This window comes from Melitaea cinxia, chromosome 1, assembly GCF_905220565.1.
Source record: "Melitaea cinxia chromosome 1, ilMelCinx1.1, whole genome shotgun sequence".
In the NCBI taxonomy this organism is placed as follows: domain Eukaryota; kingdom Metazoa; phylum Arthropoda; class Insecta; order Lepidoptera; family Nymphalidae; genus Melitaea; species Melitaea cinxia.
The window spans coordinates 16,490,131-16,598,565 of NC_059394.1; the positions used below are offsets into that span (position 1 = coordinate 16,490,131).

The following is a 108,435-nucleotide window of genomic DNA, read 5'->3' on the forward strand; positions in this document are numbered from 1 at the left end:
TCTGATTTCGAATTGTCATTTTTCCTCTTCAACCCAATAACAAGTCAATTATAACAACACACTTATAACACAACTTTATATTGATCGACAGCTACGTAACGTATTAATTTTTTCATTACTCTTGAAATTCCAGAAAATAGGCGGGACTAGATAAAGTTTTAATTAGAGATTCCGATGGAATTCCTTCATGAGCGGCGGTCGGCTGATACATTCCCGCTTCGGCAGCGACCAAGTTTTTACCATCGCACAAACTCGTTCCGTCCTCCGCTCGTCTCCCTTAGAAACAATGGATATAGAAGATGTAGCTATGCCGATCGATTTCTTACTATAATTATTGCTATAAAGTGTTTAAAGTATTAATTATACTTCTAATTTTTCGAATTACATCAAGGAAATTAATTTTCCGTTACATACAAGTACGAATGAATAATTAGTTTTATTTAACGTTGTCATAATTGCGCTGCATAAATAATTAAAAATATTTACTAAGAAATCCAGTAATCTTACGTTGATAATCTGATATGCTGAGCTTTGAGCATAAATAAGGTCATTTTGTTTGTTAACATATTGCACAATTGTAAACCACCTGTGTGACCTCCCTTAGCGTACGGATTAAGTAGTTGTTTTGATTATACTACTCTATTCTTTTTTTAAATTATCAGTTAAAAAATGATTAGTGCGTCTTTTATAGGCTGCAAGTCCTAAGGCATCTTTTAAAATACGCGACATGGTTCTAGGTGCTATCTTTATCTCCCGAGATAAAATCTGTTGCATTTTACTGGATTTCTTCGCATTCTTTCTCTTACTGCTTTGATCGCCTTTTTCGTACGAACGCTACTTGGACGGCCAAATCTTTTTCTATCACAAACAAAGGATGATTCATTGTACCTATCAATAGCCCGGTACACAAACATTTGACCAATACCAAGCGTATTGAGAGTATTAAAAATTGTATTTGGCTCCATACCTACTTTGTGTAATGCAATCATACCGATTCGGTTCTCTTTATCACCCTACTCCATTTTAATATATTGCCGCGAAAACGAGAAAAAAAAAAACAATGAACATTCATATAAAAATAACAGATTCCAAATTCAAATGTAATATTTTTGTTTATTTTTAATTGTAACGATATTAACGGCCAATAAGTAGATAAAAAATAAATAAAATGTATCAAACATGTATAAGGTAATACAAAATTAAATCTAATTTAAGTATGAGTTTATTTGAATTATTGATATACAAAATTAAAAATGAAATTTATAAGACAAGTCTTAGACTGATAGAGTCATTAGTCGATGTTATAATCTGTTCACATAAACAACACTTGTAACATTTATAAATCCAGATATCGCTTATCATTTCTCAGATCGCAGGCTAATCAGGCCCTACCTTATAAATATGACACAAAAAGCGTTCAAAGCGAACAATGTCAGCGCTTTCATCCCATTGTTGCACGCTTTCGTGAACTAATCTAATATGAGTATATCATTGCTTCTCAACATTGTTGTTGAGTAGGTACGTTCCCATGAGACGTTCAGAAGCAGGAGGCAGTAAGTAACTCGGTACCTCTAATTTAAAGTGGCTGGGCGTGATATTATGTAGCACAATATATACAAAAAGCAATATGTACAAAAAGCAATTTAAATATAAAAAATTATCGATCATGTCAAATGCTATATTTGAAAGGTATTCTCCATCACTGTTTACGCCTGAAGCAAGATTCCTTCAAAATTGGGGCGAAGATCTCAAATTTTGTAACTGCATCCCGTCTTATTACAACAAAAATACTTCAAAATAAATCGACAATAATTGTTTTGTTATCATCGATTATTTTATTTGTCATCATCATCATCACTTCAGCCTATTGCAGTCCACTGCTGGACATAGGCCTCCATAAGTTCGCGCCAAAAATGCGTGAACTCATGTGTGTTGCCCATAGTCACCACGCTGGGCAGGCGGGTTGGTGACCGCAGGGCTAGCTTTGTCGCACCTAAGACGTTGCTGTCCGTCTTCGGCCTGTGTGTTTCAAAGCCAGCGGTTAGATGGTTATCCCGCCATCGGTCGGCTTCTTAAGTTCCAAAGTGGTAGTGGAACCTTGTTATCCCTTAGTCGCCTCTTACGACACCCACGGGAAGAGAGGGGGTGGCTATATTCTTTAGTGCTGTTGCCACACAGCACATTTTATTTATATTATTAATTAAAAAAAAAATAGTGATAGAAAAAAAATATCGTACAAATTTATAAGTACCTAAAAACATAAAATTAACACATTCAGTTCACTGAGTTCACAGAGTTGAATTTAACAAAATAGTTATTGCTTAGTTCGCAGTTATAAAAAATAAAAATAAAAGTAGCCTGAGTTGCTCCTTATTACATCAGCTATCTCTGCCAGTGAAAGTCCCGGCAAAATCGGTCCAGCGGTTTCAGAGATTAGCTGGAACAAACAGACAGACAAATATGTCGCAGCTAGTTATAGATATTTAACACTTTATTTACTTTATTTTATAAAAACGGACCTATGAAGTAATATATCTTTTAAGAAAAGCAGTGCGGGGCGTCACTGAATCACATACTTTGTCTGATCTACGTTTCGATTGGATAATTTAGAATCGAACGTCACTTCAGAGTGTTTACCTATGTGGCGTTCACGATAAACGATTGTCTAATGGTGAGAACTCCACAATCTTGGTATAGTTTTTGTGTTGGATAACGAAATGGCTTAGTTGTCATAACTTTAAGAACCTTTTCGTTCTTTCGAATTTAATCATACATGTTTTACATTTAAACTGAGGTAGGGCACAGCGGGAATTTTCTGCTCAAAATATGGAGAAAGCCGGATCAAAACTTTTCAAATTTCAAACATAGTGGTAAAATACTATAGTAATATTTCTGCAAGTACATAGAAAAAAAAAATGTTTTACAGCATGAAAATCTTAAATAAATCATATATTTAACATTTTAACTAAACCAATTTTGTCCACATTTTGCTCGCCAGTTAGAAACAGCACTGGAGCAGCTCGAGTGGGGAAGTACCTCGACCTTACAGAAGATCACAGCAAAATAATACTGTTTTCAAGCAGTATTGTGTTCCTGTTGGTGAGTAAGGTGACCAGAGCTCCTGGGGGGATTGAGGATTGGGTCGGCAACGCGCTTGCGATGCTTCTGGTGTTGCAGGCGTCCATAAGCTACAATAATCGCTTACTATACGGTGAGCCGTACGCGTTTACCGACCTAGTTATATTTTAAAAAAAGTCAAATACCTATAATGTTTTTTATGGTATGTATGTATACCTATGAAATAAAAAAATAAAAAAGTTTATTATTACTTACATAATATGGCTTTCAATAGTGCAGTGGTAACGCTAGTCCAAGTTAATAACCAAACCCCAATAACAGAATTATTGCAAAATAAGTTTTTCGTGTAGAGTCGGTTTAACGAAGAGACCCGTTATACAAAACCTTAGAGTGACATTTAAAATATCGACCCATATCAGTCTATTCGCGTCGGAGCGGGTGGGAAGTTATAAAATTAATTAAAAAAAAATGCAAACTTCAATAAAATTGCAGAGTCAATTACTTACTAGTTTTATTAAGTGGTTTCGGATATTAATACTAGAATTAAGTTATCGCAGTAATTACGAAAAACAAGCACACATTTAACCGTTAATGAGATCGAAATTTGCACCTTTTAAGGTGTATAATTGAAACGAAAATTTGCAACTAGATATGTTAAAGTAATAAAAATAAATATGCGTAAAAAATAAAATAATAATAATATACTAGCTGACCCGCAAACGTTGTTTTGCCATATATGTTATTAACCCCCCCTCCTTATAACTTAGGGCTATGAAAAAATAGATGTTGGCCGATTTTCAGACCTACCAGATATGCACACAAAAATTCATAAAATACGATCCAGCCGTTTCGGAGGAGAGAGATATATATATAGCTGACGGCAGACGTTATTTTGCCATTTACATTATTTCTAGAAAATAATTTTAAAAAATATAGAGTTTAAAAAATACTTTATGACCGATTCTCAGACCTACCAAATATGCCAGAAATTTTCATAAGAATCGATCAAGCCGTTTCGGAGGAGATATATATATATTTATATTTATATAATTTATATATATAGCTGACGGTAGACGTTATTTTGTCATTTACATTATTTCTAGACAATAATTTTAATAAATATAGAGTTTAAAAAATACTTTATGAACGATTCTCAGACCTACCAAATATGCCAGAAATTTTCATAAGAATCGATCAAGCCGTTTCGGAGGAGATATATATATATTTATATAATTTATATATATATATAGCTGACGGCAGACGTTATTTTGCCATTTACATTATTTCTAGAAAATAATTTTAAAAAATATAGAGTTTAAAAAATACTTTATGAAAACTTTCATAAGAATCGATCAAGCCGTTTCGGAGGAGTTTGACCCCAAACACTCGGATACGAGAATTTTATATCATATATATATAATTTTACTATCTGAACAGAAACACTACATTATAAGTACAACTAATTAACACTAGCGGTGTTTGAAAATACTTTATAATTAGTTGCATGCTGAACTAAGTAAAGATTACAATGGTAAATAACTTACACATATAAAAGTGAAGCCTGCCTGATAAGATACATAGGTATCGTTCAAAGAAACGAATAATTTTAAAAACATGTGCCTAAAATTTCATTAAAATCAGTCCAGTACTTTCGGAGATTAACCCGGACAAACATCGTGACACGAGATTTCTTAATATATATAAATTACGCGTCACGTTGTTTGTCCGCGATGGACTCCTAAGCTGCTTAACCGATTTTAGTCAAATTTGCACACCATGTGTAATTTGAACCAACTTGAAAAATAGACTTATTTTAATTTGATATATAATATGTAAATATGATATTTAAGAAAAAAAATAAGAAGGTACGAAGTTTGCCAGGTCAGCTAGTTTATATATACATAAAAGAAGACAGATTAGAGTATTATCTCAGAAAGTACTAACTTAATAAGCATGAATTGAAGGCATTATCTTTACATATAGGTAATAATTGTAATGTAATTAAGCCAACGGGTGACAAAACCATGCATTTACTTTCATCAGAGAGTACGAAGATTTCAAACATATTTTTATTGTTAATTTAAAACGCATTAACAATGAAAAAAAAAAACATTAATTTATACGCAAATATTACGTTCCCGAGAAAATGTTAATTTTATCTTTTTAAATAACACTGTCCGCATGGAACTTATCCGTCCGATTTCTATCATAAAAAACTGTAGATAAGATATTTTAGAACATAGGAAAATTGTTTATAAATACACATTGATATTATGCGCTTTTTGCTTATTCGTGCTCCCGCCATATTTAAAAGATCTATAAAAATCTTTATGAATTAAATCCTTTGTTAATAAATATAGATTACACAGAACACATTTTTAACCATGGTCTTTAGTTGACGCAAATGATATTTTATACAAATTTCGTTTACCAATTGTTAGTTACAGCAACAAAAAATACGTAGCTATAATTTCAAACACAGCTTGAAACCTAACTACGAGTAAACTGATTGAAAATCTAGGAACTTGGCAGGAAATAACGACTCTATAGCGCCTAAATATCAACATATTCAACTAAAAAGACACAGATTATAACACGGAACAACTGTGTAAAATAATTTTACATTAAATCAGACTCGAACGATCTCTCAAAAAATCAATGATTCCAATTAGTCTCAAATTTACCGTCCAGGTAATGAGGTGTAGGTGAAATGTTTAAGAAAAAACCGTTCGAGTACGTATCACGTTCGTACAACCTCCCACCTTCTGTTATAAAAACTATAAATAATTGATAATCTATTTTATAACGTACAAAAAAGAGTTAATCAAGATTTTCTAAAAGTCATAGAAAATCATTTAGTACAAGTATCATGGCATAAATTCTGCATAACAATAAATTCTGCAATACATAATGTAAAAAAATGTATCAGCAACTTCTATAATCTTCATTCTTTCGAATTAATGGTTTCCAATTTTATTATCTTAAATAATTTTAAAGTTTGGTAGTCATTAATATAATTGCATACAACTGATACAACATTTACTTATTTAATGGCATTCATTGGTTGAAAAAAATCACAGTTGATTTCGCCGATGTCACCTAAAATGATGGAAGGAAGAAGGATAAAAACTCATAATCTTTCTTTAGTCAGAATTCTAAGATTTTTGTGCTCACTTATTCTATTTAATTGTAATTTTAGTCAAGTTGGTCTACGGGTGCTTATTTTAATCATTACTTTACGTGCAAGATCTTAACGGGTAATAGCGAAAGTTAATATAATAATATAGCCTTTATTTCCATTATTACAATAGTTGTCAGTAAAAATTGTCAACATGAGCAAATATTCAAGTTTAGGTACTAATATAAAAAGTAACAATATATTAAATACCAACTGCTTTATATTTATTTAAAATGTAATAAATTAGTACAATTTGTAAAAATAGAATATTCCATATTTACACTTGCTCTGCTTTTTGAGTATATCTCTTGGAGGATGGTTGTGTATTTTGTGGGTATATACTGGTCTCTTAAGGAGACCCATAGAGCCTCGTAATGAATTGAATCAAAGGCCTTTTTGTAGTTTACAAACGCTACATATAGCGTTTTTCCATACTCTACATATCTCTCAATTACTTGCTTTAGAGTGAAGATATGGTCTAAAGTAGAGTAGTTGCTTCTAAAGCCGGCCTGTTCCCGAGGTTGTTGTAGCTCGAAGTGACTTTTTAATCTTCCTAGTATTATTTTCGTAAATAATTTGTAGGTTGTCTCAAGTAGGCTGATGGGCCGATAGTTGCTTGAGGGTTACCCTTCTTATAAAGTAACTTTATATTTGCAGTTTTCCATTCTTCAGGTATATTTTCCCTTGATTCATTGTCGTTAAATAGTCGAGTTAATATGGGTGTTATAGGCTCTATAATCGCTTTAATGGTTTCATTTGTTATAAAATCTTCTCCAGGGCTTTTCATTAGTTTTAAGGATTGAATAGCCTGTCGTATTTCACATTCTAGGAATACAAGAAACTCTACATCGTGTTTATCTTAATCCGCAAACTGTATGACGGCTGGAAGTGGCCTATTATATAGATTTTGAGAAAATTCCGTAGCTATCTCTATAATAGTGTTTCTATTTGTAGAGACTATCCCAGTTTTACCTTGTAGAGTCGGTATCCACTCTTTGGAGTTATTTAATCGTTTGTTTCCTCGTTTTACAGAACTCCGTCTTTCTAATTCTTCTTCAAAAATTTGTAGTTTGTAGTTTTCTTTGTTTCTTTTATTCGTTTCCTGATTTTTTTGTACAAGTTTTTTAGTGGATTCCTGTCATATTGTGTTTTTAGCTTTCTTTTTAAAGTGTGTATTCATAATGCAGAGCTGAATTTCGAGGCAAAAGTTGACAAGTCTCGAACCCTTGCTGTTACGGGTTCCATATCCCCAAGGTCCCATTATTGCGCTTTCTTCAGGGGTTGCTAGACCGATTTTTGCATTAAAGTCGCCTATTATGAACATTTTAGGGAGAGAGTTTTCCTTCGCTAGCAGTATGTCGTTGTAAAGACTTTCCAGCTCTTCTTCAGATGACTTTTCCGCTGGGGAGTAAACTTGTATGATGGTGAGAGAGGTACAACCTATCCTTACGTCGAATCTGGCGAATCTATCAGAAAAGGTTCTAAAGTCAATGATATGATTTTTAAATTTATTTTTAATCATAAATCCAACCCCATTTTTGCCGCTTTTTTTCCCTGTGTACATCAAAATGTATTTACTGTGGTTCCTTTCTTTTTAACTTCCAAGATACCCAATATATCAAGTTCTTTCTGGCGGCCTATGTCTACCAGTGATTGAATGTTGAGTATCCCGATGTATAGGCGATGGATGGAGGGTGTTCGTCTACTACTCTCACGAAGACGAGTCGGCTTGAGAGAGGTGCTGTTAGATAAACTAGTGTTGTTTTTATTATAATGAGCAGGCTGGAGAGAGGTCTTCTGTTGCTAACTTCGGTGTGGTGTTACAGGTTCTGATTGAGTTTGAGGAGATACGGCTGTAGAGTTTAATGCTTGTTTAGGTATCATGTACGAGTCAATGACGGTTTTATTCTTTTTGTGAAGGTTAGGATTATTTTTTTTTTGTGATAGAGTTTCTCGTGAAGGTTGCGAAATAGCGAAAGTTAGATAATAATAAAAAAAATGCCAAGGAATTCAGTTTCTTTTTTTTTTTCAAGGAATTAAAACAATGTATTTTAAAAATATTAGTGCGATATTAAAAAATGGCAATAACGGTCTAAGTCCTAAAGAATTTAATAATACCTAGGTATGATAGAAAAACATTTTCCAATTACGAAACGATTCTTAAAAGGTATTTCTTTAATACTACACCCACTAAACAATCTTATTATTTGAACCTTGTTATTACCGCGTAAGTCATAACTATAAAAAATATAGTAAAACTTACTTGAAGAATTCCCGAGTTAATGACTTGAAACGTGTTACTTTGACATATTAAGAGGAGGCCATAAACTGGTTTATGAAAAAAAAAAACTAGTTGATAAAGGTTTGTGCTACTGTGCAGAAAGAAACAAAAAAGGTCGCATTAGTGATGCGACACTCGATACTACTAGGTAGAGCGAGTAAGGTACAATTAAATTACAATTTCAGTCTTTGTATAAAATTACTATAACGACTACAAACCTTACTAGGTATTACCTAAGAAAGCAGCATGAAAGCGAATATAATTTATATTGTTAATATCGTACTTCATATATAATTACATGTGATACTTAATATAAATGGTAATTTTTAGAAAAATAATGACAAAGTTAGTTGTTCGATAAAAATATAAATTGTATACATTCGTAATAAATATCACATTTACACTAACAACCACTCGAACCAAGTAGTTTACCACGTACAATATATACGTAGAAAATGATACATAGAGGATTATATCATAGTGATGGTAACCTTCGTGATACCACGGCCGTTGAAAGTATGAGTTCAACAGGAACGGGCGTAGGCGCCGCCGGTCGTACGTGCTCGAACCACGACGTACACGGATTTTGTAATACTTGTCCCTAATCAAACATCTACAATTCTACATCTTATTTATTATGTACATAATTATCTACAAATACAAACACGTCATATTGTATGCAAGTAAACTTTTTGAAAGTGATCAAAGTTATCTACTTAATTCGAATAAAATAATTAAAATAATTACTGCTTCGTAAAAGTGTAGTCTACTGAATACTGTTAATATCAATGAAATTGTTGAATAAGTTCTTTCTTCTACTCTTACAATCTTACATACATATTACGGTAGGTATCCCACACCTAAAATAGCTGCATTATACTCGTACCTGCATGTAGAGCAACAATGATGAACAAACTACAAAGTTAACAATAATAAAACCTTATTATGAAAAGATGATGTTTACAATTTAAACTCGTATTAGATGTTATTTTTATAACGATTATAGGAACCAACGTCAACATATTAGCATTCTAGATTACTGGTGATTAAAAATACATAGTTAATATGATAAAATAAAACTTCTTATAAATTTAATTATGTGCACAATCCGACGAAAACACACCTGAATTTCAAACAATCAGGCACACTAAAAGGCCAAGAACAACTAAATAAACAGCAGTGATAACTAATAGACGAAAGATAGAAGCGGACAGAGACAAACATGTAGGTAGTCGCCGACAGGGGTCAGCGGCGGACCACAAGCCCGCAGATGCTCCGGACAGGCGATTAATTTTCACCCCGGCCGATTTAACACCGCCTGATAAGCCGATTACCAACCTTGGGGACGTGTTTTAGAGAACTTTGCTATTATATCTATGTTATTTACTAAATATAGTAGCGAAGAAGAAAACATTTAAATTTAACAAGTTATAATTAGATCTAAAATAAATCAGAACACTTTCAATAATAATTATGACAAATATCCAACATTTTCTTCGTTATATTTCGCATCATGTTATTATTCTAAAATATACTATAAATCTATTTTCGTATCAATACTAGTATCGTACATCTCCAGTACCATTTATAGTGAAGGTTCGTATTGAACGCGTCATATTCGTCGTCAGCTGTTCTCGAGTAAAATATCAATAGATCATACAAGATGCAACCATGTAAGGCCGGACGAAACAAATTCTGGTGATGTCATACAAAACTTTGAATTCGATCGAGTGTTCCTTGCTTAACTGTGATCAAATATAATTTCCTGCGATTAAACTAAGTAGCTCGAGAACAACAGAGTCGACTATCGTATGATCAGATCGACAGCATCGTCAGACGTACCGTACCTACATAATTACACGCCCAAACAAAATGAGCTAGCTATCACGAACTGATGAAAATTATAATCAACACGCAATCTAAGCGTAGGAAGATAATAAGGCAAGAAAATTTAAACTAACGCATTACAAGATGTAGGAATAATATAGACGTTCAACATGTAATATTGTCAACATTTTTTTGTAAGTTCTTTGAAGAAAACAAACCTCTATGGAGGAAAACCTAAAAATTCATTACCTTCATTAATCTTTAACATTGTTATTCACTTTGAAGGAGTCAAAGGTCGAAAAAGTTCTTCAACACAGTGTGCCTCAAGTTATAAATCATATTCATAGACGGTAATTAACTGGTACCGGTAAATTCCATAATGTTATAAGTAGTAACCAAATAAGATATGTCAGTAAATCAAGCACTAAGCAATCAAAGAATGATTTTGTGAGTGGGAGGAATACTAAAATACAAAATTGCCTGTTAAATCTTAGTGGCATCGCCGCGTGTAATATTTCATAGCAGCTGTCTTCTGTCTAATGTGTGGAACAATCAATGCCTTGGGTGTCATTCTACGGAACAAAAAGAGCAACATGTGTTGGACATTGTCGGCGAGCACGTGCATGGGACAGCAACGCTTTCTGCTTACTGTAACAGTAGGAACTCGTTACAGAGTAGACAAAAACGTTCATTAGAGTGTAACACGTTACATGTGCCCGAATAACTTATTTAAGATCAAGGTTGTGCCGTTTCCGAATCTATTTACCGTAACGCTCTAATGTATAACGATATAGCCATTTGCATGAAATGTAATAGCGTAATATAATCAATTTCATAAGAATTATGATATACGATTAAATGGTAAATTTATCATATTTTACTTTGCATGGAGAGAGGCCACGGCTAGTTTCATCTACAATACTTATATAATTCATTTTACGAAAATATATTTCATATACTCCTATTATAGTCGTAAAAATTATGAGCAATTATCAAATTACAATTTTGTGCATTCTTATGTTAAACTTAAAAACTCTACGTTACAAAACATGCTGAATATACTCGTATAACCACCCAGTCCGTACTATTATCTCTTAACATGTCATGACAAAATAAAATTATTTACATCGATATACTTCTACCCTACTTAGAAATAAAAATACTTTGAAAAAAAATCATAATATAATATACCTATGTGATAAACACAAGGATACAAAAAAATTATAATATAATAAGTTACAAACTAGGTAATTTAACTGGAATTTCCAAGATCAATTAGGAACTTTTAACTCAGGTATAAAGGAAATAAGGAAGTGCACGATAATTCACATCGTTTCACGCACTGAGGTGATTTGAAGTCAAGTGGAAGGAGATATGAGGTCTATTCAAGAGCAGTGGCGTGTGACGCAGAGGTCGCCGTGATGCTGGCATTCCTTACGCTTATACTTTTTTAACACCAGAAGTTCAAAAAAACGAATATTTTCGGCATCTTAACTTATTAACCATCGTCATAGATACAAATCTATTAAAAATACTTTATATATGACCGCGATAATAATTGCTCAATTTGTAATTTAAATATGCTCTCAGTAACATAATTAATTACAGCCAGAAACGTTGGTCTATTTCTAAGAAACTTATATTAGTCGTTAGGGAGCGGAGGACCTACATATGTATAATGTATATGTAGTAATTGTTACAATCGACGGTTTAAAATACATAAATTAGGTTCGAAAACTTATTATATATTGCTAGAATTTAGTTAATTTCTTTTTAATGGATACGAGAACCAATGATAGCTTATCCTCTCTTGAGTAAAATCAAGATCACGTGGAAGGAAATACGACGGGTGGCTATTCAGAAGCATTGATGTGTGACCGAGGTCGGCTCAAATATTGTTGATCTTATTTGTACAATATTGGCCACCTAGGAATCCTACAGCTACATTTTGTTGTTTTAATTATGTAACTTGATTATTTTACGAGCTCTCTTTTAAAGCTATTGAAATATTTTTTTCTTTCTCGATTGTACTTGCATTGTATTGTGAATTTTAAATGAAGTTTATAACATGATGATGTTAGCGCGAGATAACAATCAAGAAACGATAACATAAAACCGTAATGGTAATTAATATAGATTAAACTGATATTACAACCAAATAGGGAGTTAAGATGAAATTATTTCCCATCTAATGACTCGATAAACCCGTTTCAGCGACCACTGATCCATGAAGTGGCGCATAATGTGAAGCTTGGACCCATTGACGCGCGTCGATCGATGGTAATCACACGGTCATCTCGGCCTGCACCGCCGCATAAAATTATCTGGGCATTAGCGGGGTGGACCATTTGTCATCAGAGCGGGCGGGGCAAGCGGAGGGCGGAGGGAGGGTGGCTAGAAAGTGCCGGCGACTCGGGGCTGCAGACGCGACCACAAAAACAAGATGTGGTTGGGGCGAAGCTATAGCAACACTTTAGTAATAAATTGTTTGTTTGCACTGGATTAGCGAACTCTGGTTTTAACTTGACTCATTAGAATGCTAAATCTACATAGTGTTTGTAGTACTTGTAGATTATTGCTGTAGTAATTTATACACAACTTTAGTAAAAAAAAAAATTAAAGTATGACGCACATTATCAATATACATACGAAACAGCAAAGAGAATTAATTTTCGATTGTTATCTATATTCTAATCATACAATTAAATGTACTTTATTTTATAAATTGCATTTAATTATAACTAAATGTTATCAATGCTATTCGCGTGTATACATCGTGGGGCGAAGTGTTCCAAAATTAACAATTCCTAAGCATATCGAATTTATCCATTAGAATCCTCCGAGTCATTTCACGCTGCCGAAATCCAGGCCATAAAAGGGTCAAGCGGCGCGTCACGTCCCTCGCTACAAAAAGTTCAGAAACTATGTTTAATATTAAAACGGAAAGCGGCTCAGTTTTTGCCAATGATACGAGTTCTCGACGACGTACACTAGCTTGTAGGTAATTTAATTCAGAACGAAACAAGAACTGTCCAGATCGAGTGCGCTTACAAAATGAATTATCTTACTTCTTACTTACTATAGGTACTGGTTGAGCTTCACATTTGTTGCCACTTTGCTGAATACTTGCTCAACACTTTTTAATCGCAGAAGAATCATAAATATACAATGATTTAAAATTGTAGATGCAAGTTTGTTAACATTTTAGAACGTAAAGGTTTGAGGTTGTATCAAACCAAATGCGTTGTAACTATAATACTATGACATGCTTAAAAGCAATAACATCTGGGTTAACTTTTGAAAACAAGATAATCTTTATTCTTTACAACCATACAAAAACGTGATTCATATAGATATTAACAAGCTTTTATACTGTCGTAATATTAAATAAATATATAATTTACTATTTGTAAGGTACTGGAAATGGTATGTACTATTTAACCGACTTCCAAAAAAGGAGGAGGTTCTCAATTCGATTGTATTTTTTTTATGTATACTTCCATTTAAATTTATTTGAGATCTAACAACTACTTTTCGAGTTATATATAATAATGCATTTTTACTTGACTATTTTTTCGTCGACCTACGTTGTATTATAGCACATAACTTTTTACTGGATGTACCGATTTTGATAATTCTTTTTTTGTTGGAAAGGAGATATCCCTAGTTTTGTACCATGATAAGGAAACCAGGATTTGATGATGGGATCCCAGAGAAATCAAGGGAAACTCTCGAAAATCCGCATAACTTTTTACTGGGTGTACCCATTTTGATGGTTTTTAATTTAATCGAAAGCTGATGTTTATCATGTGGTCACACTTAAATCATCGAGATCTGATTACAACTTTTTGAGTAATCTTTGATAACGCGTATTTACTTGACTATTTTTCCGTCTCCCTACGTTTTATTACTTGTCAATGTAATTGAAGTCGGTTTTTTTTTTCGTTTGCGAGCGAATAAAATTATTTACCTATTAGGTTAAATGATTGTATCGACTTTTCTTCACGATTTCACTTACTTATATAATGATTACCCATAAATATATTACGAGCATACTATCAAATAGACGTAATTGAATGCACCCTCTTATCTTACACGTCTTAGTCATGTGCATATTAAAACACGATAATGACTGTTAATCGTCTGTGAGTCTAAAGGAGTAAAAATAAACAGTAAAAAAACTTAGTTTAAACACTTCGAATTATTATTTGCAAGAGATACATTTACTTTTTTTTTTGTAATCGCCGTTATACACAAATTTGTTTCTAAAAGAAAAACCCTTATTTTTGAGGTAAAACTTCTTTACGCATACTAGACTTGTGGAGTATGCGGGTGAATGCGCGACGAGAGCGTTAAGAAAAGTGTGATCGGGCGAGGCGAACGGTAGTTGAGATGGAGATATGTCAGTGAAGATAGAAAAAGAGAGTTACGCTTCTTAATGTGCATCGGTGCAATAATTAAACAGATAGTTTAGATAATAAATTGTTATTATTTTGCGAGTAATTATGGCGTCCTCTACTCTTCAATCTAAAGTAAATACTAGGACTACATGTATATCAAGGAATTTTAGTTACAGAATTAATATCACAAAGCAACTGATAGCGCGGTAACATTAGTTTTCAAGCACAAATTGTCGTTTATGGCTTTCAAAATGTGATTCATTATCAAGAAACATCTTAAATAACCGCAATAAACTTAAGTTATATACCCTATATCCACTTTGTTTAAATCTGTATATAAAAATTTATAGTGACACTTAACAATGTACACGACTAGGTATCAGTCCAATGAAGCAATTTTACATGAGATCTGAGTGGCAGCAAATTAGAACCCTATATAGATACGACAAAATTGCCTTACCTCCAGGCTGTTTTCTTATTAGTATTTAATTCACTTTTGATTGAATTGATTAAATAATTTTTCTATGTTTTTTTGAGGTAAGTTACACTACCAGACATGTTTTTATAGTTACTATAAAGGTGCTAAACAAACGTACGGTCCGCCTCACGACAAGCGAACGTCTGCAACACCAAAAGCATTGCAAGCGCGTTATAGACCCTGGCCATAGGCCTGGCCTGGTCATTCTTGGAGCTCCAGGAGCTCTTAACTAACTCTAACCTAACCTTACCCACTACAGGAATAGAACATTATTGGAGAGCAGTATTATTTAGCTGTAATCTTCTGTAAGGTTTAGGTATTTGCCTAGTAGGGTTGCTCCAAAATTTGAGCAAGGTATTTCCTGCTGTGTGTGTGTGCCCTAACTCAATTAATTTTCCATAGCTTTTTTAACCGACTTCAAAAAAGAGGGGGTTCTCAATTCGACTGTATTTTTTTACGTATGTTACCTCAGAACTTTTTACTGGGTGGACCAATTTCGATGATTCTTTTTTTTTAATCGAAAGTTGGTACTTGTCATGTGGTCCCATTTAAATTTGATCGAGATCTATAGAGTACTTTAGTGTACTGATGATCTACGAGAGAGTCTGAAAGTACGTTATTAGTATTTTTTGAGTTTCGGCAAACAAGCGTACGGCTCACCTGATGGTAAGCGATCACCGTAGCTTATAGACGCCTGCAACACCAGAAGCATCGCAAGCGCGTTGCCGACCCTATACCCAATCCCCCCCCCCCAGGAGCTCTGGTCACCTTACTCACCAACAGGAACACAATACTGCTTGAAAACAGTATTATTTAGCTGTGGCCTTCTGTAAGGTCGAGGTACTACCCCAGTCGGGCTGCTCCATATTTTGAGCAGGAAATTCCTGCCGTGCCCTACCTCAGTTAAATTATTATTATTTGATTATTTTTTCGTCTAACTATATTGTATTACTTGTCGATGTAATTGAAGTCGGTCTTTTTTTTTCGTTTGCAAGCAAACAGAATTATTTTTACTTTTAGTGGTATCTTACTATTGAAATTTTTACACAGTTTATTTTTAATAATTTAATGTAATGTTAACAATAAAGAAGTTTCGTTAAAAGTTTACTGCGTATGTAATTGTAGTGGGAGCGGATTTTCGTAATAATTATGTGCATAATTAACGACTTCAATTACGTAAACAATTTAATCATAATAAAGTTATAAACTACGTATCTGAATTACATCTCAGGGATTTTGTGATTAAAAATTCCAAAATGTCAATTCTCAAGTCTAAAATTTATTTTTAAAGTATATAAAGCTACAAAAACTATTACGAAATTATGAAGTAATTATTATTTTTTTAATTTGTTATGAACTCGGAATAAGCGAGCTGTTTGATGGTGTTTGGGCAAAACATAAACGTATATATATGATGCACAATCATATTACGCAAGTTTTGCAGAAGACGCTATCTACCAGTGCCACCGTTACTGAATTACACACACAGTATAATCCGAATCAACAAAATTCCTAACCCACTGCCTGCTGTGAGTGTAACAACCACTTTAAGGTCACCAATCCCTTTAAGGAGGGTGAAAATGCGCATTTATTGGGAATTTTTTTTTCGGGCTGTCTGAGCTTCTTTCGTCTCAGAAAAACTAAGCCTGTTTTGTGTTGTGATGCGGGAGTCTTTAGAGTATTCGGCAAAATCATTGCAGTTGGTGCCGATGATATCTCCAATGCATTCATAATCCTCAATTTAGAAATGAAGCTATCATTGAATATACCAGCAGCTATGGAGACCAGAATAAAGGTTTTTAAGGACCAATTGCCAGATCGTCGAATCAAAGCTTTCATTCGCATTTTGCGTATTGCCTCCCAAACACCTCTTTAGCAAATCATCTCTAGAATCGTGGTAGATTGGTAGCAGATGCTGTTTGATTTTTTAGCACTTGTCTTTGTGTCACCACTAGTACTCGCCACGAAACTCGCCTCGCTGACTGATTTCCTTTAAATTTCTTCGACGGCAGTGAATTAATTTCCTTTAAATTTCTTTTTTTTTTCGTAGATCTTCGAGCTATTTTACTTCGATCTTCTTTCCGATAATTTGGTATTTTACTTTTCGTGTAACTCAGCAAACTTTTTTTTTTCGTATGGCTGCCGTTTCACGCTAAATAAATATATAAATAAAATAATAATTAAAAATAAACAAAAAACCCGCCTGCGTGAAGAATAACTAATAGAAAATCAACTGAAAAAGCTGGAACAAGATAAAAATTCAATATGCACACAAAGTCAGCGAAATAAATAGAAACAATATCAAACATTTTGTGCTGTACATTTAAAATATATTAATACGGTAGTCCTTCGAAACTTTATGCAACGTCGTACATAACATGCAGTCGGAGACATGCACAAAGAGAGAATGATTTGACTTATCCTTCAATTTCATGCCTCCAACTGCATATTATCTACGACGTTGCATAAAGTTTCGAAGGACTACCGTATTAATATATTTTAAATGTACAGCACAAAATGTTTGATATTGTTTCTATTTATTTCGCTGACTTTGTGTGCATATTGAATTTTTATCTTGTTCCAGCTTTTTCAGTTGATTTTCTATTAGTTATTCTTCACGCAGGCGGGTTTTTTGTTTATTTTTAATTATTATTTTATTTATGTTTTTTTAGTCAGACAAATTACGTAATCGGTTCAATTCATTAAAACAGTTTATATCATGTGGTTGATTAAGTAATTTTTTAGGGTCAAGAGAACTGATAGCAAGCCCGGAAAAAGATCTCACTCTGCTCAAAGCAACGTAAGCCTGACCTTTAGCAAATAGGTGACTGCTTAAGTCAACAACTATTAGTTTTAATATAATGAAATTATTATTAAAATTATTTGTTTGTATTTGGTATTATATATTTGTTATTGATTTTATTAATGTAATTGTAAATTGGTGTGACATTTATTAATTTTTATTTGTAATTTTAATTGTATGTTTTTTTCTACCATTGTATTTTATTAGAAAGGCTACACCCCGAAGTTGATCGTCGCCTAGGAGGCGAGTTTGGCATGGCATAGGCGTGGGAAAGAGCAAAGTCCACATATTTTAAACTTTAATATTGTATTTCTTTATTAGTATTACGGTAATAATAATCATGATATACCTTTTTAAAATCCTTGTATTGTGCCCTTCAATTTGATACCCATATTGTAGTATTCGAGAAAAAAATTTTTTTTTTCATTAACTACAATGGCTTCGCGCAGCCGCCATGTTTGATTTTTTTTAATGTCACCTATCTAAGAACACTTGGGCAGCTAAGACGAACCTAACGATACCTCAATTATGTAAATCCGTTCAGTGGTTCTGGAAATATGAGGTAGTAAAGAATATTACATACATACATACATACAAGATACGCGCGAAAAACATAACCCTTCCTTGGCAGTCGGGTAATTATGTCCTTCACATGAAACGGAGGGAAACATAAAGTAAATAATAAGTCCGAGCGCTCAAATTAGGATGTTCTTTTGCTCTTTACTATATGCGATAACGCCGGTAATATTCAATATTTCTGATTTTCCTATCGTCAGTATATTCTTTGGGTATTATTATACTTTGGAAAAATGTAATAAAAAAATGTCTTTTTGAAAATTCTAACGTATATGTCTTACGTATATTGTATTAAAAAGCAGAATGAAAACAACTAACACTACGATTTTCCTTCACCGACGAAAGGAAAATTAAGTGACTATTAGATAGAACTGAAAAATTTCAATAACCTTGTTTAACATAGTAGCTGACAAATCGTACTAATTTTGTTAATAATTAATTGTATGTACTATTATTTATGCAACCAAAAAAAACCCGCTTGACTTAAACGTTCAACTCGGTTCAGTTTGACTTATACTTCTTTGATTATCCGAAAAAAAAATATTTAAATTAACGTGAAACATTCATATCATAATAAATTTTAGTTCCCCGAGTTAGATTCTGCTTCTGCGATGTCTTATAAAAGATGGACTCACATTTTAGTTAAAAAAGGAAGGCAGTTCTAATTTGAAGGATTGTAAAATTAGCTAGAAATTACAAACAATGACTCTAATAACCTATACAAATGTACATGGTACATTTGGTATAATTCTTCAGAACACATACTACACAACAATAAATACACATACTGTACAATAAATATAACTGTTTTTACCTTTTTCATAACTTAACTATACGATTCATGATTCAGCCTGTAACATCTCACTGCTGGGCAAAGACCACTTTCTCCATGTAGGAGAAGGATCAGAGCTTATTCCACCACGCTTCTCCACTGCGGGTTAGCGGATATATAAATATCTAGTATGTGTGGAAGTATCCACCAAGAACGCATAATTTTTGATTTCGGTAAGAACTAAAGAGTATGTCAGGGTGCTTCTTTCTCAAAAAAAAAAATAGATATCTGCGTAGGATTCTTTGGATAACCCAAATATTTATAACGACCATTTTAAACAGTGATATTACTAAATAGATATAATAAAATAACTCAGATATTAAAAATTTCATATTTTTTATTACTATTTTTATTTTAGTTCAGACTTTTTATAAACGTATATCTACTATAAAGTATGTAGATCATTAAATTTAACCATTTGATTTCCTTCATCTTTCCGACAATATAAACACACAATCCACAAAAAATATAAGCTTAAAAATATAATTTGATACTAAATATAATAATTATTTAAATGTAATCGGCACTTTGAGATGTTTAATGAAATCGCCTGCGAGTTGATATTAAAATAATTAAACATTACGTGGAACTCGGAAGGTAACGAATATAATTATTTACAAAGGAAATAAAATAATAGAGAAGTTGGTAGTTAAGGAGAACGTAACCACAACCCTAGGCTCCGCATTGAATCATTAGCGGTAGTCGTTTGTTTGAGCCAGTCGCGACCGAGACGCGTTTTTGCCGACGCGCCAAATTGCGCCGCACACCCGCACCCGCGCAATACACGACTGCAAATTGATTCCGAATTAATTGCAATCGAATAACCCTAGGTGACATTATATTTTCAATTTGTATGTACTATTAATGTCAAATTGATAACCTACAAATATAATAATTTCTTTCCGTTTACGAAAAGTCTCGTTAATTTGTATAAAAACTTAAATTTTGAAATACACAGGCCGAAGATGGGCAGCAGCGTCTTCGTGTGCCACAAAGCCAGCCCTGCGATCGCCAACCCGGCTGCCCAGCGTGGTGACTATAGGCAACACACATAAGTTCATGCCATTTTTGGCGCGAAATTGTGGAAGCCTCTATCCAGCAGTGGACTGCAATAGGCTGAAGTGAAAATATGAAAACCTTTTATTTGACTAGGCCGCAAACAAACCTATGACCCATCTGATGGTAAGCGGTTACCGTAGCTTATATACACCAGCAACACCGGAAGCATCGCAAGCGCGTTGCCGACCCTAGCCCCAACCCTGCCCAAGAGCTCTGGACACCTTACTTGCCACGGAAACACAACTAGTTGAGAACAGTGTTATTTAACTTTGATTTTCTGTAAGGTTGAGATACCTCCACAGACGAGCTGCTAAAGATTTTGAGCAGGATGTTTCCTGCTATACCTCAATCAAACCCTACTAGAATAAAGTACATAGGTATAAAAACATGAAGATACGATGCGGCACAAAGAATTCCTCATGTTCCACACATTTGCAGTACAGAATAAGAATTATATGTATAGTTCCATAAATAATGATCATTCATCCATTGTATTCAATATCTAGCTTATCGGTACATTTTATCGATTTTATAGTTACCTAACAGTAACTCGTGTTGTTTTTGAGAATACTGTTCTTATTTATCAAAATAGCTGTGCCCGCGACTTCGTCCGAGTGGAATTTAACAAAAAAGTTATTGTTCAGTTCGTAGTTATAAAATAAATAAATTTCTAAAATAAATGTAGCCTAAGTTACTCCTTATTATATCAGCTATCTGCTAGCGAAAGTTCTGTCAAAATCGGTCCAGTCGTTTCAGCGTTTTGCCCGACAAAAATTGTAAAAAATGTTATTTTGGTATATATACCGTGTATACATCCATATGCATTTAGTAAAAAGCAGTTATTTTAATATTACAAACAGACACTCTAATTTTATTTATTTGTATAGATTATGCTTAGTATAATTTACGTTTTTTCTTCAATATATATGTGTATTTAATATATGGGTGTTTGTGCAGTCCTTGTGGGTCTCCCCACCGTGCCTCGGAGAGCACGTTAAGCCGCCGGTCCCGGTTGTTATCATGTACACCTGATAACGATCGTTACTCATAGTAGGGTATATATCCGCCAACCCGCATTGGGGCAGCGTGGTGGATTAAGCTCTGATCCTTCTCCTACATGGGGAAAGAGGCCTATGCCCAGTAGTGGGATATTACAGACAGAACCAGACTAAGATCAACAAAAACTTTTCAAAGCCGTCACTTAGACGTTAAAAATTATTACGAGTTAAGTTTAATCCTATTATAGTACAAAAAAATGACTAATCCACTAAAGACTATGCCAATAAAACCATTTCATAAATTCAAAAGACTACATAATTACTTTGACCTTCGCGATCATGCTATAAGCGACTCCTAGTTTACGCGAACACACAGGGCTTATTTGCAAATTAGGTGATTAAAATTTGTTCACGCATTATAAATAATAAAGCGAAGCTCAACGTTTTATATAATATATATATATATATATATATATATATATATATATATATATATATATATATATATATATATATATATATATATATATATATATATAATAATGGAAAGAAATTATAGTGTTTGTGTAAAATACGAAAATGTAGGTACATTGTAATATTATCATAGAATTAAAATTTGATGAAATTTTAATAATTTCATACAAAACTCTTGAGAGGTTTCCACCTTCAGCATATTAAAAAATGCTTAATTAAATGTCATTTGTTTTTTTGTTATGTCTTGTAAATGTTTTCAACTTACGTTTATTAAATGAATTTCCGCCTACTCTTAAAATTTCGTATACTAATGAGATTTTTCTGAGTTGAGTTTTTAAAATATATTTACGTTTTCGAAAAGATATTTACATTATTGACTAAATTGAAATAATCCTTGAATGTCACACTTCAAGGCACAGGACACTGTAGGAAGAATACACTAGGAAATGTTGTAGCGAACTCGCTAGAATATAGTATACTAATATGTATCTTGTGTATTTCACAACCCTACATTGAACATATAAAATATTCTCAGTATAATTAATATATACTAGTTCGTAAATAGAAAAGATAAGTCTACGTCAATTAACGTGTATAAAAAATAGTTCATTACACGTAGAACCTCAAAAAAAATTATCATCATCATCGCACCGAATTGTTATAACTCATAATCGTTTCATAGAATACTATACAATTAAATTATTTAAAATGGTGACAACTCACTTCAATATATAAAACATATTAATAACTAAGTGCATTCCTTTTACAGAAAAGCAATCTAAAAGTAATTATTTTTCTTACTTGAAAATACCATTAAATATCCTACCCTCATCTACTTGGCGTCACTTGCCTCAGTTACAAGCACGTCAAAGGAATAACAGATGAACGGTAGTTCATTATTCAAATGGTTAAGCTCTGCTACGCTGGCCCGAGGAGGCCCGAATCCACTAATCGCTGCCTCATTAGCGGAAGCGCTCGTTCCTACGCGGATATACGAGTATTCACGGTCGAGATTTGTTTTATACAACTAGGTTGGCAAACAAGCGTACGCCTCACCTGATAGTAAGCAATTACCGTAGCCTATATCACTGTAGACGCCTGCAACACTACAAGCATCGCAAGTGCGTTGCCGAATACACCCCCAATCCCCAGGAGCTCTAGTCACCTTACTCACCACAAGAACACAACACTGCTTGAGACAATTATTATTTAGCTGTGATCTTATGTAAGGTCGAGGTCCTTCCCCAGTCGGGCTGCTCCTGATTTTGAACAAGATATTTTCCTTCTGTTCCCCACCTCGGTTAATTCTTTTATCTCATTTATTCAACTCGAGCTCAGTGTATTGAAAAATATTCTCAATTAAATATTTTATTAAGGCTTTTGCATATTTATAGTAGTTTTAAAATGAAGATGAAGAAGTCGTACACATTGTGTAGAAGAATGGGCGAACTTATGGCTAATTAGCCATTTCTTCCAGATAACCCAAATATTGGCATATACAATATTCAATTGTGCGGAAATGTAATATTATTTACTGAGAAGATAAATCGTATACTACTGCTTAGTAATACATAACAAACATGAATGTGTTAAATGAACCATAAGACAATTACATTAGGTAGATACTTTTTTGTTTTAGATGGGAATAATTTCTTTTATGTAATTCAAGTTCAAAATTTAATCACTATTAATCTGTCAATAAATTTTCGTAATTTAAAACACCACTTAACGTTCTTTTTTTGACAATTTTTTTAAAATAAATTTACACTAAGTAATTTCATACAAATTTGTACGTTACATTTGACTTTAACTGTAGGTCATTTACAAGTTAATATTATGCACTGTAATGACTTCTAAGACAATAATAAAACATTATTTGGGTTTTCGTGTCAGACCAATGCCGAAATGTATAAAGTTTAACTTATAAATAATAGTTTTTAAGATCTACCGTTATATAGTACACCATTTTATATATGGACACTATATTTGTTATAATCAATTCATCACATTTATAATTAAATTACCAGTGGGTATGACGCAGCGAAATATAGACAGTAACGTTGTAATTAAATAATTTATCTACCTATGTTTTAATGCGTAAACATAAATTATTATTAATTTTAGTTTACATATCCGTATCTATGTTTAATTCATTTAAGATCGGCTTCATTAAAATATCTTAGATTACTTTATGTCAAAATTATATCACTAATAGGCAAAATAAACTGAGCTAGATTACGTAATCCTCTAGTCTAGACGTTGGTCTAGAATCAAGTACGAGTTTTAATAATAATGATATTCAATAATTTCTCTTGCTCTAAACAACAATGAATATCCTAATTAAATTTTTAACTTTGTGTACATGATGAATATCTGCAAATGAGAAAATGTGTCCATTGTATAGAAGGATAAGTCAGCTAGCGACGATACGTGGGTGATTAGGAAGTATAGGATATGATTTTAATTTATACTACGAAAAGGTCGTGTTGTCTACTCTGAAATTATATTTTTAACCGACTTCAAAAAAGGAGGAGGTTACTCTATTCGATCGTATATATTTTTTTTTTCGACCGTATATATATTATGTTCGGAGATAACTCCATCGTTTATGAACCGATTTTGATAAATTTTTTTTTGTTGGAAAGGAGATATCCCTAGTTTGGTACCATGATAACACAGGATCTGATGATCGGATCCCAGAGAAATCGAGGGAAACTCTCGAAAATCCGCATAACTTTTTACTGGGTGTACCGATTTTAATGATTTTTAATTTAATCGAAAGCCGATATTTATCATGTGGTCACATTTAAATTTCATCGAGATCTGATTACATCTTTTGGAGTAATCTTTGATAATGCGTATTTACTTGATTCTTATTTTTTCGTCTACCTACGTTGTATTAATTGTCGATATAACTGAAGTCGGTTTTTCTTCGTTTGCCTGCAAACACAATTATGGTCTTTAGAATTACGTTTTCTTTCGATCTTATGATCAGATGTTATAAAATGCAACCACTGATTCTATGATAAATCCATTAAAATATGAGATAATATGGGAGAATAAGTTTTATTATAAAATTTTGAATAAAAATCCGTATAAGATCTATTATTATATATTAACAAAAATACTTCTTTAACAAAAAAATTTAAATCTGGTACCCCGCTAAATATCGGCATTAATTGATAGGCCGTTTTTATCAGACTGACGACATTGGAACCAAAATTGAGGGAGCAGCCAGTATAAGTACTACTTACAATTGATTCACATATCTCGTATATTATTACTGATTTAAGTGTTTTTTTTTTTAGTTTATTTAAAAAAAAAACAATTAAAAATAATTTTCTAAGTTGGCAATATTCGATACGATTTAGGCTATTTCATTTCCTCCCATTACAATAAAACTAATGTTAGTCAGTGATAACGTAGCATTCTCCGGGTGAATGAATTTTTAAAAATTTTCTAGTATATAATCGATGTCGGGTATCGAAATATTCCTTTATTAAATTTTCGGCTACTACTATCAAAATAAAAAATACACCTAAAAATATAATATATTAATTTTATTATTTTCCTTATGGGTCTCCTCACCGTGCCTCGGAGAGGACGTTAAGCCGTCAGTCTCGGTTGTTATCATGTACACCCGATAGCGATCGTTACTCATAGTAGGGAATATATCCGCCAACCCGCATTGGAGCAGCGTGGTGGATTAAGCTCTGATCCTTCTCCTACATGGGGAAAGAGGCCTATGCCCAGTAGTGGGATATTATAGGCTGAAGCGTAATTCTAATATTTTAGTAGTAGGAACAAATTTATATTAATTTATAAATTCGATAGTCATTACAATACGTTACACTGATGTGTATCATAATTCCAATAGGTAGATAAAAATATAATGTATTAGTATATTGGCTTGCTGCGTTTGGCAAGCTTCGTCGAATCTTCACTTCGAAGATTCCGCAATGCTTGAAGACAAAAGTCTTCGAGCAATGCGTCCTGCCTGTGTTAACTAACATTACGGAAACGAGACGTGGACACTGACGAAGGAGCTGGTCCACAAGTTTAAAGTCGCTCAACGTGCAATGGAACGCGCTTGGGGTTTCTCTCAAAGATAGGATTAGAAATGACACTATCCGCGAGAGAACGAAAGTAACCGACATAGCTCACATAATTAGCAGGTTCAAGTGGCAGTGGGCTCATCTATGTCGCAGGACCAATGCCAGCTAGAGCAGAGAATCAAGAGGCATTCAAGTAAATCACAACATTATACACTATTATTAAGCTATAGGTATACAAAACATCGTTTAAATAGGAGCAGTAGGTACTTTAAGTTCAGCTGTAAACCTATTTTGTTATAAAATTACTAACTTATAAATTATATGTAGTATATTTGGTTTCATTTAAAGCCTCTAGGTTTTATCCTCCTCTATATTATCAGATTTAAAATTATCTGATAACTGATTGACAAGTCAGCATTACATGTACCTATATTTCTTATATATATAAATTACGCATCACGTTGTTAGCCCGCATTGGACTCCTAAGCTACTTAACCGATTTTAATCGAATTTGCACACCGTGTGCAGTTTTATCCAACTTGAAAGACAGGCTATATTATTTCGATTTATATAAATATTATATAAAAGAAAAATAATAAGGCAGTATGAAGTTCGCCAGGTCGGCTCGTAATATATATGTATACATTTATATATGCATACAATTTTTTTTTTAGCAATTAGCTTACTTTAAAATTACACCTGACATATGAGAAATAACATAGGAATTAGATAATTTGTTCAATTACATATGTTAATTAAAATTATGCTAAGTGTATGTAATTATATTGTGTTAAGAGATCTCTTTTATAAAATCTATAATTTGAAACACATCATTGGACTTTGATTGGTAATCATGTGTTTAGTATTACCATAATATTATGGAGTCTTAGTAATTTCTTTTTTTATTATATAACCCTTATACATGCCTCAATTGAAGCATATAAATGTTATGTTATTTTTTGTTTATGCTTAATTCTATTTACTACGTATAAGACGGTTTAGAAATGGGTGTAATTGTTTAATTTAACTAAATAGCGTTTTTTTTTAAATTATATTTACCTATATATGCCTTAACTAATGTATATAAATTTTCTGTCATATTTATATTGAAATATTTTTACTATTAAACTGTTTAGAAATTGATTTATTATTTATATTTATTTTTACCTCATTTTTACCTCATTGTACAACCACAAATACATTACAAACAGATCTTAAAGATGATTACAGATTATGAGGTACAATGGGTGGACTTATGACTAATTAGTCATTTCTTCCCGACAACCCATATTATGTTTTTAATTCTTATTATTTTGTATTATATTAAAAAATATTTATCCTACCTTACAAATAATTGTTCTTGATTATTAACTCGCCATGATACTACTGTTGCACCTGTAATAAAAATATACATCAACACACATCCTTATTCATATTTTTAAAGATATCAATTTTTCATAAGCTTGTTCGTTCATACGATGCTGAATTTTTGTACCTTTTGTCTTATACAAATTTCCGTAGAAATTTAAACATTAATCATTGATATAGCAATTATAAATTAAAGATACGAAACTCATACATGTTATACTGACTACTTGATACGTTTCATTTATGTACAGTCCTATATGTGTCTTATATGAGTTTATTATTATCAATTTTAATAAGCCATTTTTGAGTTTTAATGAGTTTTGTAACGAAAATTGATACTGCTGGACGATTTGTACATTTGAATACAGATTAACACATTACAATAAAAAGTTAAATCATTATAAGAATAAATATTTTCGATGGAGTGGTAGTACAAATAACTTCCTAATTATTTATTAATGTTGCTAGACAGCTTATGAACATTTTTTGTGAGTACATCAAATAACCACTTACAATTTAGAAGCAAGTATACAGTTTACTTCCTACAATCCAATAGCCAAGGTCATATCGCCGCAGACAACTTCTTAGTCTATTCATTCAAAAAAAACTTGTTACCTCCTATTGTACTTAACACGAACTCAAAAAACCATACAAATATATCATACATTTCTAATTCATCGCCATGTAATAATATTTTATGACCAAAATGCTTTTATATCAATTATTTTTTTAACAAGAATTTAAAAGTTCCGCGCATTACTTTGAAAATAATAACAAAAAAAAAACTTTTACAGGTTATGCGGCTTTTCTTAAAACATCACAAGTAACAAATAAAATTTAGTTACTACCCGAGATGCTAACAATTTAGAAAACACATTTAATTAGACTTACCGAAAAGATTTACGGTACAAGTTGTATTGTTGCCTCTGTCGAGAACGACAACACTCGTCGCTGCCATTTTCCGTTTGACAGCAAAGACATCTGCCAAACAAAGCTATGTTGAATAGAAGGTACGCTCTCTAATGTTGCTAAGTAACCAGTACCGGTTAAAGTAATTCCGGTTTTGTAACTACAGTAGCGAATTTTATTATTTTATTGAAGTGAGTAATCTTTTATAATTCAAACTATATGTAAATTGAAATATTATGCAATTATATTGTTAAATTTGAAAAATCTTTAAAAAAACATAACTGTAAATTAAATTGTCTCGTTATGAACGCATTCATAATAAACCAATAAGAAACGGACAACGCTGTGCCGGCTAATGTCATCTTCTGCATTATACGTGTATTTTTCCGGTCCTTGGTCTATTCGTTCTGACTAGAGAATTGATTCATTTGGTTGGCGAGAACTTGAGCGCGAATAATCTAGGATTTCACTGAAAGCTTAAAGATGTTAGGGTCAATAAAATTAGCTTTATTTTTAGGAGTAATTTATTTATGTAAAGCCGCCGAAGAGGACGTGCTAGAACTTACAGACGCCGATTTTTCCAGTATATCTGAATATGATACTGTTCTCGTCATGTTTTACGCACCATGGTAAGTAATATACAAATAAAATAACCTGTCCAATCTTTTAAATTAATTCTGTTAACTAATTCAAATGTACTCTATGTAAGGTGCGGTCACTGTAAGCGATTAAAACCCGAATATGCTGATGCGGCCGGCGTGCTAAAGAACGATGACCCTCCGGTAACTCTCGCTAAAGTTGACTGTACAGAGGGAGGAAAGAGTAGCTGTGAAAAGTTTTCTGTATCTGGATATCCAACACTCAAAATATTCAGAAAGGGTGAACTTTCACAAGACTACAATGGCCCTAGAGAGTCTAGTAAGTGAATGAACTTCTTTTCTTATTTGCTAGTTCAATGAACTGTTGATTAAATTTAATAATAATGCTTTTATGTTTTTTGTTTGTTGCTTTAATAATTATTAATAAAATATTTACAGTTATCAAGAATCACTGTTAATAATTGTTTTATCAGTAAATATAAAACATTGATTTTAAAACATTATTTTTTTTACTATTAATTAAAAAAAAGAAATTAATAAGGTTTTCTCTTACAGATGGCATTGTCAAATATATGCGTGCTCAAGTGGGACCCAGTTCAAAGGATTTACTTACTCTTCAGAGCTTTGAAAATCTCATAGCTAAGGATGAAGTGGTTGTCATTGGTTTCTTTGAAAAGGAGACAGATCTGAAGGGAGAATTCCTGAAAACAGCTGATAAGATGCGTGAAGAGGTTGTCTTTGGACACTCTTCTGCACAGGAGGTGCTTGAGAAGACTGGTTACAAGTAAGTGTATATAATATCTTTCGTTTTTATCCACAGGCTTTAAGTTACTTGTGCCTATTTCCAAACATCATAAGGCTTGTTCTAGAGGTAAATAATTAGGTATTTATATTATATTTTTTGATAGTCTGAAACATCCCTTGCTGCTGGACATAAGTAGGCCTCTTTCTCTATGTACAAGAGGGAAATAATTAGATAATATAAAACTTACTCGTCACGTTGTTTGTCCGCTATGGACTCCTAAACTACTTAACTGATTTTAATCAAATTTGCACACCATGTGCATTTAAATCCAACATGAAAGATAGGCTATATTTTATTTTGATATAATTATTATTCAAGAAAAAAAATATTAGGCGGTATGAAGTTTGCCAGGTCGTCTAGTTAGATAGCTCTTAGCAAAGCTTGAATGTGGAACTATATATCTTTGTTCGTGTTTTTATTTTCCAACATTTTTATATAGTTTTATTAATAAATAAATAAAAATATATAATGTTAAAATTAATATAAAACAAATAAACATAAATACTTAAGTTGATAAGAATAAAAAATACTAAATACAGTATTCAAGGATTAAAATGTATTGTACAGAATAAAGAAGTTACAAATTGCAATAAAACAGGTTTATAACATAGAGTATTATAAATGTCTATACAAAAACAGGTTTACAATACAGAGTATACAAGTGTGTGTGTGTGTGTTAATCCTTACATTTACATATGGTGCACATATGTAATGTGTAGGTATACATTTATATATGGTACACAGTAAAGTTTTACTATGAACTTATGTTGTAACTTGAAAATGATATATGCATTATGTACCAACATTGTAATTGTTCAATAAATATATTCTAACTTGAGGTCAAGTGAAAACATAATATAATATGTTTTTGAAACTTTAAACAGGGGATCAGATCCCTCATAGTATATTAGCATTCAAATATTTTAATCGTAATTATATTTTCTACTTCATAATTGGATAAACTTGGACATTTAAAAAGTTTCATGTGTTAAAAGTATTAATCAACTTTGCAAAATTTAAATATTAAAACTATACATACAGTTTCCCTTAGAGGATACAAAAATAATAATTATGTTACATAAAGTTATCTACAGCATAAACATTGTGAGCAACTAAAAGATATGCTATCACTATTAAGATAAAATTAGGCAATTCACCTAACACTCAATTATGTCAGATCTAAAAGATCACTACAAATAATTCAGTTAAATGAAACATAGATTTCTTTTTACATTTAAAAAAAAAGTAAAAAACATAAATATTAATTTATATTAGTGTGAATAACAAAAAACTATTTATATGATATTAATATAATCTATATATTTTGTGCTAGGCAACTAATTACACATCCTGTAATATCCCACTGCTGGGCACAGGCCTCTTTTCCCATGTAGGAAGAAAGATCAGAGCTTAATCCACGACGCTGTTCCAATGCGAGTTAGCGAATATACTCCCTACTATGAGTAATGATCGCTATCATCATCCTACCTGATAACAACCGGGACTGACGTCTTAACTTGCTCTCTGAGGCACGGTGAGAACTGCACAAACACCCAAACCACGGAAAACACCACCACACCAATTTGTCGTCTAATTATTGAAATAAAAATCTACATTTATACTAACTACTACACATACAAACATGAATTTGATTATCACTAATCACGTCAACATTTTGAGTGCTTAGGTCTGTTAGTGCGAGAAATGTATACAGCATTTTAAAACACTAGCAGTCATAGTTCTAATTCCCGCTCGGGCAGATATTTATATTTGAACAAATATATTTTTCTGGTCTGGATTATTGTTGTTGTGAGTTTCGCGAGTTATCCATAAGCTCACAGTGGAGAAGGTTTGTCGATTTAACTATGAACCTTCTAATTTCGATAAGACCTTAGCCCAGAAGTGGGACATTTAGGTACAGACTTTTATTTCAGCTGAGTTTAAAATAATAATTAGTTTAAGTAATGAGTTAAACTTATTAGAACAGTTATAATTATTGATAGTAAAAATGATTAAATATATTTAACGTAAATAAATGAATTTAATGACTTGTATTCCTTATCATATTTTAAACTGTAAACCTACTTTAAAACCACATTACAAATACATCAAATAACTTGTTTTATTTGTATGAAAATTACTGTTCAAGTTTCGTGACATAAGTTCGTGCTTTCAGTACTTTAATACAATGTACTAACGTATGTGTTTATTTACGAGCTACGAAGAATGTACACTTACTATTTACTACTACAAAACAATGTTAGATACTGTTGTCTTGCTATACAAGTTAACTACATACTTTTAAGACCCGTTTCACTGCTTGCCGTTAACATTATCGAATGCATGACGGTATCCAACAGATATAAACTTATTATGTATTTTTATTACTTTATAATTCCAACTTATTAATGGGATACTTCTATTCCCAATCTAACAGTTGTAGATTATTAATTTAGGTCCTAATTAGCTGTTTTACCTTCAGCGGTCTAAACGAATTAGTAGCTTATGTGCAGGATAAACCTTTTCAACCACAGTGACCAAGTGAAACAAGTCCTTAATACTTTTGCGGGATGCGTCTTGATAGTCATATTAAAGCTCCCAATATTTCGGCGACAATACAGACGCCATGATCACGGGCGACTGAAGATCTGCGATTTTAATGTTATTGTGCGGTTAGGCTGTAATGTTCTGCCCTATTTCTTTTTTGGTTTTGGCGAAGTGTGTACGCGTATGCATCTTTTACATAACTCAATCACTAAATTCTACGTTTCGACAACTTAAAGCCCAATTCTTCTGGATGTACTGTCATCTTGATACCCAAAAATGGCAATTTCCAATCTTTTCGCCGTCTGTTGAGTGAATTTTTTTGTTGTGGATGTTGTTCAGACATTAAGGAACTTTCGAGGTCCATTGTACTAACCGAAATTATATCAAATACGTCATCGACAAAAAATTTCCAAATTTTGTACGTGATCCATACATTAGCTGGCCACAGCTTGAACAATAGGACTGCCCATAATCACCAATTTTTAGGTAGTGTTAATCGCTATTCAAGAAGTAGTTATGTAATTATATCATGACAACCAACTGCTATAATGTGCTGTGTGAATATATGTGCTGTGTGGCTACGGCACTAAAGAATTTAGCCACCCCCTCTCTTCCCGTGGGTGTCGTAAGAGGCGACTAAGGGATAACAAGGTTCCGCAACCACCTTGGAACTTAAGAAGCCGACCGATGGCGGGATAACCATCCAACTGCTGGCTTTGAAATACACAGGCCGAAGACGGGCAGCAGCGTCTTCGGTGCGACAAAGCCAGTACTGCGGTCACCAACCCGCCTGCCCAGCGTGGTGACTATGGGCAAAACACATGAGTTCACGTTATTTTTGGCGTAAACTTGTGGAGGCCTATGTCCAGCAGTGGACTGTATAGGCTGTAATGATGAACTGCTATAAAACAGTGTCACCTCTTTTAAATATGAATATTAAAACTAAAAACTAAACCGGTATGCTAAATAAGACTTTAAACAGCTAGTAGAAAGATAATAATAGGTATTACTATTGTCGACCTCGAGAAATGATGAGTTTTTTATGTTCTCTGACAGGGGGCTTGGGTAGGTAAAAAAAAAAACTAGTATTATTCTCGTACATACAAAACTAGACGAACGTTTGTTATTCTTTTACGCTAAGACTAATGAACCGGTGCCATTGAAACTTAATACGTAGATAGCATTTTGAACTAATTTTTTAAAAGTTATGTGAGCGAAACTGCTAGACTCAACTAACTGAGGTAGGCACTGACTGAGGTTTTTATTTTTACTCAATACCCCCGCAAATTTAGAAACGCGCCCTCGTACATTCGTCGAACAACTTAGCAGTAAAGAGAGTTAGTCGCTCAGATATTTTTAGATCTGAGGTAGAGCACAGCATAAATATCCTGCTCGAAATCTGGAGCAGCACGACTTTGATAATACCGCGACCTTACAGAAGATACACAGCTAAATAATATTGCTTTCAAGCAGTATTATGTTCTTGTAGTGAGTAAGTTGACCAAAGCTCCTAGGGGGGTTGGGAGAAGGGTCGACAATGCGCCTGCGATGCTTTTAGTGTTGCAGGCGTCCATAAGCTACGGAAATCGCTTACCACCATACGGCGAGCTGTACGCTTGTTGCCGGCCTAGTAGTATATAAAATAAAAAACGCAATTAGTTGATTTGGTATAGATGTAACAAAATATCTTCTTTGTTAACAGGGATAATGTCGTTCTCTACCGTCCTAAACGCCTGCACAACAAATTCGAGAGTGACTTTGTCGAATACAAGGGCGAGCCATCTCTGAAGGGTTTCATAAAGGCCAATTAGTAAGTAACAGTTTACTATCTAAACATTAGCATATCATGTGAATATTATTAAATACAAAATTGACTTGCGTACAAAATCTTATATAATTTAATTCTAATAATTATTTTCTAATTTATTTATAATAATTATAATATAAAGATTAAGTATAATATTGCTTGTTGTTATAAGAAAAAACTAAATAATTTGAAATAATTTTAATTTTCATAACATTCGTAATCTACATATATATTTAAAAATGAATGTTTATCTGTATGTCCTTTATAGAATCGCAAACTATGCATTTCGACACCAGCAATTTATACTACTACTAAGCTAACTCATTAAAATGAACTTTACAATAGAGGCTTATAAAAGGGAAAAACGTGATACCTTTTATATAAATTAAGAAACTTATTTGAAATTTGGTATCTTTAATAGTTAATTTATTCATTGCAATTTCACAATTTTTATTATTACAAAAAAAAAACACATTTATTCAAGATGCATTAATGGCCAGTTTCAATACTCTATCTATCTCTAAATTTGCTTACTAGAGATAGAATTTTGACGTTAACTCCATATAAATTGTGTCAAAAATCTATCGCTAGTAAGCAAATTTAGAGATAGATAGAGTATTGAAACTGGCCATAAGAAAACAAACTTATCGAAAATTGAAGTTGGCTTATTGTTAGTATAAATTGTTGGTGTCGATTTGATCATGTCATGATCTTCAGCAAAGTGTTGTGCATGAGTCCACAAAGGTTTCTGAGTTGGTACAACCAAAAAAAAGCGTAGGAACTCGCGCAGGGTACAGCTAGTGATATGTTTGTTTATTTAAAATATCCTACCAACTCCATTAATGAATTATTACCGACAATTATGCTGCAAAAGTTATATTCAAATTATCTTCATATGAAAACATTATTTTAAATGCTTATCAACCATAACAATATAATGAAAATTTAATAATAATATACGTTTCTTTTCCAGCCATGGTTTAGTGGGCATCCGCCAAAAGGAAAACATCCATGATTTTATCAACCCACTCGTTGTGGCCTACTACGACGTTGACTATGTCAAGAACGCTAAGGGGACCAACTACTGGAGGAACCGTGTACTTAAGGTGTGAATTAAAAATATACATAACGTTTCACAATGACTTTTGGATTTTCTCCTCTGTCGGAGCTCCGGAAATACACACAATATCCAAGTACAAAGGCCGAGACCACGAAAAACCGATTTATATGGACAATACAAATGTTTGTTATGTGCGGGAATCGAATCCGCGACCGCCATCGAAACAGCCAAAAATTAGCATGTTGAATGAATATGTATATTTAAAGCTACAAGTAATATCTAAGAAATTATTTACTGAATGCATATTATTAAAGTTTTGATCTTATTTTCTATAACTGTTTGTACTAATATGCTGACTGAATGCTGACCTATTTGGATCATATTGCAATGGCATATTGTTAGTGTTACAAAGAATAATTTAGCTAACTTTTATTTTCTCATAACAAACTCTTATATACCCTCAACTTTTATATACTCATACAAATTCTAGTTTAATAGCCAGTGGTACTAAATTCCTAGCATTAAAATGAATTATTAAATGTTTGACTTGAAATTAATTTTTCCGATCCCTATCATCTCAGATAATAATTAATTACTTTATTACTACTTTTGCACGACAGGTCGCCAAGGAAATGTCAGACGTGTCATTCGCAATCAGCGACAAGGATGATTTCATGCACGAGCTCAATGACTACGGCATCGACTTCGCCAAGGGTGACAAGCCAGTTGTAGCCGGCAAGGACATTGATGGAAACAAATACGTTATGAGCAGCGAATTCAGGTAAATCCATTCTGCATAGTTTTATATATGAACTAGGTTGACAAACAAGTAACTTATAGACGTCTGCACCACCAGAAGCATTGCAACCGCGTTGCCAACCCTTCCCAGAAGCTCTGGCTACCTTACTCACCACAGGAACACAACACTGCTTGAAATCAGTTTACTAAGCTGTGATGTTCTGCAAAGTTGAGTTACTTCCCCGGGACTGTTCCGGATCTTGAGTACGATATTCACAAAAGGATCTGTGCCCAATTTTAATGCAAGATATATTCAATTTAATTCTCCGAAACTACTGGACCTATTTAAATGAAATTTTACACCAATATGTAACTTTGTCCAACTTAAAATATAGACTATATTTTATTTCGATTAATGACTGCGATATTTTTAAAGAAAGTACTATTATTTAAAGTTCTTAAATGTAATATTTTAATATGTAAATTAAAATATTTCCAGTTATATGATATCTTATATATTATAAAATTCTCGTATCGCGGTGTTTGTACCTAACTGTAAGGTATTGTAAGGTTAAACTCCTCCAAAATGGCTTGACCGATTTTCATGAAATTTTGTTTACATATCGGGTAAGTCTGAGAATCGAACAACATCTATTTTTCATTCCCCAAGTTTTAACTTATGGGGGGGGGGGGGATTAAGAGATTATAACATACATGGCAAAACAACGTTTGCGGGGTCAGCTAGTAAACTTATAAAAATATGTAATAGTTACATTTGAAATATTTTGTTATCAGAAAAGTAATGCTCGTTAAATTTATACTATTAAAATTCTAAAAATAAATTACTGCAATGATAAACTTAGTGTGATAATTACAAAAAAATATTTTTAGTTACCTATACATGTAAATAATGAAAGGTTAACTGGAAGAATTGCTCTTTCAGCGATAAGATCACAATTATACATCTTATATTGCAATATTCTATAGTTTTAAGAAAAAGGGAGATAAGTACATAATATACTTAAACTTTCCACAATGGGCAATTGATAAAAAAGAAACTCACGACCCGACACGGTCAGTCGGAGACGCGGGTTCGAATCCCGCTGGAGCGGTCAATTTTTGATATGATATTCAAAAATGTTAAGAAACTCATTTTCAATTAATTCAATTTATTAGAAAATTGTAATTTATTTAATTAACAATACATCAGTGACTTAACTCTTTTTACCCATGAGATATCAATATTTTGAAACAATAAGTGCAAAGATCGCATTTTACAAAGTTTTTATTTATTGACAACCATAAATTAACTAACCTCTTTCCTCGACACCACAGAATTACTGTCTGTTATTATTTCGGTGTAAAAAAAGAATATTATTAATATTAACAGTTAAAATATTTTAATTTTATCTGTTACAGTGTCGAAAACCTTTTGACCTTCGCTAAAGACCTATTAGATGGAAAACTAGAGCCTTTCATCAAATCTGAACCCGTACCAGCATCAAACGATGGTCCAGTCAAGGTAGCAGTTGGCAAGAATTTCAAGGAACTCGTCACGGATAGTGACAAAGATGCTCTAATTGAGTTCTACGCTCCCTGGTGTGGACATTGTCAGAAACTTGCTCCAGTCTGGGATGAGCTTGGTGAAAAGGTAATTATTATTTCAATTTTAAATACGTATATGTAGGGAAGAGAACGTCAGGCTGGTTAATAACAATGTAAGGTAACACAAGATACTTATTATTTAATGGGGCGGAGACTAATTTCTTAGCATTCGATTGATTCACTATGCGGGTACCGGGTCCATCACGTGGCAGAAGAAGATACTCAGAGCAGTTCCTAGGACTTGCGACCTAGGTGTAAGTTTAAGGAGGCCTCCTTTGAAATGAACATCAACGCTCACCTTCACTGCTGGAGTTGCCAGCCAAAAGCGCCTAGCCAAATTATAGATCGTAATATAATATCTAACAATTAATTCGTTTATACGCTTCAGCCTGTAAATATCCCACTACTGGGCATAGGCCTCTTTCCTCATGTAGAAGAAGGATCAGACCACACTGCTCCAATTCGGGTTGGCGGATATATTCCCTATTATGAGTAACAATCGCTATCAGGTGTACATGATAATAACCGGGACTGATGGCTTAACGTACTTTCCGAGGCACGGTGGGGAGACCCACACAGACTGCACAATAATATATACCCAGACAGACCACGGCAAACACTTATATGGCCAATACAAATGTTTGGTGTGTGCGGGGATCGAATCCGCAACCGCCAGCGAAACAGGTACAATCCATGGTTGTGACCCTTGCATTCGTGTACACAAATTAATTATTGAAAGAGTCTAGGTTAAGTTACTAGTAGGATACAACGATTGCATCGTGCCAAGCCAGAGCCTAGACTGCCTTAGCCGCGGTTGCACCGATCGCTTCATAGACGTCAGAATGACTAGTAATAGAATGAGGGTAGGTGACTATCGAAACGGTGTGCTAGGTGGCGTGAACGGTGCATATTTTGTTTATAAATCTTGTGCTAATTTCCTAAGACAGTACAGGTGCCGACATATATTCTTATTAAATTGTATTTATTTGTTTGCACCAGTTTCATAACGTTATTTTATAGTCCAAAATGAGTATACATTATATGCTATTTGTATGACATCTTCCTAAAGTTGTTTTTACATGTCCAGCCCATAGTGTATATTGTGATCTTAAGGTGATTAAATAAGCTAGCAATCAAACTAACTAAACGTTATGTATTAATATTTGTAACCCTTGTGCTGCCTTTGTTAGGGTATAGCTTGTTGTCTTGCCTATTTTGCTAAATTTATAGCTTGCTACCAAAGAATTTTTAAAAGAGGCTTTAATATTACTTATTTAACTCTTTTAATAAAAAAAAAAACTTTTTATCAACTTTATAGATTGTACTATCTATACTCAGTATGTATTTAATTGATTCATAAATTTTGTTACCGTCTTGTATTGTAATATTTTTTTTTTCATTTTCAGTTGAAGGATGAAGCCGTTGATATTGTCAAGATTGACGCAACCGCTAACGACTGGCCCAAGTCCCTGTATGATGTATCCGGCTTCCCCACAATCTACTGGAAACCCAAGGACAAATCTAAGAAACCTGTCAGATATAATGTAAGTGCTGTTAAAATTTTTATAATAATACTTTCAGTTTCACTCAAATTGAATTTCTCTGTGTCGCATTACTTACTCTTTGCAATTTTTAGACACTATTCAATTCTTTAAAGTAATTCATTGATATAATAATTCCTCGGATTTTTGACTGAAATATTGTACATATAAACTTTTTGGCTTTGTTTTCATTTGCTTAAGACAAGAGTGTTAACTAAAACATTTCTTAACAGGGTGGACGTGCCATCGAAGATTTCCTTAAATATGTATCAGAGAACGCTTCCAATGAACTCAAAGGCTGGGACAGGAAAGGAAACGTCAAGAAAGACGAGTTGTAAACATGTGATGTAAACTTTCCATGAAAGATCTGTGAGTGCGTGGGTCGTGTGAGCGTTGAGTGCAAGATAACTTTCATGTACACAAACAAGTTTGGTTTATAATATAAGACTATGATAAGATTAATATATAAAAAACAAATACTTTAAATTCTTAAAAGTCAAGTTTACTTGTCATTCCATCGTTTTTATACAAGTAACTTGACCATTTCTTCAGGCTTTATCAATGAAGTTTGTATGGTCACACTTTTGTATGGAATGGATGAAGAGAATATTTCATGTATTTTGTATGTCAACTTTATATTATATGGAACTTTTTCATAGATAAAGCCCCAATGGATTTAAATACAATAATTTGAAATGCATTTCTTTCTCAGTGAAAATAAATAAAATTAGGTAATATTTATAGAATTTGTTGTTTTATTGTCCCTATCCAGTTGGCATATTTTCTTATTACACCAGCTTTTTTTCTTACCTTAATATAAACGAAGTACATAACAGAAATATTTGGTAATAAATACTTTAGATCAGTGTAATACATAAGGGCTGCAGGCCACACTGTAGAAAATTAATTACATAATTATATATAATTAATACACTAGTTTGACTAAAATGTACTTGAACAACTTAAACAGAATTTTTACTGATACTGTGAAGCATTATAGTAAAAGTTTAAGGTAATTTTTAACTGTATTAAAAAAAATGGAGGGGGTGCTCTATTCAACTGTAGTCTAATATCTGCACCAATTTACTTTTTACTGGGTGTATTCATTTTGATGATTCTCTTATATTTGAAAGTTATCATGTGGTCCCATTTAAATTTGATTGAAATACTTTTTTTCTCTTTGTCTCTAATAAAATAATGCGTATTGATTTTTTTTCAATAATGTACGTTGTATTACTCGTTTGTGAACAAACACCGATATAATATCAGTTTTTTTTTTTTTTTAAATCAGATATGAAATAAAAGACGTAAAAATAAATTAACATCATATATTCTCTTCCTTCCACCTCTCAATCCATTGAACAATTTCATTAACATTTGAATGTAGCTGATCTTCTGTGTTGTTTTGGAGTTCTTGCACAATCTCTGGTTTGTACGAAGACTGAGCCTCTTCCAGCAGTGTCTCGAATATTTCACACTGTATATTATCTTCTAATTTTTTCCCGGTATAACCCCTGGATATAAAATTATAATTTTATTTACTTATAAGAAGTCTGATATGATTACAATAACACTTTGGAAATGTTATTGTTAAATGTTTTATCTCACACTTTAATATTATATTGACACTAGCTTTGCCCGCGGCTTCGTCCGCACGATTTAACAAAAAAGTTATTTTCCAGATTGCAGTTATAAAATAAATTTTCTAAAATAAAAGTAGTTACTCCTTATTATATCAGCTATCTTCCAACGAAATTCTCGTCAAAATCGGTCCAGCCGTTTCAGAGATTAGCCAGAACAAATAGACAGACAGACAGACAACAATTGTAAAAAATGTTAATTTGGTATATGTACCGTGTATACATTCTTATGCATTTAGTAAAAAGCGGTTATTTTAATATTACAAACAGACACTCCAATTTTATTTATTTGTATAGATGACATCCTATATTAGTGCTGTTCCTGTGTTGCAAGATTTAAAAAATGTTTCAATGTTTTTTTTTTTTTTTTGTTTAAGGGGATCTCGAATCGGAATCGGAAAAATACAGCCGTTTTCATGTGCTATAAAGTATACCAAGTCACTTTAAAAATATCAAATAAATATATGTTGTAACTCGGATTCAGTTTATTATTATGTTATTTATTTATGAAACTAAATAAGTTTTATTTATGTATTTCAGGAGTTTTAGGAAAAAATAAATTAACTAATGAATTGTAATGTAAAAATAAAATAACCGAAGATGGTTATGGAATGTAGATGTCATAGTTGACGGGTGTTGGAGCAAAAAATATATTTAGCTCTTTCTGGTGCTGCTACCATTATTGGTAAAAATACCGGAGAGATTTTATATACAGTCGTTTTTATTGATATTTGATGTATTGCTTTTCAGGGTTACTTATAAAGAACTGCGGGTGCAACCAAATGAAATCGTTATCAACAAGGTTAACACAGAAAAATCTGACAATCAAGATGAGGTATTTATTCAGTTACATAAGAAACCGCTTAAATCTCGATCTACTCTGTTCTTTTCTCAATGGTATTGGTATATTTACTTCATAAAAAAACGAATTTTTCTTTTGTTTCAGTTATTGAGAACTACTGAAGAAGAAAAGAAAATTGAAGAAAAACACATTGGAAGAAGAATTGTAAACATATCTCACTTCATAAATAAATTACTTGAATTAATCACGGTCCTTTGAGATGCTCAGCAAATGAGATTATATTAACAGGCGAGAAACGTAATGGTCTAATTTCAATCCTTTCATTTAAATGTAAAATGTCACGACAACTGCGAAAACAATAGTTTAAACTTGAATACTTGTGCAGTTGCGGGTACTGATGCAACAGGTTGCGATCGTTCGCAACTGAAAGAATCATTTTCGTCTATGGATATGCCTTCCTTAACCGAACACGCTTATGACCTAAATCACAAATTAATAGGCAAACATTGGGAGAAAATATTCATTCAAAATATGAAAGAAGCTGGACAGCGTGAAAAAGAAATTGCTAAAATAGACGGGAAAGTAACCGAAGTTGGTTACGGGTATGTAGATGATGAATACTGGAGAGAATTTATACCTATAGAGGCATAAAAAATAAATTTTGTCAAGTCTGCGCAACAACATCAACAGATCAAGAACCTAAAGACCACATTTGCTTTAAAAATTATAGTGGACCATCTACAGGAATGGAGAGTATGATTCTTGTAGAAGGCTTTAAAAAATCTATTGAACAACATGGCCTTAGATATGACAAATTGATTTCTGATAGAGACGCAAGCAGATACTCAAAAGTTTTAGAAGCGTGGCCTTACCAAAATAAAACCGTTGAAAAAATAGAATTCCAAAATCACATCTTACGCAACTTGTGCAACAAGCTGCAAGCACTATCAGTAGAAACGAAATATCTGTTAAAGCATCGAAAATCTGTAACAAAGAAGGTGATTTTGGCAATCCGTTGCACTACAGTAAAGGCAATTAAGCAACATAAAAATAATTCTGATGTCGAACTCTTTTTGACGACATTTACGGTGCCATACGCATGCATTCGGTGACCATACTAAATGCAAAGCATATTTTTATACTAAAATTGGAGAGGTGGACAAAAATAAAGTGTCAGGTGGCTTTTTCACAAGTGCTCTGTGGCAGCGTATAAATTTCATTGTGCAAAGCGTAGCTGCGCATTCACGGAGCTTAATCCATGACTTTGACAGCAACCGCGTAGAAAATTTTCACAGCGTTGTCACGAAGTATATTGGTGGGAAAATAATTCATTTGTCCAAATAGAGTTCTTATTCATTACGAGTCCATGCGGCAGCAGTAGCAAAAAATTTCAAAGGCTTTTCAAATCGATAAACGGTGGTAAGAGCCCTACAGGAAAATTACGAAAATTCGAAGATAAGAGAATTAAGAAAACTGTTTACAACAAAATTCAAAAAAGGAAAAAACAAAAAAGGCAAAAACCAAGAAAGCATTTATTACCAGCTTCAGGATCAGGAAAAACAGACAAAGAGTATGAAGAATGGTGCAACAAACCGGACATGGACGAGGAAACTTATAACAAAGTTAAAGAAGCATTTTTAAACAATTTGAAGAAAACTGATCAAGAAATAGAAATAGAAAAAAAAAAAATACAAAAAAAACACAATACTCCAAAGCGAGTGGTGAGTGGCTCGAGCTTCGACGTTCGGAAAAATTATAAAGCGAGGACCAAATACAAGTTGCGTAAATACTGTGAAAGAATTTTTGTATAAAGGAAATTTGGATCACGTGTCATCAATCAAACATGGTCGAGAAAATGAAAGAAAGGCCATTATGCAACTGAGCGCTCAGCGAAACAAAAAAAATCGAACGATGTGTCCTTTTTATCGACAGGAATCTTTCTTTCCTTGGTGCTACACCAGACGGGCTCTGTGGTGACGTTCCACAACTCAGTTGTGGAAGGCAAGTGCCCAATACCGGCATATAAAATGGGACTAAATGAAGCAATAGAACAAAAAAAATACTTTTTGGAAAACTAATAAAAACGGCCAAATAGAAGTCAACAAAACTCATAATTGGTTTTACCAAATCCAAGGCCAATCACACATAACACAACGGAAAAAAAATGTATATTTGCTGTTTGGGCCAAAGAAAACGAACGTTTGAGAGTTGAGATTGAAGAAAGAGACGATAATTTTTGGAAATATAAAATGGAAGAAAAGTTGAAGACTTTTACATGGACTGCTTGCTTCCAGAGTTGGTTGACCCTCGCCACCCACGATATTTGCAAATACGAGATCCAGACTACATACAAAAATCAATTGAAAAAAAAATCTAATAAACAGTAAAAATATTATATTTTTCAAGTGTCTAATTTTTAATTTCGTTACCTAATTCCTCATTCACTTTCAATATAGTGTACATTATTGTACTAGTCAAGACCATTCATTTGATACCCGTATTGAGTTGTGAAAAAATATATAATGCATTTTGTGGTGGCGCCATCTTGGATTTGAAATTTGCTATAGTGAATAGTATTCTACTAGTCAAGCCCTTTCATTTGATTTGATTTTCCAAATTAAGAGAGTTGTGAAAAAATATGCAATCCGCCATTTTGTGGTGGCCATCATCAATTGATTTTTATCAAACATGAAATAAGCTAAGAACACTCCTGACTATTTTACCTTTCAAAAAAAAAAAAAACAATCATGGGAATCATAATGTTTCATTGTCAATCATGTAGTTTTAATAAACAACAGTTTTTTTAATGAGTAAATTAAGAAAATAATTGATATATCCAAATATCTTTTGATTCATCTTGATCACTGGTCATAATTAATATAATTTTAGAGCCTAAATGATCGACACGACAAGAAGAATAATTAAATAATAATTATGGATATCACAACTTGTACACAAGCTCTTGGACTTTTTTTTAAATAAATATATAAAGTTATGTCCACAGGCTTATAATGCCCGTGCTTTTGTTATTCTGATTTTTATTTTTGTTAGTGATCGTTTACTTGGTACACTACTGCAGCTAAAGCTAAGTAAACTAATTATTCTATCTTAACATCCCTAATGCAGACGTGAGTCCACCAACCAAAATTATGCTAACTTAATTAATATACATGCAAAAAAACATATTTTTTTATATTGACATTTTTTTAAAAATTATATTGGGCCTTACCTTAATTATTATTGTCATTATTATTATTATTTTATTATTATTATTATCTATGTTTATATATACACTTACTTGCTATCTATAATATATGTACACTTATTTTCTAGTTAACGTATATTTGACCTACTTGGATTACTTACAATATACACTTAACCTGTGTTATGATTAGTAAGTGTTTTTACCCCTTAGTCCTATTTTTTTCCTTACAGCTCTTGGACTTAGAAACAGATCAATCGCATGTCCTAGTAGTACAAGCTAGAGCCGGTAGATTGTCGAGTTTAATGAACTTTATGTAATACTGATCAGGTGAAGTACGGGTGGGTAGGGTGTGGCAGACTTACGGTCTTACTTATAAAAATCTCGCTAAGCAATACTTAGCCACCGCTTAGTTAAACCGCTCTTAAGCTACAAATCCATGTTTAACTTTTGTTTACTTATAAACGTTGATTAGCTGTTACTTAGTTAAGAAACAAACAAAGAATGATAATTTTTTTTTCTAACAAACACACGCAAGTAAGTAGATCAAACGTCACAATATAACAGCTGATTTATGTGAAATCCGCCATCTTGCCGCTTAGCAGGAGTTAAATTATGCCTCGGCAGTGTTTAAATTTGACGGCTATTTAAACACTACTTAACGACTTCTTAACGCTAAATAGTGTTTATAAGTGAGGTTTTTGCTAATCCGTTGCTAAGCAATTGATTAAAAATTAAGAAACGTTTATAAGTAAGACCGTTAATGCTTAAGGTCATTGAAAAAGAGTTGCCTCTTAATCTATAAATTAGCATAATATGTTAGCAAATTTTTGTTAGAATTATTTATATTGAAATAAATTAAATATTATTGTGCTTTTAATAATAAATAATTTATACAATCCTACTTGTATTCATTATAAATGTGAAAGTTCGTGAGGATGGATGTAGGTATGTTTGCTACTCTTTCATACAAAAACTACTAGACCGATTTTAATGAAACTTAGTATGTAGATAGCTAGAGATGTAGAATAAAACATAGGCATCGGAAATTACGCTAGTGAAACTGTGTGGTGCAACTAGCATAATATAATTTTTACATCAAACAGGATTTACCATGTATTCTGCACACTCACTGTACACGTGATAATAGCAATAGTGCTGAACGATTGTGAACATTAAATATTATTATTCTTGTACTTAATGGCTTTCAGTTGTGCCAGGGGAGAACATGAAATAAGAACCATGGTAAATAATCCCATTTTACATACAAATAGTTTTAAAAAATCTTACCTGGCAGATAATCTATCATACAGAGCAGTGTTGTTAGTTCTTATAACGAAGACTGCATCAAACCACCTCTCCGGAAAGAATTCGCAACCATGATAGTCCACTATGTTTCCTCCACTCGCCATCATTCCCTCCATGATATCTAATAACTGATTGAAAAATACCTTCATTGTACAACAAAAGCAGAAAAATATATACTATACTTTTAATATGTAAAGGATATATAAATCTAATATATAAATTTCTCGTGTCATGGTGTTAAACAGTGAACTCCTCTGAAACGGCTCGACCGATTTTAATAAAATTTTGTGGGCATATCGGGTAGGTCTGAGAATCGGCCAACATCTATTTTTCATACCCCTAAGTTATAAGGGGAGGGGGATTAAGCGGGTTAATAACATATATGGCAAAACAACGTTTGCGGGGTCAGCTAGTATTATAATAACATTTGAGAATATAACCACTCTGAAACACTAAGATAGTTATCGATATTTTCACACCTTCATCATATACATTTTAAGTCTGCGTAAGTTTAGAGATTTTTTACTTACCTTATCTTCGTTTAGATATGGGCATTGATATTCTGGATCATATTCATCTAAACAATTGTGCTCCTCAGCAAGTTTAGACACTTCTCTCCAAACAAACTTTGTTCTTTCAGATAATAAACGAGAAATTGTTGATTTACCGACCCCTGGAGTACCTGTATTTAAATAAAATAATTGTTATTTAACAGTTAAATAATATAAAAGGGTAATTGTTATAACGCTGATTTATTGCCTACCGGTGATCAAAATATTCGGTCGAGTTCTTGGTATTGATACCATAATGACATATATATGATTCGAAAATAGTATCAATTCTAATCCCTTATAAGTCACTGATTTGACTCTTTATTGTAGTGTTCTATGATTACATTATGTAAATAAAAAACACATGGACTAAGTTCATAGGTTGTCACAAAATAAGAGGTACCGTAAAATGGGGTGAATAGAAATCGCGGGGTGAATAGAAACAAAACTGGAAGTTTCATTATTTTATCTCTAGATTATCTATAGCTTATTATGGAAGATTTAATTCTTCTATTAATTACACAGCAATATTTTCCCTTTATGCTGATAACACACAAATTTACGTAAAGTTTAATGGTTTAAAGAAAAAAGCCGTTAAAGTGAACGTGTGTGAATAGTGATTTTAGACCTTGCGAAAAGTTTTGCTCAATATTGAGTTCTTTGAAGATTTCACCTAGCGAATTGATTTATTTGGAAAGATACATTTCTAATCTTTTAGGAATGCAAAGGTAAGTTGTTAATATTCAATTATTTCTTTCTTATTTCTTGTGAAATCAGGATGCAGGCATTTTTTTGCAATTTCGAGGTGAATAGATACGAGAAAGGGGTAAATAGAAACGCCTTTAGGGTCAATAGACACGAAGAGGTGAATAGATACGAGTGAGAGGTTAATAGAAACGAGAAAGGGGTTAATAGAAACACGTTTTTTAGGGTTGTCTATCGTAGACTAGTTCATTATACTTGGCTACCTACGTGCTTTAAAAATATTATAAGTATCAATTAATTATTAGAAAACCATTTTAAGTAGTTATCTGTTTTTTTTTTAATATAAATTTAAACATTAAAATAAATTAAATAATTATCTGTATTTGCTGTTCAGTAAATAATAATGATATCAGTCTAAATAATTGATATTTATTTGAAACAGGTACACTACATCGTATTGCGTTCGCCATGCCAAGGATTTATAAACCAGATCCTCGTGGCAAGAAGTATAAAAGGTATTCTAAAGATTTGTTCTTCTGAGCGATGCAGAATTAATGAAAACATTGTCAAATACATTTGTTGAGACAGCATCAACGAAAACCATTTCTAGGCGGCCCACTTATTATAGGTGTGATGATGATATATGTATAAATGCTCTGATGGATTCAGATTAAATAGGTAGTATAACAAGTTACCAATTTAATTTCCAAAACTAAACCCCAAAAGTGAATTATATTGCTACTATAATCACAATGTTCCCAATTTTATTTTCAATTGTGATTATTGATCGCATTTTATAGAAAACCTTAGATTATTTACCAAATATAGTTTTTTTTTTAGAATTTTATAGTTTATGTTAGAATTAAACATTCTTATATTTTTGTTATTTTTTTAAGCTTGTTTGCTTGTAAAATATACTGCTCATTTTTGTATTCCTAAATTATTTAATTAAATGTTCCTGAAAATACTTAATACTTATATATATACTGATTTATAAAATATATACATACATTTATGTTGTCTTTGTTCTTACTTATTATTTCAATAAATAAATTAAAGTTGAATTTGACAGCCCTAGTGATTTTTCTCTATTCACCCCTTCCCTCGTGTCTTTTGACCCCAGTTTCCGGGTAAATAGAAACCACCTACTTTTTTTCAATTTACAAATAATAGACATGATTTAGCTAATTTTTGGGATTCATATTTGGTATATTACAACACGACTCACGATTTCACAATGTTTTATTAATAAGCTTCTATACAAAATATGTAAGAAAATCAGTGTTGAAGTTGAAAGTTGTGTCTATTCACCCCATTTTACGGTACGTTTGGATATAATATGTCATCAGGTAGACACGCGATCTGATATCGATTAATCGAAGAATCGATTCCTCTGACCAAACTGATCGATTTTTTAAATCGATATCATAGAGCAACACGGAGGGGAGTAGCCATTGCGTTTGTTACCGATACAAAACTGTCTGTCATTTTTTGCGGGGGGAAATTACACACATGCACTCTTTATCTAATTCCCACACAAAAAAAAATCGTCTGTCACTACGAAACTCACACATACTAAATTCAAATCACACTTACATTTTTCACACACACATAGATACATTCTGTGTCATTACAGTATAATGACACGCCGCAACTACACTGACAAGTTGCTTAAAGCCGTGGTTGTACCAACTGTCGATATGCATAATCGATAAATTCAAGTACTCGATTAGGGAAATAAGGTTTTTAAAGTGATACAAAGGTAAGGTGTTATTATAAAAATAGACTTAATTTATATATACAATTACATAATAATAATATAATATACAAATCAAACATCTTCATGTAAAATAAACGATTATAAAGAGTAAAGATTTGATTGTTTTTTGTTAGCGTTGAATAGGCTCCGAAACTACTGGACCGATTTAAAAAATTATTTCACTATTGAGAAGCTACACTATCCTTGAGCGACATACGTTATACTATATTTTCAAAAATATTAGGGATCCTTACTAAAACTCCAATAATGTAACCCAAAAGATACAAAAATAACCTAAAAAATTCCTTACATTGCGTGCGCTGCAAAAACTAATGATAATAGAAATATATAATGTAGTAAGACTTTGTACAACACATCATTATCTACAATAATTCTATTTGCTCGCAAACGAAAAAAAAAACTGACTTCAATTACATCGACAAGTAATACAATATGCATAATATATACGCGTTATCAAAGGTTACTCAAAAGTTGTTATCAGATCTCGATGAAATTTGAACGCGACCACATGATAAACATCAGCTTTCTATTAAATTAAAAATCATCAAAATCGGTCAACATACATAAAAAATACAGTCGAATTGAGAACCGCCTCCTTTTTTGGAAGTCGGTTAAAAAGTGTCGCGACAGCATATGTCTAACTATTATAATTAAGTCACAAAATGTTTGGTGCAACGTTGTTGTGCCAAACAATGCCAGTCTACAATAAACGATTTAAAGTTAACCAACATTTTGAGGAACTGATGGTGACACGGTGATGTCAACGAATCAGGAATAGGGAGCGTAGCACTAATGGCATCATAAGATGATAGCCTGTCATTTGCTAGATTGAATGATCTGTTGGTGACTCTGAAAGGATGGATTTAACATTGTTAATTTTCAAAGTTGATAAATCTAAGCTTCATTTCACTACTATGACTAAGGTGAACCATATTTTGATTACCTTGTACATGAGACAAAAAAACTTACGGGACAAAAACAGTACGGCGTTAGTGTTGGTTTGGTGCCCTCGACTAATTTCCTTCTATTGTTCGCCAACACTTGAAAGTTAGTGGTACTAATATGATCTGAACAAATTATACTATTTTATGGGCGTCCAAGTTAATCTGTTATTACAATTTTTTTTCCATGTATCCCTTAAATTTGGATTTTTAGAAAACCTGCCAAATTTTTATATAAAACAGTATGGTCGAAGTTTACATTAAGTAATTCTAGTAAAATGTATTAATACTCATAATACGTCGTGTATTATATTTAATTTAATACAATTTTATACTAACTATGTTTATTAAAAAAAGCTAGCAATATAACATTTTAAATAAATCAAAATCTCAAAAATATCTGTCTCCTCTTTTGCCTTTGCTGTTTTTATCGATAATCATTTACAAACAAACCGGTAACAACACTATCGCTCGGCGACAGTGACTTCTCGGAAATAGACTCCGATCAGTCGCTCGACCGATCCGCATATTGTATGAGGGCGAGCGGCCTGTGTTGGTAAACAAATCGAGTCAACACGAGCGATAATATTTGTAATTTTTAAGTTTAAAAAAGGTTTGAAAGCAGTATATAAGCATAGATCAAGTAAAAAAAGGTAGATAATGCGCGGCCTTTGTTGTTACTGAAGCCCCAAAACTCGGCTCCTTCAAGTAAACACACGCGCTCACGCACACATATGCATCAAACTACGCTCATTTTCGTTAGTATCTCACGGGGCCTCGTACAGTAACTTTGCCTTCAAAATGCCGTTCTTATGTAATTAAATGGTGCAAAAACAGTACCAAAGTGAATAAAAAGTCTGAAGAAATATCGTTTCACACGTAAGTACATACAAAACTTTATATTTCTTGTTATTCCAAAATAATATTGAGGTTATTCGAAACTTATAATTTCGATGTTCCGAAATGACGTACCGAGGGAGTGTTACCAGTAATTTTTATTTCCATTAGCCCAAAATGCGGGTAAGTAAATTGTAGGCAATCATAGAAAAATAATTAAGTAGAAAGTGGACAACATTATTGTTTTTTTTTTACCGTGTGATTTTTATGTTTTTCCTAAATTGAAGTCAAGTTAAATATGAATTTTTAACTCATTTGTTTCTGTTTAAATTTGTGAATTAACTACTCATATTTTACTACTAAATATCATGGTTTTAGGTTTCCAACGAATATTTTAATACGAGATGAATGGGTAGCTGCTTTACGACTGAGCCGAAATGAACTACAACGACAGCCATCCTCATCTAGTTGGTTTGTTCAAACCATTTTGATAAAGCTGACATGTACGGTACAAAACGTGGACTTCGCAGAGTACCATCAAGTACATACTGCTACTTATTACTACGTATTTTAATGTTATATTTTTTGTTCTAGGACCTAGCGGATGAGTCTAAATCAGTCGTTAACCAAGATTCAATCTTTGATACACCTAGAAAACATAAACTAAGGGAAAAGTAAAAAAAAAACAGGAACTCAAAGAAAAATAAAAAATGTAAAAATAAAATTAATTTATTACAGCAAAGAGTTAGACGACTTTAAAGCAGGAACTTGCCCCTCAGAGGAATCATCAATTACTTAAAAACGCAAATTTTCATCGACACAGATTTATATAATTAAATAAATCAAAACACGGCTACAATAGATTTATGTAACAATTTGTATCGAAAAAAGGAGTAAATATATTTAAAACTATAAACAGGTTTTTATTTCCACATACCCATTTTACCTATATTAAATTAATTGTTTAATTAAAATTTTAGGGACTTTTTTTAAAAAGTGTCAACACTTCACTCACTCACACATCTTTAAAAAAGTGGCTTCACTTTTCTGTTCTAGGTGCGTTATCTATTTTTTTTTACTTTATCTATGTATATAAGTAATAATGTGATTAAAAAATACTTACGTATGAAAGTTAACGCCATGTTTTTGTAAATTTGACGTGGCAGATCTTTTTTTGCAGCAAAAAACAGAACAATTTGCCATTTTTTGAAGGACGTTGATTCAATCGCGCAACTAGATTTAGTCTAGTGATCAGTGCGGCTGCAGCCTGCAACTAGTTTTATTGTATGCATATGGCCATTTGGCCTTATACCTTAACAGAGGGGAACGTCTGTACACGGCTACTCCCCTCCGTGTTGCTCTTTGGATAGAACAAATAGCAATGGCCTACCTTCCCACGAATTTTTAGAAGTTTCACTTCTGCCGTGAGTGAATTTCGCACACACTGCTTTTTTACAATCTCTGATTTATTCCTTACATTAAAAGACCTACACAAAAGATAGACGCTTAAAAAGATTTTTTAAGTGTTCTTACCCCAAATCCGGCTGTTACCTACAGCACAAGCATTAAGTTGCTTACCTTAATGGAAGGACCAACCTGTGTAATTTATTTTCGCTTGGTAGAATAAGTGTTATTATAACCGTAAGCGAAAAAATAAAGTCTATTGTCTTGACACTAAATTAATTAGTACATCAGTACATTTACTTTTTATATTGTTAACAGAAATAAAAATTCAATCTTTAAGATCGAGTCAAATATAAACATTTACTTTAACATCGATTAAATAAAATCGGTTTAACGACAACCCTTTTTTGAGGTTAGAAAAGAATTAGAAATATAAATATAAAATAAAATTTAAAGAAGTAAAAAGTAACAAAGTAGTATTTTCTTGTATACGCAAATTCAGCTAAATATGAAAATATACAAACCCCGAGGTGTAACTAATACTCAATTGGTGTTAATAACTGTTTTAGGAGTCTTTAGTGGAATTTACATTTGGAGACCTCTATTTGATGAGCTTTTTCCCAGGAAGCAAAACCAAATTCCAACTGATACTGAGAAGTCTCTGAACGAATAAAATGGGTATTTTTAAGACGTGGGTCGCTACATCCAGCCCCGTTGTGAAAATGTTTATGGCCATTTCAGTAACCTCAATGTTAGCTGTAGGGCATAAAATGTTTTTAGCGCCATATCTCAACAGACAGAGGCATCTTCAAGCAGAAGAATGGGCAAATGTGATAATAGAACGAGAAGAAAGTTTTAATAACTCTTCTAAATAATTGCTTTATTCGATATTTGTTATGAAATGTAAAATAATCTTATGTAATTAGTTTTATGACTATGTCTGTTATTATGGTTAAATAGATAACCCTTTGTAGTTAAAATAAAATACTTAATTGTAAAAACTGTTTTTTCATTAATTATTCATATCTATCTTACATATGAAACATTGTCATCCGGATCTATAAAAATAACAACTATTGTCAATGAAATAAAATATGCTACTAATTTGTTCCTCGAGTTCTGTGGTCAATGTACAATGAATATCTATAATTATTCTTTCATATTATCCTTCTATTATATCAAATAAAATATATATATGAAAAATTTCTTATCCCATGAAAGTGATAAGGGAACTAAAAATCTTTTTGTTTTGACAAATAAAAAGCACTATTTCTCTTATTATTACTTCAAAAGTAGCTGAAATGTTATTAAAAGACAGAATTTTATTTATTTCAGCTTCAGCTGAAAGCTCTAAGAAACAAAACTTGTCACTAGAGCTGTAAAAGAAAATCCATAGGTATTTCATCACTAGTTATTTCTAATAATGCTGATACTTGTCTATTTATTAAATTAAATTAATATTCATGTAATATTTATTGTGAATGCCTTCCATAGCTTTGCTAATTTATGTTAGTCAATAGAGTAAAACATATTACATTTACAACATACTTTATTGTTGAAGTCTTGTACATTCCTAGCCACCTTTCTATACCCTCTCCAAATACCGAAAGGTAGTCTGGAAGTAATCAGTTGTTTTAGTGATACGACTGCCTTTGTACATCTTACTCCAATTGTACCATTTTCATTGATGCAAATGTATAGGTACGTAGTTTTGATTTCGCTCATAGTTCTCAGACTTGATTTACATATATTATTATTTTCACTGAATTTTTTGTTCAACAATAAAATATAGCCTAAATCACTACCAAGAGTGTAGCTTAGTTAGTGAAAGAATTTTCATGATTGGATCAGTATTTGCGAAGATTACCCCCAACAAACAAAGTTAGAAACTTTACCTCTTTATAATATAAGCATAGATTTATACTTTCATACTTCTATTGTAGCTATGGATTTGAAATAACTGTTCAATCAAATATTAACTAGTAAAACGCATTCTAGAGTATTAATAATCAGTGAAATCCGGTATTCGAAAAATTAAGGGAACTGCTTAAAAAAAAAAGCATTCATTTTTAATTAAATTTATTATTAAAAAGCTTCAGATTTGGTACCAAAATTTTTAATATTAAAATCTACTAATACTTATATGAACTATTTTATTTGTTTTACAATCAATATCTAAACAAAAATTACTAGTTTTAATGTAAGAAATAAGGGTTTGTAGAATAAAACAAATTTATTATTGGAGGCTACCTTTATTCTATGAATTTACATTTTAGTTGTTGTAACAAAATAGTTCAGATATATGTATAACCTTATAAATTATAAAATAATGTTACAGTATAAGCCATGTAAAAAATATAGAAAAGGAATGAGTTCGTAGCCCTTTTTTCCTTCTGAACACCTTCCGATGAATGAAGTATCGCAGTTGAATGAAGAATTGAGCTGTTAACAGCGCTAGCTACTTCTTGCCCTTCGTGGCCTTCTCGGCAGCCTTGGTGACTTTGCCGCCACCAGCTTCCTTGAAGTTGACAGACTTGATGACACCAACAGCTACCGTCTGCCTCATGTCACGTACGGCGAAACGGCCGAGAGGTGGGAATTCTTGGAAGGCCTCGACACAGAGGGGCTTGGAAGGTACGAGGTTGACGATGGCAGCATCACCAGATTTGATGGATTTGGGATTTTCCTCAGTTGATTTACCAGAACGACGGTCAACCTTCTCTTTGATTTCAGCAAACTTGCAAGCAATGTGGGCTGTGTGACAATCAAGTACTGGTGTGTAGCCATTGGAGATTTGACCAGGGTGGTTGAGCACAATGACTTGAGCGGTGAAGTCGGCAGCTCCCTTGGGTGGATTGTTCTTTGAGTCGCCAGCGACGTAACCACGACGCAATTCCTTGACGGAAACGTTCTTTACGTTGAAACCAACATTGTCTCCAGGTACGGCCTCTTGGAGAGCTTCGTGGTGCATCTCCACAGACTTGACTTCAGTGGTGATGTTGGCGGGAGCGAAGACGACAATAGTACCAGGTTTGAGGACACCAGTCTCAACTCTGCCTACTGGCACCGTACCAATACCACCGATTTTGTAGACGTCCTGCAGGGGAAGACGCAGAGCCTTGTCTGTGGGACGCGCTGGAGGAAGGATGGCATCCAGAGCCTCAATAAGGCACTTACCTTCAGCCTTGCCTTCTTTACGCTCCACTTGCCATCCCTTGAACCAAGGCATTTTGGTGGATGGCTCCAGCATGTTGTCTCCGTGCCAGCCAGAAATGGGTACGAAAGCGACGGCAGCTGGGTTGTAACCGATCTTCTTGATGTATGAAGAAACTTCCTTTTTGATTTCCTCGAAACGGGACTCACTGTAAGGGGGTTCAGTTGAGTCCATTTTGTTGACGCCGACTATCAGTTGCTTGACACCGAGAGTGAAAGCGAGCAGAGCGTGCTCACGGGTCTGGCCGTTCTTTGAGATACCAGCTTCGAATTCACCAGTACCGGCAGCGACGATAAGCACGGCACAATCGGCCTGCGAGGTTCCGGTGATCATGTTCTTGATGAAATCTCTGTGGCCAGGAGCGTCGATGATGGTGACGTAGTATTTGGCGGTTTCGAACTTCCATAGAGCGATATCGATCGTGATACCACGTTCTCGCTCAGCCTTCAGTTTGTCTAATACCCAGGCATATTTGAAGGAACCCTTGCCCATTTCCTGGGCCTCCTTCTCGAACTTCTCGATGGTACGCTTGTCGATACCACCGCATTTGTAGATCAAGTGACCGGTGGTCGTGGACTTGCCGGAGTCGACGTGTCCGATGACGACAATGTTAATGTGAGTCTTTTCCTTGCCCATTTTTGGTTAGTCTAAAAAGAAAGAAAAGTTTCGATTAGACAATGATATGACAACGAAAACACGGCTTTGAGATGCACTAAGACAAGGTCATAGCCTCATGCATGAATATATGCGACCGGCAATATGGCGGCCGCATGGCCGCCTCGCCCTATCTTGACACTTCACAATGGCTGTCGGCCATTACGGATAAAATATTAAATCAATAGTAACGCGAAAATTATTTGTTTTAAAATGTGTAACTATTTCAATGGTTTACTACAACATATGTTAACATGAAATATTACAAGTTAACTCACAACCACGTGGTAACATGTGCCGGTCGGTACGATCTATGTATGACGCGTAAGCAAGTATTAATTTGAAGAGCGAATAAAATCTTATAGGATAACGAACATTAATAAAACAAATGAAAATTGTAATTTAAACTTGTGACAATATGGAATTAAGACACAAAGAAAAGTAAAGTTTTAAATTACACCGTAATTAAGATAAGAATAAAAACTTTGAAAAGGTTGGTCAAATTAAAATAAATTATTAACAGCGTTTAATACTAACACAATATCTTATAAGCGAGAGATAATACTAGTCACTTAAAAGGAATATTTCACTTCACTTAAATTCTTCTGACACTCACCACGGATAGCGTGTATTATCCGAGAAAGACTCCAACAGAATGGACGAGAAATGATTTTTCTTTCTGCTGGAAGGAAAGAATGACTGTCACTTCCGGTATTAAGTGTGGCTATATTAAAAAAACTTAATTCCCTATTTCTAAAAGTTACAAAACATAGGTACAGAAATGTCCGTTTTGAGAACTAGAGTAAATTAAATTACTATTAATTTTATAATGCAAATACGTTCTTGTCTATATGTGTGAGATTTTTTTATTATATTCTTTTAAAATATAATAAAATTTTAATGTACACTATATTGTTGTTAATTTAAGCATAATAAATAACAAGGATATAAATTTAATAATATAAGCAAAGTACAATTGAAATAATATATTAATATTTGATATGAATGACGTTGAGCGAAACAGATTAGAGTCGTACCCTTGAAGTTCAACATAATATGTTGATTCACAATATTAACTTTGAATCAGATTCAATCCTATATGCGAATGCCATACCTATATTTATTGCGATGTAGATATAAAGTGGTCTGCACTTTTGAGTTTAGTTTTTTTGCATTTTTTACTATTATTGGAGTATTTTCATATAAATGTTTTGTAAAGTTAATATACTAATACAAGTTACGTCGATGTTCTAAAGTTTGCTATGCTCATCTGTAAATAAGCGTTAAATTGTGATAAATTTTCGTTATGTAGTAATAAAATGTAAAATTTGCGTTTCTCATTGCAATAAAAAAAATTGTTATAATCATTTTTTTTTTATTATCGACTACATTGGAGTAGTATAAAACAAGATTCCTAATTTTAAAATATTTTCTAACCTCAACTTATCCAAATTTTATTCATCCTAATGTTCTTAACTTAAATATATTATAAACTTTTAATCATATAATAGACCTTAATAGTTAATAGGCTGTATAAAGGTTTAAAATAACCTAAAAATTAATCATATAGTATATTTTTAAATAATAATGAAAAAAAAATGTGTATTTTTCACTTTTATTGAGTACTTTATTAACCTTTAAACAAACAAAGGTAAAAAATTGTACTCTTTTTTATTTCATACGTATATAAAATTTTGAGAATGCACAAATTATAATTTATTTATTTTCATTAAATTTGAATGTTCTTAGTGAACGTAAGAAATTTCTTTATTATTTATTCTTTTTTAATTAAGATATTTATATAAGTTATCATCGCCAATTTCACTCCGTAAAGGAAGATTTTTTAAAGTTATGCAACATTTATTTGTTTCCTATATAATATTTTCCAAAAAGAAGTCTTAAAGTTCTAATTTCTAACCTCAAAAATAATGAAATATATATATACATACACATACATGACGCCGCGTTGGCGCAACGGCTACAGCCATGGATTGTACCTGTTGCGTTGGCGGTTGCAGGTTCGATCCCCGCACATGACAAACATTGGTATTGGCCATACAGGTGTTGGCCGTGGTCTGGGTGCTTGTGCAGTCCTTATGGGTCTCCCCACCACGCCTCGGAGAGCACGTTAAGCCGTTGGTCCCGGTTGTTATCATGTACACCTGATAGCGATCGTTACTCGTAGTAGGGAATATATCCGCCAACCCGCATTGGAGCAACGTGGTAGATTAAGCTCTGATCCTTCTCCTACATGGGGGAAGAGGCCTATGCGCAGTAGTGGGATATTACAGGCTGAAGCATATATACATACACATATAGGTTCAATGACTCAAGCCATTTTTACTTGGGCTAAAATTTAGTTTTATAAAATTACATTTTTTATTTGTAATTTCAGATATGGTTTGTTACTATATTTGTTATTGAGACAAATGATTTAAAAAAAAAAAACAAAACAGTCTAAAGATCCTATTTTGATTGTATTTTTCTAAAATAGTATATTGTGTATAAATAATTACATATATTCTCCATTAAAACTTAAAATTTTTGGTTACTGGTAGCTTTAAAGGTAGTGACGTCATAGCCGTTTAAAAATATAACTAATGATTAATTTTAAGCAATCTTATGCAATAGGTAGTTGAAATAATTAACACAAAACATATTAAAAAATAATATATTTTTTATAAATTTATAATGTTTATAAGATATTATTTTTACTTTTAACCATAGACATAATACAAACCTACAATCCTACAGTACAATATTTGTCTTTTTTATCATTTGTATTAATTTATACGAGAAGACTACATGTATTCATTTCTTTCTTCAATTCTTTTCTTACTTGTTAGATTATGATATCGCTAAAAATATAATTAAACACCTCACTTCTTATTAAGATACATATGTAAGCATCCCTGCTGAAAATTCCAGGATGAAAGTTGTATGAAAATTTTGGAATCCCTGTTTCAAACACAATAGATTACAATAACTTTCCTTACAAATCATCGATTTTATATGGAAATTTCAGCAGGCCTTGTACTGTTGTCAATATTTAAATGTTCATATTATGACGCATAGAGCAAAACGAAGGGGAGTAGCTATGTACAGGCGTTCCCATCTGTCTGTGTTGCAGCCGCACTGATTACTAGACTAAATCTAGTTGCACGATTGAATCAACGTCCTTCAAAAAATGCCGAATTGTTCTGTTTTTGACTGCAAAAAAGATCTGCCAAGTCAAATTTACTAAAAGATGTCGTTACCTTTCATATGTAAGTTTTTTTTTTTTTATTACATTATTATTGTATACATCTTTTAAATCTTTTTTAAACTTAAAAATTACAAATGTTATCGGTCGTGTTGTTTCGGATTTGTTTACCAACACAGACCATTCGCCCTCATACAATAGTAGATAGTTATCGATAAAAACGACAAAGGCAAAGGAGGAGAGAGACATATTTGAGATTCGGATTTATTTATAATATAATATTGCGAGCTTAATTTTAATATACTATTACTATTATTGATATATTTATAATAAAATTGCATTAAGTTAAATATAATACAATATTTACGAGTATTAACACATTTTACTACAATTGGTACTTAATGTTAACTTCGACCCCCTTCGAGTTTTGCAAGTTTCCTAAAGATCCAAATTTAAGGCATACATGGAAAAAAATTTGCAATAACAAACTAACCTGGAAATAATAGAAGAAATAGTGTCATTTGCTCAAATAATTTCAACACGTCTGACTTTCAAGTGTGGAACTGGCAAGAATAATAATAAAGAATATACCGGCACAATCATTTCTTTTTCAATAAAAAAAGAAAACCCACAAAAATGTATGGGTCATATTTATAGAAAACCATCCATTTTAAAAACAAGTAATAGATACAACTGTCACTGGTTTTAAAATGATATAAACATTTAGTTTATGTTTGACATGATAATTATTGTAGTACATAATAAATAAAGTCCATCTTTATAATAACACCTTACCTTTGTATCACTTTAAAAACCTAATTTTTCCCTAACTGAGTACTTGAATTTATCGATAATGCGTATCGATAGTTGTTACAGCTACGGTTGTAAGCAACTTGTCAGTGTAGTTGCGGCATGTCATTATACTGTAATGACACAAAATGTATCTATGTGTGTGTGAAAAATGTAAGTGTGTTTTTAATTTAGTATGTGTGAGTTTCGTAATGACAGACGATTATTTTTGTGTGGGAATTAGATAAAGTGTGCGTGTCAGTGATATCCCCCGCAAAAACTGACAGACAGTTTTGCTATCGGCAAAAAACGCTATGGCGACTCCCCTCCGTGTTACTCTTTGATATGACGTTATCAATTATCAGTAAAAAACCGCTTTAAATTAGTCTTAAAATAAATAAATATTTGAGTTAAAAAAAAACTATTAATTCTAGACCAATTTCGTTTCAGCCTGTAATATCCCACGGCTGGGCATAGGCGTCTTTCCGCATGTAGGAGAAGGTGATCAATTCAGACCAATTTCATTAAATTTTTATTCTGCTATGTGTACATAAATTATATTTTAAATCGATATGTCTATTTGTTTAATCCCTTTTACCGCCTGAGTCGACAGAAAATTTCGGGCTTATTCCGCCTGAGTCGGTTTTATCCGACACAAAACCCTGTGTATTATATATTCAATTTTTAAACGTATTATGATGTTTTAGCCTAAAATACATTTTTTTTTCGTTAAGTTTATCTATTCAACCTTTTAATTAGTGTTACAATTCAGTTTTAATATATCAAGAAACAAAATAAAGTACCATTTCAATTAAGGTAAATTTACTAATATTATCCCGGAGAAAGTGTATTGACTTCCAACGCCTATGTCGTATTTATCCAACAGTAGTGATGAGACATAATGTTTGTTAGAATTTATAAGATATGGAATATTCATGAACCAAAATATTATATTAAATACCAAGTTATTGAATAAAATAAAGTACATTAAGTATGTAATTGTTATTTAATAACGTGTTGTTTTTGCTCTTTGTAAATCTATATTTTGTAAGAAATTAGCAATTTAGTTATTTTTGTACGGACAACTATTAATGCTAATTCCCATCCCTAGACTGAGTCCTTGTCGCCCGTATAGCCTGTACATAGCCAGCACCTGTGTCGGATAAATACGACCGTTCATGACGTCACAACTGTATGGAATTTCCCATTAGTGTTGCGTTTTTTTGTGATATAGTAGTGAGTTAGTAAGTTTTACGTTCGTCTTTTAAAAATTGAAATTTATCATTACGACTGCTGAATAATTAATACGAATTCTAGAAGGTGATGACGATGAAGAATTTGTGTCAAACGAAGAATTTGATATTGATGAAGAGGTAATTATATATTTTATTAAATTGTTTTATTTAAATTTATTGTGCAGTGAGAAACGAACATCATTTTAATACGTAATGCTGGTGCAAATGACTTAACACAAAATTAAGAGGATTTCAGCCCGTATCCATCTCCAGAGTATTAATTTTTTTATGAAAAATAACAATCAAGACTGATTAAGTTTAAATACTAATTAACGGATGTTTGAAGATTAATTTATGTGCGGTACTATACTTAATAAAGAAATTAAACCTTTGATAAAAATTTGATAAGTTTTATTTATTTCATTACTTTGTTCATCGATAACTATACTTTACAACACTATGCAAAATTGTACCTAAAGGTTGTTGGGCGCTACAGGCACTTCACGCGAATTATGATATGGCGGTTAAAGGGTTAACAAATTTACATTTATTGCTTAAATAATAAAGTAGTAAGCCTATTTTAATGATAACGACGACGATGATGATGATGATGATGATGAAGATGAAGTACAACATTTTTAAAATTTGCCTAAGTTTTCATTATGTTAGTACTTGAAAAAACATTAATGACGAACCTTATCGTTAAAATGATATAAAATCTAAGGGATTTTATTATTCTTTTCATATAAATCCACTGAAACAATAAAGAAAAACATTCCACAGAAAAAGATATTAAATATAATCATATTGCACAATAATAACTTGTATTATAGCCCTTACTCCCTTGTTACCCCTTACCCTTACACACGCAATTTTTATCAATTTGTTTACGTCTTTGTGGGTCTGTGGCGACTGGCAAGTTCGTGTGTCAAACCTGACGAATTAATAAGAATTTAATGTAATTAATGTAGAACGAAATTGTTTTTACTCCTTTTTTCATTAGGTATTTCCAATATGTGTAAAAATAACTTCCATAATTTAAATACAAGCATGCAATAAATATGTAAAATGTGTAGCTAACAAAAAGCAATTTAGTCATTGAACGAAGATAATACAAAATTTCAGCATGTTTAAAAGTCGTGGTGATAGCAATATTGTTTATAAATGTACTGTACGATTATTAGAAGATACTGAAATATTAGAATGCGAATTTCACGTAAGCTTATATTATTTCATTGATTTATTCGTATTTGGTGAAGTAGAAAATAGACTATTATTTGTATGACATATAAACACTGGTAATATGTGATCGTTTGCAACATAAAAATAATTTAATAATTAATTTGTGTGCCGACAATTTTTATGTTAATATATCTACACATTATATTTTCATATAAAACATATGGTGCTGTAAAAGTATATATTAATTTATTATATTTTACTTAATATAAATATTTATTTACAGCCAAGCTATAAGGGTAAATTTCTCTTAGAACATGTATGTCAACAACTTAATCTTACGGAGACAGATTATTTTGGACTGCGATATGTTGATGCTGGAGGGCAAAGGGTTAGTTAAAAATAAAATGAAAATAGTACATAAGAATTAACCAGACTAAGTATATTAATTATAAAAAAATCACTTTTTCAGCATTGGCTACACTTAGCCAAATTAATATTAAAACAAGTTAAAGGTAAATCAAAATTGTTATAAAAAATATAATCATAATAAGTTAAAAATACCAATCATTATTGGTACATACATACATTATATAATTTTCAGATGCTTCACCCATTTTATTTAGTTTTCGTGTGAAATTCTATCCCCCAAATCCGTTGCTACTCAAAGAAGATGTGACGAGATTCCAAATATACCTGCAGTTAAAGAGAGACCTTCTTCATGGTCGACTTTACTGCACATCTAATGAGGCTGCAATGCTTGGTGCACTCATTATACAAAGTAAGTTAAGATATGTATGCATATTTTTTTTATTAGATATCTATAGGGATATTTGTACCTATTTACATTTATACTGGCTGTAATACTTTATATAAAAAAATGTGTTTTGTTTTCTGACCTATACTGTGTGGCCAGTGATAGTTGCTATGTTTTTTTTGATAATGATGTGTCAAAAGTTCAGAAATAATCATCCTGATGAAAGTATTATGATTGATTTATTTTGGAATTTACACTCTACATTAATAATCATTTCATTATTTAGTTACATGTAAAGTCACTGATAATATAAAGTTGTGAAATGTTTACTGTCCATATTAAAGGCCTACTGATAAATATTAAGTGCAACTTATATGCAACCTTATGTTATGTATATTCATAATAGATTTAATGATTATTTTTATGTCATATCATATATGAAAGCCTTTTTTAAATTATTTTTTCTTTTTCAAATGGTTCACAATGAATTCATATATTTGACGTTGTTACACAATTTGTGTAAAGCTTTTTGACAATATTATGTAATATTAATCCAAATAATTTCATAACTGATTGTTAGTCATTGACTATCCCGCTATACATATTATATATATATATAATATGTATTTATATATTATATATAGAATATGTATAAAAATATGTGTCTTCACTACCCCACTGTTATCTAAAACAGGTAATAATTTAGAAAGATGTTGTTGTGTTTATGTTAAACATATTTTTTCATTATTTATTCATCATTACAGCCTATACAGTCCACTGCTGGACATAGGCCTCCACAAGTTTACGCCAAAAATAACGTGAACTCATGTGTTTTGCCCATAGTCACCACGCTGGGCAGGCGGGTTGGTGACCGCAGTACTGGCTTTGTCGCACCGAAGACGCTGCTGCCCGTCTTCGGCCTGTGTATTTCAAAGCCAGCAGTTGGATGGTTATCCCGCCATCGGTCGGCTTCTTAAGTTCCAAGGTGGTTGTGGAACCTTATTATCCCTTAGTCGCCTCTTACGACACCCACGGGAAGAGAGGGGGTGGCTAAATTCTTTAGTGCCGTGGCCACACAGCACACAGCATTATTTATTCACATATGTAAAAACTTATCTTTGATATATATATATATATTTTTAATTTCAGTTGAGCTAGGTGATTACGATCCTAATATACACGTGGGCAACTATGTCACAGAAATGAGGCTACTTTTAAGACAAACAGACACTATAGAAGCTAGGATACAGGTGTGGTATCAATTATAATTTATTTTATATATTATTGACTATGTTATATGATTTTAATTACTTCCTACTTATTCTAAATGGCTGGTTTGACTCACATTTAAATAAATATACTGGTTTTAAATACACATCTTCCCTAAAATTAATAAAAGTATAAAAAATAATTGTGTTTGCAGACAAACGAAAAAAAAACCGACTTCAATTACATCGACAAGTAATACAACGTAGATCGACGAAATAATAGTCAAGTAACTACGCGTTATCAAAGATTACTCAAAAAGTAGCTATCAGATCTCGATAAAATTTAAATGTGACCACATGATGAACATCAGCTTTTCATTAAATTAAAAATTATCAAAATCGAAACACCCAGTAAAAAGTTATTGCGGATTTTTGAGAGTTTCTCTCGATTTCTCTGGGATCCCATCAACAGATACAGACTAAGGATATCCCCTTTCTAATAATAATTGTGTTTGCTCGCAAACGAAAAAAAAACCGACTTCAATTACATCGACAAGTAATACAACGTAGATCGACGAAAAAATAGTCAAGCAACTACGCGTTATCAAAGATTACTCAAAAAGTAGTTATCAGATCTCGATAAAATTTATATGTGACCATATGATAAACATCAGCTTTCGATTAAATTAAAAATTATCAAAATCGGTACACCCAGTAAAAAGTTATTACGGATTTTCGAGAGTTTCCCTCGATTTCTCTGGGATCCCATCATCAGATCCTGGTTTCCTTATCACAGTACCAAACTAGGGATATCTCCTTTCTAACAAAAAAAGAATTATCAAAATCGGTATATGCAATAGAAAGTTATGCGGTATAATACAACGTAGGTCGACGAAAAAAGCGTCAAGTAAAAACGCATTATTAGATATAACTCGAAAAGTAGTTGTTAGATCTCAAATAAATTTAAATGGGACCAATTGGCACACACCACCTTTCGATTAAAACAAAATTTGTCGAAATCGGTCTACCCGGTCAAAAGTTCTGATGTAACATACATAAAAAAAAAAAAAAAAAAAAAAAAAATACAGTCGAATTGAGAACCTCCTCCTTTTTTGGAAGTCGGTTAAAAAAAGAATTATCCAAATCGGTATATCCAGTAGAAAGTTATGCGGTATAATACAACGTAGATCGACGAAAAAAGCGTCAAGTAAAAACGCATTATTAGATATAACTCGAAAAGTAGTTGTTAGATCTCAAATAAATTTAAATGGGACTAATTGACACACACCACCTTTCGGTTAAAAAAAAAATTGTCGAAATCGGTTCACCCGGTCAAAAGTTCTGATGTAACATACATAAAAAAAAAAAAAAAAATACAGTTGAATTGAGAACCTCCTCCTTTTTTGGAAGTCGATTAAAAAATACACATCTAAGAAATAAATTTGTCAAGTGTTGTGTGAACACTAGTTGTCCCGCAGTTTCACAAGTGTTAATTTGAGAAAAATACATACTAAATGAATTTGACACCATATCTGTGTAAACCAGTTTTATTTGATTTGACATTGTCTCCTAAATTTTTCGTCCAAATTAAATGCTATAAAAGACAAAGCGCATCTTCACAAAATTGTCTTCTTTATGAAGTATTTTTCATTTGTAAGGATTCATATGCCTGACTAATAAATGCAATAAAATAACCTTTTCCTTTTTTGTGATCATTAATCCGTTGCAAAGTTATTTTTAAACTATGATATCTTCGTAGATATTCACTGAAATCGAATGATGTCAAGATCAATTTTGTTCAAAAAGAAATACTTGTGATGAATAACATATTTATTTGGATAAGGATTTATATCATGTCTATAAAACCATTGCCAATTTTTTGGTAACTTAGCGAAAATTCATCATTTGAAAATAGGTGAAACTATATAAGCATAATTTGAAACTTTTTAGTTATTTTATATTGTACATATATTTATAAAGCATAAGAAATTATTTGCTGCCTGCGTATCTGTGTGTGTGTAGTGGTATATATTCATAAAAATGTGCTATTGTATCATCACAGCAGCCTTTCGCAGTCCATTACTGGACATAGGCCTGCATAAGTTCGCGCCAAAAATGGCGTGAACTCACATGTTTTGCCTATAGTCACCACGCTGGGCAGGCGGGTTGATGACCACAGGGCTGGCTTTGTCACACCAAAGACTCTGCTGCCAGTCTTCGGCCTGTGTATTTCAAAGCCAGCAGTTGGTGCTATTGTATGTGTAAAGTGAACTAATATATGTGTAATTACATGTACATAATGTTATTATGAAGGAACTGCACCGAGATCCAATGGAAGGAACACCTGGGGGTACTGGCGGTGTTAAGGGCATGTCCACTCAGGAGGCGGAGAGGACTTTTCTGAAAATAGCTTGCCAACTTGATACATATGGAGTTGATCCACACCCCGTTAAAGTGAGTTATAATGTTATACTAATATTTTAAAGCTAATAGTTTGTTTTTTGTCACATCGTTAAATGCTATTGTATTAAGTTAAAATATTTTTGTAAATTGAATAAGTAAATAATAATTAGGGTTATACTAAAAAAAGTTGTAACTTTTAATTACCATAATCTATGGGTAATATTATGAAAATTTCTATGTAAAATTAGTTGTAGACAACTAGTGATTTCGATTATAAAATTCAGCTTATGGCTTTTTTTAAATGTAATTTAAAATAATATGTTGTTTGTAAATTTCTTGTCAACTATTGTAAACATTTTTAGTAGATTGAATGAGGTTCTTATGGACACAGAGGCGGCTCGTGACATTTTTGATGGTGGCTCACAAAAAAAATAAATGAAAAACTAGAGCTTACCATTTATTTTCTTTGTATAGAAAAGTCATTCCGACCACGCAGATTCACCACTACCGCCGGCGCCAGCTACAAACACCAGACGCGGAAAACAAAACAATTTATTGCTTTCTTTACATCCACAGAACGTGTTTTGAAATATTTTTCAGATTTAAAAATACGCGTAAAATATTTAGTTTTCGTACTACATTTTTGAGTAATTAGTAAGAACAATTTCAGTTCAAGGCGCATTTCGATAGTCTTCACTCTCTGTATTAAAATATACACTGTATTGTTCCATTTTTTAATACAAAATGTCGCGCACAAACTATTTTGTAATACTTATTTAAAAAGATAAACTGCAAAATAACTGACGATGCTGACACGTGTGTTTGTATACATAAGAACGGCAACAGCGCCTAACCTGAATGGCCGAACCTGCGGCTGCGGTATGGCAACGTCGCGCGTGGGCGGTGCTCCAGATTAGGCTAATTTCTCATATAAAATCTATTAGTTCACGCGTCGGCATGTCTCTTTCACACCCAAATTATATAGTGCTAGGAATCGTACTAAACTTCGTTTGTAGCATACATTTTTATTAGCGCGTGGTTTCGTTCCTGCTGATGTATAATAGCACGGTTATGCACTGGCGTTGCTATTTACTTTTTCTAGGCGACTGATTTAATTTTTTGGAATACCCTCGTATCGTATTGCGTTGCGGTGCACCTTAGGGGGTAGTTGTGTCGCGAGACACTGGGTTTGCTGTATATAAGGCTCAGGACGTGTGTTGCGGGTCCCTCTTTGCTCTTTTCCTTTTTGGGTTGGTTTCTCTCGCCGTCTTAAGATCTGAGTGCAATTAATTGTGGGTGAGGCATTGTAGTTTCTTATGGTATAAGCTTTGCTTTAGTGAAGTTGGTTTTGTGAGTTTTTCGGGGGGGGGGGGGGGATTAAGATTCTGTAGGATTTTTTTTACTCTCTCTCTTGTGTCTCGTGTTGGGAGTTGTGGGTGTCTCTCTGACCCAGCAAGCAATTTTTCTACACGTAGCACGTTTCATAGAAACGCAATCGCTGGCGCTCCACTCGTAACAAAATTTATGCCAAATGCACGTAATATAATAGACTATTGTATAGGCTAGTAGAATATAAAGAATATAATGTAAAAATAGTATATAATATAAAGAAATATAGATTTAAGATTAACTATGTAATTTTCGTGGGAGTTCACTGCACCCACGGTCTTTGGGACGAGCCGCCTCTGTACGGACATTAAATTATAAGATTACCAAAATTGTCAAATCTTATCCATTCTGCACCATGGTGCTATATCGATAACTGAAGAAGAGAGTCGCCCTCGGGCTATCCCTGTTCACTAAAGTAAAATGACAAAATTTTATTTGTCAAATTTATTCTATCGCCCCAAAATTTTTCGTTCATCTATCGCATGTCGCATGTCGTAAGTGTTCCGCGATATTTGTGTGTTTTGATGTATGTATTAATGTAAATGTTTTTATTTACTAAAGTTTCACTAGCATCGTAGTTTCATAAAACCAAACAATTCTTTTTATATATTTGTAATCATAGATCAAGTAAAAAGAATAGATAACGCACTTAGAACAAAAAAGTGAAGCCACTTTTTTAAATATGTGTGAGTGAGTGAAGTGTTGACACTTTTTAATAAAAAAAGTCCCTGAAAATTTTATTAAATGGGATTAAACACCATTAATTTAGTATAGGTAAAATGGGTATGCGAAAATAAAAATCTGTTTATAGTTTTGAATATATTTACTCCTTTTTTGCTTCAAATTGTTAAATAAATATATTGCAGCCATGTTTTGATTTAATGAATTATATAAATCTGTGTCAATGAAAATTGCGTTTTTAAGTAATTGATGATTCCTCTGAAGGGCAAGTTCCTGTTTTAAAGACGTCTAACTCTTTGCTGTAATGATTTAATTTTTTTACATTTTTTTTTTATAAAGTTCCTGCTTTTTTAACTTTTCTCTTAGTTTATGTTTTCTAGGTGTATCAAAGATTGAATCTTGGTTAACGACTAATTTAAGACTCATCCGGTAGGTCCTAGAACAAAAAATTCAACATAAAAATACCTAGTAGTAAGTAGTAGTATATACGTGATGGTACTCTGCGAAGTCCACGTTTTGTACTGTACATGTCAGCTTTATCAAAATGGTTTGAACAAACCACACTAGATGGAGATGGCTGTCGTTGTAGTTCATTTCGGCTCAGTCGCACAGCAGCTACCTATTCTATCTATCTCCTATTAAAATATTCGTTGGAAACCTAAAATCATGATATTTAGTAGTAAAATATGAGTAGTTAATTCACAAATTTAAACAGAAAAAAACGAGTTAAAAATTCAAATTGACTTCAATTTAGGTAAAACATAAAATCACACGATAAAAAAAAAAAAAACACAATAATGATGTCCACTTTCTACTTAATTATTTTTCTATGATTGCCTACAATTTACTTACCCGCATTGGAAAAATGGCTAATGGAAATAAAAATTACTGGTAACACTCCCTCGGTACGTCATTACGGGGCATAGAAATTATAAGTTCCGAATAACCTCAATATTATTTTGGAATAACAAAAAATATAAAGTTTTGTATGTATTTACGTGTGAAACGATATTTCTTCATACTTTTTGTTCACTTTGGTATTGTTTTTGCACCATTTAATTACAAAAGAACGGCATTTTATAGGCAAAGTTACTGTACGAGGCCTCGTGAGATACTAACCAGTGTTGCAAAAGTGTAAAATAAAAAATCGGTATATTTGCCTCCGAAAAATCGGTAGAAATCGGTAGATTTTTACTCGGAGTAAAACAAAAGTATTTTAAGTCAATAATGCGTTCATTTATTCAAATTTGTTCCGTTAAATTAAATCAAATTCTTTATTTGCATGAATATAGTTAATACATAAGGTGTTATTAGTTACAATGTCTCATATAATCTAGCTTAAACGGCGCGCAAATTTTTGTTCCATTTATAATTATAATTATTTTACATTACAGAAAAAGAAAGTACTCAAAAGCAATACGTTTTATCACTAAGAAACATTAATTATAGAAGTAGTCCATACAAGCATCATAAATACAAACAAATCAAAGATAATAATTGCATAATTTCATTCTTCGCAGCAACTGCTAAATTGCTAATAATGAAATAGATTATTAGTATTCCCGACTTCCCGTGGGTGCGATAGAATAGCACGTTGCCGCGAAAGAAGTATGAATTAGCGATGAATTCGCTTAACACTTCACAAATTTTCGCAACTACATTTAATTTGTTAAATGTGAATTGAATCTTCCCATGTCAATAATGAATCCGAATACTAATCCTAATCCATCGAAATATCCAAAAATAATCTATCACTAGTCCTATACCTAATTCAAGAAACAAACCCGAAGAAAGTTATCTTCAGGGATTTTCCCTTGTATACTCACCAGACAATAATAAACTCTATTATATCACGTGTTGGTACAATTTGTTTTAACACACCGCGGATTTGAACGGTCATATTCGACGTGGTGGGAAGAATTTCGGGAAGTCCCCGTGCATTGATTTTTAACCGACTTCCAAAAAAGGAGGAGGTTCTCAATTCGACTGTATATTTTTTTTTTTATGTATGTTACATCAGAACTTTTGACCGGGTAGACCGATTTCAACAAATTTTGTTTTAATCGAAAGGTGGTGTGTGCCAATTGGTCCCATTTAAATTTATTTGAGATCTAACAACTACTTTTCGAGTTATATCTAATAATGCGTTTTTACTTGACGCTTTTTTCGTCGACCTACGTTGTATTATACTGCATAACTTTCTACTGGATGTACCGATTTTGATAATTCTTTTTTTGTTGGAAAGGGGATATCCCTAGTTTTGTACCGTGATAAGGAAACCATGATCTGATGATGGGATACCAGAGAAATCGAGGGAAACTCTTAAAAATCCGCAATAACTTTTTACTAGGTGTACCGATTTTAATAATTTTTAATTTAATCGAAAGCTGATGTTTATCATATGGTCACATAAAATTTTATCGAGATCTGATAACTACTTTTTGAGTAATCTTTGATAACGCGTAGTTGCTTGACTATTTTTTTGTCGATCTACGTTGTATTACTTGTCGATTTAATTGAAGTCGGTTTTTTTTTCGTTTGCGAGCAAACACAATTATGTGTTACCTTTTTCTTTTAGTGTTACCGTATTAAGAATATTATTTTACCTTTTTTTTTAGAAAATTATTTTACATTAGTTGAAAATTCAAAAATTCGGTAGATAGCACTGCTAAATCGGTATATCGGTAGGTAAGGGCCAAAATCGGTAGATCTACCGATAAATCGGTAGCTTTTGCAACGCTGATACTAACGAAAATGAGCGTAGTTTGATGCATATGTGTGCGTGAGCGCGTGTGTTTACTTGAAGGAGCCGAGTTTTGTGGCTTCACTAACAACAAAGGCCGCGCATTATCTACTTTTTTTTACTTCATCTATGTTTGTAATAAATAAATTTAAAATTTTGTAGCTGAATTTTAAGATATGAATTTTTAAAGGTTTTAATTTAAGTAAGTTTATAATAAAGTTTTCATATATTAGGATCATAGAGGCAATCAGCTGTATCTGGGAATCAATCACAGTGGTATACTGACGTTTCAAGGCAGTCGGAAGACTCATCACTTCAAGTGGTCCGAAGTGCACAAGATTAATTTCGAAGGGCGAATGTTTATCGTGCATTTGAACTATCCTGAAGTAAGTTTAAGTATTTTTGTTAAATAATTATGGGAGAGAGATAATTTATTAAAATAGCCTTATTGATAGGTTATAATTATAATCCATTTAGGGTTTTGTATACAAATGGGGGATAATTGATCCTTATAAGTAATATTAAAATTAGTTAGTTATATATATATATATATATATAGTTCATCATCATCATCATTACAGTCTATACAGTCCACTGCTGGACATAGGCCTCCACAAGTTTACGCCAAAAATAACGTGAACTCATGTGCTTTGCCCATAGTCACCACGCTGGGCAGGCGGGTTGGTGACCGCAGTGCTGGCTTTGTCGCACCGAAGACGCTGCTGCCCGTCTTCGGCCTGTGTATTTCAAAGCCAGCAGTTGGATGGTTATCCCGCCATCGGTCGGCTTCTTAAGTTCCAAGGTGGTTGTGGAACCTTGTTATCCCTTACTCGCCTCTTACGACACCCACTGGCTAAATTATTTAGTGCCGTAGCCACACAGCACAGCATATAGTTATATATAACTAATTATTAGCTAATAGTCATTCTTAATATTATAATGGTTATTTTTATTATTAAAAAATTAAATATTTTTGACATTTGCGTATATACCTAATTTTAGTCTCGCACTTACTGCAATTTAGTTTAAATAATATAATTTAATTAATTATTGATGCCATATTATTTACAAGCATATTAACTAAGGTCGAATAGTTTAAGTTTTTATCATTTTTTTTTAAACTGCAAATATTTTCTCTTTGTATTACAATTGAGCAGTAAAACTCTTTATGTTTTAATTTAAAAATATTAATTAAAAAATAAAATATTTATGTTATTTTAAAATTAATTATAATGTTAAATATTTTTTATTTTAGAAAAAGCACACAGTGGGTTTCAAGTGCCCCAGCGGCGCGGCGTGCCGGCATGTTTGGTGTTGTGCCATTGAACAAATGTTGTTTTTTACGTGAGTATCGAATATGTTATGAAAACGATATAAGCATATTTCACCATTAGATTTACTGATAAATAAAATAACAATTTACTGTATTCGTATAAGCATTATAATAATTTAAATTGTCATTGGGTAATATAATTGTATATATAACTTGACATTATTTAATCTATTATATCTTAATTGTAATAATAATTATTATTATTGATAAATTTTCTCAGCCTTTGGCTGGTTTGTCTGCATTTATTATTATTATTATTATTATTTTTGATTGCTACTGTTTGATCAAGTTCTCTTCTACTGTTACATTAACAGGATAACTTTATATGACATGTTTGCTTTAATATGGTTCATTTGGAAATGAAGTCTATGATAAAATTGATATTGTAATGTATCATAAATGTAACAACTGCTAGCAAACCTTATTAAATAAATAAATAAATATATGACTAGCCCGTTGGCGCAGTTTGTAGTGGACCAACGTTATTAAGAAAAAAAAAATAAACTTCTAGAATAAAATTGATTTCTAAAATAAGATTTAAAATACAATTATTTGAATAGTGTAGTCAAACAAATCTAAATGTGTAATTAATAAAAAGGAATTGCTATAATGTATGTGCGTTACTACCGAACCACCCTACCGAATTGGATAATTCCTATTGTGTTCTTTTTTATCAACACAAGTTTTTTATACATAAATTATTATTTATGTATAAATAATAATTTATGTATAAAAAACTTGTGTTGATAAAAAAGAACAAAAACGAAGAAAAAAAACGAGTGTACTTTAAACCACACGACTAAAGTAAAACTTACGAAACGTAACTCAATCTCTTTCTACCTTCACTAACTTATATCTCCCTGTCAACTTCTGATCGCCTCGCCCGAACACACTTCGCAACGCTTTCGTCACGCATTCACCAGTTTACTCTCCAAGTTAAGCGTGCTTAAAGAAGTTTAACTTCAATAAAATAATTATAATATTATGCTTGCGTTTTCAGCCTGCCGTCATCGTCGGACGCGTGCGTGTACTCCGGGGGCGGCCTGTTCTCCTGGGGCACGAAGTTCAAGTACGTGGGCCGCACCGAGCGGGAGATCCTGGAGAGGGACGGCCTACTGACCCCGAGGGACTCGCAGGTTACCACATCTTTATATTATATATCATGGTGTTCATTAAAAATATTGTTCTCGAGTGTAACATATATTTGTCGGGAATAATGATACTGTTGCGATTCCGTAACACCAGCGCCATCTGTTGGCGAACCTAGGAACATTGACTCACTTTTCGGTTGGCGGTCGGCTGGTGCGGACGACACAAACTATCCCGCGTTCCGTGCTGCGTTATCTTTCTGTTAAATGATTCCTGTGTCATAATAAATTGGTGATATCATAAATTGTGTTTACTTGTGCTAACATTGACCACTAAAGCCCACAGTAGAGTACTCAGAGACGATGAGCGAGAGAGATCTACCCTCATCCGTCAAATTAAAGTTTTTGTTTTGTATCGAAAATAGTTTTATTATAAAACGAATTATCACGAAGTATGGAACGAACATAATTATATTAAAGACTAGCGACCCGCCCCGGCTTCGCACGGGTGCAATGCTGATACTAAATATACTACAGAATGCCTTTATTTATAGTATGAAGCTAGCTTATAGCATGGTTATTAACATAATAACAACATTCAAATATGCGTCGTTAGATTACACGTTGTTACAGAATGCGATGAAGAAATAAAGGTTCACTGCTCGTTCCCCGTAGGTGATAGCGTGATAATTTGTAGCCTATATGTTGACCCGACTTCTTAATAATATTCGTGCCAAATTTGAAGTAAATCCATGCAGTACTTTTTGAATTTATCAGACAGACAAAAATTCTAAAAACTATATTTTTGGCTTTGGTATCGATTGTAGATCACACCCCAAGTATTCTTTTAAAAAACAGTACAGTTTTGACTTTCCTACCATTTTATTATATGTATAGATAGTGACGTCATATTGCTGACGTCGATTGAATATTAGTGATTAATAAAATACAAACAAATATTCTCCCATACTAATTTTGAGCTGTTAAAAATACCTATTTTAAATTTAATATTGCTGTCTGTCTACTCATTATGTAATTTTTATTATATAAATCAGTGTCCTGATATTTCTGTCTTATTAATTTCCGCCCATGTTATTTGATTATCTTTTAATACAGGAGGAAGGTTCGAGTACTGGCGGCAAGAGAAAAGCATCAAGTGTTCCGGCCACACCTTCCACACCTATGACTGGAGACTTTGGTAAATACGTTTTAATTGTAACTTAATTTTACCTACTAGATTTTTTTTAAATATATTAGTAGGTCGTCAAACAAGCATACGGCTCACCTGATGGTTAGTGAATACCGTAGCTTATAGACGTTTGCAACACCAGAAGCATCGCAAGCGCGTTGCCGACCCTATCCCCAATTTCCCTCATGTGCTCTGGTCATCTTACTCACCACAGGAGCACAACACTGCTTGAAAGCAGTGTTATTTAGCTGTGATCGTCTGTAAGGTCGAGGTACTTCCCCAGTACGGCTGATCCATATTTTGAGCTAGAAATTTCCTGCTGTGCCTTACCTTACTTAATGCTAACTACACCTATAAAGAAACTATAACTGGTTTATTATCTATAATGGAGACATTTTAGATAAAAATCTATGACAGATCTCCATAGGACCAATTGAGTTTAAATTACTTTTTCAAATTTTTGTTTGTCTGTCTGTGTGTTTGTCTACATATCACGCAAAAAGTACTGAATGAAATTTTAGACGGTTTTACAGGGAAGTGTACTGCTAGAGTTCACAAACTGGTGTATGTTTCGTCTTAATAAGTCGCTTGGAGACTGAGATATTTACAATATTTGATGCGATGTCGCGGGCACATTTAGCGTATTATATGTGACGGAAATTTCGCTATTAAATATGGCCGATGTTCTCTGTCAATCCGCAATGGGACAGCGTGGTGGAGTGACCTCTAATTTATTTAGAGGAAACCCGTGTCAAGGAGTGATGGGATGGGAGTGATACATTTAGAGGCTTATTCGGTAGACATAAGCTTGAACTATAACAATCTGCAGTAAGCCTTATTACTTTCCTGTGAAGAATTTTAATCTACCTCATGTAGTCTATCTAATGTCAACTTAGGAATATATATTAGTTAATCAACGATTTTCAAGTAAAAAAAAAACTAGTGTCCTTTAGACCACACAACTAAAGTAAAACTTATATCTCCTTTTCAACTCTTGTATGCTATAATCTGAGACAACTTTATATCCGTATAACTTATACATTAGTCATGAGCAGAGATTGAACCTTCTCGTACCCGACGTGTTTGTGCTGGGACTACTGCATCAACCGTCAATTATGGGATTACATTTCATTACCAAAGAACTTGTTGTTGTTGTTGTTGTTGTACACGGGCTATTTTCCGCAACTCGACGTCTTGATGCGCCTTTTTTGCGTGATCGGCTGGTGGGCACTATTCGTGCCAGCCAAGCTCCTTGAGGAATCCTAGCAGACCCTTCACGTTGCCGACGACTTCCTGGAGCAACCTCGGTGTCCCAAGGTGTAGTGCCCTGTAGTTCGCCACACCACCGCATTCCAGCAGGATATGTGAGGCCGTTTCCTCTGCCTCCAGGCACGCTCTGCACAGGGGGCTGTCTGTAACACCTAGATTGTGTAAGTGCTTGTTAAGCAAGGCATGTCTCGTAAGCGCCCCGACCAGTAGTCGGAGCTGGGCTCTTCCATAACCGCGAAGTTTGCGGGACAATCCTGGGTTGATCGTCGGAAGAGCTTCCTTGGTCTGCCTGCAGGTAGTTAGGTTTGTCCAATATTCTTGGTGCATAACCTTGGTGTTGTGTCGCAGCTGGCTGCGCAGCCATCCGAATGGCAGAGGCAGAATGGGTTCGGGTCCGTGGACCCTCATCTCCGATCCATTCCTCGCCAGTCGGTCGGCCGCGTCATTGCCTCGCGATCCACTGTGTCCCTTTATCCATTGAAGGGTAATGGTGTTTGTTTCACTTACCTTCGTCAGAGCTCGATGGCACTCGTATATTAGCCCTGATGTCATAATGTCGCTCTGTAGGGCTTGCAGGACCGATCTGCTATCGGAAAGTATACGGATTGGAAAACCCTGTACCTCTCTAGACTTGATCGCTGTTGCTGCCATTATGATTCCCATACATTCCGCCTGGAAGACGGTGTTGTGGATTCCTAATGGCGATGAGATGTGGATATTCAGGTCTTCTGAGTAGACCCCAGAACCTGTACCTGTTGATGTTTTCGACCCGTCTGTGAAGATTCTTAACTCTCTAGGGTTGAGGCCTTCACCTGGGTCTTCGTGTAATTGTATTCTGTATCTTTTGTCGAATACGTACTGTTTGGGTATCCTGTCGGTAACCGCTTCGACGAGCGGTTCCCTGTTTGCCAGTTCGCCAAGTATTCCTGTATGTGCTACCTTTACGTTCCTCCAAAGGTTTAGCTTCCTGAGTCTTACCGCAGCCGCTCCCGCCTCCTGTTGGATAAACAGGTGCGGCGGCGGCAGGTTCAGTAGGGCTTCCAGGGCGGCTGTCGGAGTAGTCCTCATGCAGCCCGTAGTCGCCATGCAAGCTAGCCTTTGAAGTCGTTGTAATTTTGCTTCACCGGTGATTAGTCTGGTTCTCGGCCACCAAACCACAGCACCGTAGCTGATAATTGGCCTGATGACGGACTGGTACAGCCACAGAGTGACTTTTGGGGATAGACCCCATTTCTTACCTATCATTCTGCGGCACTGCCAGAAGGCTATTGTAGCCTTGTCAATTTTGCTGTTGAGATGCTTGCCCCAGTTCAGTTTGCTATCTAGAATAATTCCTAGATACTTTACCTCCGAGCTGAACTGTAGCTCCGTACCGAACAGTCTAGGGGGTTTGTAGCTCCCCAATTGCCGTTTGTTAGTGAACATTACCTGTTCCGTCTTTCCAGGATTGACGGTGAGTTCGTTATCTATGCACCATCTCTCCACAATTCGTAGCGCCTGCTGTGTGACATTGCACACGGTACTGCTGACTCTGCCGCTGATTAGAATAGCGATATCATCAGCGTACCCGATCGTGAAGTAGTTGTGCTGGTTCAGTCTGGTTATAAGGTCGTTTACCACTAGGTTCCACAGTAGTGGGGAAAGCACCCCTCCTTGTGGACATCCTCTGGCTACCAGTGCATGTTGTGCCTCAGTTGATGTAAGTTTGATGACTCTTTTTCTGAGCATGTTACCTATCCAGTCAATCATCATCGGGTGTACCCCGTGCTTAACTAGGGCCGACGAGATGCTGTTGAAGTTAGTCTTGTCAAAGGCTCCTTCTATGTCGATGAAGGTGCCAAGACACATAGCCTTGTTTTCAATGGCCTCTTCTATTTTACTGACCACTGCATGTAGAGCTGACTCTGTTGATTTACCTTGGCTGTACGCGTGTTGGTTTGGATGTAGGCGTACTGTAGCTAGGGCGTTTTCTCTCAGATCCCGTTCGCACAACCTTTCCAGAGTCTTCAGTAGAAAAGATGTAAGACTTATAGGTCTGTGGGATTTGGGTTCAGAGTAGTCACTTTTTCCCGGTTTGGGGATGAAGATTACCTTTACCTCCCTCCACTGCCTCGGCACGTAGCTGTGAGCTAAACAGGCCGCCAAAACAGTGGTAAGTCTCTGGATCAGTCGGTTACTTCCCCACTTTAGAAGTGCCGGGAAGACCCCGTCCAACCCTGGGGATTTGAAGGAGTCAAAGCTGTTGATAGCCCATCTGACTTTTGATGGGCTTACTACCTTGAGTGCATATTCCCAATGCTCCTCTGTTGGGGCTACGTCCTCCTCGGGCCAGTCCACCGACTGCATGATGTGGCACCCTGGGAAATGTGTCTGAACCAGGATGCACTCTGCTTCTTCCGGCGTGCTCGTGAAGGTGTTGTCAGGCTTTCTTAGGGAGCCCTTCAGCTGGCTGGATTGGTTTGCTAGGACCTTCCTTACCCTATTGGCCTGTTCGCAGGTTTCCACGCTGCTGCAGAATTTGCGCCACGAGTCGGTGCTTCTGTACCTTAGTCGTTTCTTGTATCTGGACTTGGCTTTCTTATACCTGTCCCAGTCCAGATCGGCGCATGTATTCATTGCTTTGTTTAAAAGTCGCCTTACCTTTTTCCTGAGTCTTTCCAGTTCAGGCCCCCACCAGATTACTTTATTCTCCGGTGGCAATGATAAGGGACATGCAGTTTGGTAGGAGTCTATAATGTTGCTAGTCAACGTATCTACCTGCTGTTCTATATTTTCTGTTCCCACAAGCCGGTCTGGGCATGCCTGCTCACTGAGCAGCTGCTCCAGTCTCTCAGCGTAGTGCACGCGGTCAGTTTTGCGTGGGTTACGCCTAGGGGTTGCTGGAACTGTATTTACCTGCACATCGAAGCGTATCCATCTGTGATCTGAGCACGATGCCTCATCGGATACGTGCCAGTTGAAGATGGTCTCGGAGGCCGCTTCTGTGGCAAGAGTTAGGTCGATGATTGTCCTGCTACGTCTGTTCACGAAAGTGGGTTCAGAGCCCACATTCATGATCTGTAGGTTTGTCGTCATCAGATATTTAACTAAGAGCTTACCTCTTTCGTTTGTTGTTTTCATTCCCCATAGGGTGTGATGTGCGTTGGAGTCAGTGCCTATAATTAGTTGCAGCCTGGCCTCTTCGCAGTATGTTATCAGCCGTGCCATGTCGTGCGGCGGTGGCGCATCAGCCTCCGGCATGTAGGCCGACGCGATCACCATCTCCGGCAGGCTGTGGTCTTGCGTACTATGCAGCTGTATGGCGCACACATCTCTAGAACAGAATCTCGTTAATGTTTGCGCCTGTATATTGTTGGTGATGTAAATACAGGCCCTGCTGTTTTCCGAGCCTGTATGTGTAATTAGCTTACCTCCAGAGTTCCGGAGTCCGCATACAGTGCCATTCCTGACCCACGGCTCCTGGATCAGTGCAATGGCTGTTGTGTTAACCTCCAACCATTTTCGCATTTGAGCCGTTGCTGTCATGCTATGGTGGAGGTTTGCTTGGAGGACTTTACAGGATGGGTGAGCTGGGTAAGCCATCGTCAGACAGCATCCCTGCCTCCTCCATCACTGTCTCCCCTATGGCCAGGTTGTCCAGGCTTGCCAGACAAGCCCCCTCCTCCGACTCCAGAAGCAGCTCCTCCACGACCACTGCCTCTTCGGTCTGGGGTTTGGGGCTCGACCGCCTCACAGGGGGTGGCTCGGGGATAGCCGGGATTGCTCCCGACCCTTCACCCTTCGCCTGTTCTCCGCTGTTTTGATCCTCCATGGGGTCGTCATGCTCCGTTGGCAGGTGCTCGGTAAATTTACCTTTCGGACCCTGGAACTTCACGTACACCGACCCCAGCAAATAGCAGAGTCGGCGCTCACGTTCCACCAGGGTCTGCACCACGTCCTCAGGAGCGCTGAAGATCAGGAACGTGTTACCGTTCTGTCTGTCAACCTTATGGAGGATCCAGCTGTCTACCTTGGCCCACACGTTCTGGAGCCGCAGCGCGCGTCCCACCTTCCAGATGTCCGGTTGTTCACCCGGAAGGAGGACGCCGCAGCGGACCAGCCTGACAAGGTCGCACTGCCGTTTGACCATTAATTTGGTGCCCGTGGGCAGGGCGAGCTCCGAAACTATACGTGTGAGGTACCCCACGGTTTCGCGGTTCTCACACCACAGTTTCAGAGCTCCGTCGGCGTATATCGGTTTACCCTGAAAAACAGGGTTCACCGGTTCATCATCGGTCGCTTCTACAAGATCCTTGAGAAGGCGCTCTTGTAGAAGGACCTGTACTTCATGTGCGGCCTGTGCAGTCAGGTGCTCTCCGGTCACAGTTGTCACCGCAACCAGTAAGTCCGACTGCACTGCCGCTGAGTAGGGGACATGGGTACCATCAGCCAGCCTCGGCTTTTTGGGACCACCCCTCGGCGACTGAGAGTCGTCGAGGCGAGCCCTTTTAGCCGGTACCTGGGATGCACATCCATTGCCCGCTTTACCCTTCGCCTGCGCCTTGCCGCGTTGGGCGCGACCGGTTGCCTGGTTACCCTGGCCACCTGCCGCCCCCTTCGCGAACTTGACGGACCCCTTGGTTTTGGGTTCCTCGGCTTGGGTTGTTGTATCGCGCTTGGGGGCTCCCGCCTCCGATGCACGCCTCCTCTGACGTTGGCGTAGCTTCCTGTTCATGCGCCGGGGCTTAGGTTCACTCCCTGGTTGGGAGGACCCTGTACCCCCTGCGCGTCCCGCCGACTTGCCGGGTTTCCCCTTGGCTTGTCGGCGGTCGACCAGGGTCCACGCCTCGTCAAAGCGTTTTAGGGCAGCCACCTCTCCTGCCGACCGGGCTCCGGGTTGCCCCAGTGCCCTGTCGGCGTCGAGGATAGCGCCTGTTGAAGGCGCCGTCGACGTGGACGGCCTCGGTTCCTCCGGTTTCCCGGTTTCCCCTCGGCCACCCACGGACCTGCGCTTTGTGTGTGGTGGCGCCACCTTGGCGGCACCACCCCCGCGTGTGTGTGTGTTTGCTGAGGTCAAGTTCGACTTCGCTGCCTTGCCTCCGCTAGTGAAAGAGGGCTGTCCCAACTTCATGGTGCCGCACCCCTGTTGTGTTTGTTGTACCCGTAATGGGTGTTTGGTAGACGGCCCCGCATTCGCGGTACCCGCCACCAGTAAGGTACCATCCGGTTTCCCTTCAGGTCCCTGTGAGGGTTTTTTTTTTTTTTTTTATATAACAATATATATCCACGGGCTCATAATGCCCGTGCTTTTATTATTCCAATATTAGTTTGTTAGTTTCTATAACTTGGTACTTACACATGCAACTTAGAGGACTAATTAAACTAGACTTAGTATCTCTAATCCTACGTGAGTCCACCGACCAAAAATTTAAAGTTATACTAAATTTACTTCTATATATATTAATTACTATATATTATATATTTTTTGTATTCCTACTGTCAGTTTTATTATCTAAGTTTATATTTACACTTATATACTAGTTACCGTATATGTACACTTATGTCCTAGTTACCTTATATATACACTTATGGCCTGCTGGCCTACTTACAATATACACTTAGCCTAGGTTACTGTTAGTAAGATTTTTTTTTTTTTTTTTTTTTTTTCCTTTTTGTAGTCAATATTATATAATTTATCCTAATTAATTTGGTACACATGTAAAATTATTTTGCACACGTTTTGTAATATGTAATTAATACTATTTAATTTAACACTAACTTTATATGTTTATGTACACCCTATTTCTTTACTGAAACTAATTTCTTCACACGCCAAAAGTTTTCAACATATCGAGCACACTCTCAGTGACGGCTGCGTCTCTGTGATGAATCGCCATCTTGAGACTGTGCTCGAGTATTTCCTTGTCCGTGGTCTCCACTGCCCTCGCCACAAAGCGACCAATTGCGTCGTCCCTGTCGTCGGTGTAATAGACACAGGTGTTGGTGTGTCTAGTCACCGCGACTACAGCGTGCGAAACGCTGTCGTGGATCCTGAGCCTCCTCGTCTTCGTCTGGAGGACTATGACGTCCTCGTAGGTCTGGCCCTGCGCCTCGTGGATGGTTAAGACGCGCGATCCCTCCCCGGATCCGTATCCCTGGTCAGTCAGCAACCTCTTCTCCTCTTGCGTAAAGACCAGGTATAAGGTCCGGTCTCTTCCTGCAGGAATACGCGCGCCCGTGAGGCTCTCCACTCGCAAAGATCGGATCTTTGAGCTTGAGCTGTACACGTCCTTATAAACTTCGCTGATGGCAAGGGCGACGTCTTTGGGATTACGATGCGTGCATGACAACTCGCACGAGATGGTTGTTGTCTGGGTTGGTCTGCAGTACCGCATTTCGAACAGGTTGTCCCTGTCGATGTACGGCAGCTGGTTTATGTCTCCGATGAGGACCACCTTCTGTGCTCCCGATAGTCGGGCGGCCATTACTATGGCTCCGAAGTGGTTCATGAGGGCCTCGTCCACCGTTAGGCGGTTGATTTTTGAGCCCTCTTTGAAACCATTAACTAGTACGGAGGCCATAGTACGCACCTTTTGCTTGGCTTTGTTGCCGTAGCGGTGCGCCAGTTTTTCTTTCAAGTCTTTGGCCGCCTCGACTGTGGTCGTAATCACGACCTCCGTGTCCTCATCGAAGTCCCCGACTATGCGAGTTGTCTTGCCGCATCCCGGTACCCCGTTTATCCACTCCAGTGATGGTAGTTCCCAGGGCACGGTCAGTAAGCCGTCCCGGTCGCCTGAGATGGTTTTCGCCATCCGTAGCATCCGGTCTCCCAGCATTACCTTCGTGCATCTGGCCACTACCACCACTGGGTCCCCTTCAGGTGTTTCGAAGGTTTGTGGCTCCTCGTCATTCCCCTCCGACTCGACTGCGCTCACGAAGCCTGCAGTGCTGTTATACGCTGCCATATACCTACCCGACATCTTGCCCTTGAGTGTTTGTCGGGTTTCACTGTTATATATGGCCGCTTCGGCTTCCTCGAGTTCCACCTCCAGTAATCTTTGGTGATCATACTGGTAGGCCTGCATGATCTTTTTGCAGGTGGCAAGGCTTACCTCGCGGTTTGCCTTTATTATCGCCAGGAACTCGATTAGGGCGTTCTCCGCATGTTGTAGCGGTGTGGTCGCAGGTCGAAGTCTCGGCGGTGTTACATGTCCCATGTCGGCCTTAGTACGAGCGGCCGGTGACGCCTCTGGGTGCCTCGGACTACTGTCTCTGGTGAACCTGCTCAGCGCCGCCGATTGCCGCTCAGCCTGTCCAGTCTTTTTGGGAGAGAGGTGATGCGGGAGCTTGCCTGGTTTTGGGGAGATGGTTGCGTGGATAAAGGTCGCCAGTGGCATCGAGCTCAGTTCAGGTGTAGCCTTTGCCTTAATTCGCTCTGCCTTCTGGGTCTTCTCCCTGTGAGGGTTTGGATCTATTGTTGTCCATGTTTGATAGAAAGAAATTTCATCCACTGCGCTCCCTACCCTCCATGGAGCCCGCAACGTTGGGGATGCCGTATCGACACCGGGGCTACGCAGTAGATATAGATGTGGTAGGTTGGATTCCAAACGCGACATCAGGAGCTACAGATGCCCGGCTGGTGACCGCGATCCCACGGCCCCCAGTGGTTCCGAACACCCTTGCCCCGTCAGCATGGCCGGTCTCCGCGTCCTCCCAGAGGACCCCACCCCATCTCGCCAGCGTAAAGCACCCGGCTCATCCGTGCAGTTACGCATGTCCATTTCCCCGCAGTGGCTAGCTACGGGGCTACCGTTTAGCCTGAAATCCGGACCAAAGAGGGCGTGTTGTCTCCCGCGGTAACTAACCCAGACCCCGTTCGACTCAGCCCCCCAGGACTCCTTCATCCCTGCGTACGGCGATCAACTGCGCAGGACACACGCAGGTAGGCAATTGTAGTTGATCTACCGGGTCACCTACTATACCCGGCAGATGGCCTGTCATACTTGGCTACAGCAGTCCGGGGTAGATGGTAGTTGCGGCGCCCGTTATGACTGCTGCATTTCCAGGGTGTGCGACCCACTCCAGAGGAGCTGACGCCCCAGGAATGGGTTCGCCCTCAAGCCCGTACGTCGGCGAGCTGAGGGCGACGTGGACGCGTATGACAGACTTGACAGGGGCAAGCCAGCTTATCGCCGCACCCTTAAGCCTACTCACTCCCTGCCCTACACTCCTAAAAGCCTAACCAAGAACCACTACCAAAGAACTTTAAATATTTACATTTGTTTAATGGTAAATAAATTATTCCTTATTAATACATAATTATAAAATGTAGCAAACTAGTTATTAGATAATAATGTTTACCTACATTAAGTAATCATTAAATAATTATTCTTTGCTTATAAAATGTATTGAAATATATGTGAAAAATAGTGTACATAGTGAATGCTCTCTGCATTAATTAAAGATTATTAGGAAATGTTATTGAGATTGGACCTAATATCAAATAACATTTGTAGCGTAAATATTATCCATCTGTATAATGATTTTGATAATCGATTTTGTAATACTATTAGTCTCCACGGTTTTGCTCGTGTTAAATTGAGGAAAAATCGTACTAAGGTATTGTATAGCCTTACACCTTAGGTTTTAAGAAAAATAGGGCTAGAGAAACACAGGTAGCAATAACTCGGTAATTTGACAATAAAAAAATTGAGTAAAATACCATTTAAGAAACTTCATGAAGTAGGCATGTTTTTTAAACTATGGGCCACCTAGGTCCCCCTACGTTTTTTTTATAACTTTGTCATTAAAAAATAAATAAATTCGAATACACTATTTTTCATTTTTAAGTATTAAAAAAAAAAAGAAACAGTTGTGAATCGAAAGCTTTTGTTATGCGCGTTAGCAAGGCCGATTATCCATGGTTATTTCCAGAGACAATCAATTCGTTATTATTGAATTTGCAGCCGTAGTGCTCAAAAGTTTAAACAGAAGTATCGAATTTCGTACTTAATTTTTTTTTAAATAAACTCTAGACCGTTGCAGATAGATTTATTTTTTTCTTGGTTGGCCTGTGCCCCTCCACAAGCACCCGCGGAGTTATCAATTAATTACCGGACAGCCTGTAGATTAAGATAGTATCGACTAAAGTACTAGTATCATACAATTTTAATAATTGAATTTTGGATTAGACTTCAAAGGAATATCTTTAAGGATGTTATCAGTAAAATGAAAACATTTATTTCGCTATAAATCAATAATATAAATAAATTACAATTTAGAAATTGCAACATTATCCAGCAACCTTAAGTTAATTACAATATGTACCTAATGAACTACTTTTAATTTGAAGGTTCTTGGTAAATATCACATTTCTATTCTATTATTGGCTATTAAGTATTACAAGAAATACCAAATTGTCCCTCGTGTTTTTTTTTTTTTAAATTATATTTCACAACATTCACGGGCTCTTAGTTGCACATGCCATTTGTACTAGATAAAATATTTGTTTTATTACATAATAAAGTATATAATATAATATAATAAAAATAAAACTGTCCCTTGTGTTAATAGTACCTACTTTGAAAATTAAGATATTACAAAAAAAAGTGTAGTGTGATCATAACCCCATATCACCCGTAAATGGGGTTCCCCAGCGATACCAAAAAAAAAAAAATTCAGGACAAAGAAGAGACACTGTCTTTCATGTATGTCGATTATAATACATGCCACAGTACTCATCTTTCGCTTTTATAATTAAAAAATATTATAGTTGAAGTATTTTAAACAGTATGATGGGAGTAATTCTCTCAAGTATTTACTAGAAATAATATATATATAGTTTTGAAAACAAAATGCTTACCTTTTATCTTTATTAGGCACACTAAAATATACAAGTAGGAGGAGTAACGTTGAAAGCACCATATTTTAAAACACAGAAAATTAGGATAATAATAAAACAAACGAGAGATAGTATATAGAATAGAATAATCAACATGATTCGCGGTTATTCTTATACTGGGACAGCAACAAGCGATTAGTGCCCAGTGTAAGTTGTGACTGGTGTATTTTAAACTGCTGGAAGCGCTGCGGCTTTGCTAATGATCCATGAGGTGTTCGAGCGTTACTGTGTCGTCATTCATTTCATCATTCGATACAGATTATAACAAAACATAGATATGCACACACAGGCACAGGCATAGACACAGATAATATACAAAAATAATACAGATAATCTATAACAACCATAATTGTGTTTGCTCGCAAACGAAAAAAAAAAACCATAGACACAGATAATATACAAAAATAATACAGATAATCTATAACAACCATAATTGTGTTTGCTCGCAAACGAAAAAAAAAAACCGACTTCAATTACATCGACAAGTAATAAAACGTATATCGACGAAAAAATAGTCAAGTAACTACGTGTTATCAAAGATTACTCAAAAAGTAGTTATCAGATCTCAATAAGATTTATATGTGACCACATGACAAACATCAGCTTTCGATTAAATTAAAAATTATTAAAATCGGTACACCCAGTAAAAAGTTATTGCGGATTTTCAAGAGTTTCCCTCGATTTCTCTGAGATCCCATCATTAGATCCTGGTTTCCTTATCATAGTACTAAACTAGGGATATCTCCTTTCCAACAAAAAGAGAATTATCAAAATCGTTACATCCAGTAGAAAGTTATGCGGTATAATACAACGTAGGTCGACGAAAAAAGCGTCAAGCAAAAACGCATTATTAGATATAACTCGAAAAGTAGTTGTTAGATCTCAAATAAATTTAAATGGGACCAATTGGCACACACCACCTTTCGATTAAAAAAAATCGGTCGAAATCGGTCCACCCGATCAAAAGTTCTGATGTAACATACATAAAAAAAAGAAAAAAAAAATACAGTCGAATTGAGAACCTCCTCCTTTTTTGGAAGTCGGTTAATAAAACAGTTTTGACCCATTTGAAAAAGGCTTGCTAATACAATACAAAAGCTTGATATATGGGTTCCACATGACTGAAGGAAACGTAATGGACCGCGTGACTGAATGACTCATTTGCGATTCTCTCTTAAGACGTGATGATATCAAACCTTTTATTAAGAGATTGATCACTGGTGACGAAAACTGGCTCACTTACGATAAGAATGTAAGAAAGAGATCATGGTCAAAGGTCGGTCAAGTTGCATAGACAATTGCGAAACCCAGGTTGACACGCAATAATTATTTTAAAGCTTTTACCGCCGGGCAAAATCATCGATCCGGATATCTACAGCTGAAGAGACTTAAGCGAGAAATTGAGAATAAGCTGTCAAAATTGGGCAACTGAAAAGGTGTGGTTTTTCATCAACAACACACCTCTTTAGAAACTCAACAAAAACTGAGAGAGTTTGACTGGGAAGTCTTATAATGCATCCACCATAGAGCTTCAATCTTGCACCCTCAGATTACCACGTATTCGGTCTCTTCAGAATTCTTTAGATATTTTAAAATTAGCATCAAAAGAGGACTGTCAAAACTACTTTTCTTGGTTTTTTTTATTAAAAATTTTACAGCAACGGAATCTTGCACTACCACAATCTATTGAATAAAATGGTACATATATATTATAATTACTGTAAATAAATTTTGTAAAATCTCACATTGAATTTCTATACGAAGCAAGATTTTTCTAATTAAGGACGCTATCACATTTTTCTACAAATATCAGTGTTTTTCACGTACCATTTTAATTAATTAGGAGTCACCCTGAGAGGATATCTTGGTTTCAAATGAAAGATAATATATTCATCTCCGAGTGAGACCATAAAAATTCTATAGCCCCATACAAACTTTTCACACAAATACAGTTTAACCATCACAGAAATCGCAAAAAATTAAAAAAAGACGGGTCTGAATTGGAACCATTATAGCTTAAATACACTGCACTAAGAAATAAAATACACTAAGAAATTGTTGCTTATTTAGTCCTCTATGCGTAGCGCTAGATATTTTATATAAAAATAAATAATATATCCATTTATGAGAAAAATAAGAAACGCTCTCAAATTTCTTCATACATTTTTTACAAGTGAACCATTGTCGTTCGTCATTCCGCGCCGAAACGCGCTCATGGAAGCACTGCTGTATCGCTTCAGCGCAAGTAATAATTACGTAAAAAATGAGTTCCTTGTGTGTACTGTGCTTGGACGAAATTGATACTTCACAATCGATTGTCTTTGCTATGCAACTGGTTTATATATAATAATCAATAATAATAAGTAATCTTCGCAATTTGTCTTCTTTTCAACCGACTTCAAAAAAGGAGGAGGTTACTCAATTCGACCGTATATATAAATATATATATATATATTTATGTATGTTCGGAGATAACTTTTTCGTTTATGAACCGATTTTGATAATTCTTTTTTTGTTGGAAAAGAGATATCCCTAGTTTGGTACTATGATAAGGAAACTAGGATCTAATGATGGGATCCCAGAGAAATCGAGGGAAACTTTCAAAAATCGTACGGGTGACTAGTAAATTTAATCATGTTTTCATTAAGTACTATAAAGCACTACTATTTAATAAAGGTTTGGAGTCGATCTGATGATGGAGAAGAAAGATAGTCGAGGGAACTCTTCAACAATTTATAGCAATTACCTGCTTTTTGATCTTAATTCGTTTCTATTGATGAGAACTTTGCACCTGTATTAGTTATAAGTGCCATTACAGTCTGATGATGGAGACAAAAGATAGTCGAGGGAACTCTTTAACGATTTATAGCAATTACCTGCTGTTTGAACTTAATTCGTTTCTATCGATGAGAACTTTGCACCTATATGAGTTACAAGTGTCATTACAGTCTGATGATGGAGACGAAAGATATTCGAGGAATTACCTGCTGTGTGGTCATCTGTGTCATAGGACCAGGTTTGATGATGGAGCCCATAAACACTCGAGGGAATTTCTCAACAATTTACAGCAGTTACCTTTTGCTGTTTGACGACCGCTTTGATATAATGGTGCATGTGCCGCGTCGGCGGCGCCTAAACACTGACGGTCGCGGGTTCAATTCCCGCTTGGAGTGGATATTTATGTTTATACAAATATTTATTTTCAGTCTAGTTGTTAATCCTTGTGGTTCTCCCAACCTAGCCTCAGAGAACACGCTAGGCTGTCAGTCCCGGTTGTTATTACATACACCTGATAGCGAACTTTACTCATAGTATGTCGACGCGTTAGCGCAGCGGTCATAGCACTGGCTGTTGCGCTGGCGTTAGTGGGTTCAATCTCCGCGCAGGACAGACATTTGTATTGGCCATATAAGACGTTTGTCATGATCTGGGTGTTTGTGCTTGTGTATTGTGTATGTTTCCGGACCCCTGACACAAGAGAAAAGGCATCCTTGTTAGGTCTACCCATCACTAAAAATTGTAAAATAGAATAATTTTTAACAAAAAAAAAAAACCGACTTCTAACAGGAAACTAAAAAGTGAAAAATAAACTTACTTAGTACAAAGTAATTTGTATTTTGATTTAGTTTATCAGAAATGATTAAATAAATATTTCATAATATTGAAGAAGTTTCCTGTTTGAAGTCGGTTTTTTTTTGTTAAAAATTATTTTATTTTAAATTTACATTCATCATCATCATCATTGTTCCGTTTGCAGAGTTATAAAATAAATAAATTTCTAAAATAGAAGCAGCCTATGTTACTCCTTATTGCATAAGATATATCCCAGTGAAAGTACCGTCAAAGTCGGTCCACCCGTTTCAGAGATTAGCCGGAACATACCGACAGACAGACAGACAAAAATTGGAAAAATGTTATTTTGGTATATGGACCGTGTATCCGTATGCATTTAGTAAAAAGCAGTATTTTAAAATAACTAAAGGACAATCCAATTTTATTTATTTGTATAGATTGTTTACGTAAAATATGTTATGTTTATATTATTATAATGTTAAAACTACAATAATATAACTTAAAATTGTATGTGATTTTGAATTATAAAAATAAGCGTATTATTATCTATTATATTTTATTGTTTGTACGACGAACGAGTAGTAGATACCCTGTAGGGGAGAGGTTCCGTGAATAGTAGGTACTTAGTAACAGTTACCAAGTTCGACTTTAAACTTACAACTAAATTTACTAATCAATACCAGTAAAATTAAAAATTAATACTTTCAAGTACCAAGATTAGTTACGTCGGTACAAAATCGAGCAGATAGCGGTATCAATGTGTGCGTACGCGTGATGTTATTGTGCTGCGATTTAAATACCTAAACTTGAGCGAGTGAAAAATGTGATAGCGTCCTTAATATGTTTCTGTATATGTGCATATTAGATTTTGTTTTTAGTTCAGTGTTTTCGAAATTCCTACTAGATGGGTTGAAATGGGTGGAAGAGTGAAAAAAGTGTGTATGGCTTCGACACGTAACACGCTCATAAACTACAGTGAGTTTAGTCAAAAGAACGGGTATTGTGATAACTTATAGGGTCAGTGGTCAGCGTTGTTTCACGCGATTTCTTTTCTCATATTTCTTATAACACGGGTTTTATATGGTTTATTAAGGAGTATTCTGATTGATTTAGCCTGTAACATCTTACTGCTGGACAAAGGATCCATCTTCCTGATGGAGAAGGGTCAGAGCCCTCCACATCACTTATCTTGAGGTTGGGGTGTGGTTTAAGGAGTATACTATTCAAAAATTCTGCTGGAGGGCCTAATCCACTACGCTGTTCCACTGTGGGTTGGTGGTTTAAGGGCTTTACAACCTAAAAAATCTGCTGGACATGGGCGTCGTTCTCACGGGGGGAAGGGTCGGAGTTAAATCCATTGTAATGCTGCTTCACTGCGAGTTACTGGCTCAACCATCCCTGGTGTACCATCCATAAATACTGCTGGACATGGGTCTCTTTCTCATGGAAGGAGGGTCGGAGGCCTCCACACTGTTCTACTGTTGGTTGGTGATTCAAGGGATATACGACTGAAAAAAAAGTAATGTAAAGATGATGTTTGTTTGTCTGTAGGCTACAGCAGCCTGCCGCGCTCGACGCACAGCGCGCCGCTGGAGGAGAGCGCGCCGGAGGGCGAGGCGTGCGACGGCGGCTGCCTGCTGGCCGGGCCCGCCGTCGACATCGCGCTGGCCTGCTGCGACCACCTGCGCGACGACAAGCCCGGTGAGTGGCCACGGTGACACTAGAGTGTGTGTGCGGGCTACAGGCTAACAGTAATAATAATAAAGTAAACAAATTGTCTGCTCAGCGATGTACACAAAAATATAGACCATCCAGCTTTACGACATTATGAAGTATGTACACACGCCCACGCCCATAATTTTTTTTTTCTTTCATTTTCGTTGTATTCTCTTCCTTTTCCAATGGGTTTCATCTTACTATATTTTTGTTTACTTTTTACCATTTACAAAGGCATAAGTAGTGGTCTATAATAACAAACTGAACGTATATTAAGGCCGCCTTTTGTACTTTTTTTTTTTCTAGAAATTATTGCTAATGTTGCTTGCTTATTTTATTTGTTTGGTGTACATTAAAGTGTTAAATAAATAAATAAATAAATAAATAAATATATTGTCCGGGCGCAGCGGCGTGTCCGGAGTACGGCGCGCGCGACCCGTTCGAGCAGTCGTCGAGCTCGTCGGGCGCCACGCAGGCGTACGCGGCGGCGGCGGACGAGTGGCGGCCCGCGCTGCAGCCGGCGCCGCGCCCCTTCAGCCTGCTGCGCGCCTTCGTGCCGTCGTTCCTGGCCGTGTGGCTGGCGCTGGCGCTGGCCGCGCTGCTGCTGTTCGAGACGGACTGGCCGCCGCTGCGCGCCCTCAAGCGCAAGCCCGAGCTCGTGTCGCTGCGCCACCACTACTACGCGCCGCTCAAGGACTACGTCAAGCGGAAGCTGATCGAGCTTTTCTGATCGCCGCTCGCGCCCGCGTGACGCTCCGCCCGCGCGCTGTGAGCTCTGCGCACTAACTGAGCTCGGTGCAGTGTGCCGCACTGAGCTCTGCGCACTAACTAAGCTCGGTGCAGTGTGCACCCACTGAGCTCTGCGCACTAACTAAGCTCGGTGCAGTGTGCGCGCACTGAGCTCTGCGCACTAAGCTCGGTGCAGTGTGCGCGCACGGACCTCTGCGCACTAACTAAGCTCGGTGCAGTGTGCGCGCACCGAGCTCTGCGCGTCTTGTGAGCTCTAAATGCAGCGCGCGTTCTGAGCTAAGTACTACGCGCGTTGATAGCTCGTGTAGTGCACTACACGCGCAGTGGGCTCCGAGTGCTGTTTGTGTCCCGTACAGAGCTCTCCACGCGTAGGGAACTGTTGTTTATGTTCCATACTCAGCACTGCGGGCGTTGTAATCTCAATGTATCTAGTGTGCGCGCGGTGAGCTCCGTACTGAACACTGCGCGTAATGAGCTTTAAGTACCCATGCTGTGAGTAGTACTCGAACTGAGTGTGCTCAGTACTTAGCACTGCGTGCGTTGTAAGATCTAAGTAGTGTGCGTGCAATGAGCTCCGTACTGAGCTCTGCGCGCGTATTGGCTAGAGCATAATTGAGCAGTGTGTATGTAGTGAGCGGTAAGCAGAGCGCGTGTACTGAGTAGTACGCATATAGTAAGCTGTGTGTGTATAGTCGACGAGTGTTAGGTGTGCGGAGTCTCCTAGCGAGTCAATGTAGCGGCTTGGAGTGTGCAGACGGCGTCAATTCTGAAGTGTCAAAAGTTTTGGACGCGTTTTTAAATGTTTTTCCTCGATTTGCATTTAATCTTGCATTTACTAATTTATTGGAAGGAATTACATTAATTATGCGTAAAGATACTTCTACTATACGATTTGTTGGTTATGATTAGTTTACATGATTTCCCAGTCGCACACTTTCTTGTGATATTTTAATGTACCTGTAGAGTTCTATTACTCAAATAATTTAACTTTAAACCTTCGAACAATAGTATACCTAATATTTAGTATTTCAATTTTATTTGAAAGAAAAAATTGTGGCTAAAAATATGAACATTGCGAAAGTATTGACAAATAATTTTGTATTCTTATGACACATATTTTATATATTATTTTATCGGTTGCTAATTTTATACGCAACGAATTAAAAATATCTGTTTTACAATTTGCATTTATATATGTTTTTCTTTCAATTCTTAATTGTACTTAAAAAATTTAATTTACTGCAAAAAGTACAAACTAACTCAATACAAATAGGTTATATTGTAGTTAGATATTTATTATTTACAATTTTATTTATTTGAAAAATGAATCTCAAATTTTATTTATGACATTCCATTTTCGAATAACATTTATTTTTTAATCCTCTCTTTTATATTTGAAGCTTCTGATGCTAATATTTATTGCATTTAAAAAATATTTAGATTATTTATAATTTACAGGCACAAAATTAATTAAAATAACTATATTGTACCTAGGAGCTAATTATTTTCGTTTAGTATTGAAAGAAAGTTTTTAATAGTGTACAAATCACTTAAACTTTAGTACTAGTAAGAGGAGCAAATCTCTCAAATCGAATGTACGTTGACTTTTGTACAGTCTATTATAATTTTTGATATTTTCTTTTTAATTTACAAGGTATTATTGTTTTATGTTTCTTAAAAAAATTAAGATTAAGTCAGTAAGTTTATTTCAGAAGGTCTATTTTCACGAAAAATATTATTTATATTCTTTAAGTAATTATAAAAGTTGTTATACATTTGTTTTTAAATATAAGTGTATAGTCTAAGATCCGAACCTAAGTCAATCTTCAGCGAGCTGATAATAAAGCGAAACATACTTTATAGTAAATTTAGTATATTAGATATTATATAAAAATGGGTTGCATAAAAAAACCTGGATTTACTGTTTTTAATTATTATTTTTTTTAACTGAAAATTGCAACATCAAGATAATAGAAAATTTTAATCTCACTTGATAGCATGAAACGTTAAAAATGTAGAAGATAGCTGGCATCGAAGTACCTGTTTATATCTGGTAACCCAATAGTTCATCCAGGTATATAATAGACAACCCAACGGCTGCACATTCTATATGTTTCATACTATCAAGTTGGATTAAATTTTCTTATTATCTTGATGTAGACAAATTTTATTTTATTAAACATTATACATATTTACAATTCACAACTTAAGAACTAAATATTTACAGATAGTTTTGGTATAAATCATGTCCGCTTGGAATTGTGCCAAATGCTGGTAGCATTTCCCCGTTGAATCGCTATGCCGATTCTCTGGGCAAAAAATGCACCAGCCCTCTTGTCACCAGTGGAGGCAATAAGGCGAGGAGTTATCTCATTTAAAAAAAATTTAGCACTGCTACTGCAAGGTCCAAGTTTTTCAACTGTAAACAGCACAAAGATGTAATTTGGAATTAATGACGTATATTTGTGCCGTTTAGTCTTTTCAGCTGCGGCTCCCGCTTTTAAGGCTGTTTCCCTGATATGAGACGGAGCAAGTGTGTCAACGCAGGTTGCGTCCCACACAAGCGCCCGTCCCCTTTCCCAGGGAACCAACGTCAATCCATCAAGTCTCTTGCCATCATCGCGACTAATTCCAGTAGGCTCGATAAGAGCAGAAACGTCGATGGTGGCAAGAGCTCTTTTTATGGTATCCTGTAGGGAACCGTGGCGGGAAAACCTACCTGAACTCTTGTTAGAGGAAAGACCGTGTAGTCCGAAAGAATCAACCTCTTTTCCGCACGGACATCTGTGTTCAAAGCTCAGCTCAGCAGTGGAGATCCCAACTGGAGACCGAGAGCAATTCTAAAACTTTCACTGTCTAAAAGTGTCTCAAGGTTTTTTGACGGCATTCCGTGTAACCAGACTCTGACTCTTTATTTGACACAGCTAGAAGCCTGGCACGGTTTTTGTCACTTTCACAGATTTTGCGTCATACTTATATGAGTATTGTATCCTAAAGTTTTTGTTTTGTAACGTCCTTCGGGATATCGCCATTAGGACATCTTAACTTCCAGTTTTCTATTGCATCTGTAGTATCTGTAATTTGGACTGAATTAGATTTTAAGATATCAGAACATAGACCCTTGATACTATGCACAGAAGCAAGAAACGCAGGAAGAGCGACACTAAAATTTTTTCCCAATTTCTCTAATTGGTAAAGTAGCTTGGGTCCACGATTTTTCATCAAAAGATAAATTTCGAATTTTTTCTAATGAATTTTTTAAAGTGGCATCAATTTTTTCATTCATTCCAGGAAATTCCTAAATTGGGCTTGCTCGTAAAATATACATTAATTTTGGGACAAATAGATTCTTGATGTTGCAATTTTCAATTAGATATAATTTTTTTTTCAATAATTAAAAATAGTCAGTCCAGGATTTTTAAGGCAACTCATTTATAATATATTTTATCTACACTATATTAAATTTATTATTAAGTATGTTTAATTCTATTATCAGCTCGTTGGACATCGACTTGGTTCGGATCTTCTACTAGTAGTATCTTATTCTCTGTAAAATTTATGAAGTTTTACGCACTACTGGTTATGCCTTACTAGAATCTTACTCAAGTGCTAGCCTAAAGCTTCTTTACCTAGTCACATTGTATAAAACTCTTTTAAATATAAAGGCTAGTTTTAAAAATTTAATCTTAGTCCAGTCATTACGTCGGAAAAATCGGGTTAGAAATGCAAATGAACCGAGAAAGCCAAATTTTGGATATTACGTGGGGGATGGCTAGAAAAGCTTAAGTTCAAATTGTCGACCAAAATAACCTTGTGGGTTTTCCGCCATCTTGAAAAAAGGGTTAAACTCAGTTTTTTTATCATAACTCGGTTCCCCGTTGAGATACGAAAATTTTTATAGAATACTTTTTTGTTGCTCTTTTTACGATCTACAATTAAGGTCCTATACATTTTTCACGTATCGATCATCGTTATCGAGATATCGTTAAAAAAAGCCACAAATTTTGGGAGAAAAAATTGTTTTTCGCTATTTCCTTTTTTCTCGTGAAAAATATCGAAAAATGTTTGAAATAAAACTTGTAGAGCCTGTTCAGACCTACAAATTCGTTTTTTAATTTTTCATTTTCGAGAAAAATTACGACCTCTAGCGCACCGCAAAGTGAGTAAGACATGACTTGACTTTTTTCAAGATGGCGGAAAACCCACAAGGTTATTTTGGTCGACAATTTGAACTTAAGCTTTTCTAGCCATCCCCCACGTAATATCCAAAATTTGGCTTTCTCGGTTCATTTGCATTTCCAAATGTATATAATGACTGGACTATCTTTTTTAAAAACGATCTGATATATGTTTTATTTTTATTTTTAGGTGCATTTGATTTGAATTAGACAAGCACATTTTTTGTAGCTTTAGTCATTTTTAGTAATTAATTCTTAAGAAAAAAGTTGCTCTATTTCGAAATAAAATTCATTATGTTGCTCAAATACAATGTATGTTTCATTGTTTGTGCAGCATCAATTTAAAACTTGTGCTGTCAATAATCGCTATCATCAGTAAATACTTCTAACAAGAATAACATGAATACTGATTTATAATTCAGAATAGCCCCGTTGTATTTCCTATGCGTTTATTTATATTATAGCATATAACATAAAGCCAGTAAAATATGAACTTCAATAAGACTGTATTAAGATAATTTTAATGTTATCAATTTTTTATTGTTTATCTAAAGATCATGTAAGTCAGTTTACCCCTCAATATACAGTATTAAAACTACGCTTAAATATGTATGTGTACATTTTTACGTCTAAGGGCCGGTGTCAACGGTTGTAGATAAATTTTATTTTGCACATAAGTTACGAATAACCTTAACAGCAGGAGGTCATTGGGACATGTTTCACTTCAATAAACTACATCTTTCAGATTCACATTTGCGAATAGAAATATCTTATGAATATATAGTGGAGTTCGATGGTAAAAAAGAATAATACATCATAAGCTTTTATCTGTTGGATACCGTCATCCGTTAAATAACGTTATCCACTACCGATGACGTAGGCCCCTGATCTTTTTGTTAATATAAGTAACGATTTACAGATCTGTAATCATAGTACTTATTAATTTTGAACTTAAGTTGTGCCATTATTGATTTTGTTAATAACAAATAATACCAAACAAGGTACTTTAATATCTATAGATAAAATTATTTTATATAATTCGAGAAATTACACAGCTTTTAAGTTTAAATTCAATATGTCTTTATACTGCATACTGCATAGGCACAGTTTAAGATTAAAATAATTTATTTTAAATATCATATCAAAAATCGACCGTTCCAGCGGGGATCGAACCTACATTTCCGATTGACCGTGTCAGTGCTCTAGCCAATTAAGCTATGTATCCGCTAGATCGAAATTTCTGATATGATGATTTTATATTCGGTCTAAGCGATAATTTTTATTATATATTATACTTGTACTCGTTTTTTATAAAATAGTATCAGGGTTGGGTTTAGAATCGTTTGGCACGAATTTTGGCGAAGGTGTGCGGGGATAGGTGGGTCTCCCTTCCTCCCCCATACCACTCGCAACACAAGTTATGCCTATTCTTTATTATTTATATTTTTCGCGAGTATCTACGTTTGTTTTTTAATTTTTGAGCGAAGGGCTTCCGCATCGCCGGAGTAGTCACGGAACGAAATAATGCCGATGAAAGGTCTAATTTTGAGGTTAGGTCTATGGGATTTGTTTTTTTTCAAGAATGGTGCATTTGCTTGTATAGCGAGTGATATGGGGGTTTAAGGGGGACTCTCTCCTCCCCCTCACGCGTTCTCGCACTTAATTCGCGACAAACGATTTTAAATTTCAATATCATGATAAATGTATGTATATTTTTTATACTTTTTTAATTAGTTCATATTCTAATTATTCGATTTGTTTTTGGTTATAAGATTTGAATATATAATTATTTTACTGGCTAAACGCGATTTTAGATTCAGTTTTAGTAAAATTACACTTCACTGGATGTTACTTTCAAACAAAATCATTGTCATTAATTATTGTCTCTTAGTTTCGGAACTCATTAAATCTCGGAAAATTAAATTAACATTCGACATTGAAAAAATGATGTTGATTTTAACACAAATAGACAGACAATAAAAAAACTTGTTTGTCACTTGTAATCCTCTTTAGTCGGTAAAATAATTGTAGCCATATATTATATAATACAATTTTGAAATCTAGTCTGTTAATTTTTTTTATTAAATAGTTTAAAAAATAGGAGTAATTATCTCTAAAATATCGTTGACCGTTTAATAAGTAACTCAGTATTTGACAACTTTACACAAAATATTTTAGGCGTGAAATTTTTTATTTTTAAGATATTAATTGTACAAGTATACGCGCTTGTTAATGTGCAATAAATCATGACCCTAATGCTAAAAAAATAATCGGCTAGTTACAATTGAAATTTAAAAGTATTATTTCATTTTATTTGTATGTTTTTTAATGAAAATATAGTAAATTAAAGCAGTGGCGTAGCGTGGTTGTCGGCCGCCCGGGGTGGAAGAGAATTTTGCCGCCCTCTTTTTTAGATATTTCAATTTAATGTGTTTGTAACGCCGCGTTGGCGCAACGGTTACAGCCATGGATTGTACCAGTTGCGCTTGCGGTTGAGGGTTCGATCCCCACACATGACATTTGTATTGGCCATACAGGTATTTGCCGTGATCTGGGTGTTTGTGCAGTCCTTGCCTCGGAGAGCACGTTAAGCCGTCGGTCCCGGTTGTTATCATGTACACCTGATAACGATCGTTACTCATAGTAGGGAATATATCCGCCAACCCGCATTGGAGCAGCGTGGTGGATTAAGCTTTGCTCCTTCTACATGGGAAAAGAGGCCTATACCCAGTAGTGGGATAATACAGGCTGAAGCGTGTTTGTAATATTCAAATAACCGCTTTTTACTAAATGCATATAGATTGATACAATACGCGGTACATATACCAAAATAACATTTTTTACAATTTTTGTCTGTCTGTCTGTTTCTTCCGCCTAAAAATTTTCCAATTTTTTTTTTGTTAGGTTTATTTTTAACTTGTCGCTTTTTTTACCTGGATCTTAAGTAAACAATGATATTTGTGGGGCTAGAATTAGTACAATAGAAATAATTATCAACCACAGAATACGATTCTGCATGAATAAGAGCGATTTTTCACTCACCGGAGATGTATAAAAATCTCCACAACTTTTTCTCTACGGTTTTGGGATAAAAAATTCTTGTTGTCTGATACTCATAATAATGGTCCAAATTGATGGTTTCAATTAAATGATAGCTGTCCCTTACATCTTGTTTGTAATAGAAGTCATTCTCGCTGATTATTAGTCATAAACGGGGAATTCCCACAAGTAAAGTCGTTACCAGTCGCTACAAAATATTATTCAAAGAAAAGGGATCCCCCCCCTAGGGACTTTGCCACAAAATAAGTAATTAAAAATTCCGTGCTCCTTTCAATCGGTTCGAATGTGTAGTTGCGATAAAAAAATTATAACATGGTTCAAATATTTACAAAATATTTTTATTATTTAATTATTGTTAAATTTTGCCGCCCCCTAATAAGTGCCGCCCGGGGCGGACCGTCCCTGCCACTACGCTAAGTCACTGAACTAAAGCCTACTACTACTACTAAGGTGTTGATATCAGCGGTCAGCCGTATTTTCTTTTCATTGACATAGGATTTGGTTAGCACAAAATACTAAAATTTCTTAATATTAAACGTTATTCGAATACGGACAATGTGCACAGAGTAGGAAAATATTGTAGTATTATTCCTTCAAAGATATCCTTTTTCTCATTAATTATGTTTTATTAGTGGTATGATATTAACTTTTTTATTTTTTCATTCTACAATTTTGGAAAATATGTATATTAAGCAAAAATCAACTCAGCCTTTTCTACCAGCCAATTTTGAGACAAGAAAGAAAACGTTTTAGGTTAGGTTACACTCTACCTACACAAATAAATTTTTTAGTACATACCTGTTATAAATTTATTTTTGTATTTGACTGCTTTTTAAACTGTAACAATGCTGTTTAGTTATTCAGCGATTTGGATAATTTTAGTCTAGATTAATTGTAATAAGCTAGCGAAAGATTTTCGTGAAATGTATTTTTGTAAGGACTGGCTACACAGATGCCAAATTGTTTCAGATTTTTGTCTGATACTTCATCCACCTCGTAAAACAGTCCAAAATGTAACGCCATCCCGCTTTTGAATTTGTACGTAGATTCTCACTAAAACATTGCCTGTGACTAACATTGTTATATTATTAAACTAAGCACAAATGTAATTAATAAATAAATAACAATAACGTTTTTGTATTCGTTCAATAAAAAACCCTGTTAATGTCATTTACATTTTATTGTTTAAAAAATAATTCCAAAATAAGCAACAAACAAATAACAACTTAAAACATTTCATGGTGTATAACATCAGCTTTCTTTAACACTAATGATTGTCAGAATGTTGCGCTCACGTAATACAGTACCGAATATATCCCTTTTAAGTTCAATGTTTATCACATACATATTTAGAAAGACTAAATATGGCACTACTTATGAGGAACCAGATATTGCGACGAGCAGAAACAGGCACGCTTTAGTTCCGTCTAGCTCGTGATAGTGATCTTTTGAGTCCTATATGCGACGTACAGTTTTGTAAATTATATATATTCTGTCAAATTACATTTTGTTTTGCGACTATAAGCGATTCTCTTAACTAAGATATACATTCCAATAAAAATATTTGAGCGTCATAAATTAAAAGTTAAATCTTTTAGTGTTTCAATTATAGAAAAGCGAAATTAACACGTAAATAATATAAAACTTATATATTCAGATTCATTCTTATAATTATTTTTATCAGTTTGAGCTATAAACAATACGATAATGATTTTCTTATTCACCCATAAAATACGTAGGTAATTAGAACGCAGCGTTATATAATATTATAATATTTATATTATATAATATTATATTATTATTTTATTTATGCGTTTTAGCATTACAAAACTACGAATCATAAACGTAAGAGCGCGTCGTCCCGCTATAATTATACGAACTTGTACAAAGTATGACCAACGGAATTACATGATACCAGCAATCGCTTCTCGTAAAGCTGAAGCTAGTCACTACGAGGATGAGAGTTCCGCCATTCCGGTACACATATTTGTGCTTTCGCATTTTCATCGCAAAATTACGTTACGACTGTCCCGAGTCGGCTCACTTAGTCTAAATTCGATTACACAATATTACAAAAGGGACCGGCTCACGGAGACTACTATACGTCCTCGACGGTCCGATCAGTCGACGATGGAGATCTGTGCGAAGCCGACGAGGCCTTTCTCGTCGAGCGGCTCGGAGGGGTCGGCGGAGGCGAGGGGGAAGGTGAGGCTGCGGACGGCGGCCGCGGACGGGAACAGCTGGGCGTCCACGAGGCGCTGCAGCTGCGCCGCGATCTGCGGGGCGTCGGGCGCCGCCACGAGCCCCGCCCCCACCAGCTCCGTCGCGATCCCGTCCGCGGAGTCCTTGCCGGGCGCGAACTCGAAGCGAATGTCGTTGAGCTGCTTGCTCGCGTTGCGCATGCGCAGGACGAGGTCGATCTGCGGCGCCTCCTCGGGCTCCAGCGAGCCGATGGTGAAGCCGGCGCGCGGCTCGGGCTCGCCTTCGCTGTCGGAGGAGTCGGCGCGCGGCAGCTGGTTCATGGGCCGCTCGCCCGCGTCGCCGTCCTCGTCGTCGTCCTCCTCGTCGCTCTCCCACACCCACTCGCCGGTCTCCATGCGGTGCAGGCGGCCCGACGTGCCGGGCTGCCGCTTGCTCGCCTTGTGCACCCTGGTCTCCATGCTGGGCCCGATCGACACGAGGGTCTGCACGAGGTATTTCCGGTCTTTTGCTTTTTTAAAGAACGGGTGTTTGAGGAGCTCCGGCGCCGACGGCCGCTTCGTCGGATCCTTCTGGAGGCACTCCGATATCATCTTTCTGAACGTTTTTCCGTATGCTTTGTACTGGTCCTTCTCCTCTGCGCCCGTGTCGAGGGTGGGTGGATCGTTCTGAAGAGTCAACATCAGCACCTTCATTGGTGGATACTTGTGGTAGGGCGCGGTGCCCGTAGCCATCTCTATCGCCGTGATTCCGAAGGACCAAATGTCGGCCTTGAAGTCGTAGCCGTGATTCTGTTCCATGACTTCGGGCGCCATCCAGCAGGGCGTGCCTACGAATGTGTGTCGCACCTTTTGTCTCGACAGATCCCTTCCCGTCGCGAGCCAAGCTGAAACTCCAAAATCTGCAATTTGAACAATTCCATCGTCTCCAAGAAGAATGTTACCGGCTTTTATGTCTCTGTGAATTTGCCCATTCTGGTGAAAATATTCAAGACCTTTCAGCACCTCCTTCAGAACTGTGGCTATAGTCGCTTCATCGAAGACACCGTGTTTGCAATTGGAGATCCTCATTTTGTGTTTAATTATATCTAATAAGCTGCCACCTTCTAGGAGTCTCAATACGAGCCAAAGTTCTTCCTTAACGACGAAACTAGTATAGTATGTCACTACATTCTCATGATTACAGCTAGACATGGCTTGAATTTCTTTAAGGAGTTCATCCATTGAGGTATTCCATTTTTCTAAATTGATCCGTTTTATTGCGCATTTTTCTCCACGTGGACGGCAGAAAGCGGCGTGGACTACTGCTGTGGCTCCCACACCGATAACTTCTAATAGTTCATAGTCGTCTTGACTGTTGGGCCATGTGTGACCAGAGCCCGCCATTTTAATTTTGTGTTAAACCTTGTCAAAACAGACTAATCTTGTTTGTATAATATTTCCACAATTTGTACTACTAGTAAGGCCAATGACTAAGGCAATGATAGAATTTTTTAATTTAATGCATGGAGTTTCATATTGATAGGGGTCACTTGGTTACCCATGTTGATATGATTTTTTGGTTTGTAGTTATGAGTAATGAAAAAACTTTTATTATTGTCTGTTTCAATGCGATGAAGTGAATGATTATTTCCTCTGAGTTCCAATAGATTTTTATCTTCTGTATTAGTCGTTGTACTTTTAAGGTCTACATTTGATGGGTAGAGATGGTCTCCTGAAATTATTAAACAGCTGTATTGAAAACTTTGTGGTTTTGAAGATCCTAAAAATAAATTGACAAAGATGGTAAAAAATCATCATACTACTACTATGGGATCATCCGTCAATCATGTGAATGTGATACACAAGTGGTGTTTTTTGAGGAACTTTTTAACCCCTACTCACCCTCGGTGATATGTGGTGAGGTTTTAGACTACTCGTCGTACGCAAAAATCAAGTATATTTTTTTTGCAAAGTAAATTGAAATTTTCAGAATATTTATTATAAGTAAATACAGTTAAAATCTGATTAAATTTGGCATCAGCCAAACCATCAAATTTTTTGGTTGCTTTGTGATATTTCGTGATGTTTTATTGAACCACTCCCTTCTTTTAGCTTCACGTGATTAAGGGACAACCTCTATATAGTGTGTTCTCCTTTATAAAAAGGTTATTTTATAAAGAAGAACACTTTAGACACATTTTAGAGTTGAAAGATATAATACAGTTAAGAAAATGTTTAGTTTTCATTTGTCAGCTTACTTAGCAAAATTTAACACTCATGATATAAATCAATAAACTTTATAAAACGCTTATAATTTACAAGTACTTGTTAAAATGTTTGTAAACAAGACATTTTCGAATTAGCATTTCAATTTGTATAGACACATATTTGAAGAAAAATTACCTGGTAATAGTGATACAATGCCGTCTTTAGCTTGTTTAATGACTGGGTAAAATAGTTCATCACCCTGATTGCTCCTTTCTCTTGCAAATTTTTTTAACTCTTCAATATCTTTAACATAAGTAAAACGATTCAATTCATAAACTTGAGGTGGATACAAAGTTATGTCACCTTTTTTACTTCTCTCCAAAACTTCTTTAGGACTTGCCCACTGAAAACACAATTTTTTTTAAAATGTAAAACAGATAGCACAACAACTAATTATATATATATAAAATTGAAAAAAAATTTAAAGCCATTTTCACTTTATTTCTTTTTAAAGAAGTTTATATAAATAATATATTGCTAAATTTTATTACGGTGGAACAGGAACCATGGACGTCAATAAATACTGCGAAGGTAGTCTGATTTATCTTAATTTGAATGTGTTAACAATAGTGTTATATACAATAACTTTTTATTTTTATTCAGACGGATGTCTTATGATGAGAATGTTGCAACAAAATAAGTACCTTCTAAGAATAGAGATCTTACAGTACTAACTATATATATAGATAGGCAGGTACATACATCGTAAGCTGATTTGATTCTTTGATTGTTTGGTATTATATTACATATTCAATTTACAGTCCATTACTATATATTTTAAAATCATAAGGCAATACTGTCACACATGATCAATAATAGTAGTAGACACAACATACGTTGTCCCGTCTTGAGAACTATCAAACATATGAAGTTTAATTATGAAATAATTTTTTTTGTATGAAATATATTTTACAACCTATTTTCATGCCTATCACAAATATACTCAATCAACTTGTTTTAGAGGAAGGAGTACTACCACAAGCACCATGACATGAAATTTTTATATATTAACAAATATTGAAATTTTTAGACATACCTCTACTTTAACAACCTCAGAGTTAGCTTTGATATTTGTTGGTTTGTTTTCTATAGCCGCTATGAAAAATGCAGTATCGAAACGTCTCGGCAAATGAGCAGGAGATAGCCAATTACTCCAGTAAAACAAATTCCATATATCTGGGTAACAATTATGCTCTTTACAGAGATTTAGAAGCTCCGAGGGATTGTCACTCACCTAAATACGTTACAATTACACTTTAGGTTTAATGATAATAATAAAAAAAAACACTTATAGATATTTAGTATGATAAAGATGCAGTGTAAATGATTAATAGAAACACACCCAGCTACAGACATCTTATCTTTAATACACACTTTAATATACTGATACATAGATCATTTAAATACTCAAATGTTATTTACAAATCTGACATTCTCATTAAAATAAATAATGCACCATTTACTAAATACAATCTTTTGATTTATGGAAACAATAACAAAACAGTTAGATTAATGTTGTCACTTTGTTTACTCATTTGTATTGTTATTACTTACCCGTTTCTGCCACAATTTTAGATCTATATCTGATATAACATTTGCCCATTTATCACTTGTAGATGCTTTGTGTTTTGTGCTGCAGATAAGCAGACCGAGCTCCTCAAATGTTTCTCTTATTGCAGTTATTCTTAATGCAATGTGTCTAGAAACAAATGTACAAAAAAATCTTACACAAGGTCAAGGTCAAACTAAAAAATAAATAAATTTACTAGGTAAGAAGTACATAATTGTTTTTTTTTGTACGATAAAAAGTAAAGATCTATAGAATTGTAAGTTAAATAATAGTACAAAAAGTTTGTGCATTTCGTATGATAATGTAGTGTTTATAGTCTTGTTTATTTTAATTTATATTTGTGGTATATGATTACCTTCATATTAAATATTATTTTTAAGAAGACCTTAAACTTAGGAATTAACATAAATGTATATCAGTGTACTGTTATTGTGTACCTTTTAATTGGGTTATCTGCGAAGATAGGAGTTATGGGAGCACCAGTTCGATGTAGCTTTTCGAAGTCGGCCTTACCGTACCCGAAAGAGTTGAGGAGGTGAAGCCAACGTTCACTAGCGTCGGCCTCCTCGTTAACACCGCCCGGAAACACAACACTGTTCGAGAAAGATGCGTCAAGCGACCGAGTCTGCAACAAGATATCGTAGTTAGTATCACTACTGTTCCCACTCGATAACTTATCCACATTCCGTCTAGCGAGCACTATTAAAGAAGCGGAATCACGCCAAGATTTTTTGATTGCTCTTTTCATGATAATACTGATGACACTACGAAATTAATGCAAAATAGAAGAAAAAAAAAAACTTGTAACGAAAACGACGGGGTTATATTACAAGGCCGACACTTACGTATGAGTTATTGCGTTTGATTCGTCAATTCTGTACTGCTTTATCTAATGTCTTATATGATATAAGTTTGTTTTTACATGATTTATACATTTAGATTACAGTGGTTTTGGATGAAACTACAGAATATAAAAATAGCTTTAAAATTGACATTTACTCACACAACGTTATTAATTTTTATACAGTTATCTAAGTAGCGTTTTGTTCCTACTATGTTTTTAATTTTGAGGACATTTTAAATGTTGAATTAATTACAACTTACAAGACATATTTAATACCAGGGCTTTGTAGCGTTACCTATTATTATTATAAAATACCGGTCATCATCATCATTTCAGCCTATTGCAGTCCACTGCTGGACATAGGCCTCCACAAGTTCGCGCCATTTTTGGCACATATTTTATACCAGGGCTTTGTAGCGTTATCTATTATTATTATAAAATACCGGTCATTATCATCATTTCAGCCTATTGCAGTCCACTGCTGGACATAGGCCTCCACAACTTCGCGCCAAAAATGGCGCGAACTATGTGTGTTGCCCATAGTCACCACGCTGGGCAGGCGGGTCGGTGACAGCAGGGCTGGCCTTATCGCACCTAGGACGCTGCATATTTCAAATGCGACGCTGAAAGCAGACGCAGACTAAGCGCAGATGCAGACGCTGCATATCTTCAGCCTGTATATTTAAAAGCCAGCAGTTGGATTGGATCCTGCCATCGGTCGGCTTTTTAAGTTTCAAAGTAGTAGTGGAACTGTCTTATCCCTTACTTCCCTTAGTCGCCTCTTACGACACTCATGAAAAGAGAGGGGTCTATAATTCTATATTCTTGGATGCCGTAACTACACGGTACCGGTAATTAACACTATTTAACGGTAAAATACCGGTAAATAGTGTTAATTTTTCCCATACTTTTTTACCGTTAAAAATGTTACGTTGTACGGTAATTAAACAGAACGGTAACGGAAACGTTTTTAACGTCAAATTTTACCCGTAAAAAGTAATATAACCGCCCTGACCCGACCTTATGACCACAATGACGTTACCTTTGAGGCACTAAATAATTATATTTACACTGATACCTCTTCGACGTTGCCGCTCCGTGTAAAAATTGTTCAATTCGATGCGCGGGAATCCCCGTACCGCGATTAGCCGAATTGATAAGAGCAGCAATAAACTTGGCATTAAATTACATTATTTTAGCGCTATGCAATCGAATAAAAATTAACAAAAGTAAGTGTGACACTTAATGTACTTAAGCCGTTTACGTATTCTTAATTCAAACATCAATATTATAGGTAACTAGCCTAATGGCGGGTTCATAAAAAATACTGCCCGAGGGACTTTAGTTCAATAGTCATTTTATTAATTGTTGAGAATTTTAAAATAATATTTTAGTATGTATTACAAGATATAAAAAATATGCGCCTATATTCAATAAAATTTATGTTTCGTATTGTATGTGTTTTTATATATTCGTATAGTATTTACTATTTAGGTAAGGATTCACAAATATGTATGTACATATATAATAATTCGAGATTAAACAGATATCCAGTAACTATCAGGTATCCGGCAAGAGGTAGCAAGCGGTTTCGTTTGTCATCGTCAATAAAGCCAGCTTCAGAAAAAAGTCTTTCGCTGTACACATTGCTGTATGTGCTGAAAGTTAGATTTTGACAAACTTTCTTAGATTTGGGTTTTCTTAATTTTTAAAACTTTCAAGTGTGTATGTTTGTATTCTAAATATTGGCGTGGTGACTATGATCAACACACATGAGTTTACGCATTTTTGGCGCGAACTTGTGGAGGCCTATGTCCAGCAGTAGACTGCAATAGGCTGGAATGACGATGATGATGATCCGAGTGAATCTTGGTACTTGCGCTGTTGCCCGCGAC

General features: G+C 34.9%; 6 protein-coding genes and 1 long non-coding RNA gene across 7 annotated transcripts; 3 read left to right on the forward strand and 4 right to left on the reverse strand.

Annotated features, from left to right (window-relative positions):
* The first annotated feature begins 28,681 nt into the window (after positions 1 to 28,681).
* On the forward strand, positions 28,682 to 39,764 carry LOC123657827 (protein disulfide-isomerase A3). The gene is made up of 9 exons (XM_045593339.1): positions 28,682 to 28,945; positions 29,026 to 29,234; positions 29,471 to 29,699; positions 33,970 to 34,077; positions 35,048 to 35,180; positions 35,755 to 35,915; positions 37,292 to 37,523; positions 38,884 to 39,021; positions 39,252 to 39,764. Exons 1-9 carry the CDS (start codon positions 28,800 to 28,802, stop codon positions 39,354 to 39,356), a joined length of 1,461 nt encoding a protein of 486 aa, XP_045449295.1. The 5' UTR covers positions 28,682 to 28,799; the 3' UTR covers positions 39,357 to 39,764.
* A 568-nt stretch (positions 39,765 to 40,332) lies between these two features.
* Positions 40,333 to 46,919, reverse strand: LOC123670269 (adenylate kinase isoenzyme 6 homolog). The gene is made up of 4 exons (XM_045603779.1): positions 46,734 to 46,919; positions 46,501 to 46,652; positions 45,953 to 46,098; positions 40,333 to 40,532 (listed from the first exon to the last, which is right to left on the reverse strand). Exons 1-4 carry the CDS (start codon positions 46,774 to 46,776, stop codon positions 40,343 to 40,345), a joined length of 531 nt encoding a protein of 176 aa, XP_045459735.1. The 5' UTR covers positions 46,777 to 46,919; the 3' UTR covers positions 40,333 to 40,342.
* A 5,527-nt stretch (positions 46,920 to 52,446) lies between these two features.
* Positions 52,447 to 52,822, forward strand: LOC123670280. The gene is made up of 2 exons (XR_006745892.1): positions 52,447 to 52,600; positions 52,758 to 52,822. It is a non-coding gene; the product is annotated as an uncharacterized LOC123670280 (long non-coding RNA).
* A 1,602-nt stretch (positions 52,823 to 54,424) lies between these two features.
* On the reverse strand, positions 54,425 to 56,774 carry LOC123657852 (elongation factor 1-alpha). The gene is made up of 2 exons (XM_045593356.1): positions 56,673 to 56,774; positions 54,425 to 56,049 (listed from the first exon to the last, which is right to left on the reverse strand). Exon 2 carries the CDS (start codon positions 56,036 to 56,038, stop codon positions 54,647 to 54,649), a length of 1,392 nt encoding a protein of 463 aa, XP_045449312.1. The 5' UTR covers positions 56,039 to 56,049; positions 56,673 to 56,774; the 3' UTR covers positions 54,425 to 54,646.
* Positions 56,775 to 62,408: 5,634 nt separating this feature from the next.
* LOC123670287 (FERM domain-containing protein 5) lies at positions 62,409 to 92,420 on the forward strand. Its single transcript, XM_045603797.1, has 12 exons — positions 62,409 to 62,498; positions 62,748 to 62,852; positions 62,934 to 62,976; positions 63,066 to 63,242; positions 64,368 to 64,468; positions 66,740 to 66,880; positions 71,876 to 72,028; positions 72,898 to 72,986; positions 73,976 to 74,111; positions 75,180 to 75,261; positions 91,526 to 91,675; positions 92,098 to 92,420. Exons 1-12 carry the CDS (start codon positions 62,409 to 62,411, stop codon positions 92,418 to 92,420), a joined length of 1,590 nt encoding a protein of 529 aa, XP_045459753.1.
* A 9,071-nt stretch (positions 92,421 to 101,491) lies between these two features.
* On the reverse strand, positions 101,492 to 103,358 carry LOC123657863 (STE20/SPS1-related proline-alanine-rich protein kinase-like). Its single transcript, XM_045593365.1, has one exon. It carries the CDS (start codon positions 103,260 to 103,262, stop codon positions 101,799 to 101,801), a length of 1,464 nt encoding a protein of 487 aa, XP_045449321.1. The 5' UTR covers positions 103,263 to 103,358; the 3' UTR covers positions 101,492 to 101,798.
* Positions 103,288 to 106,532, reverse strand: LOC123654421 (acyl-coenzyme A diphosphatase NUDT19-like). Its single transcript, XM_045590330.1, has 6 exons — positions 106,121 to 106,532; positions 105,985 to 106,013; positions 105,681 to 105,825; positions 105,163 to 105,360; positions 104,262 to 104,469; positions 103,288 to 103,590 (listed from the first exon to the last, which is right to left on the reverse strand). The coding sequence occupies exons 1-6, from the start codon at positions 106,442 to 106,444 to the stop codon at positions 103,370 to 103,372; spliced, it is 1,125 nt and encodes a 374-aa protein (XP_045446286.1). The 5' UTR covers positions 106,445 to 106,532; the 3' UTR covers positions 103,288 to 103,369.
* Positions 106,533 to 108,435: the final 1,903 nt, after the last annotated feature.

Bases quoted from the DNA above. Each gene is read 5' to 3' on its own strand.
- LOC123657863 (XM_045593365.1), bottom strand. From the start codon at position 103,262: ATGGCGGGCTCTGGTCACACATGGCCCAACAGTCAAGACGACTATGAA.
- LOC123670287 (XM_045603797.1), top strand. From the start codon at position 62,409: ATGTTTAAAAGTCGTGGTGATAGCAATATTGTTTATAAATGTACTGTA. The intron at 62,977-63,065 runs GTAAATCAAAAT...TATAATTTTCAG, and splicing joins AATATTAAAACAAGTTAAAG to ATGCTTCACCCATTTTATTT. The intron at 91,676-92,097 runs GTGAGTGGCCAC...GTCCGGGCGCAG, and splicing joins CCTGCGCGACGACAAGCCCG to CGGCGTGTCCGGAGTACGGC.
- LOC123657827 (XM_045593339.1), top strand. From the start codon at position 28,800: ATGTTAGGGTCAATAAAATTAGCTTTATTTTTAGGAGTAATTTATTTA. The intron at 28,946-29,025 runs GTAAGTAATATA...ACTCTATGTAAG, and splicing joins GTCATGTTTTACGCACCATG to GTGCGGTCACTGTAAGCGAT. The intron at 39,022-39,251 runs GTAAGTGCTGTT...ATTTCTTAACAG, and splicing joins AGAAACCTGTCAGATATAAT to GGTGGACGTGCCATCGAAGA.
- LOC123654421 (XM_045590330.1), bottom strand. From the start codon at position 106,444: ATGAAAAGAGCAATCAAAAAATCTTGGCGTGATTCCGCTTCTTTAATA. The intron at 106,014-106,120 runs GTACACTGATAT...AAAATAAACAAG, and splicing joins TTAAAAGGTACACAATAACA to ACTATAAACACTACATTATC. The intron at 105,361-105,680 runs GTAAGTAATAAC...TAACGTATTTAG, and splicing joins TAAAATTGTGGCAGAAACGG to GTGAGTGACAATCCCTCGGA.
- LOC123657852 (XM_045593356.1), bottom strand. From the start codon at position 56,038: ATGGGCAAGGAAAAGACTCACATTAACATTGTCGTCATCGGACACGTC.
- LOC123670269 (XM_045603779.1), bottom strand. From the start codon at position 46,776: ATGGTATCAATACCAAGAACTCGACCGAATATTTTGATCACCG. The intron at 46,653-46,733 runs GTAGGCAATAAA...ATTTAAATACAG, and splicing joins ACCGAATATTTTGATCACCG to GTACTCCAGGGGTCGGTAAA. The intron at 40,533-45,952 runs GTAAGATTTTTT...TTTTATATCCAG, and splicing joins TATGATAGATTATCTGCCAG to GGGTTATACCGGGAAAAAAT.